The sequence below is a fragment of the Mobula hypostoma genome, chromosome 2 (genome assembly GCF_963921235.1).
Source record: "Mobula hypostoma chromosome 2, sMobHyp1.1, whole genome shotgun sequence".
In the NCBI taxonomy this organism is placed as follows: domain Eukaryota; kingdom Metazoa; phylum Chordata; class Chondrichthyes; order Myliobatiformes; family Myliobatidae; genus Mobula; species Mobula hypostoma.
Genome location: NC_086098.1, coordinates 241,040,449 through 241,184,627, shown reverse-complemented (window position 1 = coordinate 241,184,627; position 144,179 = coordinate 241,040,449). Strand labels below are relative to the sequence as shown.

At 46.7% G+C, this 144,179-nt stretch overlaps 1 protein-coding gene across 1 annotated transcript; it reads right to left on the bottom strand.

Annotated features, from left to right (window-relative positions):
• Positions 1-77,328: 77,328 nt before the first annotated feature.
• Positions 77,329-139,570, bottom strand: LOC134342998 (mucin-2-like). Its single transcript, XM_063041781.1, has 7 exons — positions 139,413-139,570; positions 112,499-114,837; positions 103,491-103,564; positions 100,911-101,047; positions 96,944-97,056; positions 92,039-92,194; positions 77,329-79,939 (listed from the first exon to the last, which is right to left on the bottom strand). The coding sequence occupies exons 1-7, from the start codon at positions 139,468-139,470 to the stop codon at positions 79,874-79,876; spliced, it is 2,943 nt and encodes a 980-aa protein (XP_062897851.1). The 5' UTR covers positions 139,471-139,570; the 3' UTR covers positions 77,329-79,873.
• Between the last annotated feature and the right edge of the window lie 4,609 nt (positions 139,571-144,179).

The window sequence follows — 144,179 nt, the reverse complement described above, 5'->3', positions numbered from 1 at the left end:
GCTTTATTCAGAACCTTTGGAATTCATTGCCACAGAAGGCCGTGGAGGCTAAGTCAATGGATCTATTTCAAGTGAAGGTTCTTGATTAGTCAGAGTGTCAAAGGTTACAGGAAGAAGGCAGGAGAATGGGGTTGAGAGGAACAATGAATCAGCCATGACAGAATGACGGGGAGACTCAATGGGCCGAGTGGCCTAATCCTGTTCCTATGTTTTATGGTCCTATAGTGCTGGGCTCCGTTAGTTGCAATCGCAAGGGCTCCAGTGGTTAACCTGGATCTTTTCATTAACTCTAAGTATTTAATCCTTAAATGATTATGGTGAGTGCCATGTTTCCTGGAGAGCTCCACATCCTGATGAGAATCCATACTGTTGGATATTTTCAGCTCCCAGAGCTGAGAACCACATCCTGGGAGAAGGAAGCTACTCTCTACTTCTAATACGTGGAGAGCATTCTGACAGGCTGCATCACTGTCTGGTACGGAGGGGCTACTGCACAGGACTGAGAGGAGCTGCAGAAGGTTGTAAATCTAAACAGCTCCATCTTGGGTACTAAAGTACCCAGTACATCTTTAGGGACCAGTGTCTTAGAAAGGCAGTGTCCATTATTAAGGACCTCCAGCACCCAAGGCATGCCCATTTCTCACTGTTACCATCAGGTAGGAGATACAGAAGCCTGAAGGCACACACTCAGCGATTCAGGAACAGCTTCTTCCCCCCTGCCATCCGATTCCTAAATGGACATTGAAGCTTTGGACACTACCTCACTTTTTTAATATATGTTATTTCTGGTTTTTTTGCACGATTTTTAATCTATTCAACATACTGTAATTGATTTAGTTACTTATTTAATATCATTATTTTATTTTGTTTTATTTTCTTCTATATTGCATATCGCATTGAACTGCTGCTGCTAAGTTAACAAATTTCATGTCACATGCCGGTGATAATAAACCTGATTCTGATTCTGATTCTAATTCTGACTTCTCTGGCTTTCAACATCAGTTCTCATCTTCACCACACCAAGAGTCCAGAGATAAGTGTGAGGATAGTAGTAGAAAATGCACCTTGTCCTGAAGACAATGTTGGGTTCCCTGTAGTTTATGCCCAGTAGTTACAGTCACTCTTGTTGTGGCCAGACTCGATCATATTAAGTCGTGGGGCAGACTTGAGGAGACTGACCGGTGGCCGATACTTGTACCTATTTTTTTTGTGTTTTTTCAAATACACAGCTGAAGTTGTTGCCTACGAACGAGAAGCAAAGAGACCTGGAGCCTAAGAGCCTCAGAGCATAAAAACATAGAAAATAGGTGCAGGAGTAGGCCATTTGGCCCTTTGACCCTGCACCGCCATTCAGTATGATCATGGCTGATCATTCAACTCAGAACCCTGTACCTGCCTTCTCTCCATACCCCCGATCCCTTTAGCCACAAGGGCCATATCTAACTCCCTCTTAAATATAGCCAATGAACTGGCCTCAACTGTTTCCTATGGCAGAGAATTCCACAGATTCACCACTCTCTGCGTGAAGAAGTCTTTCCTCATCTCGGTTCTAAAAGGCTTCCCCTTTATCCTCAAACTGTGACCCCTCGTTCTGGACTTCCCCAACATCGGGAACAATCTTCCTGCATCTAGCCTGTCCAATCCCTTTAGAATTTTATACGTTTCAATAAGATCGCCCCTCAATCTTCTAAATTCCAGCGAGTATAAGCCTAGTCGATCCAGTCTTTCAACATATGACAGTCCTACCATCCCAGGAGTCAATCTGGTGAACCTTCTTTGTACTCCCTCTATGGCAAGAATGTCTTTTCTCAGATTAGGGGACCAAAACTGCACGCAATACTCCAGGTGTGATCTCACCAAGGCCTTGTACAACTGCAGAAGTACCTCCCTGCTCCTGTACTCGAATCCTCTTGCTATAAATGCCAGCATACCATTCGCCTTTTTCACCGCCTGCTGTACCTGCATGCCCACTTTCAATGACTGGTGTACAATGACACCCAGGTCTCTTTGCACTTCCCCTTTTCCTAATCAGCCACCATTCAGATAATAATCTGTTTTCCTGTTTTTGCCACCAAAGTGGATAACCTCACGTTTATCCACATTAAATTGCATCTGCCATGAATTTGCCCACTCACCTAACCTATCCAAGTCACCCTGCATCCTCTTAGCGTCCTCCTCACAGCTAACACTGCCGCCCAGCTTCGTGTCATCCGCAAACTTGGAGATGCTGCATTTAGTCATAGTCATAGTCGTACATTATTGATCCCGGGGGAGAGTGGTTTTCGTTACAGTTGCACCATAAATAATAGATAGTAATAAAACCATAAATAGTTAAACAGTAATATGTAAATTATTTCAGGAAATAAGTCCAGGACCAGCCTATTGGCTCAGGGTGTCTGACCCTCCAAGGGAGGAGTTGTAAAGTTTGATGGCCACAGGCAGGAATGACTTCCTATGACGCTCTGTGCTGCATCTCGGTGGAATGAGTCTCTGGCTGAATGTACTCCTGTGCCCAACCAGTACATTATGTAGTGGATGGGAGACATTGTCCAAGATGGCATGCAACTTAGACAGCATCCTCTTTTCAGACACCACCGTGAGAGAATCCAGTTCCATCCCCACAACATCACTGGCCTTACGAATGAGTTTGTTGATTCTGTTGGTGTCTGCTACCCTCAGCCTGCTGCCCCAGCACACAACAGCAAACATGATCGCACTGGCCACCACAGACTCATAGAACATCCTCAGCATCGTCCGGCAGATGTTAAAGGGCCTCAGTCTCCTCAGGAAATAGAGCTCTGACCCTTCTTGTAGACAGCCTCAGTGTTCTTTGACCAGTCAATTTAATTCCTTCGTCTAAGTCATTAATATATATTGTAAACAACTGGGGTCCCAGCACCGAGCCTTGTGGTACCCCACTAGTCACCAGCAGACCCAGTAAACCAAGCGACTCAGAAAGCCAACAGGAAGAAAACAATAATTAAGGCTCCTAGAGTGATGTCAGCTTCCAGCTGACAAAACAAGGCAGCTGTTATCTGGCAACATACATCAAAGTTGCTGGTGAACGCAGCAGGCCAGGCAGCATCTGTAGGAAGAGGTGCAGTCGACGTTTCAGGCCGAGACCCTTCGTCAGGACTAACTGAAGGAAGAGTGAGTAAGGGATTTGAAAGCTGGAGGGGGAGGGGGAGATGCAAAATGATAGGAGAAGACAGGAGGGGGAGGGATGGAGCCGAGAGCTGGACAGGTGATAGGCAGAAGGGGGTACGAGAGGATCATGGGACAGGAGGTCCGGGAAGAAAGACGGGGGGGGGGTGACCCAGAGGATGGGCAAGAGGTATATTCAGAGGGACAGAGGGAGAAAAAGGAGAGTGAGAGAAAGAATGTGTGCATTAAAAAGAGTAACAGATGGGGTACGAGGGGGAGGTGGGGCCTAGCGGAAGTTAGAGAAGTCAATGTTCATGCCATCAGGTTGGAGGCTACCCATACGGAATATAAGGTGTTGTTCCTCCAACCTGAGTGTGGCTTCATCTTTACAGTAGAGGAGGCCGTGGATAGACATGTCAGAATGGGAATGGGATGTGGAATTAAAATGGGAGATCCTGCTTTCTCTGGCGGACAGAGCGTAGATGTTCAGCAAAGCGGTCTCCCAGTCTGCGTCGGGTCTCACCAATATATAAAAGGCCACATCGGGAGCACCGGACGCAGTATATCACCCCAGTCGACTCACAGGTGAAGTGATGCCTCACCTGGAAGGACTGTTTGGGGCCCTGAATGGTGGTAAGGGAGGAAGTGTAAGGGCATGTGTAGCACTTGTTCCGCTTACACGGATAAGTGCCAGCAGGGAGATCAGTGGGGAGGGATGGGGGGGACGAATGGACAAGGGAGTTGTGTAGGGAGCGATCCCTGCGGAATGCAGAGAGAGGGGGGGAGGGAAAGATATGCTTAGTGGTGGGATCCCGTTGGAGGTGGCGGAAGTTACGGAGAATAATATGTTGGACCCGGAGGCTGGTGGGGTGGTAGGTGAGGACCAGGGGAACCCTATTCCTAGTGGGGTGGTGGGAGGATGGAGTGAGAGCAGATGTACGTGAAATGGGGGAGATGCGTTTAAGAGCAGAGTTGATAGTGGAGAAAGGGAAGCCCCTTTCTTTAAAAAATGAAGACATCTCCCTCGTCCTAGAATGAAAAGCCTCATCCTGAGAGCAGATGCGGCGGAGACGGAGGAATTGCGAGAAGGGGATGGCGTTTTTGCAAGAGACAGGGTGAGAAGAGGAATAGTCCAGATAGTTGTGAGAGTCAGTAGGCTTATAGTAGACATCAGTGGATAAGCTGTCTCCAGAGACAGAGACAGAAAGATCTAGAAAGGGGAGGGAGGTGTCAGAAATGGACCAGGTAAACTTGAGGGCAGGGTGAAAGTTGGAGGCAAAGTTAATAAAGTCAACGAGTTCTGCATGCGTGCAGGAAGCAGCGCCAATGCAGTCGTCGATGTAGCGAAGGAAAAGTGGGGGACAGATACCAGAATAGGCACGGAACATAGATTGTTCCACAAACCCAACAAAAAGGCAGGCATAGCTAGGACCCATACGGGTGCCCATAGCTACACCTTTAGTTTGGAGGAAATGGGAGGAGCAAAAGGAGAAATTATTAAGAGTAAGGACTAATTCCGCTAGACGGAGCAGAGTGGTGGTAGAGGGGAACTGATTAGGTCTGGAATCCAAAAAGAAGCGTAGAGCTTTGAGACCTTCCTGATGAGGGATGGAAGTATATAGGGACTGGACATCCATGATGAAAATAAAGCAGTGGGGGCCAGGGAACTTAAAATCATCGAAAAGTTTAAGAGCGTGAGAAGTGTCACGAACATAGGTCGGAAGGGATTGAACAAGGGGTGATAAAACAGTGTCGAGGTATGCAGAAACGAGTTCGGTGGGGCAGGAGCAAGCTGAGACAATAGGTCGGCCAGGACAGGCAGGTTTGTGGATCTTGGGTAGGAGGTAGAAACGGGAAGTGCGGGGTGTGGGAACTGTTATCTGGAATGGACAACAAAGTACAAAGTAAATTTTATTATCAGAGTACATATATGTCACCAGATATAACTCTGAGATTCGTTTTCCTGCGGGCGAACTCAGACAACAAACTGTGCAAATGCAAATATAAATGAATAGCAACAAATACCAAGAGTATTAAATAACATGGTGAAGTTTCCTTAAAGTGAGGTAATTGGTTTTGGGAACATCTCAACGGATGGGGAAGAGAGTGTAGTTATTCCTTTTGTTCAAGAGCCCGATAGTTGAGGGGTAGTAACTGCTCTTGATCTTGGTGGTGCGAGTCATTAAAATTTAGAAACGTAGAAAACCTATAGCACAATACAGGCCCTTCGGCCCACATAGCTGTGCTGAACATGTACTTTAGAAATTACCTAGGGTTACTCATAGCTCTCTATTTTTTTAAGCTCCATGCACCTGTCCAGGAGCCTCTTAAAAGACCCTATTGTATCTGCCTCTACCATCGTCATGAGCAACCCATTCCACACACTCACCCCTCTCTGTGTAAAAAAACTTACCTCTGACATCTCCTCTGTACCTACTTCCAAGCACCTTAAAACTATGCCCTCTCGTGTTAGCCATTTCAGCCCTGGGAAAAAGCCTTGACTATCCACATGATCAATGCCCATCATTATCTTATACACCTCCATCAGGTCACCTCTCATCCTCCATCACTCCAAGGAGAAAAGGCCGAGTTCAGTCAACCTATTCTCATAAGGCATGCTCCCCAATCCAGGCAACATCCTTGTAAATCTCCTCTGCACCCTTTCTATGGTTTCCACATCCTTCCTGCAGTGAGGCGACCGGAACTGAGCACAGTGCTCCAAGTGGGATCTGACCAGGGTCCTATAAAGCTGTAACATTACCTCTTGGCTCTTGAACTCACTCCCACGGTTGATGAAGGCCAATACACTGTATGCTTTAACCACACAGTCAACCTGTGTAGCAGCTTTGAGCGTCCTATGGACTCAGACCACAAGATCCCTCTGATCCCTCTGATCCTCCACACTGCCAAGAGTCTTACCATTAATACTATATTCTGCCATCCTATTTGACCTACCTAAATGAACCACCTCACACTTATCTGGGTTGAACTCCATCTGCCACTTCTCAGCCCAGTTTTGCATCCTATCAATTTCCCGCTGTAACCTCTGACAGCCCTCCCCACCATCCACAACACCTCCAACCTTTGTGTCATCAGCAAATGTACTAACCCATCCCTCCACTTCCTCATCCAGGTCATTTATAAAAATCACGAAGAGAAGGGATCCCAGAACAGAACCCCGAGGCACACTGCTGGTCACTGGCCTCCATGCAGAATATGACCCGTCTACAACCACTCTTTGCCTTCTGTGGGCAAGCCGGTTCTGGATCCACAAAGCAATGTCCCCTTGATCCCATGCCTCCTTATTTTCTCAATGGGCCTGGCATGGGGTACCTTGTCAAATGCCTTGTTGAAATCCATATACACTACATCTACTGGTCTACCTTCATCAATGTGTTTAGTCACATCTTCAAAAAATTCAGTCAGGCTCATAAGGCATGACCTGCCTTTGACAAAGTCATGCTGACTATTCCTAATCATATTATACCTCTCCAAATATTCATAAATCCTGCCTCTCAGGATCTTTTCCATCAACTTACCAACCACTGAAGTAAGACTCACTGGTCTATAATTTCCTGGGCTATCTCTACTCCCTTTCTTGAATAAGGGAACAACATCTGCAACCCTCCAATCCTCCGGAACCTCTCCCGTCCCCATTGATGATGCAAAGATCATTGCCAGAGGCTCAGCAATCTCCTCCCTCGCCTCCCACAGTAGCCTGGGGTATATCTCGTCTGGTCCTGGTAACTTAACTAACTTGATGCTTTCCAAAAGCTCCAGCGCATTCTCTTTCTTAATGTCTGTATGCTCAAGCTTTTCAGTCCTGAGGCTCCTGTACCTTCCACCTGATGGCATGGCCTGGGTGATGAGGATCTCTGACGATGGATGCTGCTTTCCTGCGACAGCCTTTCATGTAGGTTTGCTCAGTGGCTGGGAGGGCTTTGCCTGTGATGTTATGGTCTGAATGATTGGACGTCTGAATGGTTTGTATGATTTTCAATTCAGAGGTATCGGTGGTCTCTTAGAGCGTGATGCTGCAGCTATAAAGCCTACAAAATTATAACCTGCAACGTAAATCAAACGTTCCCTCCATGCCAACACTTTGCAATAACCCAGTAACTACCAGCAAGAGGAAATCTGCAGATGCTGGAAATTCAAGCAACACACACAAAATGCTGGTGGAACGCAGCAGGCCAGGCAGCATCTATAGGAAGATGTTTGAGCCGAGGTTCCTGTTGAGGTTTCAGGAGGTTCCTGATGAAGGGTCTGGGCCCGAAACATCGACTGTACCTCTACCTAGAGATGCTGCCTGGCCTGCTGCGTTCACCAGCATTTTGTGTGTGTTGCTTGAACTACCAACAAGGCTACTTTACATCAACTGGTTATAACATTAATGAGTTAATAGCCGATCAAATTACCATAAAAGTTTGCTATAATATCCCTCTGTTGTCTGAATGAATGAATGCCACAGAGACTGTCTGGTCTGGAGAGGCCAATGCACAGGATTAGAAAAAGCTGCAGAAAGTTGGAAACTCAGCCAGCTCCATCATGGGCACTGGTCTGCCCAGCATTGAGGACATCTTTAAAAGGTGTTTTTTTTTAGTCTGACTCTGTGGATTTCATTGCCACAGATGTCTGTGGAGGGCAAGCTATTGGATATATTTAAAGGGAGTGCCTCAAAATGGCAACATCTATCATTAAAGAACCCCATCACCCAGGACATGCCCTCTTCTCATTGCTGCCATCAGGGAGGAGGTACAGGAGCCTGAAGACACACACTCAGTGTTTCAGGAACAGCTTCTTCCCCGCCGCCATCAGATTTCCGAAAGCTCTCTTCTTGTGCTACTCACTTACTTTATTGTAATTTAGTGTGTTGGCACTGCTGCAAAACAACAATTTTCATGACATATTCCGGTGATATTAAACCGATTCCAATTCAGATTCCATAGGATTTTGCGGGGCTGGACAAAGGTTTTCTAGGCTGTTGGAGAATACCTGAACAGTAGTTATTCCACTTTTTAGATCTGTCGTTGGAAGTGAGTCATTGAAGTAGTGAGTGAGAGGGCGGGAGCCATTTGAAACCGCAAGTCTCATTGGGAGTGAGTCATTGTTTGAAGTAGCGATTGCAAGATTGACATCTTGCAGGGCAGGAGCTATCCGAAACTGCAAGTCTCATTGGGAATGAGTTCTTTGAAGGATCATTGTTTGAGAGAGTGACATCTTGCAGGGCGGGAGTGGGACAGTGAAGAGTAGCCCGCCTTTGGCTCTGCAGGCTTGGGCAAGCTTCAGGCTGAGGTTCTAAGTTTCTAGCAAGTGTGCACTTCTGTTAGTACGTGGCCAGTGCACTGAGAATGGGGTGTTAGTGGATTTTCCTTGGAGCTTCCTTGTGTGAGACCTCCAGTCTCCCCGGTAACTACATCTGCACAAAGTGCATCAGGCTGCTGTTTGATGACCTTCAACTCATAAAGGGGAATGAAGAGGTGATAGACAGGAGCTACAGGGAGATGGTCACCCCTAAGGTGTAGGAGGCAGATCACTGGGTGTCTATCGGGAGAGGGAAAGGAGTAGGCAGCCAGCACAGAGCACCCCTGTGGCCGGTCCCCTCAATAATAAGTACACCACTCTGGATATTGTTGAGGTGGATGACCTGCCAGGCAGAAGCTGCGGCAAACAGATCTCTAACTCTGAGTCTGGCTCTGTGGCTCGGGCAGGAAGGAGGGAGAAGAGAAGTTCAGTAGTGATAAGGGATTCCATAGTTTGAGCAGCAGACAGGAGATTCTTTGGATGTGATAAAGACAGCTGGAAAGTATTTTGCCTCCCACGTGCCAGGGTCAGAGGTGTCTCGGACTGGGTCCCCAGCATTCCAAAGGGGGAGAGCGAACAGTCAGAAGTCATGGTACATATTGGTATCGATGACATGGTGAGGAAATGGGAGGAGGTGCTGGAGAGCGAATATAGGGAGTTGGGCAGAAAGCTGAAAAGCAGGATCTCCAGGGCAGTAATCTCTGAGTTGCTGCCTGTACCACACGCCATAGAACCATAGAACCATAGAAACTACAGCATAGAAACAGGCCCTTTGGCCCTTCTTGGCTGTGCCGAAACATTTTCTGCCTAGTCCCACTGACCTGCACACGGACCATATCCCTCCATACATCTCCCATCAGTGAGGGTAAGAATAGGATGACTTGGTAGATGAATGCGTGACTGAGGAACTAGTGCAGGGGGCAGGGGTTCAGATTTCTGGATCATTGGGATCTCTTCTAGGGAAGATATGACCTGTACAAAAAGGACAGGTTACACCTGAACCCGATGGGGACCAATATCCTTGAAGGCAGCTTTGCTGGAGCTGTTGGTAGAGAAATGGAAACTGGAATAATGGGGCTGAGGATGGGGCAGTTGGTATACAAGTAGATGCAGTGTGTAGTGAGACTGTGAGGAATGAGAGGTCAAAACCAGTCAGTGGGATGTTGGAGGATAACATGGGGGCAAAAAAAACGATGAATACAGGACTGAAGGTGTTAATGCGCACAGCATATGGAATAAGGTAGATGATCTTGAAGAACAGTTAGAGATTGGCAGGTATGACGTTGTGGGCATCACTGAGACGTGGCTGAAAGAAGATCATAGTTGGGAGCTTAGCATCAAGGGATAAGCCTTGTACCAAAAGGACGGGTAGGCGGGGGGGGGTGGTGGAGTGGCTCTGTTGGTAAAAAATGAAATCAAATCATTAGAAGGAGATGCATAGGATCAGAAGTTATAGAATCGTTGTGTAGAGTTGAGAAACTGGAAGGGTAAAAGGACCCTGATTAGAGTTCTATTCAGGCCTCCAAATAGCAGCCAGATTACAATGGGAGATAGAAAAGCCATATCAAAAGCACAAAGCTATATAGTCATGGGACATTTCAATATGCAAATAGTTTGGGAAAATCAGGTTGGTGGTGGATCCCAAGAGAGGGAAATTTGTAGAAGGCCTAGAAGATGTTTCTTTAGAGATGCTTGTTGTTGAGTCCACTAGGGGAAAGGCTAATCTGGATTGGGCATTACACAATGAACCAGATTTGATTAAGGAGTTTAAGATAAAGGAACCCTTAGGAAGCAGTGATCATAATATGATAGAACTCACATTGCAGTTTGAGATGTATCAATATTACAGTAGAGTAAAGGAAATTACAGAAGCATGAGAGAAGGGCTGGCCAAAGTTGATTGGAAGGGGACACTAGCAGGGACGACAGCAGAACAGCTAACACTGGAGTTTCTTGGGATAATTTGGAAGGCACGGGATAGATATGTATCAAAGATGAAGAAGTATCCTAAAGAGAGGATGAGGCACCTGTGGCTGACAAAGGGAAGTCCAGGACAGCATAAAAGCATAGGAGAGGGCATACAATATAGCAAAAATTTATGGTAAGTTAAGAGGATTGTGAAGATTTTAAAACCAACAGAAGGCAACTGAAAAAGCCATGAGGAGCGAAAAGATGATAGAGGTTTATAGGATTATGAGAGGCATAGAAAGAGTAGACAGGGAGTATCTGTTTCTCAGGGTTGAAATGTCTTAATATCAGAGGGCATGCATTGATGGTGGGGGGGGGGAGGTTCAAGGGGAATGTGAGGGGTAACTTTTTTATTCAAAGAGTGTTGGATGCCTGGACTGCATTGCCCGGTATAGTGGTAGAAGCAAATACGTTAGAGGCTTTTAAGAGATGTTTGGATAGGCACAGGGATGTGAGGAAGATGGAGGGATATAAATATTGAGTAGGTAGGAGGTATTTTGATTTGCTTTTTAGACTCATACGGCCAGATTTGGGAACAGCTTCTTTCCAACTGTGATAAGACTGCTGAACGGATCCTGACCCGGATCTGGGCCGTACCCTCCAAATATGCGGACCTGCCTCTCAGTTTTTTTGCACTACCTTACTTTCCATTTTTCTATTGTCTATTTATGATTTATAATTTAAAATTTTAATATTTACTAATTTTTACTATTTTTAATATTTAATATTTGTAATCCAGGGAGCGGGAAGCGCAGAATCAAATATCGCTGTGATGATTGTATGTTCTACAATCAATTGTTTGGCGACAATAAAGTATAAAGTATAAAGTAAGCTGGTTCTGTACTGTACTGTTCTAAATATACTCAACGTGGGGAGGGCTTTGCCTGTGATGAAATACGGAGGGAAGCTATCCAATAATATAAAAGAGGATACAAAAAGTCTTTTCAAATATATAAAGAGTAAAGGAGAGGTGAGAGTGGATATCACACCACTGGAAAATGACGCTGGAGAGGTAGTAATGGAGGACAAAGAAACAGTGGAAGAATATTTTGCGTCAGTCTTCAATGTAGAAGACACTAGAAGTACACCAGAAATTTGTGAGTGTCAGGGAGCAGAGTGAGTGTTGTGCTGTTACTATGGAGATGGTGCTTGGTATCTGAAAGGTCTGATGGTAGATAAGTCACCTGGATCAGATGGACTACACACCTGGGTTCTGAAAGAAATACCTGAAGAGACTGTGGAGGCATTGTTAATGATCTCACAAGAATGGCTAGATCCTGGAATGGTCCTGGGGACTAGAAATTTACAAATGCCAAATGTCAAATTGCAAGTTTCAAGGAAGTAGGAAGGCAGGAAGTTATAGGCCAGTTAGCCTGACTTCAGTGGTTGGGAAGATGTTGGGGTCAATTGTTAAGGATGTGGTATCAGGGTACTTGGAGGCACATGATAAAACAGGCCAAAGTCAGCATGGTTTCCTCAAGGCAAAATCTTACCCGGAAAATTTGTTGGAATTCTTTGAGGAAATAACAGGCTAGTTAGACAAAGGAGAGTCAGTGGATGTTGTGTACTTGGATTTTCAGAAGGCATTTGACAAGGTGTGGCACATGAGGATGATTAACAAGATAAGGGCCCATGATATTACAGGAAAGATACTAACTGGCTGACTGGCAGGAGGCAAAGAGTGGGAATAAAGAGGGCCTTTTCTGGTTGGCTGCTGCTGACTAATGGTGTTCCACAGGGATCAGCATTGGGACTGTTTCTTCTCACGTTATATGTGAATGATTTGGATGACGGAATTGATGGCTTTGTGGCCAAGTGTGCAGATGATACAAAGATAGGCGGAGGGCAGGTAGTGTTGAGGAAGCAGGAAGTCTGCAGAAGGACTTAGAAAGTTTGGGAGAATGGGCAAAGAAATGGCAGATGGAAGACAGTGCAGAGAAGTGTATGGTTATGTCCTTTGGTAGAAATAATAAAGACATGGACTATTTTCTAAATGGGGAGAAAATTCAAAACTCAGAGGTGTAAAGGGACTTGGGAGCCCTTGTGCAGGATTCCTCAAAGGTTAGCTTGCAGGTTGAGTCAGCGGTAAGGAAGGCAAATGTAATATTAGCATTCATTTTGAGAGGACTGGAATATAAGAGCAAGGATGTAATGCTGAGGCTTTGAAAGACCATAAGACCATAAGATATAGGAGCAGAAATAGGCCATTCGGCCCATTGATGCTGCTTCGCCATTCAACCATGGGCTGATCCAATTCTTCCAGTCATCCCCACTCCCCTGCATTCTCCCCATACCCTTTGATGCCCTGTCTAATCAAGAACCCATCTATCTCTGTCTTAAATGCACCCAATAACTTGGCCTTCACAGCCACTTGTGGAAACAAATTCCACAGATTTACCACCGTTTGACTAAAGTAATTTCTCCTCATCTCTGTTCTAAATGGACGTCCTTCAATCCTGAGGTGGTGCCCCCTTGTCCTAGACTCCCCTACCATGGAAAATAACTTTGCCATATCTAATCTGTTCAGGCCTTTTAACATTCGGAATGTTTCTATGAGATCCCCCCACATTCTCCTGAACTCCAGGGAATACAGCCCAAGAGCTGCCAGATGTTCCCCATATGGTAACCCTTTCATTCCTGGAATCATTCTCGTGAATCTTCTCTGAACCCTCTCCAATGTCAGTATATCCTTTCTAAAATAAGGAACCCAAAACTGCACACTATACTCCAAGTGTGATCTCATGAGTGCCTTATAGAGCCTCAACATCACATTCCTGCTCTTATATTCTCTACCTCTAGAAATGAATGCCAACATTGCATTCACCTTCTTCACCACCAACTCAACCTGGAGGTTAACCTTTAGGGTATCCTGCACAAGGACTCCCAAGTCCCTTTGCATCTCTGCATTTTGAATTCTCTCCTCATCTAAATAATAGTCTGTCCATTTACTTCTTCCACCAAAGTGCATGAACATACACTTTCCAACACTATTTCATTTGCCACTTCTTTGCCCATTACCCTAAACTATCTAAGTCTCTCTGCAGACTGTTTCCTCAACACTACCCATTCCCTCCACCTATCTTTGTATCATCGGCAAATTTAGCCACAAATCCATTAATCCCATTGTCCAAATCATTGACATACATCATAAAAAGCAGTGGTCCCAACACCAACCCCTGTGGAACTCCACTGGTAACCAGCAACCAGCCAGAATAGGATCCCTTTATTCCCACTCTCTGTTTTCTGCCGGCCAGCCAATGTTCCACCCATGCTAGTAACTTCCCTGTAATTCCATGGGCTCTCATCTTGCTAAACAGCCTCATGAGCAGCACCTTGTCAAAGGCCTTTTGAAAATCCAAGTACACCACATCTACTGTATCTCCTTTGTCTACCTTGCTTGTAATTTCCTCAAAGAATTGCAGTAGTTGTCAGGCAGGATTTTCCTTTCAGGAAACCATGCTGGCTTTGGCCTATCTTGTCATGTACCTCCAGGTATTCCATAATCTCATCCCTAACAATCGGTTCCAACAACTTCCCAACCACTGATGTCAGGCTAACAGGTTTATAGTTTCCTTTCTGCTGCCTCCCACCCTTATTAAATAGCGGAGTAACATTCGCAATTTTCCAGTTATCTGGTATAATGCCAGAATCTATCGATTCTTGAAAGATCATTGTTAATGCCTCCACAATCTCTCCAGCTACTTCCTTCAGAACTCAAGGGTGTAGTCCATCAGGTCCAGGAGATTTATCCACCCTCAGACCATTAAGCTTCCTGAGCACCTTCTCAGTCGTAATTTTCACTGCACATACTTAATTTCCCTGACACTCTTGAATGTCCGGTATACTGCAGATGTCTTCCATTGTGAAGACTGATGCAAAATACGCATTCAGTTCCTCTGCCATCTCTGCGTCTCTCATTGCAATAACATCAGTTTCATTTTCTATTGGTCAGACAGCACTTGGAGTATTGTGAGCAGTACTGAAGCGAATTGACCTTACTTCTTACATCCTTCATATACATGAGGAGTAAAAATCTTTATGTTACACTCCATCCAAATGTGCAATTTATAGTAACTTATAATAAATAGAACAGTCAATGTAACATAGAGTACACTCAAATCAGCCTGAGTTAATCAGTCTGATGGCCTGGTGGAAGAAGCTGTCCCAGAGCCCGTTGGTCCCGGCTTTTATGCTGTGGTACTATTTCCCGGATGGTAGCAGCTGGAACAGTTTGTGGTTGGGGTGACTCGGGTCCCCAATGATCCTGCGGGCCCTTTTTACACACCTGTCTCTGTAAATGTCCTGAATCATGGGAAGTTTGCAATTACAGATGCGCTGGGCTGCCCACACCACTGGGCCCCTTATCTAAGTAAAGATGTGCTGGTATTAGAGAGGGTCCAGAGGAGGTTCATGAGAATGATCCTGGCAATGAAAGAGTTAGTATATGAGGATATTTGATGGTTCTGGGTCTGTACTCACTGGTGTTTAGAAGAATGAGGGGGATCGCATGGAAACCTAATGACGGTTGAAAGGTCTGGATGGAGCGAACGTAGGGAAGATGTTTCCTATAGTGGGTGAGTCTAGGACCAGAGGGCACAGCCTCAAACGAGAGGGACGTCCATTAGGAACAGAGATGAGGAAGAATGTCTTCACCCTGAGGGTGGCGAGTGACTGTGGGATTCATTGCTACAGACGGCTGTGGAGGTCAAGTCATTGAGTACATTTAAAGCAGATGTTGATAAGTTAGGGTGTCAGAGGTTATGGGGAGAAGGCAGGAGAATGGGGTTGAGAGGGATAATAAATCAGTCATGATGGAATAGCGGAGCAGGCTTGATAGACCTAATAGCCTAGTTCTGTTCCATTTTATAGTTATAGTTATGCTATGCCATCGTATAACACATTTTCCAATGAACCTGGCAACCTTAAGGAAAGGGTAATCTGTACAAGTATTCCAGATGCTGATTACAGCCACGAACCTTCCCATTCTCCTGACCCCTGTTGTTGTGGATCCCAACTCTGGATTCAAACACATATCTACGCAGGACTGAAAGAAGCTGCAGAGAGTTGTAAATTTAGTCTTGAGTGCTAGCCTGCAAAGAACCAAGGAAATCTTCAAGGAGCGGTGTCTCAGAAAGGCAGTGTCCATTAGTAAGGACCTCCAGCACCCAGGGCATACCCTTTTCTCACTGTTACCATCAGGTAGGAGATACAGAAGCCTGAAGCCACACACTCAGCGATTCAGGAACAGCTTCTTCCCCTCTGCCATCCAATTCCTAAATGGACAATGAGCCCATGGACACTACCTCTCTTTTTTAATATATATTATATCTGTTTTTTGCTTGATTTTAATCTATTCAATATACGTATACTGTCATTGGTTTATTATTTATTTAATTTTTATTATTATTTTATTTTGTTTTCTTCTTCTATATTATGTATTGCATTGAACTGCTGCTGCTAAGTTAACAAATTTCACATCACGTGCCGGTGATAACAAATGTGATGATACCGTTGGGACAATGAATACCCTGGTCATATTCCATAGTCTTTCAATTTCTTCTTTTAATTTAGCATATTTCTGGTGTTTTTCAATTCTTGATTTCTATATGTTATGTGTGTTTGGAATGGCTATATCTACGCAGTAAGTTGTTTTTGCTTGTTTATCCTGTAATATTATATCCAGACAGTTACTGTGGATTGTCCTATCTGTAATAATGGCTCAGTTGTAATGTAATTTACAGGACTCTAATTTTAACACTGGATCAGGCTTGTATTTATAGTAAGATATGGTGTCTTTTATGAGTGTATTTTAAAGCAAGATTTTGGAGTATAATTCCTGTGTAAGTAATCAGATTGAGTTAAACTGCTGCAGGATATTGTAATATATTGGGATTGTTTCTGGATTCTCTTGGCATTTTCTGCATCTATCATCTTCAATTTGTTGGTCTTTTATTCTCTATTTTTGTTAATCTCTTTGTGTTAATCACCTGCTCCTGTATTGCCACAAGGGGAGAGGCTGACCACTCTGAGCCAGCATTCAACACTTCCTTGTTGACGCCTAGTCTGCTCAGCTCGTGAGAATGTCTTCCATGGTGGGTTATGCTCTTCTATTGGTTAACTTTACTTCTGTAGTGATAATTTCTTCATTTTCCTGGGTTGGGCTCTCTTCTAAATTTAATCGTATGTGTACTCCTAATCAGAATTGCATATGGTCACATGGAGTGCTGAATACATTTTTTGTAGATGAGAATATATCCTTGGAATTTTTATCTGATTGTTGTGTAAATTTTAAATGCTGGTTATTCCTCTACCTCATTCTTTCCTAGACTATGTTAATCTAAGTCTGTTTGTGTGCACATAGTGTTATCTAAAATTGGTCATTTCAATTCTCACTTCTCTTTGTACAATTTCCAGATCAGTTTCGGACCAACCTATTATGCCAAAAGAGTGGGTTAATATGGGCTTGGCAAAGTGTTATATTTGTTATAGTTTTACTGTTGAGCTATGTTTGGCAGATTTTCTTAAACCTTGAAGTTAATTCTGTCAGAAGTTTTCCCTTTATCGCACTGTGATCTGTTTCTTATTGCACCTTTCTTTATGTTAAATGTTCTGCACTTACCTAATCCAAAGTTTATATATTCAGAAAACAATTCAACTATTTGAATTAATTGCTTTAGCTTTACTGATGAAGGAGCATATAATTTCAAATTGCTCATGTATGGAAGGTGGGCCGGTGTATAATTTATTTGGTTGTTTCTGATTTGATACCGGATATTCGTCCAATTCAGTAAATCAGAGAGCGGGTTTAAAAGTAAACAAAACCATGGTGGGGTTAGAGTGTCACCCTGGAAAATGCCTCGGGTTAGTTTTGGTAATGATGACTATTCTTTTTTTGGTTGTTAATAGATAGATAATTGATAATTGTTAATTATAGTACGCCAATGCTTCATCAAATGTTGTCGGAATTTCACGAATATTAGTTGTAGTTTATATATATCATGAACTTTTATTAACCACAGAATCAAATGCATTTTGGCCATCAATATAACAACATGAAAGATTTCTGCTTTTCCTGTGGGCTTGATTTAGAGTTACAGAATCTATTATCAGTTGTTCTTCACATCCTTTCAAACCTTTACAGCATCCTTTTTGCTCTTCTGTAAGTATATTGTGGTTATCCAAGTGAGGGGTGATTTGTTGCATGAGGTTACAAGTTTATACATAGCTTGTAAACAAGTTATAGAATGATATTTTGATGGGTCATTTGTGATTTTCCCTTTAGGTAAGCGATATGTTTCACCTTCTGTCAAAAATTCGGGCATAATTTCAGTTACTTAAGAAAATTGTTGATATGTACTAATAGGTACAGATCAAGGCAAGTAATTTTTTTTAGATTAGATTATGAGAACACTCAGTCCTCTTTTATTGTCATTTAGAAATGCATACATGCATTAAGAAATGATACAATGTTTCTCTGGAGTGATATCACAGAAAACAGGACAAACCAAAGACTAACACTGACAGAACCACATAATTATAACATATAGTTACAGCAGTGCGAAGCAATACCATAATTTGATGAAGAGCGAACCATGGGCACGGTAAATAAAATCTCAAAAGTCCCCAAGTTGATCGACTCCTGAGTCCCCAATAGCAGGCGGCAAAAGGGAGAAACTCCCTGCCATAAACCTCCAGGCACCGTCAACTTGCCGATACCTTGGAAGCACCCGACCACAGTCGACACTGAGTCCGTCCGTCCGAAAACTTCGAGCCTCCGACCAGCCCCTCCGATACAGCCTCCCAAGTGCCATCCTCTGCCGAGCGCCTTCGACCTCTCCCCGGCCGCTGAAACACGCAAAGCCAAGGATTTCGGGGCCTTCTGCTCCGGAGATTCCGGTTACCACACAGTAGCAGCGGCAGCAAAGTGGGCATTCCAGAAGTTTTCCAGATGTTCCTCCGTCTCCATCAAATCAGAATTGTGCACGGTCCCCTACTTGACGGATAACAGACATCACCACCAAAGTGGCCTCGCACACTGCTGTAATTATACCAATAATTATGAATATTATTGTAATATTTTTTTCTCTTAGCTCAAGCTGGTAAAACCTGAGGTACAGGAATAGGCAAGCATGCTCATTTGTCAATTGCTAAGAACTATTCTAGTGCTGTTTAGTATTGTGGTTTTTTGAAGGTTTACGTAGATATTGCTGTGTGGCCCTCATTGTTTAATGCTATTGTGCAGTGTATTTGGGATGATACCAGTTTTGATATTACTATTGGGCCAGTGTATACCCTGTTCATGTTCCATAGTCTTTCAATTTCCTCTTTTAATTCAGGTGCTTTTCATTTACTGATTTCTGTATGTTATGTGTGTTTAGAATAGCAATGTCTATTAAATAAGTTGTTGTTCCTTCTTTATCCTGTAACATGATATCTGGATGGTTGTGTTGGATTGTCCTATCTTTAATAATGGCTCAGTCATAACCTAATTTGTAGGACTCTGGCTCTGAAACTGAATCAGGGTTGTATTTATAGTAAGGTATGGTGTCTTATAAATTTATATCTTAAAGCAATATTTTATTGAATGATGTTTGCCACTTGATAGTGCCTGGGTAAGAAATAAGGACGTCACTGCAGGAGTTCCTCAGGGAAGTGTCCGAGGACCAACATCTTCAGCTGATTCATCAATGTCCTTCCTTCCGTCACAAGGTCAGAAGTGGGGACGTTCGCAGATGACTGCACAACGTCCTCCATTCGTGACTCCTCAGATAGTGAAGCAGTTCATACCCAAGAGCAGCTGGACCTGGACAGTGTCCAGGCTCGGGCTGACCACTGACATTCCAGCCACACAAGTGCCAGGCAATGACCATCTCCAGCAAGAGAGGTTCCCACCATCGTCTTGACATTCAGTGGCATCACCATCACGGAGTCCCCTACTATCAACATCCTGGGGGTGACCATTGACAGGAAACTGAACTGGTCTAGCCATATAAACACATGGCTACCAGAGCAGGTCAAAGGCTAAGACCCTGTGGTGTGTAACTCACCTCCTGACTCCCCAAAGCCTGTCCACCATCCACAAGGCTCAGGTCAGGAGTGTAATGGAATACTCACCACTCACCTGGATGAGTGCAGCTCCATCAACACTCAGGAAGCTCGACACCATCCAGTACAAGACAGCTCACTTGACTGGTAGCCCTTCCACAAGCATCCAATCCCTCCACCATTGATGACACAACAACACACCAGAGTTCCTAAGGCAGCATCTTCCAGACCCATGACCACTACCATCTAGAAGGACGAGAACAGCAGACACCTGGGAACACCAGCACTTGGAAATCCCCCTCCAAGTCACTCACCATCCTGACTTGGAAACAGATCACCATTCCTTCCCTGTCACTGGGTCAAAATCATGGAATTCCCTCCCTAACAGCACTGTGGGTGTGCCTACACCTCAGGGACTGCAGTGGTTCAAGAAGGCAGCTCATCACCACCTTCTCAAGGGCAAATAAGGATGGGCAATAAACGCTGGCTTAGCTGGCAATGCCACATCTCGTAAATGAATAAATAAAAAAAAGAAATCAGATTGAGTTAAACTGCTGCAGGATGCTGTGATATGTTTGGATTGTTTCTGGTTTCTCTTAGCATTTCTTGCATGTATCATTTTGAATTGGTTGGTCTTTTATTCTGTATTTTTGATGATTTTTTTTGTGTTAACCACCTGCATTGCCACAAGGAACCTCTAGTTCAGGAGCCTGATGGGCGAGGGATAATATCGGTTCCTGAACCTCGTGGTGTGGATCCTGAGGCTCCTGTGGCAGCAGCGTGATGAGAGCGTGACCTGCGTGGTGGGGGTCCCTGATGATGGATGCTGCTCTCCTGTAACAACGCTTCACGTAGACGTGCTCAGTGCTGGGAAGGGCTTCTCCACCATTGAACACATCATAGAACATAGAACATAGAACATAGAATAGTACAGCACAGTACAGGCCCTTCAGCCCACAATGTTGTGCCGACCCTCAAACCCTGCCTCCCATATAACCCCCCACCTTAAATTCCTCCATATACCTGTCTAGTAGTCTCTTAAACTTCACTAGTGTATCTGCCTCCACCACTGACTCAGGCAGTGCATTCCACGCACCAACCACTCTCTGAGTAAAAAACCTTCCTCTAATATCCCCCTTGAACTTCCCACCACTTACCTTAAAGCCATGTCCTCTTGTATTGAGCAGTGGTGCCCTGAGGAAGAGGCGCTGGCTATCCACTCTATCTATTCCTCTTATTATCTTGTACACCTCTATCATGTCACCTCTCATCCTCCTTCTCTCCAAAGAGTAAAGCCCTAGCTCCCTTAATCTCTGATCATAATGCATACTTTCTAAACCAGGCAGCATCCTGGTAAATCTCCTCTGTACCCTTTCCAATGCCTCCACATCCTTCCTATAGTGAGGTGACCAGAACTGGACACAGTACTCCAAGTGTGGCCTAACCTGAGTTTTATAGAGCTGCATCATTACATCGCAACTCTTAAACTCTATCCCTCGACTTATGAAAGCTAACACCCCATAAGCTTTCTTAACTACCCTATCCACCTGTGAGGCAACTTTCAGGGATCTGTGGACATGTACCCCGAGATCCCTCTGCTCCTCCACACTACCAAGTATCCTGTCGTTTACTTTGTATTCTGCCTTGGAGTTTGTCCTTCCAATGTGCACCACCTCACACTTCTCCGGGTTGAACTCCATCTGCCACTTCTCAGCCCACTTCTGCATCCTATCAATGTCTCTCTGCAATCTTTGACAATCCTCTACACTATCCACAACACCACCAACCTTTGTGTCGTCTGCAAACTTGCCAACCCACCCTTCTACCCCAACATCCAGGTCGTTAATAAAAATCATTGCGAATCTTCTCCTGAGATTCTGATTCCTGGATTTGATCATTTCTCCATCATTTTGTCTGTTTGATTTTATCTGTATTTGAGGCTTGACGATTGTGCTAGGCTGATCAACCCTCAGAACCTCACCATGAAGCTCAAACGTTCCCTTTTCTGAAAGAGACGTTCAATCATCAACTCACCCATTGCGCAAGTTTATTCCATGAGGTTCTTACTCTGACGTTACTGAATAGTGATCAGTTTCCTAGTTCCTTAGCTGTTTCAGTGTGCATTGCAAAACAAGGATCACTCCCAGCACATGGGATGTCCTTGGAAGACTGAATGTAGAAAGATCAAGCTACCACTCCCTCTCCTTGCTGTTTGCAACACCCCAGATGCCGCAATGCCTAAGATTACCTAACTCAGCACAGTCTGGGAATGTTACCTGTTATTGTTGGGGTTTTGCTCAGTGATATTTTCCTTCATTGCACTTTGTGTAACAGCTAAAGGGTGATTTATACTTGTGCGTATGTAGCCAACGCAAGTGGGCTACGCCGTTGTGAGCATTTACACTTGTGCATTGGTGTGTCTGCGTCTCTCTGCAATTCATCGCCAAAATGCTAGTTGGCGGTGGGGTTTCTATGCCACTGTGTTGAGTTTCTTCGTGTTGAAACTCAACACGAAGAAACTCGAACTTCAAACAATGGCGACTGAAACTGAAGGAGGGTGAATTTTCTGTGCTTGTCCGGCCACTGAGAGACATGGACGAGGAAATGCATTTCAAATATTTTCAGATGTCGGCAGGTAGATTTGATGATTTGGTTCATCGTCTCCAACCATTTATTTTGCATCAGTGTATGCGCAGTATACTCAGAGACTGGCAATCACCACTCGGGTTTTAGCTTCAGGTGGAAGTCAACAGGCTGTAGCAGCTAGCTACAAACTGGCGTCAAGCACAGGGTCCTCCATAATTTCGGAGGTCTGTAAAGCTTTATGGAAAACATTGCAGCCAGAGTTCCTTCCCTGCCTTTCAGTCGCCCAACAGCAAGCTATTGCAGCGTAGGAGGAAATGCGATGCTACCAAGCGGACCAATCACAGTTGTTGCGGTCTGCATCGCCGCAACGCGTAGTTACATTTTTGGGGAGGTGCACGTCAGGCTAGGCATAGGGTACGTGGCTCGATTTGATGCACAAGTATAAATTGGCCTTAATTGGGCACTACTGTAGTTCGCGTGGAGCAATTTCAGCTCGGAGTGTCAGAGGTTAATTGGTCATTGTAAATTGTCCCACGGTTAGGTTAGGGTTAAATTGGGGTTGTCAGGGTGCTGGGGTGGCAATGTTCAAAGGGCCACGGGGGACTATTCCATGATGTATCTCTAGGTAAATTAAAAACAAAATAAAAGTTATCTGTCTGTCCACCTATGTATGACCTCTGCATCAGCAATGCACGAAAGGAATACAGGTCTGGAAAACATTACCTTAACTACATTATATTCACTTCAGTGAAAAAAAGGAATGGATAGCAACTCAGTTATTACTGGGATAATCATTCACAGCTTGGCATTTGGGAAAAAAAAAATTATATTTAGTTACACACATCAAAGTTGCTGGTGAACGCAGCAGGCCAGGCAGCATCTCTAGGAAGAGGTGCAGTTGACGTTTCAGGCCGAGACCCTTCATCAGGACTAACTGAAGGAAGAGTGAGTAAGAGATTTGAAAGTGGGAGGCGGAGGGGGAGATCCCAAATGATACGAGAAGACAGGAGGGGGAGGGATGGAGCCAAGAGCTGGACAGGTGATTGGCAAAGGGGATACGAGAGGATCATGGGACAGGAGGCCCAGGGAGAAAGACAAGGTGGGGGGGGGAACCAGAGGATGGGCAAGGGGTATAGTCAGAGGGACAAAGGGAGAAAAAGGAGCGTGAGAGAAAGAATGTGTGTATAAAAATAAATAACGGATGGGGTATGAGGGGGAGGTCGGGCATTAGCGGAAGTTAGAGAAGTCGATGTTCATGCCATCAGGTTGGAGGCTACCCAGACGGAATATAAGGTGTTGTTCCTCCAACCTGAGTGTGGCTTCATCTTTACAGTAGAGGAGGCCGTGGATAGACATGTCAGAATGGGAATGGGATGTGGAATTAAAATGTGTGGCCACTGGGAGATCCTGCTTTCTCTGGCGGACAGAGCGTAGATGTTCAGCAAAGCGGTCTCCCAGTCTGCGTCGGGTCTCGCCAATATATATAGAAGGCCACATCGGGAGCATGGGACGCAGTATATCACCCCAGTCGACTCACAGGTGAAGTGTCGCCTCACCTGGAAGGACTGTTTGGGGCCCTGAATGGTGGTAAGGGAGGAAATGTAAGGGCATGTGTAGCACTTGTTCTGCTTACAAGGATAAGTGCCAGGAGGGAGATCAGTGGGGAGGGATGGGGGGGACGAATGGACAAGGGAGTCGTGTAGGGAGCGATCCCTGCAGAAAGCAGTGGGGGGGGGGAGGGAAAGATGTGCTTAGTGGTGGGATCCTGTTGGAGGTGGTGGAAGTTACGGAGAATAATATGTTGGACCCGGAGGCTGGTGGGGTGGTAGCTGAGGACCAGGGGAACCCTATTCCTAGTGGGGTGGCGGGAGGATGGAGTGAGAGCAGGTGTACGTGAAATGGGGGAGATGCGTTTGAGAGCAGAGTTGATGGTGGAGGAAGGGAAGCCCCTTTCTTTAAAAAAGGAGGACATCTCCCTCGTCCTACACATGCCCTTACACCTCCTCCCTTACCACCATTCAGGGCCCCAAACAGTCCTTCCAGGTGAGGCGACACTTCACCTGTGAGTTGGCTGGGGTGATATACTGCGTCCGGTGCTCCCGACATGGCCTTCTATATATTGGCGAGACCCGAGGCAGACTGGGAGATCGCTTTGCTGAACACCTACGCTCTGTCCGCCAGAGAAAGCAGGATCTCCCAGTGGCCACACATTTTAATTCCACATCCCATTCCCATTCTGATATGTCTATCCACGGCCTCCTCTACTGTAAAGATGAAGCCACACTCAGGTTGGAGGAACAACACCTTATATTCCGTCTGGGTAGCCTCCAACCTGATGGCATGAACATCGACTTCTCTAACTTCCGCTAATACCCCACCTCCCCCTCGTACCCCATCCGTTATTTATTTTTATACACACATTCTTTCTCTCACTCTCCTTTTTCTCCCTCTGTCCCTCTGAATATACCCCTTGCCCATCCTCTGGGTCCCCCCCCCTTGTCTTTCTTCCCGGACCTCCTGTCCCATGATCCTCTCGTATCCCTTTTGCCAATCACCTGTCCAGTTCTTGGCTCCATCCCTCCCCCTCCTGTCTTCTCCTATCATTTTGGATCTCCCCCTCCCCCTCCAGCTTTCAAATCTCTTACTAACTCTTCCCTCAGTTAGTCCTGACAAAGGGTCTCGGCCCGAAACGTCGACTGTACCTCTTCCTAGAGATGCTGCCTGGCCTGCTGCGTTCACCAGCAACTTTGATGTGTGTTGCTTGAATCTCCAGCATCTGCAGAATTCCTCGTGTTTGCGTTAAATTTAGTTAATAAATCTTGAATAAAAAGAACTAGGTTTAGTAAATGGTGACTGTTAATCAAAAAGTAACAATCTGTAGGTGCTGGAAATCTGAAATAAAAGCAAAGTGTTGCTAGAAATACCCAGCCAACACTTGTGAAGAAGGAGACAGTTTACAGATGAAAGGTTATTAAGAAGCACAAGGCGGATCTCAATAAGCTTAGTGTGTGAGTCGAGGAATGGCGAATGGTATTCAGTCCAGGTAAGGACAAGCTGCTGTCTTTTGGGAAGTCAAAACAGGGTTAGACTTTCACAGGGAAGATTAGGGCCCAGGGGAGTGTTATAGGACAGAGGGACCATGGTAGTGTAGCAATTAGCATGACGCTATTAACGCTCGGGGCATCGGAGTTCAGAGTTCAATTCTGACATCCGCTGTAGGAAGTTTGTACGTTCTCCCTCTGAGTGAGTGGGTTTCCTCCAGCTTCATCCCACAGTCCGAAGACCTACTAGATAAGAACGTACGGCATAGGAGGTGAATTAAGCCATTTGGCTCATTGAAACCGCTCTGCCATTTGATCACGGCTGACTCATTTCCCTCTGGCCCCAATCTCCTGCCTTCTCCCTGCATCCTTTTGCATAATATCTGGTCAAACAGGTGACGCAAAATCAAGACGCAAGCTGGATTAGGGAGGAAGAGGAATGCACTTGCACAGCTGAAGATGTGCAAATACCTGAAGTTACAATGGATATGCTGAAGAGGTTATAAAAAATACCCCACGACTGGAAAAGTAACAGCAGTGATTATATTCATAATTATTGGTATAAAAATTTACTTGTCTTTATTAATACATTAATACATCAACAACTTTAAAAATCATGAAAAAGTGTCTGAATTTTTAACTTTTTAGGTATTTTCCTAAAGGGGAAATCAAAAATGACTCATCTAAATATCGTCCTATTACTTGTTTACAAACTCTATATAAACTTGTAACATCATGCATCTCGCAACTAATCACCACTCACTTGGATAACCGCAATATAATTACAGGAGAGCAGAACGGATGCCGTAAGGGTTTGAAAAGATGCAAAGAACAACTGATAATAGATTCCGTAATTCAAGCCCAGAGGAAAAGCAGAAATCTTTCATTTTGTTATATTGACTACCAAAAAGCAATTGATTCTGTCCCACACTGGCGGTTAATAGATGCTCCTAATATATATAAGCTATATGCAACACTTGTGAAACTCCTTTGTCTGATGAAACATTGACATACTATAAAGTTCAAAGTACTTCTATTATCTAAGATCATTATATATCCTTGAGGTTCATCTCCTTACAGGCAGTCACAAAGCAAAGAGAAAAGAAACAAATTGCACAAACGATGGCTTCACAACGGAGGTTTAATGAAAGACACGAGACCGGGAATCACTGCAGTCGGAGCAGCCCACTGCCTCAGTTCATCGCAAAGCCAAGTAAATGTTATGAGACCGCAGATGTGAAGCCAGGCACCACTGTAGTCAGAGCAGGCCACAGCCTCGGTTCAGCGCAGAGCCCGGTAAACATTGCGGGGCAGAGAGCAGAACCAGTTGGAACCGGCCCTCACCTCACCTCCGCCCCCGACACCCTGACCTTTTCAATCTGGCCCGGTCCTTAAATCATCCAGACATCGGGTCATTCCTTGTTCACGGACCACTCTGGGGCCTGGACCCTGTCGTCATGATTCAGCCGTACCCATCCTTTCCAGCGCGGCCTGGCTCTTAAGTTGAGCAGATATCAGAACTTTCCTCACTCTCAGGAGCGCCGCGACTCTGCTTCAACCTCTCACCTCCACCTTCGCTTGCCTCAACGTGCCTTCCTTGCGTCTCCGATTCGCCTCCGCCACCACTCGCCTCAGCTTTCCTCGAAATGCTTCCCGCCAAATCTCACCTCCACCACAGCTCAGCTCCTCGTTGATCGATCATTATCAATAAAGTGTTATTAATAAGGTATTTAGTTTGCTTTGTTTTGTTTATTGCTGCCAATACATAGTCGCTGGGCATCACCAGTGCCTTCTTAAACCGGAATCACCTTTATCTATAACAATCAAAAAGAGGCAGAATAAGCCCTTATCAAAATAAACCGAGGCATTTTCCAGCGTGACTCTCTAGCTTTAAACTCGCCCTCGAGCTTACTGAATCAGACGAAAATCAGGTATCAGATGAGAAATAGCAAAGAATTCATGGGCGATTTGAAATTATACGCTCCTGCATCAGTAAAGCTGAAGCAATTAATTCAAACAGTTGAACTATTTTCTTAAGATATCAACATAACTTTGGACTGGAAAATGCAGAACATTAAACGTAACGGTAGGTGCAATAGGGCCAATAGAATATAAAACAGACGGTACAATACAACTGATGGATGAATATGAAACATAAGGTTCTGGAATATCAACAAACAAAGATATAGTGTGATAAATGGAAAACCTTCAATAGAATTTACTTTAAAGCTTAAGAAAGTCTGTCAAACATAACTCAATAGTAATAATATAATACTTTCACTGATCCCATATTAATATATTCCTTTGGCATAATATCTTGGTCCAAAACTGATCTGGAAAATTTACAAAGAAAAATAAGAGCTGAAATGACAGATTTTAGAAAACTCTGTGTACACTCAAACACACTTAGGTTAACCCTGCCTAGGACAGGAGGAAGAAGAGGAAAAACAGGCATAAAAATTTACACAACAGTCTGATAAAACTTCTGAGGATATATCTTTATCCACGAAAACAGGATTCAGCATTCCACATGAGCATATACAATTCTGCCAGGAGTACACATGAAAAGAAAATGAAAGCACAGCCCAGAAAAATGAAGATATTATCACCACAGAAGAAAAAGTTAACCAATGGAAGAGCATGACCCTTCATGGAAGATATCCCCGTGATCGGAGCAGACTGGATGTTGACAAGGAAGTGTTGAACGCCTGGATCAGAGTTGGAGACCTCTTCCCAGAAACAGAAGGGTTCCTTGTGGCAAAAGAGGATCAGGTAGTTAACACAAAAAAAATCAACAATACATAATAAAAGACCAACAAATTCAAGATGATAAATGCAGAAAATGGCAAAAAAAAACCAGAAACAATCCATCACATTATGGGATCCTACAGGGGTTTAGCTCAATCCGATTACTTACACAGGAACTGTCAAGTGGCAAACATCATTCACAAAAACCTTGCTTTAAAATACAAACTCATAAAAGACACTATACCTTACTATAAATACAAGCCTGATCCAGGTTTAGAGTCAGAGTTCCACAAATTATATTACAACAGATCCATAATAACCATTCAGATATAATATTATAGGATAAACAAGCAAAAACAACTTACCTAATAGATATAGCCATTCCAAACACACATAACTTACTGAAATCAATAAGTGAAAAATACCAGAAATATATGGAATTAAAAGAGGAAATTGAAAGACTATGGAACATGAATGGAGTATCCATGGTCCCAATAGTAATATCTACAACTGTTATCAGCCCAAAGTCACTACACAATAGCATTAAATAGCATTTTACCAGCTTGAGCTGAGAAAAAAGAAATTAAAGTAATAATAACAATAAATAAGCAATAAATAGCGAGGAAATGAGATGAAGAGTCCTTCAAAGTGAATCCATAGGTTGTGTGAAAAGTTTAGTGATGTGTAACTCACTTTTTGCTCCAGGTTCCAGCAACTGTGTTCGCTGTGACTCTGTTTCCATGGCAGCTGCCTGACCTGCCGAGTGTTTCCAGCATTCCTTGTTTTCACTTCATAATTTCAGTATGTGCAGAATTTTGGCTTCAAAGATAAACAAGGTCTGAGATCAGATGATACCCCTTCAGCGTCATAGTGTTAGAGCTCTACAGCACAGAAACAGGCCCTAATAGACCATGCTGGACTGTTATTCTGCCTAGTCCCACCACCCAGACGGGGACCATAGCCCTCCATACCCCTCCCACCCATGTACCTATCCAAACTTCCCTTAAATGCTGCAATCATACCCGTATCCTCGACTTCCCCTGGCAGCTCGTTCCACACTCTCACCACCCTCTGAGTGAAGAAGCTCCCCCTTTTCCTTACCTACCACCCCATGAGCCTCCACATCCAACGCATCATCCTCCACGGCTTCCGTCATCTCCAAAGGGATCCTACCAACAAACATACCTTTACCTTCCCACCCCCCTGCTTTTCTCCACGACTCACTTATCGATTCATCCCTCCCAGCACTTACCCCTGCAAGCAGTCCAAGTGCCGCACCTGACCATTCACCTCCTCCCTCACCTCCATTCAGGGCCCCAAACAGTCCCTGCAGGTGAGGCAACACTTCGCTTGTGAATCTGTTGTGTCCGGTACTCCCGATGCAGCCTCCACTACAGCGATGGGACCAGTCGTAAACTGGGGAACCAGCTCGTCGAGCACCTCCGCTCCATCTGCCAAAAGCGGAATTTACTGGTGGCCAAGATTTTAATCCCCATTCCCGTTCCAACGTGTCGGTCCATGGCTTCTCGGGGTAGATGTTCCATCTGGGTAGCCTTTAAGCTGATGGAATGAATATCAATTTCTCCTCCAGCAAAAAAAAATCCCAGCCCCTGCCCTTTTCCTCTATTCTCCACTCTGGCATCTTAGCACATCTCACCTGCCTATCACCTCCTCCTTCCATGCCTCCTATGGTCCACTCTCCATATAACCATATAACAATTACAGCACAGAAACAGGCCATTTTGGCCCTTCTAGTCCGTGCTCCTCTCCTATCAGATTCCTTCCTCTCCAGCCACCAATCCCACTCACCTATCACCTTCGAGCTAAACTCCTGCACCTCAGAGCTATATGCAAATTAAATAAGTAGCGCAAAAAGAGCGGGAAAAGTAGTAAGGTAGTGTTTCTGGGTTCATTACCTGTTCAGAAATCTGATGGCTGAGAGGAAGAAGCAACTCTTATGTCTTCAGACTCCTGTAGTCCTCCCTGATGATAGCAATGAGACAAGGGCGCGTCCTGATAGTGGAGGTCATTAATAATGGACATGTTTCAGGTGATCAGGGTCCTTAATGATGGATGTCATCCAGGTGATCAGGATCCTTAATGATTAACATGTCCCATGTGATCGGGGTCCTTAATGATTAACATGTCCCAGGTGATGAGGGTCCTTACTGATGGACACATCCTGGGTGATATGGGTCCTCAATCATGGACAATTTCCAGCTGATTGGGGTCCTGAATGATGGACACGTTTGAGATGATTGGGGTCCTTATTGATGGACGTGTCCCAGGTCATCAGAGTCCTTAATGATGGATATATCCCAGGTCATCGGGTTCTTAATGATGGACATCTTCCAAGTGATGGGGGTCCTTAATGATGGATGTGTCCAGGGTGATTGGGGTCCTTCATGTTGGACATGTTGCAGGTGATGGCGGTCCTTAATGATGGACGTGTCACAGGTCATTGGATTCCATCATGATGGACATTTTTGAGGTATTCAGGGTTGTTAAAGATGGACATTACCTGGTTGATCAGAGTCCTTAATGATGGACAAGTCCCAGGTCATCAGGGTCCTTAACAATGGACATTTCCCAGGTGATCAGGGTCCTTAACGATGGAGATGTCCCGGATGATGGGGGTCCTTAATGATGGACCTGTCCCAGGTGATGGGGGTACATTTGCTCCAGGTTCCAACATTTGCATCTGTCACCTCTTTGCCTCCATCTGTGATTGATTTAGCATCTATATATTATCCATATTTCCAATAAGAATGGCAGTCTGGATCAATTAACTATTCAGCACTCATGGCACAGCGCGGAAGCTGGCCCTCAGCCCACACGGGCCAATGCCAACCATTTTGTTCAGCAGGCTCCACCACTCATCTGCCCACGTTTGCCCACAGTGCTCCAATCTTGTCTGGTCAACGTACTTACCGAGGTGGCTTTTAAACGATGCTAATGTACCCGGCACAACTACTCTTTCTGACTGGTCACTCCGTTGTGCAAAGAAGCTGTCCCTGATGTTCTTTTTAAAACCTGCGCCTCTGATTTTCAACCTGTTTTTCGCACCCCCTTCCTGGGAAATAGACCCACGTCCCTACGTCCTCCCTGTCACTGCATCACCAGCACCATTCTACCCACCAAAACGGACATATTTACAGAAAGGTGCCAGGAAAAGGCCAGCAATATCATGAAGGATCCCACCATCCCTGCTCATGGACTGCTCGTCCCACTCCCATCAGGGAGGAGGTTACGTAGCATCCAGGGCGGGACCACAAGCAATTCCTCAAGCAATAAGACTGATCAACACTCCGACCCACTGACCCACCCCAAGCACGACTCCATTATCGACTCCTGTTGGAGCCAGACACAGTATTACATGTGACAAGTAAAGAGGAAGTAAAAACCCAATGAAGGGGGTATCCAATGGAGAATATCACCAGTGCTTTGGGTGTGTTTCGCCTGTTGCTAAGTGGGCTGTGCTGGTCTAGCTTTGTGGGTCATAGTCTGCCTGGAATAATGGAGAAAGGCAACTACAGTGCCCCCCCTGCCTTCACCATCACCTCTGGCAGTTTAATCCGAATACCAAATTTCAAAGTGACTTTTATTATCAGAGTATGTGTATGTCACGTGGGCACGTGGCCAAGTGGTTAAGGCATTGGACTAGCGACCTGAAGGTCATGAGTTTGAGCCCCAGCTGAGGCAACGTGTTGTGTCCTTGAGCAAGGCACTTAACCACACATTGCTCTGTGATGACACCAGTGCCAAGCTGTATCGGTCCTAATGCCCTTCCCTTGGACAACATTGGTGTTGTGGAGAGGGGAGACTTGCAGCATGGGCAACTGCTGGTCTTCCATACAACCTTGCCCAGGCCTGCGCCCTGGAGAGTGAAGACTTTCCAGGCGCAGATCCATGGTCTCGCAAGACTAACAGATGCCTTTATTTATGTGTATGCACCTTATACAACCCTGAGATTCGCTTTCTTGTGGGCATACTCAGCAAATCTATAGAATAGTAACTATAACAGGATCAATGAAAGATCAACCAGAGTGCAGAAGACGGCACAGCAAATGCAAACATGAATAAGTAGCAATAAATATTGAGAACATGAAATAACAAGATAAAGATTCCTTAAAGTAAGATCATTAGTTGTAAGAACATTTCAATGACTGAGGCAAATGTGCCTGATAGTTGAGGGGTAATAACTGTTTCTGAACCTGGTGATGTGGGTCCTGAGGCTCCTGTACCTCCTTCCTGATGGCAGCAGTGAGAAGAGAGTTTGTCCTGGGTGGTGGGGGTCCCTGATGGTAGATGCTGCTTTCCTGCAACAGTGTTTCATGTAAATGTGCTCAGTAGTTGGGAGGGCTTTATCTGTGATGTGCTGGGTCAAATCCACTACCCTTTGTAGGATTTTTCGTTCAAAAGCTGTAATGTTGAATCAGGCAAGTGAGACAGGAAATACACTGACTATGGGTTATATCAGTCATTCATTTAGAAACAGTAAAAATTCAACCAATTCATGTTCCCCAAGTTACAGACACTACAAAGTTGAATACTCAACAGATATATGTGCATTCAACAAATATACTTAGCTAAAAGCACGCACAGAGCATACCTTCCCAAAGGCCATGTGTACCACTTGCCTTAAACAAAGGAAGAGAGAGAGAGAGAGAGAGAACCTCCCACACGTGCTCCCTATATACCCCGGACAGGACGCCAGGCAGCTCTCCAATGGGAAAAGCAGCTGCAGTTTCTAAACAAACCAATCACGACGGAAGTGACTTTTGACAATGAGAATAAGACATGCCCCTCCACAGGACAAAGGCATTGGTGTTTCCATACCAGGCCATGGTTCAGCCAGTCAATATATTCTCCACCACACATCTATGGAAGTTTGTGCCCTTTGTGTAAAATATTTCCTCCTCTGTTGTTGAAAATCTGCAATACTCACAAAATCTGGAGGAACCCAGAAAGTCATCAGCTAATGAGCGGTAGCTGTGTGGAATGAACTTCCAGCAGAAGTGGTTGAGGCAGGTTCGATGTTGTCATTTAAATTTAAATTGGACAGATACATGGACAGGAAAGGAATGGAGGGTTATGGGCTGGGTGCAGGTTGGTGGGACTAGGTGAGGGTAAGAGTTCGGCACGGACTAGAAGGGCCAAGATGGCCTGTTTCCGAACTGTAATTGTTATATGGTTATATGGTTAACAGATTTCTCAATTGCCCATAAACTCATGAAAACTACCTCACTGTTTTTGTTATCTTTTTGTTCTATATGGAGTGTGTGTGTATATATATGTATATATATGTATATACTTATTGAAATTTGTAATATAGTTTATGAATTGCACTAGAATGCTGCCACAAAACAAATTTCACACTATACAGTACTGTTAAGACTTTTGCACAGTATTGTATTAGTCAACATGGAGCAGAGAGCGAGCTTGTAAATCTGGCGGGAGCAAATGTTGCTCTGGTTCTTCCCATTCTCTCCCCTCTCTCAGTCCGCAGTACAGATCCATTTCAGAATCAGGTTAATCACCACTCACATACTGCATGAACTTTTTTTTTGTGGCAGCAGTACAGTGCAATACATAAAATTACTACTAGCATATATAGCTAGGGTGCCTCAGACTTTCACACAGTACTGTATGTCAGAGATAATAAACGTGATTCCAATTTTCAAGATTCAAGATTGTTTAATGTCATTTCCTGTACACAGGGGTTAAAGAGAACAAAATAATTGTTACTCTAGATCTGACGCAGCCCAAAAATCACAATAAGATAAAGAACACAATAATAATTAAAAACACAATAAATATAAGAACAGAAGATAGGTTATTTACATAGATCGATTCGGATTCTGATTCAGGTCAGGCAGCATCTGTGGAGGAGAATAAAAAGAGTAACACACACAAATTGCTGGAGGAACTCAGCAGGCTAGGCAGCATCTGTGGAAAAGAGTAAACAGTCGACATTTCAGACCCGACATCAGGACTGAGAGGGAAGGGGGAGATGGCCGATTTAAAAGGCGGGAGAGGGGAAAGAGGCTTGCTGGAAGGTGACAGGTGAAGCTAGGTGATTGGGAATGGTAAAGCGCAGGAAAAGAAGGAATCTGACTATAGGAGAAAAGGAAGGAGGAGGGACCCAGGAGGAAGTATTAGGCAGGTGAGAAGGGAGAAGTGACCAGAGTTGGGAATGGAGACAACAGTTCGGGCTGAGACTCTTCATCAGGACTAGAAAGGAAGGGAGCAGGAGCCAGAAGAAGAAGATGGGGAGGGGTGGAAAGAATAAAAACCAGCAGGTGACAGGTGAGACCAGGAGAGGGGGCAAGGTGTGTGGGTGACAGGTGAGACCAGGAGAGGGGGCAAGGTGTGTGCGTGAGGATTTAAACAATTGCACTATAACCAACGTGATTAACGTAAATCAGAACCTGGTTTAATATCACCAGCATGTGTTGTGAAATTCGTTGTTCTGTGGCAGCGGTACATCGCAATACATGATAACATAAACGGTAAATAGTATATATAAAAATAAATTAAATAAGTAATGCGTAAAGAGAGAAAAATATAGTGAGGTAGTGCCCATTTAGAAATCTATACAGCATCTGTGGGTGGGGGGCTTAAACAAGTTAGAAAAAGAAGGGGACAGAAGGCAGAATGGGAAGGTGGGGAAGGGAAAGGTGAGACCAGACTAGGACATTCACCTCCTATTGCTTTGCATATTAGTAGACTTACTCCTGAGTTTAAAACTGGAATGTTAGCTATTCTGCTTTGTAAATCTAAATAAAAAGGATCTTTTCTTAAGTGGAGAAAAGATAACATGGAAGACGGAATTCAACCACAGACCTCGCGCTCAGGTTCCAACACAAAGGCACCATTGAGCTGTTAAAAGCCTTACCATTTTATTTTGTTGAATCGCCTCGATCAGAACAGACATCCATTCATCACTCAGTCTATTTACAATCCCTATGCAGCAAAGGGGATATTTCGTATTGTACCTGGCAAGCCAGCAACTGAGCAGAGGGATTTCTGAGAGAGACATAGCAGTGGGACCTGATATCTATTTTCCATCCCTCATTTACAGCTCAATATATCTTGCTTCCCTAAATTATTATATACTCTCTGTTTATCAGGCACACCTGTACAGCTGCTCGTTAATTCGAATATCTAATCAACCAATCATGCAACAGCAACGCAATGCAAAAAAGCATGCAGACATGGTCACAAGGTTCAGGTGGACCAAACATCAGAATGGGGAAGAAATGTGATCTAGGTGACGTTGACCATGGAATGGTTCTTGGTGCCAGACAGGGTGGTTTGAGTATCTCAGAATCTGCTGATCTCCTGGGATTTTCACACACAACGTTCTCTAGAGTTTATTTATTTATTGAGACACAGTGTGGAGTAGGCACTTCTGACCCTTTGAGCCATGCCACCCAGCAACCCTCCGATTTTATCCTGGCCTAATCCTGGGAGGAGAGAGAGCAGCGCGCCGGTGAAAAATGATATTGCGTCCGTTAAATAGGGGCTGTGGACAATTCTGATTTGATGGAGATGGACGTGAAAGCACAGAGGAACACCTGGAAAAATTTCTGAAACGCCAATTCACTGCTGTCATTACTGCGTGATCGGGAATCTTTCGGAGGGTAGGCCTCAAAATCCCCGGCCTTGCCTGCTGTTGGCAACCGAGATGGAGGTCGAATCGTTCGGACAGAGATGGCGCTCAGTACTCGGTGTCGGAGAGCTGATCAGAGCTCGAAGTTTTCGGATGATTCAGAGTCGGACTGTGGTCGGCATGGCAGGGAGAGTTTTTCTTCCTTCTCCCGTCTGCGTGAGATGTGGGACATTTGAGAGACTTTGAACTTTTTACTGTGCTCATGGACTTCTTCATCAAGTTATGGTATTGTTGCACTGTTGTAACTACATGTTATAATTATGTGGTTTTGTTAGTTTTTTCAGTCTTGGTCTGTCCTGTGTTTTGTGATATCACACCGGAGGAAATAATGTATCATTTCTTAAAGCATGCATTACTAAATGACAATAAAAGAGGACTGCGTGTCTTCATAATCTAAATTTACAATGACCAATGAGCCTGCCGACCTTTGGACTGTGGGAGGAAACCAGAGCACCCAGAGGAAACCCACGCGGTCACGGAGAGAGCGTACAAACTCCTTACAGGCAGCGGCGGGAATTGAACCCGGGTCGCTGGTACTATAAAGCCTTGTGTTAGCCACCACGCCTCCGCGCCACCAAAAGACATCCAGTGAGCGGCAGTTCTGTGGGTGGAAACACCTTGTTATTGAGGGAGGTCGGAGGAGAATGGCCAGACTGGTTCAAGCTGACAGGAAGGTGAGAGTAACTCAGATAACCACATGTTACACCAGTGGTGTGCAGAAGAGGGTCTCTGAGTGCACAACACGTGAACCTTGGGCTACAGCAGCAGAAGACCACAACCATATGTGTACAGTATATTGCTGCAAAGTTCTTACCATTCTCCTCTTTCTTTTTATGATCATAAAATGAAGGAATCAATCTGGTAATGAGACCAGCAAGGATGTCTGTTGTATCATAGAGCACCACCACACAGAAACCGGCCCTTCGGCCTTCCTAGTCTGTGCTGAACTATTATTCTGCCTAGTCCTACTGACCTGCTCCAAGACCATAGCACTCCAACCCCTTCCCATCTATATTCCTACCCAACTTCTTTTAAATATTGCAATCAAACCCACTTGCACTGGCAGCTTGTTTCACACCCGTGCCAGTCACTGGGTGAAGAAGTTCCCCCTCAGGTTCCCCGTAGGGTTGCCAACTGTCCCGTATTAGTTGGGACATCCCGTATATTGGGCTAAATTGGTTTGTCCCATACGGGACCGCCCTTGTCCCGTATTTCCCCCGCTAAGGTAGAGTGTTCCTATGAAACCCTTCATAAGCCGAAATGGCGTAAAACGAAGAAGCAATTACCATTAATTTATATGGGAAAAATTTTTGAGCATTCCCAGACCCAAAAAATAACCTACTAAATCATACCAATAACGCATAAAACCTAAAATAACACTAACATATAGTAAAAGCAGGTATGATATGATAAATACACAGCCTATATAAAGTAGAAGTAATGTATGTACAGTGTATCAGAATCGGGAAGATTAAGCCAAAACCGATTTGTAGGGAAAAATTGGCACGTACACGCATGCGCACACAGGTGCCCGCACAAAGCTTCACGGTCATGGTAGTCTTTCATGGGGTAAACACAAGTGTCGTATTTGACTGCTACTTTTGTCCCTTATTTGGGAGTGAGAAAGTTGGCAACCCTAGTTTTCTCCTTTCACCTTTAACCTACAACCTCTAGTTTCAGTCTCACCCAACCTCAGTAGAATAAGTTTATTTGCACTTACGCTATCTATAGCCCCCATAATTTTGTATACCTCTATCAAGTCTCCCCTCAGTCTTCTACAATCTAGGGAATAAAGTCCTAACAAATTCAATCTTTCCCTGTAACTCGGGTCCTCTAGTCCTGGCAACATCCTTGTTAATTTTCTCTCACACACAAAATTCTGGAGGAATTCAACAGGTCAGGTAGCATCTATGGAGGGGAATAAAGAGTCAGTGCTTCAAAGCCTTTCCCCTTCACCAGGAGTGGAAAGGAAGGGGGAAGAAGCCAGAATGTTTTCCCATGGTCCACCTCCTTTCATATCAAACGCCTTTTCTACCTGTCACCTCCCAGCTTCTCAACATCCCCCCCACCTACCTTCCCCCTCACCCTGCTTCACCTATCACCTTCCAGATTGTACTCCTTCCCCTCCCCACCCCCTCCTTATTCTGGTTTCTTCCCCCTTCATTTCCAGTCCTGATGAGGGGTCCCGGCCGGAAATGTTTTCACTGTATTCCTCTCCATCGATGCTGCCCGACCTGTTGAGTGCCTCCAGCGTTGTGTGTGTGTAACTCCAGATTTCCAGCATCTGCAGAATCTCTTGTGCTTGTAAATTTTCTTCGTACTCTTCCAATCTTATTGATGTCTTTCCTGTGATCAGAACTGCACGCGAAACTCCAAGTTAGGCCTCGCCATCATCTTATACAGCTACAACATAAAACCCAACGTCCTGTATTCTTTCAGAATGTGTGTATTCTATATACACACATTCTTTCTCTCTCTCTCCTTTTTCTCCCTCTGTCCCTCTGACTATACCCCTTGCCCATCCTCTGGGTTTTCCCCCCCTCCCCCTTTCCCTTCTCCCTGAGCCTCCTGTCCCATGATCCTCTCGTATCCCTTTTGCCAATCACCTGTCCAGCTCTTGGCTCCATCCCTCCCCCTCCTGTCTTCTCCTATCATTTCGGATCTCCCCCTTCCCCTCCAACTTTCAAATCCCTTACTAACTCTTCCTTCAGTTAGTCCTGACGAAGGGTCTCGGCCCGAAACTTCGACTGTACCTCTTCCTAGAGATGCTGCCTGGCCTGCTGTGTTCACCAGCAATTTTTATATGTGATGTTTGAAATTCCAGCATCTGCAGATTTCCTCGTGATTACTAATTTAATTGGTTTGGGACAACACTTGGCTGAAGGTCCTGTTCCTGTGCTGTAATGTCCTCTGCTCCTCACAGTCTTATGAATCTCTATAAAGTCACTTCTTAGCCTCCAGGGTCACTCCAAGGGAAAAAAAAGACCCAGCCTATCCACTCTCTCCTCATAACTCAAACCCTCCACAGCTACAACATAAAATCCAACATCCTGTATTCAATACTTTGATTTATGAAGGCCAACGTGCCAGAAGCTCTCTTTACAATCCTATCGTCCTGCAACACCCCTTTTAAGGAATTATGGACCTGTATTCCCAGACCCCTTTGTTCCACTGCACTCCTCAGTGCCCTACCGTTGTCCACATAAGACCTGCCCCGGCTGGTCCTTCCAAAGCACAACACCTCACATTTGTCTGCACTAAATTCCGTCTGCCATTTTTCAGCTCATTTTTCCAGCTGGAACAGATCCCATGGCAAGCTCTGATAGTCTTCCTCGCTCTTCACTACACCCCAGTCGTGGTGTCATCCACAAATTTGCTTAAGTTTGAGTTTAATAAGATGAGACTGTTTCACCAGTGTACTGGAGGAGGCCAACATGAACAACATCTCCACCGTGATAAAGCAACACCTTCTCCAATGGATAGGTCATGTCATTGAATACCTAACTCACATCTCCCCAGACAGATCCTTTACTCCCAGGCGAAGGTCGGACTGTCAGCCCCTGGTGAGAAAAGGAAACACTTCAAAGATAACATCAAAATCAGCCTGGAGAAACTCAACACCACATCTACAAACTGGGAAGACATTGCACTCAATAGAGACACCTGGGGGAAATCTGTCCAAGAGGGAGCTGCAATACGAGAGAGCGACTCCACTGTGTCGCAGAGAACAAGTGGCAGCTGTGAAAGAGACTGAACAACCAAAAACCCAACCACGAACCACAACCACCACCTACCCTTGCCCACACTGCACCGGAATATGTGTATCCCCGATCGGCCTCTACAGCCATCTGAGGACCCACCAATAGACAACCCCTTAGGAGACCATCACACTCCACTCACAGTGAAAGCACCACTGCTGCTAGAGCAGTGGAGGCGAAAGGCAACATGATAGAGGTATCTAAAATTATGAGGAGCATCAATAGGGCAGAAAGCCACGGGCTGTTTCCCATGTTGGGTTGTCCAAAACTAGAGAGCTGAGTTTAATGTGGGAGAGAGAGAGAGGGTTTAAAAGAGGGCTGAGGGTACAGGTGGCCGGGTGGAGGCACGACTCTACCGAAGGAGATGTAGGGAGCTCCTTCCCTTCTCTAGTCTGCAGGTCGCCCTTGGGCAAGGTATAGCACCTGCTGGCCCCCTGATCAGGGACATGTGAAGCCATGGGAGCAGGTGGTGGATGGTCGTACGAGCAGTTGGTGCATATCACAAGTCCTGGTTATGCGACCACAGATGCCAGGCGGACAATCTCTAAAGGGTATTGATAATGGCTGGGGTCACCCGACTTGTAAAGACACTGCCCAGAAGAAGACAATGGCAAACCACTTCTGTAGAAAAATTTGCCGAGAGACCACGATCACCCCAGTCATATGACACGGCACGTAATGATGCTGATGAGGAGGAGGAGGAGGAAGGGAAAACAAAGAGTAGATGGTATATGGAAGAGTAGCTGCCGAAGGAGTTTCTGGAGTGAAAGGACTGCAGAGATATATAGAGGATAAAGAACATAATTGGCTTTATCGGGGTAAAGAAAAAGTCTTAACTTTAGACTTGTTCAGGAGTACGGTATCGAAATAGGCACTTGAAGACACCACGTCTATGCCAACCACCTACACTAATCCCAGTTGTCTGCATTAAATCCACAGCCCTGTGCTTCGTGCTCAAGTGCCTGGCAGAAGCCTCTTACTGACCCAGGTCACATCTGCAAGAGGTGCTTCGGAATGGAAGCAGGTGAGATCAAACCGGAGAAAGAGAGGAGAGACGGAGGAGGAGATAGTGGCTGAGGAAAGTGAAGGCCGCGGTCAGGTCAACAGCGGTGAAGACGGTAGGGCAGCACATTTTGAAAGGTCTCCCCGGATGTGATCATCATCTTGGCTGTTTGCCTTTGTAGTTTTACCACTGACTGATCATAATCTCAGTCCCATTTCCCTGTTCCATTGCTACAGCCAGAATCGGGTTCATTTCACCGGCATATGTTGTGAAATTTGTCGTTTTGTGGCAGCAGTACAGTGTTATGCATAATAATAAAAACTACAGATTACAATGAGGTATATATATACTGTATAAGTAATTAAATTAAGTAAGCAAGGCAAAAAGGTCGCAAAAATACTACTGAGGCAGTGTTCTTGGGTTCATTGTCGATTCCGAAATGTGATTTCAGAGAAGAAGCTGTTCCTGGACACCGAATCTCAGCTGGAGTACCTTCTCCTGCAAGCAGCTTGTCCCAGCTGATGGGAGTCCTGAATGATGAATGCCCCCTCTTTTGGGCCATCGTCCTCGATGCTGGGCAGGCTGGTGCCCCTGATGGAACTGGCTGAGTTTACAATCTCTGCAGCCTTTTTCTGATCCCGTGCAGTGGCCTCTCCGTACCAGACGGTGATGCATCAAGTTCGAATGGTACATCTGTAGGTGTGAGTGTGTTTGGTGACAAACCAATTCTCACATAGACTCTTCTCGTGCTTCCAGTTGGGGTACAGGTGTCATTTTAACCGTGGTTTTAATGACAAACTCTGTCACCTTCATCAGGGATGATGCCTGAACATATCTAGCCTGATGCTATATATACCCCCGTCATCTGTCCCCCCCGTTGGTTAATCATCATCCGATCAGATTTCCTCTGTCCCAACTTGTTTACAATCAAATCCCAGGTCTTACTTAGAGAGAGACCTTTGTCATTCTTAATATTCTTAGTCTCTATTTTTATTTCAAAGGCTTCCTTCGCCAGGTAGTCCCAAAAGCCATTGGCAGGGCACAGCGGTTTTGTGCTGTTGACGTTAATCCTATGGTCATTGCAAATGCAATGTTCTGCTACTGCCGATTTCTCCAGGTAACCCAAACTCATACCCCTCCCGTGTTCCTTGATGCGGGTTTCCACCGTGCACCCCGTCTGGTCAATATGCGCTGCTCCGCATTCACAGGCTACGGAAGACGCTTCACCTTCCTTAAGTAAGCAGGACGACCAGCCCAGGACTCACCCAACCCTCACACATATTCATAAAAAGTAAATTACACTACAGTATATTAAAAAAGTTAAATGAAATAAATAGTGCAAAATAGAAATAAAAAAGTAGTGAGGTAGTGTTCGTGGGTTCAATATCCATTCAGGAATCGGATGGCAGAGGGGAAGAAGCTGTTCCTGAATCGCTGAGTGTGTGTCTTCACACTCACTAGTTGAAATGGTTGTGATCCTTTTGGAACCCAATCGTACTGTACAAGCCCTTCGGCCCATCAATGTTTAGAGATCTCTTGCGGGATATTAGGGATAAATTTGTCCAGGTGAGGAAGGTAAAGAATGGTAGGGTGAAGGACCCATGGGTGACAAGTGAGGTGGAAAATCTAGTCAGGAGGAAGAAGGCAGCATACATGAGGTTTAGGAAGCAAGGATCAGATGGGTCTATTGAGGAATACAGGGTTGCAAGAAAGGAGCTTAAGAAGGGGCTGAGAAGAGCCAGAAGGGGCATGAGAAGGCCTTGGCGAGTAGGGTAAAGGAAAACCCCAAGGCATTCTTCAATTATGTGAAGAAAAAAAGGATGACAGGAGTGAAGGTAGGACCGATTAGAGATAAAGGTGGAAAGATGTGCCTGGAGGCTGTGGAAGTGAGCGAGGTCCCCAATGAATACTTCTCTTCGGTATTCACCAATGAGAGGGAACTTGATGATGGTGAGGACAATGTGAGTCAGGTTGATGTTCTGGAGCATGTTGATATTAAGGGAGAGGAGGTGTTGGAGTAGTTAAAATACATTAGGACAGATAAGTCCCCGGGGCCTGACGGAATATTCCCCAGGCTGCTCCACGAGGTGAGAGAAGAGATTGCTGAGCCTCTGGCTAGGATCTTTATGTCCTCGTTGTCCACGGGAATGGTACCGGAGGATTGGAGGGAGGCGAATGTTGTTCCCTTGTTCAAAAAAGGTAGTAGGGATAGTCCGGGTAATTATAGACCAGTGAGCCTTACGTCTGTGGTGGGAAAGCTGTTGGAAAAGATTCTTAGAGATAGGATCTGTAGGCATTTAGAGAATCATGGTCTGATCAGGGACAGTCAGCATGGCTTTGTGAAGGGCAGGTCCTGTCTAACAAGCCTGATAGAGTTCTTTGAGGAGGTGACAAGGCATATAGATGAGGGTAGTGCAGTGGATGTGATCTATATGGATTTTAGTAAGGCATTTGACAAGGTTCCACACGGTAGGCTTATTCAGAAAGTTAGAAGGCATGGGATCCAGGGAAGTTTGGCCAGGTGGATTCAGAATTGGCTTGCCTGCAGAAGGCAGAGGGTGGTGGTGGAGGGAGTACATTCAGATTGGAGGATTGTGACTAGTGGTGTCCCACAAGGATCTGTTCTGGGACCTCTACTTTTCGTGATTTTTATTAACGACCTGGATGTGGGGGTTGGCAAGTTTGCAGATGACACAAAGGTTGGTGGTGTTGTAGATAGTGTAGAGGATTGTTGAAGATTGCAGAGAGACATTGATAGGATGCAGAAGTGGGCTGAGAAGTGGCAGATGGAGTTCAACCCGGAGAAGTGTGAGGTGGTACACTTTGGAAGGATAAACTCCAAGGCAGAGTACAAAGTAAATGGCAGGATACTTGGTAGTGTGGAGGAGCAGAGGGATCTCGGGGTACATGTCCACAGATCCCTGAAAGTTGCCTCATGGGTGGATAGGGTAGTTAAGAAAGCTTATGGGGTGTTAGCTTTCATAAGTCGAGGGATAGAGTTTAAGAGTCGCGACGTAACGATGCAGCTCTATAAAACTCTGGTTAGGCCACACTTGGAGTACTGTGTCCAGTTCTGGTCACCTCACTATAGGAAGGATGTGGAAGCATTGGAAAGGGTACAGTGGAGATTTACCAGGGTGCTGCCTGGTTTAGAGAGTATGGATTATGATCAGAGATTAAGGGAGCTAGGGCTTTACTCTTTGGAGAGAAGGAGGATGAGAGGTGACATGACAGAGGTGTACAAGATAATAAGAGGAATAGATAGAGTGGATAGCTAGCGCCTCTTCCCCAGGACACTACTGCTCACTACAAGAGGACATGGCTTTAAGGTAAGGGGTGGGAAGTTCAAGGGGGATATTAGAGGAAGGTTTTTTACTCAGAGAGTGGTTGGTACGTGGAATGCACTGCCTGAGTCAGTGGTGGAGGCAGATACACTAGTGAAGTTTAAGAGACTACTAGACAGGTATATGGAGGAATTTAAGGTGGGGGCTTACATGGGAGGCAGGGTTTGAGGGTCGGCACAACATTGTGGGCCGAAGTGTCTGTACTGTGCTGTACTATTCTATGTTCTATCATGTTGTGCTGACCTCAGCGGCGGGCTGCTGACGCTAGTGGATATGGAAGTGCTTTGATCAGTAAAACGAGCAGCAGACATCACACTGAGACGTTCTTGGGAGAAGAAGCCCCCCTAATGCCCCCATTGTAGGCTAACACCTCCAGTATCTGTGGCGGGAGAGACACGCAGCCAGCAAACCTGACACCAGATTAGAAGTAGACTACTCCAAGCTCTTGCCATTAGAGGTTTTCAGAATAAATTCACTTCAGGTTAAATTTTAAAGTCTCCTTCAGTATAACATCAGTATGGGGTACACCTGTACGAGGGGTGATTGATAAGTTCGTGACCTAAGGTAGAAGGAGTCAATTTTAGAAAACCTAGCACATTTATTTTTCCTTAGTCCAGCGGTCGTGGAGCATACGGATCACTTCTTTGTAGAAGTCAGCATCTTGGATCTCCAGAAAGTGGTCCACAGCAGGGGTGATTTATAAGTTTGTGGCCTAAGGTAGAAGGAGATCAGTTATTAACTTCAAACTTTCTGCATTTTCACTCAAAGAGTTGAACTGCACGTGCATGTAACAAGAGCTGTATAACTCATCTCCTTCTACCTTGGGCATCTGAAACCTGGCGGAGCCCATCCCCCTCCAGGTTTTTTTTTAACCAGGTCGAGTTGTTAACTCAACACTGAACCCAGGCACGGATGAAGAGTGTGCAAGGGAGCCGGCCGGATTCGAACTCGGGACTTCTCGCCCCGAAGTCCAGCGCTGAAGCCACTTCGCCACCAGCCGGCATCATAGCCACTTCAGAACCCACAAAACCAGAATGCAAGCAAGACATCCTCAACTACTCCAGAAGAGAGGACTAAAGAGAGACGAGAGATGAATCTTTCCTGACCGATGTGAGGCAAATTAGTACCAAGAACTGTTGTCAGAATTTTAACTAATCAGCTACTCCTTCCTTAGAGAAACCAATAGCCCAGTTGTTAGGCTTTAAAACCAAAGATAGGATAACAATATTCTATCTGATAACATCATTCACTCAGTGGCCACAGGTGTGGGTACAGGAGAGGAACCCTGTGTGGCCCATCCATTTCATGGTTCGACACGTTGTGCATTCAGAGATGCTCTTCTGCACACCACTGTTGTTATTTGAGATACTGTCGCCTTCCTGGTAGCTTGAACCAGTCTGGCCATTCTCCTCTGACCTCTCTCATTAACAAGGCGTTTTTACTCACAGAACTGCCGCTCTGCGGATTATTTTTTCCGCACCGTTCTCTGTAACCTCTAGAGACTGTTGTGTGTGAAAATTCTCAGCGATCAGCAGTTTCTGAGATACTCAAACCATCCGGTCTGGCACCAACAGTCAAAGTCAAGTAGATCACATTTTTTTCCCCCGTTCTGATGCTTGGTCTGAACAACAACTGGACCTCTTGACCATGTCTGCATGCTTTTATGCATTGAGTCGCTGCCACCCGATTGGCTGATTAGATATTTGCATTAACGAGCAGGTGTACCTAATAAAGTGGCCAATGAGTGTGTGGTTATCGGATAACATCTGGGTCAGAATTTCATCTGATCATCCGTATCGAACCCAACCCAGTAGGTGTTGTGACAATGGCTACCATGTTGCAGGTCAGTAAAGGCGTATTTTCGCTTTATTACCTGCAGGGGGCGACATGCTGGTGTAGCGGTCAACACCTTTCTTTACAGCGACCACCGATCGGGGTTCAGTTCCCACCCCCCCCCCCCACCGAAACCTCACGGGTTTCCTCTGGATGCCCCATTTCCCTCCCCCGTTCCAAAGTTGGCATGGTCAGGGTAAGTGAGTTGTGGGCATGCTATGTTGGCATCGGAAGCATGGTCCAGCACAATCCTGGCTGAATTGATTTGACACAAATGACGCATTTCACTGTATGTTTCGTTGTAGAGTACTGAGTACTGTAGAGTCTTAGGCACGCATATATAGCGAGGATGCCTAACAGGACTTTGCACAGTACTGTAGTGATTTTATGTTTTGCTCTGTACTGCTGCCACAAAAATAAAGCAAATTTCATGACATATGTGACTGATGATAAACCTGATTCTGATACGGGTCTCCATTGTGGACTGAGAGTGGGAAGGGAACGCGGAGAGGGGAATCATGTCTGGGAAAAGGGGAAAGGAGAGGGGAGGGAGTTGGAAGCACCAGAGAGACATTCTATAATGACCAATAAACCAATTGTTTGGAATCAAATGACCTTGCCTGGTACCTCAGGGCTGGGTGTGTCTAGACCCCGGGGCACCCCCTGCTCCGGGCACTCCTTCCCTGCCACCTGTCCCACACCCCTTGCGCGGTGCTCCACCCTCACCATTCCCAACGTCCTCTGCTCCCGCCAGGTTTTCAGACTCGCACTCCGCTCCACATTGACAAATACGGCTAATCTTTCTTTCTTTATCCACAAGCATGTCAGGGGATGACAAATGCAAAACCCTCTTGTGCTTTGTCTGGAAGGCAGCTGCATTGCCTTTGGTGCACGGATGTGGCCAGTACAGGTGTATCCCGTAATCCGACCACTCACAAGCCGTCCTAATCTCTCTTTCATTGGGTTCCAAGATCATCTTTATCACAGTAGATAACGCCGTATTTTCTGTTTACACAGAAGAGAGAATGTCATGTAAGCTGTAAAGACGGCCGCGGAAGGGATTTATGATGAGTTTCAAGTTCCTGGGTGTCAGAGTCATAGTCATATTTTACTGATCCCGGGGAAAATTGGTTTTCATTACAGTTGCACCATAAATAATAAATAGTAATAACACCATAAATAGTTAAATAGTAATATGTAAATTATGTCAGGAAATAAGTCCAGGACCAGCCTATTGGCTCAGGGTGTCTGACCCTCCAAGGGAGGAGTTGTAAAGTTTGATGGCCACAGGCAGGAATGACTTCCTATGACGCTCTGTGCTGCATCTCGGTGGAATGAGTCTCTGGCTGAATGTACTCCTGTGCCCACCCAGTACATTACGTAGTGGATGGGAGACATTGTCCAAGATGGCATGCAACTTGGACAGCATCCTCTTTTCAGACACCACCGTCAGAGAGTCCAGTTCCATCCCCACAACATCACTGGCCTTACGAATGAGTTTGTTGATTCTGTTGGTGTCTGCTACCCTCAGCCTGCTGCCCCAGCACACAACAGCAAACATGATCGCACTGGCCACCACAGACTCGTAGAACATCCTCAGCATCGTCCGGTAGATGTTAAAGGACCTCAGTCTCCTGACCCTTCTTGTAGACAGCCTCAGTGTTCTTTGACCAGTCCAGTTTATTGTCAATTCGTATCCCCAGGTATTTGTAATCCTCCACCATGTCCACCCTGATCCCCTGGATGGAAACAGGGGTCACTGGTGCCTTAGCTCTCCTCAGGTCTACCACCAGCTCCTTAGTCTTTTTCATATTAAGCTGCAGATAATTCTGCTCACACCACGTGACAAAGTTTCCTACCGTAGCCCTGTACTCAGCCTCATATCCCTTGCTGATGCATCCAACTATGGCAGAGTCATCCGAAAACTTCTGAAGATCTATCCTGGTCCCAACATATTGATGCAGCTACAAAAGAGGCACAACAGTGGCTATGGGAGTTATGGAGAATTGGGTTGAGGCGAATTCCCTTTCCGGGTGGAGTGATCGCCACAGAACCTCTGTTTGGCTCGCCATGCAAGGGCTCACTCGCATATGGCCTCTCCTACACTACTGTGCCCATAACAACGCCTTCACGTGGTGTCCCTGTTCTTACTGAGTTTGCGATGTCATGGCATGACGGAGTGTCCAGTATAACTGGGCGGGCAGGCTGGGCTCATCGGTCTCGGTTGGTAGCCAGTCTAGGAGAAGGACAGCTCTGATTCCAAACCTGGGTAGATGGGACTCGTTAGCCTCACCAGGCAATCTGTCTAGAAGGAGGAAGACTCCGGTACTCAACCTACAGATTTGTAACTGCTGCAGCCGTCGGAGCTCGCGGTGCCATTGTGGAACGTCCCCTGGCCTAAAGAGTGGAATGGGTCCGCGCGCACCGATCTTCACTGTACACCTTCACAACGCAGGCGGGAAGGAAAGTCCTACAGCCCTGGAGACTTTGCCCCTTCTGATCTCTGCAAGCGAAGAGCCCGCCATCATTGCGCGGGCATTGCAACGTACCGCTACCGTGAAACAAGGAATTTCATGGCGCATGCCGGTGACATTCCACCCGATTCTGACTCGGAGCTGGACGGACCGTGAGATCAGTGCAGGGTCTGAGGTTCTGGGCCTTGAGGCCTGTTTTTCTCAGCTGTGCTGGAATGCCCCCCCAGCACCAAGAAATGGCTGCCAGGGTAGACGCAGAAAGTGATCCATGTTCTCTTGTGGACTGTTGGGTTGGGAGCAGGCTGGTAAAGACCCTTATCCTTTGGAAGCTTGTTGCATGGTCTACCCTCACATGTTATCGTTCAGGTCCAGCCTTTACAGTCCGGCATGTATGCAGGCATATTCTTTATATGGTATATTGAATTGGAGTGTTTTTGTTTCAGAATGAGAAACAGAACAGGTTTATTATCATGACATATGCTTTAAAATATTTTCTTGCAGCAGTACAACACAACAAACAGTTAAAAATATACAAAAAAAGGACTAAATAGTGAGCACGAAGAAATCTGCAGGTGCTGGAATTCCAAGCAACACTCACAAAAGTTGCTGGTGAACGGTCCTGACGAAGGGTCTCGGCCCGAAACATCGACTCTACCTCTTCCGAGAGGTGCTGCCTGGCCTGCTGCGTTCACCAGCAACTAAATAGTGAGGAAGTGTTCATGAGTTTGTGGGCCGTTCAGAAACCTGATGGCTGGGGTGGAGAAGTTGGTCCGAAAACATCAAATGTGCACCTTCAGGCTCCTGTACCTCCTTCCTAATGGTGGTATTGAGAAGGGGGCGTGTCCTGGGTGGCGAGGGTCCTCAATGAGGGAGGCCACCTTTTTGAGGCATCGCCTATTGAAAGTGCCCTCGACGGCGGGGAGGTTGGTGCCCGTGACGGAGGTGGCTGATTCTACGAGCAGGTGAAGGCCGAGCAGTTCACTGTGTGTGCTGTAGATTCGTTCCTCTTTCGAGCAGAGATTGTTGGAGCGAGCAATATTGGGAAGCAGGTTGGTGTGAGAATGCAACCTTGCCTGACCCTATTACGCACTGGGCAGGGTCTGTGACGGATATGTTAGCTGGCGTGATAGTTTACATATTAAACAGTAAACAGAGAACAGTAATGAATGTCAGGCAACTCTCAATGTCACACCTTTGGTACACCGAATTTCAGAGGGAGCATTCACAATCCCACGTACTCCACTGTAAGCTGCTAAACCACAATGCAATCAGAAAATACTGGAACTACTTAGCAGGGGTGGGAGCACCCGTGGAGAAAGACACTGATGGTGATTTATAGGAAGATCAATCAGAAACATTAACCGTCTTTAGCAATACACACAGAATGCTGGGGGAACTCAGCAAGTCAGGCAGCATCACTGGAAGGGAATAAACAGTCAACGTTTTGGGCTGAGACCCTTCTTCAGGACTGGAAAGGAAGGGGGAAGATTCCGGAATATGAAAGTGTGGGGGGGGGGAGGGGAAAGAAGGAGGACAAGCTGGAAGGTGATAGGTGAAACCTGGAGGGTGCAGAAGGAGGAATGAAGTAAGAAGCCGGGAGCTGATAGCTTGAAAAGGCAAAGGGCGGAGAAGAAGGAACTGGATAAGAATGTGGACCATGGGAGAAAGGGGAAGAGGAAAGGCATCAGGGAGAGGTGATAGGCAGGTGAGGTGAAGAGGTAAGAGGCCAGAGTGGCGAATAGAAGAGGGAACGGGGATGGGAGGATAAATGCCAAAAGGAGAAATTGAAACTGAGATGTCGGCAGACCTGCTAAGTATCTCTAGTTTTTTCTGGCTTTATCTCAGATTTACAGCATCTGCAGTTTTTTGCTGCTCTCTGTCATCCTGGCTGTAAATGGTGACCACGGGACAACAGAAACTCTGCTGAAGTTAAATCCAGGACGTAGGTTTCTCAGAACCCATAGAAAATGCTCCACTCGGGCAAACGCGATGACTCCAAACTGAAAAGGTACCCACTGACACACACAAAATGCTGGAGGAAATCAGCAGGCCAGGCAGCATCTATGGAAAAAGTACAGTCGATGTTTCGCGCCGAAACCCTCGGCGGGACTGAAGAAAAAAAGATGAGCAGTAGATTTAAAAGGTGAGGAGGGGAAAAGAAATGCAGGTGATAGTTGAAACTTGGAGGGGGAGGGATGAAACAACGAGCTAGGAAGTTGATTGACGAAGGAGACAGGAGGCCATAGAAGAAAGAAAAGGCTGGGGGGAGGCAATGGGCGGGCCAGGAGATGAGGTGAGAGAGGGACAAGAGGATGGGAAATGGTGAAGGAGGGTGGGGGCATTACTGGAAGTTTGAGAAGTCAACGTTCATGCCATCGGGTTGGAGGCTACCCAAATGGAATATAAAGTGTTGTTCCTCCAGCCTAAGTGTGGCCTCATCAAGACAGTGGGAGAGGCCATGGATGGGCATGTCGGAATGGGAATGGGAAGTGGAATTAAAATGGGTGGCCGCTGGGAGATCCCACTTGCTCTGGCGGACGGAGCGTAGGCGCTGGGCAAAGTGGGCAAGGTGGTCTCCCAACCTACGTTGGGCATCACTGATGTACAAGAGGCCACAACGGGAGCACCGAACGCAGTATATGACCCCAACAGACTCATGGGTGAAATGTCGCCTCACCGGGAAGGACTGTTTGAGGCCCTGAATGGTAGTGAGGGAGGAGGTGTAGGGGCAGGGGCTTGTTCCGCTTGCAAGGATAAGTGCCAGGAGGGAGATCAGTGGGGAGGGATGAATGGACAAGGGAGTCAGGTAGGGAGTGATCCCTGTGGAAAGCAGAAGAAGGGAAAGATGTGTTTGGTGCTGGGATCCAGCTGGAGGTGGCGGAAGTCTCGGAGAACTATATGCTGGATGCAAAGGCTGGTGGGGTAGTAGATGAGGACAAGAGGAATCCTATCCCTGGTCGTGTGGCGGGAGGATGGGGTAAGAGCAGACGCTCATGAAATGGAAGAGATGCGGTTGAGAGCAGCACTGGTGGTGGAGGAAGGGAAGCCCCTTTCTTTGAAAAGGAACCTATTGAACCTACTCTAGTTTTTAGCAAAGTAAAGGCAGATACTTACTATGGTATCTACAAAAAAACATGAAGCAGCATTAATTTCACCTGCTGCTATACTCCGCAGAACTGCTGCTACAACAGTATAGATGTAGGATTCCAGTTAATAGGGACGCATCAGGACCAGTATATTTTGGCCCAATTAAGAGGAGTGTCACAGAAATTGTTAAAAAAAAAGTATAAAAAAGACAAATTAAAATCTATTTAACTGAGTGACAAATTATATATTTAAATGAAAGATGGAACAAGTTAGAACACTACCAGTACTATAAAACTGTGTATTAGTTTGTAAAATTATTGACAGAGGAATTCATCTGCCGTGTAGTTGTGATTGACTGTGAATGAACAAAATCAACGCAGATGCCTCGTAGAGGTAATGGATTACCTTCATTGATCTTCTGCATCTTGGCAAGGGTCTGAAATTTTTTTCAGTCAAAATAAAGAACTGTTATTTAAAAATCACTGCTTTTTGAATCAGCCTTCGTCAACCCAGATGAATACCATAACACAAGCACAAACAACTGATGCAATTTGAAACCTCACTCTAAGCCCGGCGTAACGTCTAATGGGCACACAATTGCACACGACTGAGGCTAATTGGCAACTGTTTGGCAATGGCGTCCTGTCCCAATTAAGCAGCATAGTGTCCCAAATAAACGGAGGGAATCCTGGCTATTTCCCTGATTTGTTCTTTGAGATTTGTCTCAATTAAGGGGGCTGACCTGATTAACCGGTGGCCCAAATAACTTGATTCCACTGTAATTCCAGCTCTACATAACATTAGCGTAACACTATCACAGCACGAGCGACCCAGGTTCAATTCCCTCTGACTGTGTGGGTTTCCTCCGGGTGCTCTGGTCTCCTCCCACAGTCCAAAGGGTTAGGAGTTAATTGGTCACATGGGTGTAACTGGGTAGCGTGGATGTATTTGGACAGAGGGCCTGTTACTGTTTTGTTTCTTAAATAAATAAAGTTATTAATTAAATAAAAATCATTATGTCATTCGTCATAATCACCTGGCATTCGCCATAATTAGTGCCAATGAAGAGACAGCATTAGGAGACACTGGGACTGGTTAACGAGAACAAGCAGGAGTTCCAGTAGCCAATTGAGCACAAACGCAAGGTGTTCCTAGACTATAAACAGTACCTACGTAAGTCGAAGGAAAAATAAGCACCTGAATCCCAGTGTTCAATAAAAGAGTAGGTAGCTTTAATGGAAAGAATTTTAATTTCAAGATTCAGAATTGTTTAAAGTCATTTCCAGTACACACCTGTAAAGGAGAACAAAATAATTGTTACTCTGAATCCAAAGCAGCCCAAAAAAACACACACAAAAGATAAAGAACACGATAATAATTAAAAAAGCAATACATATAAATGTATAGTATATCTTATATGCATAGATTGATCATCAGAGTCAGAATCAGAGGTTTAGTATCACTGGCGTGAAATTTGTTACAAAATACACGTGGACTAAGATGTTAACTGTCCTGTGCTATCACCAGTGGGATCATCAGTTGATCTGCCACCTGTCTTCAGGAGTTTCGGCCCGCTTATGATCAAGACTCCCTCGAGGTGGTGGGTCAGCAGTGCTAAAGTACCAACTCCCACTGGTGAGCTTAAAAACTTGGCATCTGCTTCTATCAGCGTTGTTGGTCACTTCCATCCAACAGACAGTCTGCTCTTCAGGTGTCTATGCAACTACTGAAGGGTTTGCAAGATGTGTATACACTGTCTAACTATCTGCCCCTCTGGACATACTTGGTCCACACCCATGCTGATCCTGTCTTTGCTGCCTCAGCTACAGCCCTGCTGGTTGACTTGATCTCTCTTCTAGTGAAGCCAAGGTCACGCAGCCACTTCTGGAGAGTGAACGCAATAAACTTTATCTGTTAGTCTGTTAATCTCTTAATCTCTTAATCTGTTTATCTGTTAACTTTATGGCAGGAGTAAGTACATGATAAATATATTTTTAAAAACTGAATTACAGTAAGTATATATATATATGTGTATATTAAATAGTTAAGTTAAAATAGTAGTGCAAAAAAACAGAAATAAATTTTTTTTTAAGTAGTGAGGTAGTCTTCACGGGTTCAATGTCCATTCAGAAATCAGATGGCAGAGGGGAAGAAGCTGTTCCTGAATCACTGAGTGTGTGCCTTTAGGCTCCTGTATCTCCCTCCTGATGGTAGGAATGATAAGAAGGCATGCCCTGGGTGGCGGGGGTCCTTGATAATAGATGCCGCCTTCCTGAGGCATCGCTCCTTGAAGACATCTGGGATACGATGGAGGCTGGTACCATGATGGGGCTGACTAATTTTATAACTTTCTGCAACTTACTTTGATCCAATTGTACCCCCACCTCCCCCACAGCAGACTTTGACGCAGCCTGTCAGAACGCCCTCCACAGTACATCTGTAGAAAGACGCGCAGAAGGAAATTTCAACACATTGCTGAACCAAATGAAAAGAACAGCCAGCTATTAATAGAACTGGACCTCTGCTGGCATCAGGGCAATAAAACTGTAATTTGAATAGGAGCTATTCTCAATAATATCAGAACGGCAGCAATCACCGTTGACATCACTGTGATAGCAGCTATAGTTGCAAGTTGCGATTGTGAGGCTGAGGTAAATATAGTTGCTGCCAAAGCTCTACCATTTTAACTTCAACATTGTCAACTCCTTTGGTAAACACTGTTGCCTTGACATTAAACTTGGTGAGAACTGTGACAAACTCTGAACATGACTGTGACATGCAGATAAATAGCAAGCCCTGCTTTGAATTTTTGTCGTCATCTTGCTGATTTATGTATGCAAATAGTACCCCTGGCCTACTTCAAAGAGAAGGCAGAGTTCCTTGTACTGGTCGATATTTACCTCACTATAAACCTCCTTGTGGTTTTTTGCCACATATTGAAACTCACTATGCATGTTCAGAGTTTCATTTTGGAAACTGATGAGATATCAGGAGCACACAACAATCTGTTGGAGGAACTCGGCAGGTCGAGCAGCATCCGAGGAAGGAAGGAATTGGCCACATTGAGGTCCTCCAACAGATATTTTTAGTGTTTCCAGCTTCCTTGTGAACCCATTTACTTCCTGCCCGTTTCGCCGCTGGTGATTAGGGCAGCAATGAAGGTCCCCCACCTCTGGCAGTGTTCATCAAGTCAGCAGCTTCCTCTCGGTTTTCACTACCATGCAAGTCCCAGGTGGAGACTCAGGAATACATTGCGCCAGATGCAGAAGAAATCTTCATTGCCTTTACCAGTCAGGGTTGTTAGCCCTGAACCTGGAGGACTGGTGGACCACTCTGAGTCTAGCCTCTATCTGTTGGGCATGGGTGACCCTACCAAGAGCCAAAGCATAAAGACTTGACTCCAGCCAACGTAACTCTCCGGGTCATTGAAGCGCGCGAGCCTCCAAACCACGACAAAGTGTGTGGTCCTCTTGGAGGTTCTTTTTAAAGTCATAGGGTTTATGTGTTGCTGGAAAGGCAAGCATTTATCACTCAGGCCAGTAAAGTAGAGGCTTTTATTTATTTATGCTGAATAGGCCATTTTGGCTCTTCAAACCACACCGCCACCAATCCAAAATTTAATCCTAGCCTAGTCATGGGACACGGGACAATTTAGTCATAGTCACAGTCATAGTCATACTTTATTGATCCCGGGGGGGAATTGGTTTTCATTACAGTTGCACCATAAATAATAAATAGTAATAGAGCCATAAATAGTTAAATAGTAATATGTAAATTATTCCAGTAAATTATGAAATAAGTCCATGACCAGCCTATCGGCACAGGCTGTCTGACCCTCCAAGGGAGGAGTTGTAAAGTTTGATGGCCACAGGCAGGAATGACTTCCTATGACGCTCTGTGTTGCATCTCGGTGGAATGAGTCTCTGGCTGAATGTACTCCTGTGCCCAACCAGTACATTATGTCGTCGATGGGAGACATTGTCCAAGATGGCATGCAACTTGGACAGCATCCTCTTTTCAGCCACCACCGTCAGAGAGTCCAGTTCCATCCCCACAATATCACTGGCCTTACGAATGAGTTTGTTGATTCTGTTGGTGTCTGCTACCCTCAGCCTGCTGCCCCAGCACACAACAGCAAACATGATCGCACTGGCCAGCACAGACTTGTAGAACATCTTCAGCATCGTCCGGCAGATGTTAAAGGACCTCAGTCTCCTCAGGAAATAGAGACAGCTCTGACCCTTCTTGTAGACAGCCTCAGTGTTCTTTGACCAGTCCAGTTTATTGTCAATTCGTATCCCCAGGTATTTGTAATCCTCCACCATGTCCACACTGACCCCCTGGATGGAAACAGGGGTCACCGGTACCTTAGCTCTCCTCAGGTCTACCACCAGCTCCTTAGTCTTTTTCACATTAAGCTGCAGATAATTCTACTCACACCATGTGACAAAGTTTCCTACCGTAGCCCTGTACTCAGCCTCATCTCCCTTGCTGATGCATCCAACTATGGCAGAGGTTACAATGACCAATTAACCTACTGACCCATATGTCTTTGGGCTGTGGCAGGAAACCCATACGTTTCATGGGGAGGAACGTACAGACTCTTAACAGAGGATGACAGAATTGAACTCCAAACTCCAATGCCCCGAGCTGTAATAGTGTCACGCTGTTATTGTGGCATCCATTAGCGTATGCTTTACAGCATCGGCAACCGGGGTTTAATTCCTGCCACTGTCTATAAGGGTTAGGGTCAGTAAGTTGGTGGCAGAAGCGTGGTGACACTTGTGAGCTGACACCAGCATTCTCAGACTGTGTTGGTCGTAGACACAAACCGTGCATTTCATTACGTGCTGTGATGTTTCGATGTACGTGTGACAAATAAAGCTAATCTTTAACCTTTAATCATTCCTTTCCCTCTTGTTTAACCAGTGCAGTCCATCTCAACGTGCTGCTGGGAAGAGAGTACCAGGGTTTGCATTAAAGTGAGCGGGGGGAGTTGGAAGGCGATGTGAGGGGAAAGCTTTTTTTTATTCAAAGAGCTGTGGGTGCCTGGACCACAATTCCAGGGGCAGGGTTGGAGGCAAATATGATAGAGGCATTTAAAAAGTTCTTAGATGAGCGTGAAGAGAATGGAGAGATATGGACGCTGTGTAGGTTTTTTGGTATGTCGCCAAAGACACTCGCAAATTTCTACTGATGTACCATGGGGAGCGTTCTAACCGGCTGCAACACCGTCTGGTACGGAGAGGCCACTGCACAGGGTCAGAAAAAGCTGCAGAGATTGTAAACTCTGCCAGCTCCACTTTGGGAACCAGCCTCCCCAGCATCGAGGGCATCTTCAACAGGCAACGCCTCAAAAAGGCCACATCCATCATGGAGGGCCCCCATCACCCAGGACATGCCCTCTTCTCATTGCTACCATCAGGGAGGAGGTACAGGAGCCTGAAGACACACACTCAACACTTTAGCAACAGCTTCTTCCCCCCTTCCATCCGATTTGTGAATGAACAATGAACCCGTGTACACCTCCTCAATCTTTTTATTTTTCCCTCTCTTTTTGCACTACTTATTTTTTTATATATTTTTTTCTTTTTGTAATTTATAGCTTTTAAAATTACTATGTGTTGCCACAAAACAACAAATTTTCTGACATAGGCCAGTGATATTCAACCTGATTCTGACACTGGAAGTTGGAGTACAGTCTATACTGTATTGTGTGACAGGGAATCTCCACCCTGCAACTTGAAGCGTGTTCACTCCTCACTCGGTTGTGTGCGGGAGTCGGGAGCCGTGGTTGTGAGGAATTTAGATCCTCTCTGCTGAGTATGACTGTGCCAGGCAGTGACACACTGAACCACGAGCATTTAAATCCCAGGAGCAATAAGCTCATGTTTGATTAATTTCTTCATCACGGCCACGCCATCTGTAAACCAGTTCACCTGGTTACACTCCCATCAATACGTCGCATTATGTCAAGTCACTTCACAGGAATCTAAAAATTAAACAACTTAATGATTAACAACAATTTTTCACTGGAACTATGATGTGTCGTGACATAAACACTAAGGTAAGGTCTCATTTTAACAGATATTCTGCTCATTGCCGTTGAAAGAGATTTTCTATTCCCACTGGAGCAGAATGAGACCATTCAGCCCATCGAGTCTGCTCTGCCATCCCACCAATGCTGATTTATTTTCCCACTCTTCTGCCTTCTTCCTGTACCCTTTCATACCCTTACTAATGGGTGGTACAGTAGCGCAGTGGCTAGCAGCGTGGTTTATAGTACAGGCAACCTGGGTTCAAATCCCACTGCTGCCAGTAAAGAGTTTTCACATTCTCCCCGTGACCGCATGGGTTTCCTCCTAAAGTCCAAAGATGTACTGGTTGTTAGGTTAACTGGTCATTGTAAATTGTCTTGTGATTAGGCTAGGATTAAAATCGGGGATTGCTGGGCAGCACAGCTTGAAAGGTCGGAAGAGACTTCTCCACACTGTATCTCAACAGAAATAAAAACCTTTCAACCTCCACTTTAAATGTACTCAATGACCTGGCCTCCACAGCTGTCTTTGGCATTAAATTCCACAGATTCACCCATTCTGGTTAAAGAAATTCCTCCTCATCTCTGTTCCTGGTTGGCGGGAGGAGAAGATGGCGGCACAACGCAGCGCGCGCAGCTCTCCGGTGAAATGATATCGTATCTGTTAAATAGGGGACGTGGACAATTCTGATTTGATGGAAACAGACGTGAGAAGCACAGAGGAACATCTGGAGAAATTTCTGAAATGCCCGGTTCACTGCCGCTGCTACTGTGCGATCGAGAATCTCTGGAGGGAAGGCCCCAAAATCCTCAGCTTTGCCTGCTGCTGGCGACCGAGGCTGGGGTCGAAGCGTTCGGCAGAGATGGTGCTCAGTACTCGGTGTCGGAGGGCTGATCGGAGTCTCGAAGTTTTCGGACAACTCAGAGTCGGACTGTGGTCGGGCATGGCAGGGAGAGTTTTCTTCCTTCTCCCGTCTGCGTGAGATGTGGGACTTTCGAGAGACTTTGAACTTTTTACTGTGCCCATGGCCTGTTCTTCATCAAGTTATGGTATTGTTGCACTGTTGTAACTATATGTTATAATTATGTGGTTTTGTTAGTTTTTCAGCCTTGGTCTGTCCTGTGTTTCTGTGATATCACACCAGAGGAATATTGTATCATTTCTTAATGCATGCACTACTAAATGACAATAAAAGAGGACTGCGTGTCCTCATAATCTAATAATCTAATACTCTAAAGGGACATCCTTGCCCCCTGGTCCTATTGTCAGGCCTGCTCTCATTGACACCGCCCTGTCTCCACCCAGCTAACAGAATTCACCTACCGTTCACTCCGGCCTCACCACCTGCAGCCTATTTAACCCCACAGACCCTGTTCACTCATCGAACCAGCCGGCCTGTCAGTTGCTCCTCACTTTCAATCTCCCTGCCTGAGGTTTACCTTGCTTCCCTTTGTGTTCGGTTTCTGTTCTCTCCTTCCTCTGGCTCCTCGTGGCTTACTACTTTGCGATCTATTATTAAAGTTATCACGCACTGCTAAATCATCTCCACTGCTCCACTTTGGGGCAAAGCTCCTCTACAATTCCTAAAACCTGGACTCTCGCACTGTAGGAAACATCCTCTCCACGTGCACTCTGTGTAGGCCTTTCGATATTGGGTAGGTTATAATGAGATCCCCCATCAATATCTGCAGATAGCCAGAGTGTAAATATTGTTTGCAGCTCTGTGTGCACTGATGAAGTTCACACACAGAAAAAAGCTGAGGTACAAAGGCAGCATCTCCAAGAGGACCACAATCTTGTCATAGGGTTTGGAAGCTGGTGTGCCTCAATGACCTGGAGAGCTATGCTGGCTGGGGTCAGGGCTTTACGTTTTGGCCCTTGGTAGGGTCACCCATGGTGGACAGGTCAAAGGGTAGAGGCCGCACTAAGAGTGGTCCACCGGTTCTCCAGGTTCAGGGTTTCAGGATCGGGGCCAACAACCCTGACTGGTCAAACAAAATTGTTATGGGAACAGCAATGGGGAATCCTTCTACATCCGAGTGCGACAGTATTCCCGAGCCTCCACCCAGGGCTTACATGGCTGACTGTAGTGAAAACCGAGAGGAAGCTACTGACATGATGAAGGAAGCCCTGAACACCACCAGAGATGGAGGACCTCCATTACTGCCTGAAACGCCAGCGGTGTAACGGGCGTTAAGTAAGTACAAAGGCAGGGGTGTGATGTTAAACACGGGAATAGAAAGGATTAGAAGATAAAAACATATTTAATGAATCTTGCAGGTGATTGCAGGAATAATTTTAGAAAGGAATTGGAGTTAGGCTTCAAAAAGGGGAATCACAAGAAAAAGAGCAGAGTGTGCAACGAAGCATCAGGGCTGTTTCCAAAGGCCACCTTTGGGGCATGAAATGAAAGGGCCTGATCCTGTGACTGACTGAACTGTACCGAGTGACACCGGGGGTGGCAGATGCCAAGATGGGCAGCACCAGCCTGTTGCTGGAACTCGGCCAACCGAGCAGCGTCTGCGTCTGAAGGGATGGAATTGTTGACGATTCGTGTTGGAACCCTGCATCAGAACATTTTTCCCTGCCATGCACTTGGAGCGAAACAAAGCCCATCATCTGTGGCCGACGCTGTGTGGAAATATGAAAAGGAATGTATTGTGGACTGCCATTCATATCTCGATCTGGTTCAAATAGTTTAACAGCCAATAAACTCTTCACAAGTGAAGTTATCTCTATGGGTGAAGTTACCCATGACCTCCATCAATGAGAAAGGCAAGGATAACAAATGCACCCTGACTTGGAAATGCAATAACCATTCCTTCATTGGTAGTGCGAGTGTGACGTTCTCCTAAGGGGTTGTCTGTTGGTGGGTCCTCAGGAGGCTGTAGAGGCCGATCTGGGACCCGCATATTGTGTTGCAGTGTGGACAAGGGCAAGTGGTGGCTCTGTTTAGTCGTTGTGTCTTTAGTTTGTAAATTCCTCCACTAAGCTTGAATTAATTGTTTATTTATTGAGCTACAGCACAGAATAGGCCCTTCCAGGTCTTCGAGCCTCACTGCCCACCAATCGCCCAATCTAACCCTAGCCTAATCACGGGACAATTTACAGTGACCAATTACCCACCAACCGGCCATCTTTGGAAACCGGAGCACCCGGAAAAAACCCATTGGGTCACAGGGAGAACGTACAAACTCCTTACAGGCAGGAGTGGGAATCGAACCCGGGTCGCCCAAACCGTAAAGCCTTGGGCTAACCACTACACCACCGTGAACATAGAAGAGTACGGCTCAGGAACAGGTCATTCAGTGTATGATGCAGTGCAAAACTTAACCAGTAATTAAATCCTTTCTGAATCTGAATCAGGTTTAATATCACCAGTATATATCATAAAGTTTATTGTTTTTGAGCAGCAGTACATTTGAATATATACAAATGTAACCCTCTCACCGGGCTCGAACACAAACTTGGCCCGTTAGCCAACTCCGCTAACAGCCACATGACTCATCGGTGAGAACGCCACCTTTCACAAGCAGTACACGTCTAGCGTCAGTATGATTAGGGTTCCACCAAACAGGAAAGTTGGGATCACAACAGTCAAGAGAAAATCTATAGGTGCTGGAAATCCAAGCAACACACACAAAGTGCTGGAAGAAAGTTGGGACGTTCTGATTAAGGAACATTGATTGTACTGAATGCTGTGTAAATACGGCTCACACACAATTATTGGTCAGCAAGGAATGACAGATCGTACACCAGCATTAAATTATAAAGAGTATATTTACCAATTTTCAACTTTATTAAACAATTAATAGAAAAGAAAAGAAATAAAAGGGCCCATTATTGTTAAACCAGTCTAAATGTGCACATAAACATTGGAGCTCATTTCTGGAGTAGTCCGGTTTATCACTTTACTCATGTACCTACCCCATGGTCTGCATGAAGGCACCTACCACAGTTTGAACCTCCCTTGAAGACCATCTTAACTGAACTGGCTCTCACCAGAGTATTGGCCCTTCCTCCTTGGAGAGATTCATCTGCACAAAGCACTTCTTCCAAAGGGGGCTCACCTTCAAACAGCATCCTGCAGCACCTTACCTTGTCCCCCACCCTGCAGCTCCCACCTAAAAAAACCCAAACCAGACTACTGCCCTTCAGAAATCTGTTCCCGTCCAGCACTCCCTGATGTTCCACTAGGCAGAAAGTTACATGTAACAAGACAATCCGGATTGGCTGATACCACATTCCCAAGTTGGACAACATGGCTCCTTATGTTTAGCCGAAGCCAAAACAGTCTTACCAGCAAGACACACTGCTCTTACAGAAAACTGCTGAAATAAAACTACTTCACAGCATTGAAGTAGAAATCTTCCCCAGGGTATTATACTAATAAAAAAAGCTATAAATGATGGTAAGTATATATCTAAAATATTAAATTAAATAAGTACGCAAACAGAGTGGGGAAGAATACTGAGAAAGTGTTCATGGGTTCATCGTCCATTCAGAAATCTGATGGCAGAGGAGAGAAGCTGTTCCTGAAACACTGAGTGTGTGTCCTCAGGCTCAGGTACCTCCTCCTTGATGGTAGCAATGAGAAGAGGGCTGAATGCTCTCCAGAAATCTGAGGGAGGTAACTCACACCCCGCAGTATTACTTTCCCAGACTTACCTGTCCACCTAGGTTTTCTCTCTCTCTTCGTTCACTCTTTCTATCTCACACCGCCCCCCACTACCACCTCCGTTACCTAGATTTGTCACCCCCCGATGAAGGGTCTCGGCCTGAAATGTTGACTGTACTCTTTTCCATAGATGCTACCTGGCCTGCTGAGTTACTCCAGCGTTTTGTGTGTGTTGCATTTGTTACATTATTGGCCAGGAGGGCTATTTTATTGAAATGGAAAGATGCCTCTGCTCCCACTTTGATACAATGGTTCTCTCAGGTGGTGTTATGTCTTAGTTTGAAGAAAATCAGGTCGAACTTTTGATCCTCGATTTGATTTTGAGAAAAGGTGGGGTTCATTTGCCTGCTACTATCATCTGATTTGAGTTAATTAAGATGGTTTCCTTCTGATTTTTGTTTAAATGGATTTGAGTTGGCGGATTGATGTTTTTTTTAATGGAAGCTTGCATGGCGTATAGCTCCGGGGTCGTGCTCCCAATGGGGTTTTTTTTTTGTTTTTTTTTAGTTAGTAGGATTTTTTTTTGTTTTAGTTAGTAGGGTTTTTTTTGTTTTAGTTAGTAGGGGTTCTTTTTTTCCTTTATTTCTTTCAAAAAAATATTCTTAACACTTTATTTTTTTCTTATTATTATTGATATATTGCTTAGCTTTGTCAATCAGTTATTTGGTAATTTATTTCTTTATTGTACATATTGACATATTGACTTGATTACCTTAATGTATTTTTTGTTGATCTTTAATAATAATTAATAAAAAAGATTTTTAAAATGAAAACTTTGTGTGTGTTGCTTGGATTTCCAGCATCTGCAGATCTTCCCTTGTTTGTGATTGTCACCCTCCCCACCTGGTTCCTTCTGGCCAACACCCACACACCGATCCATCTGGATTTCCTTTGCCAAGTCTTTCCTTCCCCATCCCTGTTGGGACTGACTAAAACTGAGCCACGTGGGAGGTGTAACTTGGGGGGAAAAATAAAAGACTTTATTCACACAACAAACCTCCAGGAGAGGACAAATCGAAAAGAATCTCCCACTCCTGACATGACATTTTATAAACAAGAGAAAATTCTGCTGAAGGATCTGGGCCCGAAACGTCGACTGTACTCTTTTCCATAGATGCTGCCGGGCTGGCTGAGTTCCTCCAGCATTTCATGTGTGTGTTCCATGATATTTTATACTTCTTCAACACAAAGGTAACAATAAACGATTAACTACAGTTTCAATTGCTATGATCGCCAACTTGACTTTAGCATCTTGAACGTAGTCAGGTAAATTGACAGAATTACATATTTACAATGGCAGCAGATCCCAACTAGCAAAACCCATTTGAATATTCAATACTGATGTCTGTTCTAAGGGCCAGACACCCAAAACATACTCCTGTTGTTAGTGTCGAAAGATGGAGCCACAAATATGCAGCTGCTAATCAGAAGTTTAAGTAACAAAAGAGCTCTGTCCGGAACTGGCAGAGATAGAGTTTTACAAAGTGCAAATAGCAGGAACATTCATCGATCGTCCTCCCCCATGTAGCTTCACTGGAACAGAATCAGAATGCTCCACACCCAATCTTTGGTTGCACAAAGCCACAAAGTACCATTTATGGAAGTTGATATCTCAGGCCCCAAACAGTCCTTCCAGGCGAGGCAACACTTCACCCGTGAATCTGTTGGGGCTTGTCTACTATGTCCAGTGACCCCCGATGTGGCCTCCTCTACACTGGTGAGACCTGAGGTAAATGGGGGGAATCACGTTGTCGAGCACCTCCACTCCATCTGCTGAAACGGAATTTCCAGATGGCCAACCATTTTAATTTCTCTCCCCATTTCTGTTCCAGCAAGTTGGTCCACGGCCTCCTGTTTTGTCACGATGAGGCCACTGTTGGGTTGGAGGAGCCTCACCTCCCATTCTGTTTCGATCGGCTCCAACCTGGTGTATGATTATCAATTTCTCCTTTCCAGTAATTTTTGTCCCCTTCCTTCACTCCTTCCCTCTTCTTCGATTCCCCATTCTGGCCTCTTACTTCTTCTCCTCCCTCTGGGTGCCCTCCACCTTCCCCTTCTCCCATGGTCCACTCTCATCTCCTATCAGTTCCAGCCCTTTACCTTTTCCACCTCTCACCTCCCAGCTTCTTACTTCATCCCCCATCCTCCACCCACCTGGCTTCACCTACCACCTCCTGGCCTGTGCTCCTTCCCCTCCACCCCCGCCAAAATCTTATTCTGACATCTGTCCCCTTCCTTTCCAGTCATGGTGAAGAATCATGGCTCAAAATGTTGAAAATATCCATTTCCACAGATGTTGACTGACCTGCTGAGTTCCTCCAGCACTTTGTATGCGTTGTTCCACTTTTCACCTTCTAACCCCAGTCTCTGCCTCCCACCTTCCCTCCGACTACACGGCTCCATTTTCTGTTCCTTTTTTCTTATTGGCCTCCACCTCTTCAAACTCTCCCCTTCCACACCTGGTTTCATCTGCCCATCGTCCCTCACTTAAGGGAAGCTCCACATCACTTCTCAGCCTCCATCTCTACCTCCCCCCTCCCCACACAGCTCCATCTGCCCATCATCTCTCATCTCTCCTGATTCCACCAATCACAAGCCAACTCCTGTCTATCTTCCCCTCCATCTGCCCATCACCTCTCATCTCCCCTGATTCCACCAATCACACACCAGCTCCTATCTTTCCCTCCCCCCGCCACAGCTCCATCTGCCCATCACCTCTCATCTCCACTGATTCCACCAATCACAAGCCAGCTCCTGTCTATCTTCCCCTCCCCTCTCCCACCCACAGCTCCATCTGCCCATCACTTCTCATCTCCACTGATTCCACCAATCACAAGCCAGCTCCTGTCTATCTTCCCCTCCCCCCCCCCACACAGCTCCATCTGCCCATCATCTCTCATCTCTCCTGATTCCACCAATCACAAGCCAACTCCTGTCTATCTTCCCCTCCATCTGCCCATCACCTCTCATCTCCCCTGATTCCACCAATCACACACCAGCTCCTGTCTATCTTCCCCTCCCTTCTCCCCCCACAGCTCCATCTGCCCATCACCTCTCATCTCCCCTGATTCCACCAATCACACACCAGCTCCTATCTTTCCCTCCCCCGCCACAGCTCCATCTGCCCATCATCTCTCATCTCACCTGATTCCACCAATCACAAGCCAACTCCTGTCTATCTTCCCCTCCCCTCTCCCACCCACATCTCCATCTGCCCATCACCTCTCATCTCCACTGATTCCACCAATCACAAGCCAGCTCCTGTCTATCCTCCCTCTTCACTCTCACACCCAAGGCAAGCTCCTGAACCGAAATGTCGATCTTCCGAATCAGATTCAATGTCACTGGACATTTGTCGTGAAATTTGTTGTTTTGTGGCAGCAGTACATTGGAAGGCATAATAAGGTAAAAATAAAATAATAATACAATAATATAAAAACTATAAATTACAATAAAAATATATTTAAAAATAAACAGGTAGTGCAATAAGAAATCAAAGAAAGTAAAATGTAAATAAAAATAGTCATAGTCATACTTTATTGATCCCGGGGGAGATTGGTTTTTGTTACAGTTGCACCATAAATAATAAATAGTAATAAAACCATAAATAGTTAAATAATAATATGTAATTTATCCCAGGAAATAAGTCCAGGACCAGCCTATTGGCTCAGGGTGTCTGACCCTCCAAGGGAGGAGTTGTAAAGTTTGATGGCCACAGGCAGGAATGACTTCCTATGATGCTCTGTGCTGCATCTCGGTGGAATGAGTCTCTGGCTGAATGTACTCCTGTGCCCACCCAGTACATTATGTAGTGGATGGGAGACATTGTCCAAGATGGCATGCAACTTGGACAGCATCCTCTTTTCAGACACCACCGTGAGAGAGTCCAGTTCCATCCCCACAATATCACTGGCCTCACGAATGAGTTTGTTGATTCTGTTGGTGTCTGCTACCCTCAGCCTGCTGCCCCAGCACACAACAGCAAACATGATCGCACTGGCCACCACAGACTTGTAGAACATCCTTAGCATCGTCCGGCAGATGTTAAAGGACCTCAGTCTCCTCAGGAAATAGAGTCGGCTCTGACCCTTCTTGTAGACAGCCTCAGTGTTCTTTGACCAGTCCAGTTTATTGTCAATTCGTATCCCCAGGTATTTGTAATCCTCCACCGTGTCCACACCATGTCCGAATGAGTGAGTGTTCATGGATTCATTGTCCATTCAGAAATCTGATGGCAGAGGGGAAGAAGCTTAGCTGTCACACCAGGGCCTAGGCAGACAGATAAGTGGGTAAGTCAGGCGAGGGAAGTCAGATACTAGAGAGCACCCCTGTGGCTGTCTCCCCTTAACAATAAGTATTCCTGTTTGAGCACTGTTGGGGGGGACAGCCTGCCTGGGGGAAGCAACAGTGGCCATTCCTCTGGCACAGAGTCTGGCCCTGTGGCTCAGGAGGGTAGGGAAAGGAAGAGGATGGCAGCAGTGATAGTGGACGCAGGAAAGAAACACCGATGGTAGTTTGCCTCCCAGGTGCCAGGGTCCGGGACGTTTCTGATCGCGTCTATGATATCCTGAAGTGGGAAGGTGAACAGCCAGAGGTCGTGGTACATATTGGTACCAACGACGTAAGTAGGAAAAGGGAGGAGGTCCTGAAAACAGACTAAAGGGGGTTAGGAAAGAAGCTGAGAAGCAGGACCTCAAAGGTAGTAATCTCAGGATTACTGCCTGTGCCACGCGACAGTGAGTGTAGGAATAGAATGAGGTGGAGGATAAATGCGTGGCTGACGGATTGGAGCAGGGGACAGGGATTCAGATTTCTGGATCATTGGGACCTCTTTTGGGGCAGTTGTGACCTGTACAAACAGGATGGGTTGGACTTGAATCCCAGGGGAACCAATATCCTGGCGGGGAGGTTTGCTAAGGCTATTGGGGAGAGTTTAATCTAGAATTGCTGGGGTTGGGAATCGAACTGAAGAGACTGGGGAAGAGGTGGTTAGCTCACAAATAGAGAAAGCTTGTAGGCAGTGTGAGAGGGAGGACAGGCAGGTGATAAAGAAGGGATGCGCTCAGAATGGTGGTTGAGATGTGTCTATTTTAATGCAAGAAGCATCACGAACAAAGCGGATGAGCTTATAGCATGGATCAGTACTCGGAGCTATGATGTTGTGACTATTAAAAGTGAGAAGAGTTTAAAAGGAGACAGTTATTTTATTCAGCGGTTCGATCAGGGCACGACCGCGCAAGCGCATTGACGTCAGCTAGTGAGAACATCGAGAAGAGTTTAAAAGGAGAAAGGCCTTATAGAGTGAGCGATAGAGGAGCAGGAGACAGAGTAGGAAGGCTTTGGCTCAACGGGGCTTCAGTGATAAAGGATGGAGACAAGGGAGGTTATCTGTGTAGAATACAGACAGGAAGAATGTGTGAGGCCAGTGTTGTGTGCTCGGTTTCAGATGTGGGAAGTCCTGGAGACTCCCAGCCTCCCGGACGGGCACATCTGCCCAGGTGCGTCAAGCTGCAGCTCCTTAGGGACCATGATAGGAAACTGGAGATGCAGCTCGATGAACTTCGTCTGGTCAGGGAAAGTGAGGAGGTGATAGATAGGAGCTACAGGCAGGTAGTCACAGGTGATAGAGAAGGGACGTGCTCAGACCGATGGCTTGTGATGTGTCTATTTTAATGCAAGGAGTATATAGACCACCCAATAGTAACAGGGACATCAAGGTGCAGATAGGGAGACAGATTCTGGAAAGGTGTAATAATAACAGAGTTGTCGTGGTGGGAGATTTTAATTTCCCAAATATCGATTGGCATGTCCCTAGAGCGAGGGGTTTAGATGGGGTGGAGTTTGTTAGGTGTGTTCAGGAAGGTTTCTTGACACAATATGTAGATAAGCCTACAAGAGGAGAGGCTGTACTTGATCTGGTATTGGGAAATGAACCAGGTCGGGTATCAGATCTCTCAGTGGGAGAGCATTTTGGAGATAGTGATCACAATTCTATCTCCTTTACCATAGCATTGGAGAGGGATAGGTACAGACAAGTGAGGGAAATGTTTAATTAGAGTAAGGGGAAATATGAGGCTATCAGGCAAGAACTTGGAAGCATAAATTGGGAACAGATGTTCTCAGGGAAAGGTACGGTAGAAATGTGGCAAATGCTCAGGGGATATTTGTGTGGGGTTCTGCATTGGTACGTTCCAATGAGACATGGAAAGGATGGTAGGCTACAGGAATCGTGGTGTACAAAGGCTGTTGTAAATCTAGTAAGAAGAAAAGAAAAGCTTACGAAAAGTTCAAAAGTCTAGGTAATGATAGAGATCTAGAAGATTATAAGGCTAGCAGGAAGGAGCTTAAGAATTAAATTAGGAGAGCCAGAATTGGCCACGAGAAGGCCTTGGCGGACAAGATTAAGGAAAACCCCAAGGCATTCTACAAGTATGTGAAGAGCAAAAGGATAAGACGTGAGAGAAAAGGACCAATCAAGTGTGACAGTGGAAAAGTGTGTACGGAACCAGAGGAGGCAGTGGAGGTACTTAATGAGTACTTTGCTTTAGTATTCACTACGGAAAAGGACCTTGGCGATTGTAGGGATGACACAGCAGACTGAAATGCTTGAGCGTATAGACATTAAGAAAGAGGATGTGCTGGAGCTTTTGGAAAGCATCAAGTCGGATAAGTCACCGGAACTGCACGAGATATACCCCAGGCTACTGTGGAAGGCAAGGGAGGAGATTGCTGATCCTCTGGCAATGATCTTTGCATCATCAGTGGGGATGGGAGAGGTTCCAGAGGATTAGAGGGTTGCAGATGTTGTTCCCTTATTCAAGAAAGAGAGTAGAGATAACCCAGGGAATTATAGACCAGTGAGTCTTACTTCAGTGGTTGGTAAGCTGATGGAGAAGATCCTGAGAGGCAGGATTTATGAACTTTTGAAGAGGCATAATATGATTAGGAATAGTTAGCATGGCTTTGTCAAAGGCAGGTCATGCTTCACGAGCCTGATTGAATTTTTTTGAGGATGTGACTAAACACATTGATGAAGGTAGAGCAGTAGATGTAGTGTATATGGATTGCAGCAAGGCATTTGGTAAGGTACCCCATGCAAGGCTTATTGAGAAAATAAGGAGGCATGGGATCCAAGGGGACGTTGTTCTGTGAATTCAGAACTGGCTTGCCCACAGAAGGCAAAGAGTGGTTGTAGACGGGTTATATTCTGCTTGGAGGTTGGTCACCAGTGGTGTGACTCAGTGATCTGCTCTGGGACCCCTACTCTTCATGAATTTTTTAAATGACCTGGATGAGGAAGTGGAGGGATGGGTTAATAAATTTGCTGATGACACAAAGGTTGGGGGTGTTGTGGATAGTGTGGAGGGGTGTCAGAGGTTACAGCAGGACATTGATAGGATGCAAAACTGGGCTGAGAAGTGGCAGATGGAGTTCAACCCAGGTAAGTGTGAGACGGTTCATTTTGATAGGTCAAATATGTTGACGGAATATAGTACTAATGGTAAGACTCTTGGCAGTGTGGAGGATCAGAGGGATCTTGGGGTTTGAGTCCATAGGACACTCAAAGCTGCTGCGCTGGTTGACCCTGCGGTTAAGAAGGCATACGGTGCATTGACCTTCATCAATTGTGGGATTGAGTTCAAGAGCCGAGAGGTAATGTTATAGCTAAATAGAACCCTGGTCAGACCCCACTTGGAGTACTGTGCTCAGTTCTGGTCGTCTCACTGCAGGAAGGATGTGGAAACCATAGAAAGGGTGCAGAGGAGATTTACAAGGACGTTGCCTGGATTGGGGAGCATGCCTTATGAAAACAGGTTGAGTGAACTTGGCCTTTTCTCCTTGGAGCAACAGAGGATGAGAGGTGACCTGATAGAGGTGTAGAAGATGATGAGAGGCATTGATCGTGTGGATAGTCAGAGGCTTTTCCCAGGCCTGAAATGGCTAACACGAGAGGACACAGTTTTAAGGTGTTTGGAAGTAGGTACAGAGGGGATGTTAGGTGTAAGTTTTTTTAGGCAGAGAGTGGTGAGTGCGTGGAATGGGCTGCTGGCGACGGTGGTGGAGGTGGAAACGATAGGGTTTTTTAAGAGACTCCTGGACAGGTACATGGAGCTTAGAAAAATAGAGGGCTATGGGTAACCCTAGGTAATTTCTAAAGTAAGTACATGTTTGGCACAGCATTGTGGGCTGAAGGGCCTGTATTGTGCTGTAGGTTTTCTGTGTTTCTAAGCTGTTCCTGAACCGTTGAGTGTGTACCTCCTCCCTGATGGTTGAAATGAGAGGGGGCATGTCCTAGGCGATGGGGGTCTTTAACGATGGATGCCAGTTTGCTGAGGCATCACCAGTTCTCGATGCTGGTGAGGTCAATGCCCGTGACTGATGATAAAATATAGGAGCAGAATTGGTCCATTTGGCCCATCGAATCTGCTCCACCATTTGATTATGGCTGATTTGTTTTCCCCCTCAACCCCATTCTCCTCCCTTCTCCCCATAGCTTTTGACACCCTTACTGAGCAAATGCCTATCAACCTCCACTTTAAATATTCCCATTGATCAGTAAGAGCAATGAATTCCCACAGATTCAGCACCCTCTGGCTAAAGAAAGTTCCTCTTCATCTCTACCTAAAGGGACGTCCTTCAATTCTGAGGTTACTGAGGTTATGTATAGGGATCCTATTAATGTCAGTACTTGACTGTAGCTTAAGGGAGCAGAAGATGGCGGAGTGAGGGCAGCCCGCGCTGCCTTTCGGGTGATGAATATCGGTAATCTGTCAAGTAGGGGACCGTGCACAATTCTGATTTGATGGAGACGGACATGAGAGTATGGAGGAACATCTGGAAAACTTCTGAAATGCCCGCTTTGCTGCCGCTGCTACTGTGTGGTAACCAGAATCTCTGGAGCAGAAGGCCCCGAATCCTTGGTTTTGCGTGTTTCAGCGGCCGGGGCTAGGTCGAAGGCGCTTGGGAGGCTGTATCGGAGGCTCGAAGTTTTCGGACGGACGGACTCAGTGTCAGCTGTGGTCGGCTGCTTCCAAGGCATCGGCAAGTTGACGGTGCCTGGAGGTTTATGGCAGGGAGTTTCTCCCTTTTGCCGCCTGCTATTGGGGACTCGGGAGTTGATCGACTCGGGGATTTTTCAGACTATTTTTTTTACTGTGCCCATGGTTTGTTCTTCATCAAATTATGGTATTGCTTTGCTCTGCTGTAACTATATGTTATAATTATGTGGTTCTGTCAGTGCTAGTCTTTGGTTTGTCCTGTTTTCTGTGATGTCACTCCAGAGAAACATTGTATCATTTCTTAATGCATGTATGCATTTTGAAATGACAATAAAAGAGGACTGAGTGTTCTCATAATCTAATTTGGCACCTACTAGGCTCTGGAATGTGCTATATTACCTGCCTTACATTGTCTAAACACAAAGACATAAGAAGCAGAAGAGGAGGATTCTTGAGCCCGAGTTATCTTCCAATAAGTTTATGGTTGCCGGTCGGTGGTGTAGTGGCATCAGCACTGGACTTCAAAGCAGATGGTCCTGAGTTCAAATCCAGCCGGGCCCCAACCTGGGCAGCAGCAGAATCTGTGCAGAAGAAAGGCCTGGCGATCTACTACCATATCTTGCCACATGGACCCAATGGTCCATGAGGTCATGAAGAGTCAGACTCGAGTAAATGACTGAACAATAACGAAGTTCACAATTAAGCACTGAGTATCAAGGTGTTAGCCATTTAGGAAAAGTACTGGAAGAAAATTCCTTACTAATAGGAAAGAGAGAGAGGAGACAATCTCACTCTCCATACACAATGTTTTATACTTCGACACAAAGCACCATGGTAGGTTAGTAGTTAGTGCGAAGCTATTACAGCTTGGGGGCATCGGGGTTCAGAGGTCATTTGCGGCGTTCTCTGTAAGTTTGTACGTTCTCCCCTTGGAACGCATAAATTTCTTCCCACAGACCAAAGACGTACCGGTTAGTAGGTTATCCTGTGATTAGACTGGGGTTAAAATATGTGGGTTGCTAGGCAACATGGCTCTTAGGGCCAGAAGGACTTGTTTCTCGCTCTGCCGCTACGTAAAAATAAATAAATAAACAGGTAACAACTGTTTCAATTGCTGTGGTCACCTACTTCACCTTAATATTTGGAATATAGTCACATAAATTGACAGAATTACATAGTTACAATGGCAGCAGATCCCAACTAGCAAAACCCATTTGAATATTCAATACTGGTTCCAAAAGCCTCCAAGTACAAACACCAGACATCCAGAATATACCCCTTTTGTTACAGTGTTGAAGGATGTCTCCATGAACATACAATTAACCAGAAGTTTAAGTGACTAAACAGCTCAGTGCTGAAATGTGCTTCCAGTGACAGAGATAGACCTTCAACAAAGTGCCCACAGCAGGAAGATTCATCAATGTCGTGTTCATCATTTGCCTTCCCCTCTGTAATTTCAATGGGACAGAGTCACAATGGTTGGTTTCACAAGCCACAAAGTATCAGCTGGAAGTTAGTTTGGAAATTGGAAAAAAATCTGCAGATGCTGGAAATCTAAGGTATTGGCAGAGGAACTCAGCAGGCTAGGCAGCACACATGGAAAAGAGTAAACAGTCGATGTTTTTAGCCAGGGCTCTTCATCGAGCCTGGAAAGGAATGGGGCAGATGCCAGAATAAGAAGGTGGGGGGAGGGAAGGATTACCAGCTAGGAGGTGAGTGGGAGTGCTGGGATGAGTAAGAAGCTGGGAGGTGCCATTTTTATTTCCTGAAGACCGGAGGATAGCTAATGTTGCTCAAGAAAGACTCTAAAAATAAACTGGGTAATTATAGGCTGGTGAGTCTGATGTCAGTAGTGTGTAGTAAAGTCTTTGGATCGTATTTGGGACTGATTAAGAATAGTCAATGTGGTTTTTCTGCATGTTGAGTCATATCTAACCAATCTTTTAGTGTTTCTCAAGGAGGCTACCAGGGAAGCTGATGAAGGCAGGGCAGTGGATGTTGTCTACATGGACTTTATTAAGGCATCTGACAAGGTCCTGCATAGGAGGTTCAGTCACTTGGCATTCAGGAAGTAGTCAATTGCATTCAACGTTGGGTGAAGACAGAGAGTGATAGTGGACGGTCGCTTATCTGACTGGAGACCTGTGACTAGGGATTGGTGCTGGGTCCGTTGTTGCTTGTTGTCTATATCAATGATCTGGAAGTTAGTGTGGTTAACTGGATCAGCAAATTTGCAGTTGACACCAAACTGGGGGAGTAGTGGACGGTGAGGAAGACTATCAAAGTTTGCACCTTCCTCACCATCTTGATATCCTTCTTTAAATAAGTGCACAAATTGAACATGTTGCTGCAGCTGGGGACTGCTGACATTTAGCATAATTTCATAAAAAGATCAGCAACTGGAGGTGGAATGAGCATATGGCCCCTAAGTGTTGCTCTGGTATCTACCATGATAGCTGCTGAACCCATTACTCAAGAACACCTTCATAGCCAAATCCCTTAACCTTGTTTGTCTGTTCATATTTAATTTATTCAGTGCCTGGAGTATCCACAGCCTCCTTCAGTAAAATTTTATGAAGGTTTGTTAGGGATCATTCTGGAGTTATGACGTTATCAATAACCAGTCAGAGCAGAGCAACAAGACCTTCTGTCCATGCCGAATTGATATTCAACCTCGTCCCATCTACCTGCAGCCAGTCCACAGTGTTCCCCACCCCTCTCATCCATACACCTGTCCAAACCTCTTTTAAATGTTACAGTTAAACCAAATCTATCACTTCCACTGGCAGCTCATTCCACACTCGCACCACCCTCTGAGTGAAGAATATTTCACTTTTCACCCTTTACATGACCTCTGGTTCTAGTCTTGCCCAACCTCAGTGGAAAAAGTCTGCTCGTATTTACGTATCTAAACCCCTCATAACTTTGTATGTGTCTATCAAATCTCTCTCCAATTTCCTACAATCCATGGAATAAAGTCCTGACCTATTCAACTTTCCATAGAACTCAGGCGCTCAAGCCTCAGCAACATCCTTGTGAATTTTCTCTGCACTCTTTCAATCTTATTGACATCTTTCCTGTCGGTAGGTGACCAGAACTTCACACAATACTCCAAATTAGACCTCCCCATTGTCTTATACAACTACAAGGTAACTTCCCAACTCCTGTACTCAATGCACTGATATATGAAAGCCAATGTGCCAAAAGCTCTCTATGACCTGTGGCCCCACTTGCAAGGAATTATCGATCTGCATTCCCTGATCGTTTTGTTCTACCGCACTCCTTAGTACCCTACGACTCGCTGTGTAAGACCCACCTCGTTAGTACCCTACGACTCGCTGTGTAAGACTCACCTCGTTAGTACCCTACGACTCGCTGTGTAAGACCCACCTCGTTAGTACCCTACGACTCGCTGTGTAAGACCCACCTCGTTAGTACCCTACGACTCGCTGTGTAAGACCCACCTCGTTAGTACCCTACGACTCGCTGTGTAAGACCATCTCATTTTGTTATCCCAAAGTGCAAAACCTATAGCAGAAATAGAATAGGAGGCAGCAGTCTTTCTCTTGTAACACCCGTTCAGATTGAAGACAGCAGGCTTGACTTGTAATGGATTCATTTCAGAGAGCAACAGACAACCAAATGCTCTATTGGCTTAAAAGGGAATTAATCATAATACTGGACCATGCGGATTGGAAGATTTTGTGAGAAAATTGCCATGAGTCTGAAAAATCAATTGTAATTAGGGTGTGCAGGGTTTGTTGGAAATTGTACGTTTATGAAGCAGCAACAGACATTTGTAAAGCTGCATCAGGACATTCCAGAATGTTCCAATGCCCCACTGCTAGAGGAAGGGGAGTGCTTGGTACAACACATTAGCTGTGTAATCTAAAGTCTTGAAATTTAAAACTGTAAGATTTTTAAGGGCAGCAACAGTAGTGAAGCAGTTAGCGTGATGCTGGGACTGTCGGAGTTCCAAGTTCCATCTTGTACCATCCTGGTATGTTCCTTCCCACGTGTGCACAGGTTTCCTCCCACAGTCCACGGTCAGTAGGTTAATTGGTCACCATATATTGTCCCGTGAATAGGCCTGGGTTGTTGGGCACCATGACTCAGAGGGTCAGACAGGCCCGTTCCACTGTTCCCCCCAGTAAATAAATAAATAAAATCTGTTTCCTGCAACCTCGGGGTGACTAACTCTCTGTAGCCTATCTATCACCTCATTCTCCCGTAGGAGTTGAAGGTCATCGAGCTGCAGCTCCAGTTCCTCAGTGCTTTCTCTCAGGAGCTGTAGATTGGTGCAGACGTGTTTATCCGGGAGACTGGAGGTCCCCCAGACTTCCTGCATCCCGCACAGTACAAAAACACTTCCCTGGAGCCAATCTCACTATACTATGCTCTATCAGAAGTGGAATGAACAAATAAGAGTGGAAAGTGTAACTTACCAGCCCAAGCCTGATGAGCCAAAGCCACTCTAAATACTGGCTCGCTCAAAAGAATGCCACTCTGCTTTCACTTGTGTTATTTTTATTCGCCCTCACTAATGAACCTCTCATTGGTTGGTTGCAGCCTGTCTCTGAGAAACTGCTGCATAGCTCTGCCTTTTAAATCTTGATTGCGGACCTGATTGAAAAGGTAGCTCTATTTACACATTCTCTCGGAGTTTACTCCCGAAGCCTTCCCCATGAGTGGGGCTAGCCGCAAGGCAGCGGTGGTTTGAGGTCAGAGTTTCCCTTCTCCCAGGTGAGCTGCCAACCACAGCTGACGAGCTCCATCTGCCCAAAGTGACTGGCGCCAGTAACCCACATTTGCCCCTTCCTGTCAATGGAAGCAGTTCCTCCGGGCTCAGCAGCTAAGCCACATGCGAAGGCCAGGAGGTGGACTTGGTTGTCAGAGGCTATTTGAGACACACACCATTGGGAACACTTAATGGATAGTGGGAGCTTATCCCGCTACCGGCACGTGGCCAAGTGGTTAAGGCATTGGACTAACTACCTGAGGGTTGTGAGGTCGAGCCCCAGCCGAGGGAACATGTTGTGTCCTTGAGCAAGGCACTTAATCACACATTGCTCTGCGATGACACTCGTGCCAAGCTGTATGGGTCCCAATGCCCTTCCCTTGGACAACATTGGTGTCGTGGAGAGGGGAGACTTGCAGCTGGTCTTCCATACAACCTTGTCCAGGCCTGCCCCAACAGCTGTAACAACCTTAGGGAACTTTAAGATAACTACAGGTCGGCTGGCTGGTGGTGTACTGGCATCAGCACTGGAGGGCCCAGAGTTTGAATCCGCTGGGTTCCAACCCGGGCAGCAGCAGTATCTGTGCGGAAGACAGAACTGGCCATCTACTTCCGTATTTTTCCACGAACACCCCATGGACAACTACACCATACACATTCGTTCTCCTTGACCTACCCTGGCTTGTGCATCGACTGATTGTAGAAGAGCTAAGATGCAATTGGCCAGAGGGCCTTCTGAAGTTCTTGACATTACAAATGACAAGCCTTGGAGGAGAGACAAAAAAAAATTAACTGGAGCCTACGTGGTATTTTGAGGTAGTCTGGCTGTCAACTGATGGTATACAAGTGCAGTCTGTTGTTGTAAATACTTGCTACTAAATAACACACGGTTCACCACAATAACTGACACACCTATTAATGGATGTACAAACAAAGGGCCAGAAAAATCATAAAGGACCCCACCCACTCTGCTCATGGGGGGTTTACCCCTCTCCTGTCAGAGGATGCTACGTAGCATCCCTCGGAGGGCCATCAGACCAAAAAACAAAACTCCAGATATAGTTGCAACAGAATGAAATAATTGTCCTCCAAATGAGGTACATCACAAAAAAAGGATTAAAAATGTTAATAAAAACACAAATATTATACATAAAATAGCTTATTTACATTGATTGTATCTCCATAAAATTAACACTACACAAGGTGACCAATGGGAAATATTAAAGCAGTGGAGTAAGTGGGAGGTGGTGTTGATCAGGGCTTACTGCTTGGGGAAGGTAAATTGTACTCACATCTGGAGTATTGCACATAGGTCTGGTCGCTCCACTGTGGGGAGCATGTTGAGGCTTCAGAGAGGGTGTAGAAGAGGTTTAAGCAGGTTGCTGCCTGGTTTACAGGGCGTGGGCTGTCATGAGAGGCTGGACAAACTTGGGTTGTTTTCTCAGGAGCGGCACAGGCTGAGAGGAGATCTGACAGAGGTTTATATGATTATGAGAGGCATAGCTAGAATAGGCATCTATTTCCCAGTGTTGAAATATCAAATAACAGGACATGCATTAAAGGTGAGAGGGAGTAGGTTCGAAGAGAGATGTGAGGGGCAAGTTTTTTTTTGCCTGGAGTGCACTGCCTGGTATGGTGGTAGAGGCAAATTCATTAAAAGCTTTTAAGATTTAGACAGACATTGTGTAGGTAGGGGGGCTTACTGTTTGGGTGTTTTTGGATTTACCTTTTAGCTGGTTTGGCACAACATTGTGGGCCAAAGGATCTGTTCCTGAGCTGTTCTGTTCCACTTCACTTGGGTACATTAAACAATCTTGAACCTGAAGCAAATGAGTTTTTCCCCGTGACCATGGGACCAATTAATAATCAAAGGAAACGAAATATTTTATTTTTTTAAATTTCCTTTTCAATTACAGATTACATCAATAACACATTTCACAATATCTCCTACATTTGACAATTTTCAAAAAAAAAATCTTTTATAACACACATGGTTTAAGACCAATATTGCAATGTAAAGGATTTTGACACCCAAAAAAAAATCAATGCACTTGCTTTAAATATTTTGCTGTCCTCAAAAAGGAGTGGAGTTGAATTCAGCCTGTTTATAAATATAATTAGCAGCGAATCACGTTATTTGAGATACCAAGGACAATGCAATAAATAGGTTTCTGATTACAGCAATGGTTTCATGATTACTAATAACATGAGGAATTCAAACAGGAAAATAATAGCTTATATCCCAGCCCTGAAATCAAATAATTAATGCTACTTCCTTCTCCACAGATTCAATCTCAACATCTTGGGTTTATGCCTTACCTGCACATTCATGCACTGGTTCAGAGAAATCCATCTTGGATTGCTGTACCTGCCACTGTAGTTTTGAGTAAAATTCAACTCAAAAATTGAGTGCACACCTGAAAATGCCTAATGTGGGCATTGGAAAATCTGTGCAACTCCAATTAAAATGTGAAAAGTAATTTTTTTTTACATCACGGGAGCTTCTTGTTCCAGAATAGTTCCTTCATTGTCAGCTGCCCTAGAAAATATTCTCCATCTTAATCAGACATTGATAATCCCCAATGGAAAACAAAGCTATCCCAATGAAGAACTATAGCCTGACAGTGTTTAATCCCAGAAGAGACACTGGGCTGTGGTCACAGGGTAGTCAAAGCTTGAACTACCCCTAGACCTACACAATCCCACAATCATACTTTTAAAAAAGCATTCTAATAGAATCATAGCCTTTACATATATACAGCTGAGATGAAAATTATACAGGTACGTTTAAAAATAACAAGTAACAAAGACATGTCTCAAGCAAGTGCACAAAATTGGATATTACTAGCTATCAACCTTTGAAAAGCTCCTTCATGCAACTGGTTTTGTAGTCCATAGAAGAAACTCCAGTTGGTCCAGAGCTCAACGAATCTCGAGGCTTCAAATAAAAAGCTTTAATTGAGCAAGGTGGTTAAAATTTGGCGCCTGGCATCCCAGGGGCTCACAGGGGAGACGGGGTTAATTCACACTTCCTCCTTTTGCTCAGTTTTCTTGGCCAATTTTCCCAACCTTGGTCGAGAACAGTTACAAATAGCAAAATTGGGAGAACTTTTTCAAAATGGCTACCTTGTCTTATACTTCCATTCAATGGGAACATTCCTTTCAAATGGTTTTTAAAAAAAAAAAGGCAGGGGCAGGGATAACCAATTTTCCATTGTTTGCAAGAGTCCAAACCAACTTACTGTCAGTGGAATCCAGGGAGGCCAGGACAGAGACAGGCACATTATTCAAAAAGAAGCTGAAGGAGGTACTAGAGAAATCAAACATCGATGCAAATGTGTAATTTACACAAAGAACATTTGTTTAACTATTTACATATGTGGCTTGGCATGTTGTGGATGGAATCACTATACACAGATAAAATTAAACACAATATAACATTGCGGACTTACTTTTTGCCCTTCCCCATTTGGTTGCAAGGCTTCCGCACACAACCTCAAAGGAGAACAGGAATAATTCTCAAAGTCAAAAAAAAACACATCTGGGTGTTGGATATCTTCAAGCAGTGACTGGATGTTAACCTTACTACCGTTGCACCAACAGCTCCTTCAGAAAGCTTGAAAGGGTACAGGATAGTTGGTGGGATGATGCTGCTGCTTAGAATCCACACACCAAGTGGCCCCTTGTCGCAAAACTGACTTAAATGACAACAAAGTGACAAAAGCTACGCTGTCATATTCCCAACAGAGAAAGGTAGAGATGAGGCATCAGTCCGGGATCTGTGGCCCTCACACTCCTGCTGGAGAAACACAATCCAACAGTTATTCTGGAAGCCCTTTCTGAGACGTGTAGATAGGACTGCGCTCTGCACGAAACCCAGCAAGTCCTTAGCAATGCTCCCGAACATTCCCATACAAAACGCCTCACCCTCTTGTGGGGTATTGCAATTCATGTGGACCTGGGTGATGAAAATACATCGTTGACCACTACCATCTGGTCCATCTGACCATCTGGTCTCCTTACAGACCCTGCTCTCCCACCCCACCAACTGGTAGATGCACATGTATTTTTGGACATAGTATTGGAGCATCAGACTTTGAATATTCCTGACCCCCCTCCCCTCCCAGTGTATATCCTCTCTGATCTTACTAGCCCACCACTTGCAGTCAGCAGAGCCCAAACCTTCCCCTAAAATCGCACTTAAAAAATGTGTACTATTAAGCATCCATAATATTCATGGTCTAGGCATCTCAAACATTACAATTGGCAGTGGAGCAAATCCAACATTCTTTTGCAAAGACATTTTTGAAAGTTTTTTTTAATAGAAAGCTAATATAATGGATATAAAATTAAGCTTCATAGCTGCCCACTTCGGGAACGAGCCAGAGGCAGCTTTCTGCATCCAGTTTGCTCACAAGTTGTCAGACTCCACGGCATGGTTGGTGTACGAGTATGTTTTCTTACCATTCTTGTGCACCTAAAAGAGAACAACATGTTAGCATAGTGCACTGCAAACCGGACTTGCAATATTAACCTTTAGGTGACAGCAAAATTGGGGTGTGTGGGGTGGACAGGGAGGGGCTTGCGTCCGATCGGGGGGGGGGGGGCGGCTCATTCACCTTCGGTCGCCATCAGACACTCAGCTCTCACCAGCGACCGGAGCTCGATTCCCACCCACTGTCTGTAAGGAGTTCTCCCCGCGGGTTTCCTCCACATCCCAAAAGATGTACGGTTAGGGTTAGTGAGTTGTTGGCGTGCTACATTGGCCCCAGAAACGTGGCGACACTTGCAACGCATATTAATAGATTAATAGAAGAGTACAGTATAGGAACAGGCCATTCGGCCCACAATGTTGTGCCAAACTGGCTAAAACCAAATCAAAAACACCCCTCCCACCTACATCATGTCCATTTCCCTCTATCTACCTTGCATCCATGTGCATCTTAAAAGCCTCTAAGGTATTTACCTCTACTACCATATCGGGCAGTGCATTCCAGGCATCCACTATTCTGGGTATTAAAAAACTTGCCCCTCACATCCCCCCTTTAAACCTACCCCCTCTCACCTTCAACGTATGCCCTCTGATATGAGACATTCCTACCCTGGGGAACAAATACTCCCTGTTCACTCTATCCATGCTCTCAATCCTGTAAACCTATCAGATCTCCACTCAGCCTTTGGCACTACAAAGAAAACGACCCAAGTTTACCCAGCCTCTCGTGATAGCGCATGCCCTCTAAACCAGACAGCTTCCTGGTAAACAAACCACTTCTACACCTTCTCCAAAACCTGGACATCCTTTCAACAGAGGGGTGACCAGAACCGTACACAATACTACACTTAAAACAGTAACTAAGCTAGAAAGAATTGACGTGATTAGCAGTTTCCATGGAGAAGCACTTGAGACAATGATCCATTTGCATCACGGAGGAACAACTCTGCCACAGCATTCCTCATCAGCCATTTCAAAAGCGGGTTTTCTACATGAACAGTCATTCAGCATCTCTTGTGATCTGATCTACAGCCAATTAGTGTCACCTGTACAAAAAAAACCGTACGGGATACCAAGTGAGACAACACTTCACCTGTTGAGGTCATCTGCTGTATCCAGCGCTGGTGACACAGTCTGCTCTACAGCGGTGAGGCCCGATGTAGATTTGGGGGGTGGGGGGGAGGGGGCTTTCTCGAGGATCTCAGCTGCATCCGCAAAATTAGAATAAGCTGACTTTTTGGGCAGAGACGAAGCAACTTAGAAAACCTACAACACAATACAGGCCCTTCAGCCCACAAAGCTGTGCCAAACATGTACTTACCTTAGAAATTACCTAGGCTTACCTATAGCCCTCTATTTTTTCTGAGCTCCATATACCTGTCCAGGAGTCTCTTAAAAGACCCTATCCGCCTCCACCACCATCGCCGGCAGTTCATCCCACGCACTCACCACTCTCTGCGTAAAAACTTACCCCTGACATCTCCTCTGTACCTGCTTCCAAGCACCTTAAAACTGTGCCCTCTCGTGCTAGCCATTCCAGCCCTGGGAAAAAGCCTCTGACTATCCACCGATCAATGCCTCTCATCATCTTCTACACCTCTATCAGGTCACCTCTCATCCTCCGTCACTCCAGGGAGAAGAGGCCGAGTTCACTCAACCTATTCTCATAAGGTATGCTCCCCAATCCAGGCAACATCCTTGTAAATCTCCTCTACGCTTTCTATGGTTTCCACATCCTTCCTGACCCTTCGTCATGAAACGTCGACTGTTTATGCCCCTCCATAGAGGTTACCTGACCTGTCGAGTTCCTCCAGCTTTTTGTGTGTGTGTGTGTGTGTGTGTGTGTGTGTGTGTGTGTGTGTGTGTGTGTGTTTCCCTTTCAACTACTCTCACCACCCGTGTTATTATTTTCAGGATCTTTCTGTACATTCTTGACATCTACTTGACACGTCCAACAAGAACATGACTTCCTGAAGTGCCTGACTTCACATTTTTCTGGAGTAAATTCCATCTGCCTGTGCTGCGCCCAAATTTCCAGCTGGTGTACGTCATTAGCTGACTATGATTCCTCCAATTTTCACAGGCTTCGAAGTAAATTTAAGTATGTATACCATTTACCACCTCGAGATTCATCTTCTTGCCACAAAACAAGTCAAGTTTATTGTCATTTCGACCATAAGCCGCTGGTACAGTACACAGTAAAAATGAAACAACGTTCCTCCAGGACCCTGGTGCTACATGAAACAACACAAAACTGCACTAGACTATATGAGACAGCACAAGGCTACACTAGACTACGTAAAACAACATAAAAACTACACTAGACTACAGACCTGCACAGGACTACATAAAGTGCACAAAACAGTGCAGGGCAGTACAATAATTCGGGGGTCCCCAACCCTTTTTGCACCGCGGACCGGTTTAATATTGACAATATTCTCGCGGACCGGCCGCCGGGGCGGGGGGGATTGTTCAAGTAGGGTTGCCAACTTTCTCACTCCCAAATAAGGGACAAAGGTAGCAGTCAAAAACAGGACACTTGTGTTTACCCCGAGAAAGACTACCATGACCATGAAGCCTTGCACAGGCACCTGTGTGCACATATGCGTACGTGCCGATGTTTTTTCTACAAATCGGTTTTGGCTTAATCTTCCCGATTCTGTTAGGTGAAACCACACTGTATGTACATTATTTCTACTTTATATAGGCTGTGTATTTGTCATATCATTCCTGTTTTTACTGTGTTAGTGTTATTCTAGGTTTTATGTGTTGTTTGGTATGATTCGATAAGTTATTTCAAGTTCAGCAGTGCGTGACAGGGAACGAGGAAAGGTGCAGCTGACTCATATCGTTTCATATCGCCAAATCATATCATTTCCTCGTGGTCCAGTAGCACATGCTTTGTGGCCCGGTGGTTGGGGACCGCTGCACTAATTAATAAACAAGACAATAGGCACAGTAGAGGACAAATTACAATAATAAATTATGTAGATGTCAGTCTACCAGTGTGCCAACTGGGTTTATATTTAAATGTTAATTATAACAATGTAATCTCAATAACTTTGTATCAATACTATGTTATGTCTATCATTATGAAACTAATAAAAAGATTGAAAAAGAAAGATGTAGATGTCAGACTAGACTCTTGAGTATTGAGGAGTCTGATGGCTTGGGGGAAGAAACTGTTGCACAGTCTGGTCGTGAGAGCCCGAATGCTTCGGTGCCTTTTGCCAGATGGCAGGAGGGAGAAGAGTTTGTCTGAGGGGTGCGTGGGCTCCTTCACAATGCCGTTAGCTTTAACACAGTAGTTCATGGGAAATTCCACAAGGACCGACAATGTGCGGAAAAATAAAAGAACAAGTCGCACTTTCTGCTAAAAAGGTAAACAAGTAATACTCAGAAGGTGAACTGCAGAGTCCCGGAAAGTGAGTCCACATCGCCTTGTTCAGTGCTGAGGTGAGTGAAATTGGCCCAGGATCCCATTGGCTGCAGGCCTCAGATACAGAGCCAGTTCACCACTGAGCCATGCAAAGTCCAGGAGCCCGATGGCAAGAGAACCAAGAGTGACACCACAGAAACAGGTCCTTCAGAACACTATCATTCTGCCCAATGCCACTGGAACATAGCTCGCCATACCCCTCCCACCCATAATAAAAATCCAGCACATCATTTGTGACCCCAGCATGCAGCCTTCTGGTTTGGAGACAGACGCACTACAGTTGCTCTGCAAGTTCTGAATCAGGTTGTCTGCAGTCTTGCTAATTACACCCTCTCAATTCTCGTCCTAGTCGTTTAAATTACAAACACGATATCCGGCACCGATCTTTGCAGATTTCTCATCAGAAAAGCACCTCTCCACCATTAGCCCCCCCCCTCCAGGTTTTGGGGGGTTCAGCCTGGGGGTTAACAACCCTGACTGGCCAAACAAATCTGTTACAGAAACACAGAGTCCTTCTACATCTGAGTGTGACAGTATTCCCGTATCTCCACCCGGGATTTGCATGTCTGACAGTAGTGAAAGCAGACAGGAAGCTACTGACGTGAAAGGGGCACTGAACACCACCAAGACGAAAACTGGTTTCTGGAACGTACGGACCGCCAAGGACAAACAGATGGAAGACCTTCATTGCTGCCCCAAACATTAAAGTTGCTGGTGAACGCAGCAGGCCAGGCAGCATCTCTGGGAAGAGGTACAGTCGACGTTTCGGGCCGAGACCCTTTGTCCTGACCACCCACCCCTTCCATTCGTGGAAACAGTCAGAAAGTGAAAGGGAAAAAAAATGCTTCCAACAACTCTAAATAATTCACTATAAAAAATGTGTACGGTGATAATGGGTTTCAGGATGGAGATATTTCTCTACCAAAGGTGGTGTACAGCACTCCTTCCCTCCACTAGTCCGCAGGTCACTCTTAGGCAAGGTGTATCAGCTGCCCGGCCCCTGATCTGCGTCACAGGAAGCCATGGGGGCAGGTGGTGGATGGTCGTACGAGCAGCCGGTGCCCGTCACAAATCCTGGTTATGCGACCACTGATGCCGGGCAGACAATCTCTGAAGATTACTGATAATGGATGGCGTCACCCGTCTTGTAAAGTCATTGCCCAGAAGATGGCATTGGCAAACCACTTTTGTAGGAAAAACTTGCCAAGAACAGTCACGGGTAATAGATCATGATCGTCCAGGTCATACAACACAGCACATAATGATGATGCATAGTGATAATGCAGTTAGTGATTTAATCCCAGTCAATCAAGGACGTGCATTCCAGGCCAGTTGCTATCTGGTAAGGCGTAGCAAGAGGAGACTCAGGCACACCTGCACAAGACTGATCCCTGCTTACTGTCATCTTGCGTGAAATCTGTCAGGTTAAATCTCAAGTCCATAAGACTTGAAGATAAAGGAACAGAATTAGGCCATTTGGCCCGGGCCAGTCTCCACCATTTCATCAAGGCTGATCCATTTCCCTCTCAGCCCCAATCTCCTACCTTCACCCCATATCCCTTCATGCCCTGACCAATCAAGAATCAATCAATCTCGGGCTTATTCCACAGATTCACAACTCTCTGGTCTTAGACTCCCCCCACCACAGGAAACATCCTATCAAGGCCTTTCAACATTCAATAGGTTTCAGTGAGAGTCCCCCCTCATTTTTCTGAATCCCAGCAAGTACAGGCCCAGAGACATCAAACACTCCTCATATGTTAACCCTTTCATTCAGAGATCTTTCTTGTAAACCTCCTTTGGACCATCTCCAACGTCAGCACATCCTTTCTAAGATACGGGGCCCAAAACTGCTCACAATACTCCGAGTGAAGCCTCATCAGTGCCTTTATAAAGCCTCAACGTTACTTCCTTGCTTTTATATTCTAGTCCTCTCAAAATGAATGCTAATATTGCATTTGCCTGCCTCACCACTGACTCAACCTGCAAATTAACCCTTAGGGAACCCTGCACAAGAACTCCAAGTCCCTCTGCACCACATATTTTTGAATTTCTCTCAGGGTGACTGTTTTTCTGAAGACTACAAGCTCAGGAATAATCACTAGAGTATGATTATGAAGAAAATGGTGACACAGTAGCAGAGAACTGGGTACAATCGTGACGCCCGGTGCTGTCTGCGCACAGGGTGTATCCGCTCCTCAACTGAGTGAGTTTCCCAGGGTTGCTCCAGATTCTCCCCATATCCCAAAGACACGCTGGTTGTTACGGGCATCGCGGTAACAAAGCGGTTAGCGCAATACTACAGCTCAGGGCACTCCGTAGTTCAATACCAGCGCTATTCTAAGGAGTCTCTGTACGTCCATCCCGTGGGTTTTCCCGAAAGATGTACTGTGGAGGATAACTGCTCATTGTAAATTGTCCCATGACAAGTTGAGTTAATCAGGGTTGTGAGGTTACCGGGGTGGCATGTCTCGGAGGGCTGGAGGGGCCTACTCCATTAAGGGTTGCTAATTAATTAATTACTTTAAATTGACTGAATCAGAATGTTGTCACTTGTACTGTTAAGTGCTTTGGGTTTAGGACATACAGGTTCAATTTCAACATTTAAGAGAAATTTGGATAATTACATGGATGGGAAGGGGATGGATGGCTATGGTCTGGGTGCAGATCAATGGGACTAGGGAGATTACTCATTTGGCATGTGTTAGATGGGGGGTTGGAATTGGGAGCGAAGGGGGGAGGAAGAGGGCCTGTTTCTAGGAGAACAAGAAACAAAGAGGGAAAGCACCATTATTCATCATGTGCTTGCGGCTGAATATGGAGTTGTGAACGCATACTCAGAAAGTGACATGAGAATGAAACCTGAGAACTCAAACCTCTTCCAAATTTATCTTGGCTGCAGTCTCACTCTCTAACCTCATCAAAACTGTCGATTTCAAACCAGGCACCAATTTCCAACAGCTCCCAGAAACCTTTCCTGCTTAGCCGGTTTAACAGGACCTATCCCAACCCAGAATACTGAATACTATCCTTGTTTCCTCCTGACTATCCACAAAAGGTGCCAGCTAATCCAAACCAGCAAAAAATCTCTCGAGTGAGCCTGAATTCAAATTTATTTACCACATGTACATTGAAACAGACAGTAACACAACTAACACACATAAAACTTCTACGTGTGTTGCTTGAAACTCCAGCATCTGCAGATTTCCTCGTGTAGCACAACTAAGGTAGTGGCACGCTAACCACTCGGGGCTTTGGGGTTTGGAATTCAAACGTTCCTCCCCGCGAATATGTGGGTTTACTCCCGGCGCTCCTCAAACTAGGGGAATATGTCTGAATGAGCATCAGGTTAACACCACCAGCATAGGTAGTGAAACATTTTTGTGGCAGAACATGGCAATTAAAATAACAAAAACAATACATTTAAAAAACATGAATAAATAAAAAGTGCCAAAAAAAAAGGAAAGATATGAGGTAGTGTTCATGGCTTCACTGCTCATTCAGAAATCTGATGGTGGAGAGGAAGGAGCTGTATGTGAGTCTTCAGGCTCCTGTACCTCCTCCCTGATGGCAGCAGTGAGAAGGGGGCATGTCCCAGGTGGCGAGTGCCCATGATGGAGCTGGCAGAGTTTACAACTTTCTGCGGCTTTTTCTGATCCTGTGCAGTGGCCCTCCACGCCAGACGGGGATGCAGCCCGTTATGACTCACGATAAGGACGGACCCACTGACAGCAGTGACCCGCTGCTTTTCAACTTGTTTCAGTCCCAAGGCGCGCGCGCGTACGTGTGGTTGTGTGCGCGCGCGTGCACGTACTCTCCCGTGACCCCCTGTGCTCCAGGTTTCTCCCACGTGCAAAAGACGTGTCGGTTGGTTTGTGAGTTTGCGGCTGGCTTCCGCAAGTTGCCCCTAGCGTTCTGGCGAGGGGCCGGACCGGGTGAGAGAAAGTTGATGAGGATGCAGGGAAAGTAGTCTCCAGGGGGGAAAAAGTTAGGAGGGAATTGGACTGATCTGTAGACCAGCAGAGATCTGATGGGACAAAATTTCTTCCCCCCTACATTGTCAGAACTATGGACCCCAGATGAAGATTGGAGATCTTGTGCCTTGCTAAATTTAGAGTAACTGGCCATTCTGGTCCAATTAGCCAATTAACCTGTACGTCCTTGTAATATGGGAGGAAAACGGAGCGCCAGAGAACCGTGCAGTCACGGAGAGAACGCAGACAGCAGCACAAATTGAACCCCGGTCTCTGGCGTCAGTCTTATGCTAACTGCTTGGCTACTGTGCTAATGTACTGATCTGTACCCAAGGCTGAAAGACATCGAAGTGTCAACTGCAAGAGGGTGGCGAGCATGGAACAGGCCCTTCTAGTCCACTGAGCCACACCGCCCAACAACCCACCGATTTAACCCTAGCCTAATCACGGGATCATTTACAATGAGTAATTAACCTAATGTGCGACTTCAGAGCTGTGTGCCAGACGTGGTTATGAGCAGAACTGGGCCCCACTGGGGAGCCGTATTGGCATTACCTTGCATACCTCCGACTTCAGGCACAACACTGAGTCATGGCACCTGTAGAAATTCTCTGATGACTCAGTAATAATTGGGTGTATAAAGAGAGGATGGGAGGATGAATGAGGCCCTGGTGAAGAATTTGGTCAAATGATGCAAGCTGAGTCATCTGCAGCTCAACATCAGTAAGACAAGGGAGATGGTGATGGACTTTAGGAAGACTAAGCTGGCCCTGCTCCCGGTTACTACTGACGGTGAGGACCTACAAGTACATGGATGACAGACTTGAGTGGAGCAACAACACAGAGGCTGTGTCCCAAGAAGGACCAGAGTCGTCTCGACTTCCTGAAGAGACTGAGGATGCAGGCCTCCCCTTCACACATTCTACCAGCCTGTTGTCCCCAGCACCGTTTGCTATGTGGTGGCATACTGGGGCATTGGCATCAATACGGTTGATGCCAACAGCCTCAATAAACTGATTAGAAAGGCTGGCTCTGTTATAGGAGTCAAACTGGACACACTGGAGGCTGTGGAAGGGCAAAGGACACTACGGAAAATCCTGGAAATTCTGGACAATGTTTCTCACAATCCGTATGCCGCCTTAGCTGAACAGAGGGGCACTTTCAGTAATAAACGCTGACAACTGTGTTGCTCCAAAGAGCGCTATGTGAGGTCATTCTTACCCTCGGACACCAGGCTCTATAATGAGTCAACCCATAGCTGGGGAAGTGATAACCTCCCTCCCGTTAGACTGTTTGAGGGAATTTTTTTTTTTTTTATTCTTTCTTACTTTTCTCCTAATATTTGTATATCTGTGCAGTTGTAATGTGACTGTGACACTAATTTCCTTTGGGATCAATGAAGTATCCAACTAGCTGTGGACTGTGGGAGGAAACCTGAGAGCCCGGGGGAAACCTGTGCATGCACTCGGGAAGAACATACAGCCTCCTTACAGTGGATGAGGCAGGAAAAGGCAGAGTTTAGAGCTGTGCGCTCACTGAACGACAGGTTCGAGTGAACAGCACAGCTGACTGCTGCTCCTGTGCGTACTGAACTCAGACAGAAACCCAAATTCAACCCTCAGGCTAAGAAACCAGACCGGGGGGGGTCTCACCAACAGACAATGGAATTAGACTCCAATCTAAATCCTTCCCGGCAGGGACATCCTGCGTAACAATAAGCAAACAAAAGTGGCTCTATACGTGCCCAGAGTGAGATTGTCAACGTTTCGGGCCGAGGCCCTTCGTCAGGACGGGTCTCGGCCCGAAACGTCGACTGCACCTCTTCCTAGAGATGCTGCCTGGCCTGCTGCGTTCACCAGCAACTTTGGTGTGTGTTGCTTGAATTACCAGCATCTGCAGAATTCCTCGTGTGTGCCCAAGTGAGATTATCGAGTCTGTGACTGTAAACAGATATGGGGAATAGCACAAATAATGCAGGGAGTTAGCTCTTGGTGAGGAGTCTGCTGTATAAACAGAAGCCAGGTTGAGAAATCAAAGCAACACCTTACTTACAGGACTATACTCATTTAGAGATACAGCACAGAACAGGCTCCACCAGCCTGCCCAGCAACCCACTAATTTAACACCAGCATAATCACGGGACAATTTACAAAGACCATTTAACCTACCAACCGGTACGTCTTTGGCCTGTGGGAGGAGAACGGGCACACTCCTCCTAGACAGTGAGACTCACAACTCCGATGCCCCGAGCTCAGACAGCGTCACGCGAACTTCCATGTTACTGTAGCACCAACATGAGCAGTGACACACAAACCTTTCAAAATACATGTTAAGCTAAAGTTGTCCTCCCCCCCACCCCCCCACCCCCGGTCTCCAGAAAGGGCCGGGGGATGCTGCTGAACATGTAACAAAAGTCAACGTACCGAATTTTAAGGGGGCTGTTTATAAATTGGGGTGGGTGACTAGGAGCTAGCCGGCCTCCACCCCTACAACTGTCAGGCAAGTCATTACACCCTGTGCATTCCCCTGTACCTTTCCTATACCTCCAATATTGTCCTCTGAACAGCTTCTCCAGTCCTGAGGAGTGCGATATACTTGTACCTACAGTTCGTAATAAGACCCCGAGATATTCAGCCCATCGAGTCTGCTCTGCCATTCCATCATGGCCGATTTATTATCCCTCTCAACCCCATATTCCTGCCTTCTCCCCTTACTAATCAATTGCACTTTGAGGCTGTGCCCTCTGGCCCTAGACTTCCCCATCCTCTCCACTTCCACTATCTACTGTAGGTCTTTCAATATTCCATAGGTTTCAATGAGATCCCTCCCCCCCTTCTTCTAACCTCCAGCAAGTATAGGCACAGAGCCATCAAACCACCCCTTGTTTCCACACTCCTTCTCATGAACCTCCTCTGGATCCTCTTCAATGCCAGCTCATCTTTGGCCGCTTTAACCCAGTGCCTTATAAAGCCTCAGCATTACGTCCCTGCTTTTATATTCTCGTCCTCTTGAAATGAATGCTAACACAGCATTTGCCTTCCTCACTGCTGACCCTACCTGCGAGTTAACCAACCCCTAGGGAATCCTGCACAAGGACTCCTAAGTCCCTTGCCCCTGACAACAGACAGACAATCTCTGAAGAGTATTGATAATGGCTGGGGTTACCCATCTTGTAAAGACACTGCTCAGAAGGCAATGGCAAACTGTTTCTGTAGAAAAACTTGCCTAGAACTACCGTGGTCATGATACCATGGTTGTTCTAGGCAAGTTTTTCCTACAGAAATGATACCATGACCACCTACACCATATGACGTGGCACGTAATGATGTCATACAACTTGGCACAAGATGCTGTCATATGACTGAGATACAGAGAAAACTGTTTAAGCTTCTTCCCCTCTACCATCAATTTCTGAATGGTCCAGAAACCATTTCTTTAAAAACTTAGTTTGATAACTCATGGCAATTATATGCCTCTGTAATTCTGCTACAAAAACAATTTATTTATTTTTTTTTTAAAAAAGAGGTACACCACAGTAACAGGTCTTGCTGACCCCCATTACACCCATCTGGCCAGTTTAACCTACAAATGGAATGTGGAAGGAAACCTGCAGGAATCTCATGTGGTCATTCAATCACCTTACAGACAGCGGCGGGAATTCAGCCCTGATCGCTGGCGCAGGCCAGCGGTATGCTAACCACTACTCCACTGTGCTCTCAGAGCGAGGGAGCGTGCACCTTCTTCCCGTGACTGTGTGGGTTTCCTCCGGGTGCCCTGGTTTCCTCCCACGGCCCAAAGACCTGTGGGTTAGTAGGTTAATTGGTTGTTGTAAATTGTCCTGTGACTAGGCTTGGGTTGGGCACTTGGCCAAGTGGTTAAGGCATTCGACTAGCGATCTGAAGGTCGCGAGTTCGACCCCCAGCCAGGGCAGCGTGTTGTGTCCTTGAGCAAGGCACTTAACCACACATTGCTCTGCGACGACACTGGTGCCAAGCTGTATGGGTCCTAATGCCCTTCCCTTGGACAACATTGGTGTCGTGGAGAGGGGAGACTTGCAGCATGGGCAACTGCCGGTCTTCCATACAACTTCACCCAGGCCTGCGCCCTGGAGAGTGAAGACTTTCCAGGTGCAGATCCATGGTCTCGCAAGACTAACGGATGCTTTATTATTATTAGGCTCGGGTTAAATTGGTGGGTTGCTGGGTGACGTGGCTCGAAGGGCCTATTCTGTCTCTCCAAGTCAATTGAAAAGATGAGCTTTATTTGTTACAGTGAAATGCATCATCTGTATCACATCAAATCAGCGAGGATTATGAGGCACCCTAAACGTACGACTTTGCACTGTGGCACCAAACTGGAACATCCGCAGGAAACCCACGCAGTCAAAAGGAGAACATACAAACTTTTTACTGATAGTGGCAGGAATTGCACCGCTATCTTACAACAGCTGCTCGACACTAACCACACCACTATGTCGTCCAAGTGCTGAAGTGTAAGTCTCCAATGAGCTCCTCAGTGCAAAGAAATTCAGTTACAGCCACACTGCTTTCTCAATCTCTCTCAGTTCTTTGTTCCTTGGCCAGGAGCTTTGCACACTTCTTGCAGATTTTCATCCTTACCAAGAGTGTGATCAACTAAGCAACTGGGATCCCCTCACACAGGTGGTCTTACCTGTCCATAGATGTTCTTATCAGTAGAGGGCGCTGTGAACCGGCTGTGCGACAAGTACTGCGGGTAATCGTTTCGATCCGCCATTGGGACGTACGTCCCTCTGGAACCAAACAATTCAAAATGCCTTTGCATCCTGTGTCGACGCAAGCAGAAGATCTGAAAGAAGAACAGGTGGACGTGAGGAGTCGCCCATACCCTCACAAACAACGGAGATGCTGGAAAATCCCGAGCAAAACACACACACACACAATGCTGGAGGAACTCAGCAGGTCAAGCAGCATCTATGGGAATGAATAAACATGTCAATGTTTCAGGTAAAGCCCCTTCAGCAGGACTGGAAAGGAAGGGAGCAGAAGTCAGAATAAGAAGGTGGCGGCTGAGGGGAAGGAGTACAAGCTGGCAGGTGATAGGTAGGACGAGGAGAGGTGGAAGGTAGGTAGGTTGGGGGGGGTGTGAAGTGGGAAGCTGGGAGGTGATAGGTGGAAGAGGTACAGGGCTGGAGGAGAGATCTGATAGAAGAGTAATGAATGAATGAATGGAGGACGGGGGCACCAGAGGGAGGTGATAGGCAGGTGAGGGGACAAAAGAACAGCCAGAATGGGGGAGGGGAGGGGGAGGGGGAGATCACTGGATGTTGGAGAAAGCAATGTTCGTGCCATCAGATTGGAGGCTAACCAGACGGAATGTCGTCCCCACATAACTTAATCCCATAAAGGCCAAAAAAAAAATCCACTTATCTCCATTTTGAATGGTAATAATCAGTGTAGAGAATTTCAAAATTTCACAACCCAAGTGAAGAAATCTCTCATTTCACTCCTTGTCATACTGATCCTGGTTCTAAACTCCTTAGAGATAGAACCTGTCTTCCCCTCCAAGAGATCCTGTATTCAAATCTTGAGACAGTTCCGATCAAGGCAGAGAAACACAAGAGATTCTGGAGATGCTGAAAATCCAGAGCAACACACACAAAATGCTGAGGGAACTCAATGTCTCTAACACTCTAACTCGGCGTCTCTAACGCACACAAAACGCTGGGAGAACTCGGCAGGTGAGGCAGCATCTACGGAGGGGAATAAAGAGCCGACGTTTTGGGCCAAGACCCTTCACCAGGACAGCCTCATTGCACCAGTGCATCTCACCACTGTGCCACTCACCGAATTAAAGAGCGCGTAATTACTGGTGGTATGAGATGGTTCAGTCGTGCAGAGCCCCAGCTCGCCAACCAACTCCCTTTACACGGCTTATGCCTTGAAAAACAGCGCCACGGTAGCGTAGCGCTAGGTGCGGCGCCATTACAGCTCAGGGCGGTGTTCAATCCCTCCGTCCTCCGCGAGGCATCTGCACGTCCTCCCGTGGAACGTGAGGCCTTTCCCTGGGTTTTCCCGCAGTCCAAACAGGTATTGGATAGTTCATTGGCCGGTGTAGATTGCCCTGTGATTAGGTTCAGATTAAATCGAGGCACTGAGAGGGCCTACTCCACACTGGATTTCTAAGTAAATAGATGCTTGTGTGGGAGACTCGTGTAGCTGGTTTCCAGTTGTAAATATGGTAATTTCCCGGTTACTAGCCCATCACAGAGCTTGCAGTGGAATTACATAGAACAGAATGGCACAGTTAAGGAGCTTTGGCCCCCAATGTTGTACTGACCCTTTAACCTAGTCCAAGATCAACCTAACCTTTCCCTCCTACCCATCCCTCCACTTTCCATTATGCCACAGGCCTATCTAAACATCCCTGTCTCTACCATCACCCCAGACAAGGCATTCCATGCACCCACCACTGTGTATATAAAAAAAGAGCACCTCCAACATTACACCCCCACCCCCTCCAAAACACCCTAAGTTATGCCCTTCGTATTAGCCATTTCGATCCAGGGAAAAACTCCGGGTGCCCACTCTGTCTAAGCCTCTCATTATCTTGTACGCTCCCATCCTCATTTGCTCCAAAGAGAAAAGCCCCAGCTCGCTCAGCCTCCCCTCATTTTGGTTCTTGCTGAATTGGTTTCAACCCTCCCCACCACACCACACACCCACATTCCCCCTCACAGGGCCTCGCCAGTCACCTGCCAGTTTTCACTCCTTCCCCTCAGCCCATTTATTGCGGCTTCTTCTCCCCCACCTTTCTTCTTCAGTGCCGATGAAGGTCGTCAGCCCGACATGTTGACTGCTTATGGCTGCTGAGTTCCTCCAGCATTGTGTCTGTTGTTATGGACTTCCGCCATCTACAGAACCTCTCGTGTTCTGGAGCAATGCGGTGGGTTGAGATTGAGAAATTTCCATGTTGAGGTCAAACTCAGGTTGGAGGAGCAACACTTGTTCCTTCTGGGTAGCCTCCAACCCGACAGCACAAACTTCCAGTAATTACTCCCCCCCCTTCCTCCTCTTCTCTTTTCCCATTTTCCATTCTAAGTTCCCCCCTTACCTCTTCTCTTCACCTGCCCATCACTTCTCCTTCAGCTGGTCCCACCTGTCTTCTTGTATTCCTCCCCATCCCCCATCTTTTTATTCTGGCTTCTGGCCCCTCCCTTTCCAGTCCTGATGAAGAGTCTTGTCCCAAAACAGCAACTATTTACTCCCCTCCATAGATGCTGCCCGACCTGCTGTTCCGCCAGCATTTTGTGTGTTGTACAAATCTCCCAGCATCTGCAGAATCCCTTGTGTTTATGTTTGACATTGGGATACTGTTTAATCAAAATGCAGGATTGGAAAGGACAATTTTGCGCGATTTACGTCATCAAATGACCACAAGTTTCAGTTTCAGATTCCAGAATTTTAGAGGAGGATAAAATTACAGGATTGCTGTAACTTGGCAGAAACCTCAAACTTTTGTTACAGCTTGGAATTTATATAATAAACCGAACAAAAAGCTTGTAGAAATCTGTATAACAGGAAATGCCGGAAAGCCTTAGTAATTCAGGCAGCATTTGTGGAGGGAGAAAGCTGGCCCAGATATGACAAAGGGTCCCAGCCTCCACTGAATAAAACTGGGGAGACAGGGTTTAATGAGGTCCCCCCTCATTCTTATCAATTCCAGCGAGTACAGGTCCAGAGCCATCAATCAATCCAGATACGATAATCCTTTCATTCCCAGAATCATTTTTGTGAACATCCTCTGAATCCTCTCCAACATCACCATAACATTTCTTAGATAAGGGGCCCCAAAATTGCTCACAACACTCCAAGTGAGGACTCTCTGCTGCCTTATAAAGCCTCAGCATCACATCCTTGCTCTTATGTTCCAGTCCTCTCGAAATGAATGCCAACATTGCATTGACCTTCCTCACCACCGACTCAACCTGAAAATTAACCCTTAGGGAATCCTGCACAAGGACTTCCTAGTCCCTTTGCAGATTTTTTTCCGTTTCCTCATTTCGAAAATACTCTATGCTTTTATATCTTCTACCAAAGTGCATGACCATACACTTCCTCACTCTGTATTCCATCTGCCACTTCTTTGCCCCGTCTCCTCACCTGTCCAAGTCCTTCTGTAGCCGTCCTTGCTTCCACAACATTACCTGCCCCTCCACATATCTTCATACCGTCCCCAGACTTAGTCACAAAGCCACCAATTCTGTCCATCCAACCTACTGACATAGAATGGGAGAAGCAGCAACTCCTGTGGACCACCCACTAGTCACGGGCAGCCAACTAATACACCAGCTCCTCATACGGCCATCACCATCCACCACCTGCTCCCATGGCTTCATTAGACCCCGATCGGGGGGCGGGGGGGGTTGGCTAAGTGCTACACCTCGCCCAAGGGTGACTTGCAGACTAGCAGAGGGAAGGAGAGTCTTACACCTCCTCTGGTAGAGACATATCTCATCATCCGGGTATCCAGGTACAGATGACAATAAAAAAAACACACGAGAAGCAACGGTCCCAACACAGACCTCCTGTGGAACACCACTAGTCACCAGGAGCCAACCCAAAAAGGCTCCCTTTATTCCCACTTTACCTCCAGCCAATCAGCCACTGCTCTATCCATGCTAGTTAGTTAAAGTTAAAGTCTGTCTCCCGAGCCTTATAGGCTCATCAGGCAGGTGCTTATGCCGGTTTCCATGGCATGAAGTGACTGAGAGTACGAGAGTCCCCCCCGGATAGGACGCCAGTCTATCGCGAGGTTAACCCCCAGCATTGTGCCAGTACCCATTTTCAGCTGGGTGGACTGGAGCAGCGTGTGGTTAAGTGCCTTACTCAAGGACACAACACACTGCCTCGGCTGGGGCTCGAACCCACGACCTTCAGATCGCCAGTCCAACGCCCTAACCGCTTGGCCACGCACCACATCCATGCTAGTAGCTTTCCCGGGATACCACGGGCTCTTATCTTGTTAAGCAGCTTCACGTACAGAGCAATGTCCTCCCCGTGGAATGCGTGGGTTTCCCCCAAGTGATCTAGTTTCCTCCCACAGTCCAAAGACATTCCAGGCTTGTTAACTGGTCATTGTAAACCGTCCCGTGGTTAGGTCAGGGTTCATCGGGGTCGCGGGGCTGCTGGGGCGGCATTGATCAAGGGGTCGACTCTGTGATGTATCTCTAAATCTCAGCAAGTCAGGCAGCATCTATGGAGAGGAATAAACCGCGGCTGTTTTGGGGAGACTGCTTAAGCCCTCTCCATAGATGCTGCCTGACTTGCTGAGCTCCTCCAGCATGTTGTCCAGGAGCTTTCTGAACCGCAGAGCTTCCAGCATCTCCTGCTTTTACTTCAGGATTGATGCTTCACAAAAAAAAAATCTCCCTCTGGTCACCTTTGAATTGAACTTAGCTTCATCAAGTTGCCCTTGGAAGGATTTTAGTTCACCAGATGGTTACGCTCTGTGGCTTTGCGGTGAGGGGAGGGCCAAGCAAGGCTACAACTGGATTTAGCAAAGAGCACGGACACTTACCAAAAGACAACGACTTACCAATACGAGCAGGACAAGCAGGATGATGAAGAGGATAATGCAAACGAGGACCAGGATAGCGATACCCCATCCGGGCACCAAGGGTGACCCCTCTTCGGGGCTGATCTCCGACACTGAACAACAAAATTAGAAATATTTACTGAACACACCTTTCCTCTGGACAATACAAGCAGAACTGACACTGCAACAGGCAGCTGTTAACTCCCACATGATGGAGAAAGAGGCCATTTGGCCCATCAGGTCCATGCTCACTCAGAACAATCATCCCCCCTTGCATTCCATTGCAATCGTTTTCCAATACGTTCATTACATTACAGGGCCCAAAACTGTTTGCTCCTCTCCACAGGAGGGGGAACGTTGACTCAGACCATGAGAGGCCTGCGTCCGGCATTTTCATGCCTTACAAGGCGCAGATTGGAAGTCTGTGTGGGTCGCCACTCCTCGCACAGATACTAGAGCAATGTGTGGTTAAGTGCCTTGCTCAAGGGCACAAACACACTGCCATAGCGGAGGCTCGAACTGAGCACGAAACCCAATTTCCCTTGGGATCAATAAAGTATGACTATGAACTAGCGACCTTCAGACCACTAGGCGAACGCCTTAACCACTTGGCCACGTGCCCAACACCCTCTCCATAGATGCTGCTGAACCTGCTGAGTTCCCTCAGAATTTCACGTGCTTTGCATTAAATCACTACTGCCCTCCCCAGTACACTCAGACCCCCTTCATTAGGGGTCATTCAGCAGCCACCGAAGGGAGGAAGGTCCACAGATCCCTCAAAGTTGCCACACAGATTAATGAGGTGGTTCAAAAGGTTCATGCTGGAACTCAAGGAATGAATTCAAGAGCTGTGAGGTAATGTTAGAGCTCCGCAAAACCCCGGTTAGACCATTCGGGCACTGTGTTCAGCTCTGGTCGCCTCATTACAGGAAGCATGTGGTAGTTTCAGAGAGGGTGCACAGGAGATTTAACAGATCGCTGCCTGGACTAGAGAGCGTGGCTTCTGAGGATAGGTTGGGCGAGCTAGGGATTTTCCCTTCGGAGTGAAGGAGGATGAGAGATGACTTGATAGCGGTGCACAAGACAATAAGAGGCATAGACAGAGCGGACAGCCAGAGACATTTTTCCAGGGCAGAAATCGCTAATCTGAGGGACATAACGTTACAGTAAATTGAGGGTTGGAGGAAAGTTGGCGGGGGGGCGGGGAAAGAGGAGGATAAATGTCAGAGGTTCTTTTTATTATTAGCAGAGTGGTGGGTGCATGGAACGCTGGGGGGGCGGGGGGCGTGTGATAGAGGCCGATACTTGTACATACACCTGTTAGGGTGCATTCTCTAGTTATCTTATAAGGTAATCGTAGCCTTCAGCCAGGAGCAGATGTCACAGGGTGTTTGACCCTTAACCACGACACTCTCCCGTTGGTGGGCTGGCAGTGGTGGCCAAATCACTGCCCATCTGCTCCTGGCTTCCAGCTCCCCTCCTCTCGCCTACTCCAACTCCAACGAGAGGCTCGTTCTGCCTCTTCCCCCATCCTACGAGCTGCTTGTTTTTTGCTCCTTTCGTCCAGGCCCAGATCTGACAACAACCTCCACGCTGATTTGGCTGGGAAACCTCTGCAGCCAATCTCCACAGGGAACAACCATGCCTGCCATCCCTTGTCTTTACACTCCTACACTGGGGACATTCCAATCTCTTAGATAGGCACATGGATGATATGGAGGGCTATATGGAAGGAGAGGGTTAGATTGATCTTAGAGAAGGTTAAAAGGTCGGTACAACATTATCTGTTCGTACAATCATCCACCACCTGCTCCCGTGGTACCATGACCCTGATCGGGAGCTAAGCGGGAGCTACCCCTTGCCCGAGGGAAACCTACGGCCTAGCAGAGGGAAGAAGCGCCTTACACCTCCTTTGGTAGAGATGTATCACCACCCCGCCACCCTTTTGTACTCTTCAGGCTAGTTTATCGTCATGCAGGTCAGAGTGCAATCAAATTCCTTGCCTGCAAACACTCAGTCAATAAATACCAGAAATACAGTTTTGAGCAAAGTATAGATTTGGGAGAGAGAGTAGGGTCAGCTTAATGAAATTACAGCGTCAGCAACCCCAGCTCAATTGGCACTGCTGTCTAAGTTTACGTATTCTTCCCTGTGACTGTACGATCTCCCTCTGGGTTCCTCCCGCATCCCAAAGATGTACAGGCGACTCTGTTAATTGGCCACATGGGTGTGACTGGGGGGGGTGCAGGCTCACTGGGCCAGAGGGTCCTGTTACCATGCCAATTTCAATGGCTCCACTTAACATCAGAGAGCCTGAAATTGTTACTCTCTGCAGACATCCACAAAACAGAGGAAGAATGACAGGAAAAACGTTCGAACCCCCAAAGCCGACCTCCCCTGCACAAACTGCAGCACAGCATCAACCCTGCCCCCAACTTGTTCCAGCAGACAGCCTCAGCCCCCACTCCACCATGAATACGTAAAAACAGTATCGGGGCAGGGGGGGTGTAGAATGTGGCAGAACTGCCAGGAAGGGGATATGAAGGAGATGACTGGTTCTGATAAGTGCGGGGAAGAAGTTGTTCAAGTTGGGGCTCGAAACATTTGCCCTGAAGGGAGAAGATGGAAAAGGGGCAGGCCATGGTGGCAGGCATCGTCAGCCATACTGGAAGCATGGGCCATGTGCAGACAAGAAGGGATTAGGCTGTCAGAACATCACAGGCTGAGAGACTTGCCCCAGTGTTGTGCTGTTCTATGCCCCTAATGCTCCATGAAGCTGACTGGACGGGAGGAACCGCTGACTGCGCTGCACTGTATCATCGACCCATCTATTCCCTCCTCCACGCTCCCTCGCTCCAAAAGCACGGCGGTGTAGCGGCTGGCCTCGTGCTTTACAGCTCCAGTGACCGGGGATCAACTTCCGCCGCTGTCTGTAACCGTCTCTCCACGAACACGGCGGCGGGGGGGGGGGGGGTCCCTCCCGCATTCCAAAGGTGCACGAGTTGGGGTTAACAAGTTGCAGGCATGCTACACTGGCGTGCCGGAAGCGTAGTCACACTTTGACGCCAAGGACGCATTTACGTGTGACAAATAAAGTAGGTGCATCACGCGCAGTTCCGACCACCTTGCTACAGGAAGCTTGCAATTAGTCATAGTCATACTTTATTGATCCCGGGGGGAAATTGGTTTTCGTTACAGTTGCACCATAAATAGTTGAATAGTAATATGTAAATTATGGCAGTAAATTATGAAATTATGAAAAAAAAACAAGTGAGGACACAGCAAAGAGTCACACAGAAGTTACTGGGACCAGAGGGTTAGAGGTGCGAGGAGAGATTGAACAGGCTTGGAATATTTTCTTGGAGTGACCTTGCAGTGGGATATATTAAAAGGGGTAGCCTCTCTCCTGGGGCAGGAGTGGAAAACCAGAGCGCCTGTGGTTTAAAGCGAGGGTTGAAAGTCACTGTTGGTGCCAGAATATATAGTGACACTTGCAGGCTGCCCCACCTCGCCCTTCCATTGTGCTGGCTGTTGCCGCAGAAGACACATTTCATCGTGCGTTCAGACGCTGACAAAGATTAAACAGACTAATCTTAAAAACAAACAGGCGTCATGGTTCCACAGGAAATTAACTCAGTGCCTTATCCACTTCACAAATGAGTAAGGCGGAAGGGGGGCTGCGGGGGGGGGGGGACCACGGGACAACAGCCAGGGAAGCGGCAAACACACTATCCTGCTCGGGCAGGAAAGAACGGGAGAAATAAAAGAAGGGAGGGGTTGGGAAGGAGGACTAGCTTGAAAGTGATAGGTTAAGCCAGGTGAGGGGGCGGGGGGGGGAAGAGGGATGAAGAAAGGCTGGCAGGTAAAGAGCTGAAGAAGAGTGGACCATGGGAAAAAGAATGGGGGGGGGGCCACCAGGGCAAGGTGTTGGGCAGGTGAGGCAAGAATAGGGGGAAAAAATTATTACCTTTTATATTTTCAATACGCAAAGAGTTGATGGTGCCATCGACCAGTGCATTTTTAAAAGTGTCCTCAAGTAATGCAGCGTTTATGTTGTTGCTTTTCGTGAAGGTAGATCCTACATTGGTGATGACTGACCCTGGGCTTTAATGGAAAAGACACAATATTACTCATTAAAAAACACCAAAATCATTCTTCAGAAAGTACTAGCTCCAGCCTTGCCCAGAGGACAACCCAGGCAGAGGTACGACCTGGTCTCTTAAGAACTAGACAAGCATATCAATCACTATTTTGCCACAGATCCAAACTTAGTAACTTCACTAATAACCCATCGTATCTGACAACGACAGAAGATCTGTGCGGAGAGTTAAAAACTGGGAAAGCTGTTACACCGGGGGCAGAATCACTCTCTCGGCCATGGGGGTCCAGGTCCAGGGGTACGAGTAGTCGTCACAAACTGGGGTCTTCCTTGGTTGTAGCGGACGACCATGACATCTGCTGTGCCTCGTCGTGCCCTTCGCTCTCCGCGGAGCGTCGCTGAATCGCCTTCCTAGCCACTGGATCTCACTCGTCCAGTCTGCCGGAGTGGACTTTGCATGCTAGGGCAGGCATGTTCCTGCGTCACCAGCGCAGGGGGCTTTGCCGGCTACCCTCACACGGTCTAGCCTGCCCATCAAAAAAATGGCACGTCTGCTTTTGCGTGAAAACAGCTACTTGGAGCCGCAGGTGAGAGCGAGCGGCTCCAGAGTGGACACCGCACGTCCCTTCACCCCTCCCTGGGCACCCCATACTTGCAACACTGTCTAATGTTCAAAGTGAAGTTATTATTGAAGCACACATACGTCGTCACGCACAACCCTGAGATTCGTCTTCTTGCAGGCATACTCAGTAAATCTATAGAGTAACACCCATAACAGAATCAATGAAAGACAGCACCATCTCGGGCGTGCAAGCAGTGTGCCAAAGACTACAAACTGTGCAAATACAAAAAGAAAGAAATACTAATAAATAACATTGAGAACATGAGACGTAGAGTCCTTGGAAGCAAGTTCATTGGCTGTGGGAACATTTCAGTGATGGGGCAAGTGAAGTTTTGGTACAGTGTTGGTACAGGAACGTAACGTTAGCACAGCCCTTTACAGTGTCAGTGACAGGGGTTCAATTCCCGCCACGGTCTGCATGGAGTTTTACGTTTCTCACCGGGAACACGTGGGTTTCCTTCCACAGTCCAAAGATGTACCCGTTAGGCTTCATAACTTGGGAGGCACGCTACGTTGGCACCAGAAGCACAGCGACACTTGCAGGCTGCCCCCAGCGCAGCCTCGGACTGTGTCGGTCGTGAGCGCAAACACATTTCGCTGTACGTTTCTGTGCACGTGACAAGGCCAATCTTTTAATCTTTCAATTGTAAGGAGTGAAGTTTTGCCACAGTTGAAAACTTGGAACTCGAAAAATGATTCAAGATTCAAGTTTTATCACGTGTACATCAAAACTGTGAAAGGTGTCATTTGCGCCCAACAGACCAGAGGGTGTGCTGGGGGCAGAATCTGGTGCTGATACTGATACCTCAAGGATCCTCACCAACCAGGGCATGCCCAATTCTCGTTACCAACATGGAGAAGGTACAAGAGCCTGAAGAACCACACGTAACGTTTCATGAACATCTTTCAAACTCCTTATAGATAGCACCGGAATTGAACTCTGACCTCTAATGCCCTGAGCTGTAATAGTGTCGCGCTGACTGCTATCGTTACCGTGGTGCCCAACTACCAGACTGCTGCAGCAAAACAAAAAGAATCTCGTTAGTCTCGTGAGACCATGGATTTGCGCCTTAGAAGGTTTCCAGGGCGCAGGCCTGGGCAAGGTTGTATGGAAGACCAGCAGTTGCCCATGCTGCAAGTCTCCCCTCTCCACGCCACCGATGTTGTCCAAGGGAAGGGCATTAGGACCCATACAGCTTGGCACCGGTGTCGTCGCAGAGCAATGTGTGGTTAAGTGCCTTGCTCAAGGACACAACACGCTGCCTCAGCCGAGGCTCAAACTAGCGACCTTCGGATCACTAGACCGACGCCTTAACCACTTGGCCACGCGCCAACAAGTACAACACTACTGGAGTATTACTCGCGAGAGACCTGGGTGGTGTCGGGGAGTTCAGTATCTCACGGCCTGGGGGAAGAAGTTATTTCACACCCCAACAGTTTTTGTCCTAATGGCACAGTACCTCCTGCCTGATGGTGGTTGGGGGAGGGAGGAGAAATTGAAAGAGATTGTTGGACAGATAGGAGGGATCACTGACAACACTAGGGACCGTGTGTATGCAGCAATCCTGGCTGGGTGGAAGACTGACCCCGGCGATCCTCTCAACCAGTCCTCACAATCCTTTGTAGGAACCTGCGGTCGGACGCCTTGCAATTCCCATACCAGACGGTGATGCAGCAGGAAAGCTTTTTAACTGAAGCCCGACCTGAAGCAATTGCCTCTCACAAGTTTGAGATCATGCCGCAATCAATCACATTTGTGTGGCCCCCGTCTTTGGACAGCTTGCTGTTCATCTCAGCTGCTGAAGGTTAGAAAGGGAAGAGCTTACCAGAACTTCAAAACTTGTGAGCTCACGTACTGTTCGCGGAGTGAGCAACTGTTACATCCATACACTTCCCTCATCTGGAACAGAAAGTTTAACAGTGGGTCAATACAACAGTAAGCCATTCATTTCAACAAGTCAGAGGGACTGCATTAACACAAACCCCGAATACTTCTCAAGATTGTTTAATGCACGCAAGTGTAAAGGAGAAAAAAGTTATTACTACTCTGGGTCTGATACAACACAAATAGAAACACAAACACAAACCATTAAATATTTAGGACGAAGGTGAATATTGGTATTCACAAACACACATTAAATATAAATACACAAGATACCTTTTGTATGTAGATTGATTGTGTGTCCATAAAGTGACGCTAGGCATAAAATGACTGACAGGAAATGATAAAGTAGTGGTTGTGGGGTGGGTTAGTGGGTGGAGGTGTTGATCAGCCTTACTGCTTAGGGAAGGAAACTATTTTCTCAGTGACCTACATGCTCTCATGTGGCCATTAACTCCTGCCGGTCTCTTATACCATGGGTATTTCACAATGGGAAACTAACATAGGGCATAGGAACAGAATTGGGCCATTTGGCTCTGACTAATCAGGAATCTATCCAACCTCTGTTTTAAATACGCCCATTGACTTGGTCTCCAGTAATCTGTGGCAGTGAATTCCACAGATTCACCACCTTCTGAGTAATGAAAATTCCTTCCCTGTTCTGAAGGGATGTCCTAATCTGATGCTGTGCCCTCTGGTCCTCGACACTCCCACTAATGTAAACACCCTCAGCACGTACACACCATTCAGTAGGTTCCAATGAGACCTCACACCCCAGCCCTGCCATGGGACTTTGACCCCCCCCCCGCAGACTATGAACCCTGACCCGTACCCAGAACTACAGGCCTTGTCCCACTGTCTGGGTCTGTGAACTGTGACCTCTGTTGTGAAAGAATTCAGACCAATAAACTCTTCTCAGGCTTCCAGCCTGGCACAGGTACTCTGTGGAATGTGTGGGTTTCCTCTGGGAGCCCTGGTTTCCTCCCACAGTGCCCGCAAGAAGGTCAATTGGTCATTGTAAATTGTCCCAAGGTTAGGTTAGGGTGGTTGGGGGTTACTGGGCAGCGTGGCTCAAAGGGCCTGTTCCGGCCGTGAAGCCAAATTAATAACTAAAAGCTTCGAGAAAGATAACTGTTGCAGTAGGATTATTTTAAAAATTTTAATTCTCCTCCCCCCCCCCCCACAAAGCGTTAATGTGCACACGATGGACAGAGAGAGTATCGGCGTCTGGCTCCAGGCCTTGCACCTGTTCTGTGTTCCACACAAGTCAACACCTTTCGAACTCAGCATCTGGCGAGCTGGGTGGAAGTTCCCTTTGGCTTCTGGCTTGAAAGAGGCGGCCCCAAGATACTCAGGAAACTGACTTCAAAGTTAAAGCAAATACGTCACCAGATTTAATCCTGAGATTCATTTTCCCACGGTAAATACAGAGAAACAAGAATCGGTGAAAAACCACAAGCAAGATGGACAAATGAGCAATGTGGAGAAAAAAAGAAGCCAGCTCCAAAACAAAATAATAATAAATAAGCAAAAAAAATATTGAGAACATGAGCTGAAGAGTCGCTAAAAGTGAGTCCGTAAGTTGTGGGAACAGTTCAGCACTGGGGGGGGAGCGATGTTATCCGCACTGAACTCGGAGCCTGATGGGGTAACTTCACTCAACTTCCCAGTGCCCCCAGCTCACCACTCCAATTTGTCACTGCTTTCAGAGATCCCGCAGAAGCGGCTGTTATGGGAACACAAGAATGAAGGTGGGTTCGAGCTACTGTGTTGGCAACGGCCCAACTCGATTGTTACTGAAGGAGCCAAAAATCAGTGACTGCCAGAGCTGATCAGAAGCAAGCTGACGCATCTCGTGAAATTTGACGTTTTGTTGGAGTACACAAAAGAGCCTATTAAATTACGATGAGATACATAAAGTAAATAAATGGTGCAAAGAGAGTAAAGTAGCAAGGTAGTATTCATAACTTATTTACTGAAGTCCATGAAGCGTGGTAACTGAACATCACAACAGACCAGCCTCTTGATGTGAACCTCAACTCAATGGGAGTGGTTGTGAATTATGTACACTTCTCCCAATTACATTGCCCTGCAACGGGGCTGTTCAGAAATCCGATGGTGGAAGGGGAAGCAGCTAGGGCTCATGTACCTCCTCGCAATCAGAAGAGGGCAGGCCCTGTGTGGCGCGAGTCCTTCATGACAATGCAGCACCATTTGAAGATGTTCTCAATGGTGGGGTTTCGTGGGTGGTTGGTGCCCATGGAGCTGGCCGAGTTTACAAACCTCGAGTTTTTTTTTCCCTGATCTTGTGCACTGGAGCCTCCATAAGAGGCTGTGATGCAACCACCTTCAATGCTCTCCACAGTACATCCAGAGGTTTGCTGGAGTCTTTGTGCTGGTCTGGGGAATCCTGGGCCCAGCAAATTTGTTTCAAAACAAACTTCAACTACTGCACAGAGTCTTGTCATCTTCAGAAGTTTTCTGATGACTCTGCCATAGTTGGATGCATCAGCAGGGGAGATGAGGCTGAGTACAGGGCTACGGTAGGAAACTGTCACATGGTGTGAGCAGAATTATCTGCAGCTTAATGTGAAAAAGACTAAGGAGCTAGTGGTAGACCTGAGGAGAGCCAAGGCACCGGTGACCCCTGTTTCCATCCAGGGGATCAGTGTGGACATGGTGGAGGATTACAAATACCTGGGGATACAATTTGACAATAAACTGGACTGGTCAAAGAACACTGAGGCTGTCTACAAGAAGGGTCAGAGCCATCTCTATTTCCTGAGGAGACTGAGGTCCTTTAACATCTGCCGGACGATGCTGAGGATGTTCTACGAGTCTGTGGTGGCCAGTGCGATCATGTTTGCTGTTGTGTGCTGGGGCAGCAGGCTGAGGGTGGCAGACACCAACAGAATCAACAAACTCATTCGTAAGGCCAATGATGTTGTGGGGATGGAACTGGACTCTCTGACGGTGGTGTCTGAAAAGAGGATGCTGTCCAAGTTGCATGCCCTCTTGGACAATGTCTCCCATCCACTACATAATGTACTGGGTGGGCACAGGTATATATTCAGCCAGAGACTCATTCCACCGAGATGCAACACAGAGCGTCATAGGAAGTCATTCCTGCCTGTGGCCATCAAACTTTACAACTCCTCCCTTGGAGGGTCAGACACCCTGAGCCAATAGGCTGGTCCTGGACTTATTTCATAATTTACTGGCATAATTTACATATTACTATTTAATTATTTACGGTTTTATTTCTATTTATTTATTGTGCAACTGTAACAAAAACCAATTTCCCCCGGGATCAATAAAGTATGACTATGATTATAAAAGCACCTTGTCGAGCACCTCCACTCTGTCCGCCACAACAGACAGGATCTCCCGGTAGCCACCCACTTCAACTCTGCTTCCCACTCCCATTTGGATATGTCCATACATGGCCTCCTCTACTGCCATGATGAGGCTAAACTCAGGTTGGAGGAGCAACACCTCATATACCCTCTAGGTAGTCTCCAGCCCCTTGGTATGAACATAGAATTCTCCAACTTCCGGTAATTCCCTCCCCCTCCCTTATCTCTATTTCACTCTGCCCCCTCCCCCAGCTGCCTATCACCTCCCTCATGGCTTCGCCTCCTTCTACTACCCATTGTGTTTTCTCCTATTCCTTCTTCACCTTTCCTGCCTATCACCTCCCTGCCTCCCTTCCCTCACCCCTTTATCTTTCCCCTTACTGGTTTTTCACCTGGAACCTACCAGCCTTCTCCTTCCCACCCTCCCCCCACCTTCTTTATAGGGCCTCTGCCCCTTCCCTCTACAGTCCTGACGAAGGATTTTGGCCCGAAACATCAACTCATCATTTCCACGGATACTGCCTGACCTGCTGAGTTCCTCCAGCATGTTGTGAGTATGAATTTGTTTCATCTTTGTGAAGGAATATACCTGGACATTAGGCTTTGGAAAGCTATGCCTGTGGATATACATCAGGCATATGTGATCTAACAACTTTGAAAAAAACTTAAGACCATAATGCATAGGAGCAGAATTAGGCCATTTGGCCCATTGAGTCTGCTCCGTCATTCGATCATGGCTGATTTATTTTCCCCCCCTCAAACCCATTCTCTTGCCTTCTCCCCAGAATCATTGACACACTAGTAAACACACTCAGTGGCCAGTTTATTAAACACACCTACTCATTAATGCAAATATTTAATCAGCCAGTCATGTGGCGGAAACTCAATGCATGAAAAGCATGCAGTCATGGTCGAGAGGTTTTGGGCTGCCCTCAGTATAAAATCTCACTGATTTGAGATGCCACCATCCATTACGTTTCAATGTACATAAAATTAAAGATTTGAAAAAATTTACTTACGTCTTTGCACTGTACTGCTGCAGCTAAACAACAGGTTTCACAACAAATGGAAGCATTTCACTACCCCTCAGCTTTAATTCTCTTGCCCTATAACCCAGGCCGTTGTGACCCCTGGTTCAAGCGTCCACCATCAGTAGGAGAAACATCTTCCCACATCCAGTCACTAGCTTAATCAGAACAAGCAACACACATCAGAGTTGCTGGTGAACGCAGCAGGCCAGGCAGCATCTCTAGGAAGAGGTTCAGTCGACGTTTCAGGCTGAGACCCGTTAATCAGAACATGGTAGTTTTAACTGGGAATGCCCACACACACACCCCACTTCTTCTAAGCGTCTAGAGAATACAGACACAATGGACTCAGTCCCTCCTCAAACCTCGGCTGCATCTTTCCAGGAAAGACTTCAGCGGGCCTTTCCTGCTTTCACTCTGTGGCAAACACATCCTTATCGAACACACAAAATGCTGGGGGACTAGGTCAGGCGGGGAATAAACTGTCGATATTTCGGCCCGAGACCCTTCATCGGCACTGGAAAGGAAGGGTGCGGAAGCCAAAGTAAAGAGGGCAAAGCTGCCTGGTTTCACCCAGCACCTGTCAGCTTGTACTCCCTCCCCCACCCACTTCTGCCCCCTTCCTTTCCTTCTTGTCCCAAAATGTTGGCGGTTTATTCCCCTCCGTAGATGCTGCCTGACCTGCTGAGCACCAGTCCAGCATTTTGCACGTGCTGCTCAAAGTATCCAGCACCTGCAGAGTGTGACATGGACAGGGTGCCTGACCGCCGAGTTCCTCCAGCATTTTGCACACAGTCCAGATTCCAGCAACTGCACTCCTGCTTCTACACAGCCTTACTTAGGTAGAGATGGCAGGCTGGTACTCTGCTTGAAATGTGGCCACGCCACCTGCTTACTGAAAACATGTACGCAGGGCTCAGAGCCGGGAGCCTGGGCCCCTGACAGCCCAGAAGCAAATCAATGTTTGGCCTAGTTAAATGACAAGATACATTGAAAAGATGAAGGCGTCAAAGGACGAACCGGTGTTTAAGCTCACTACTGCAAGAGGCTTTACTCTTTTAATTAATAGACCTAACTCTGCACCCATCGACACACCCCCTCAACACTAGGGTGGCCAACTTTCTCACTCCCAAATAAGGGACAAAAGTAGCAGTCAAATTCAGGACATTTGTGTTTATCCCGAGAAAGACTACAATGACCATGAAGCCTTGCGCGGGCACCCGTGTGCGCATGTGTGTACGTGCACATGCGTGTACGTGCACATACATGTACGTGCCAATTTTTTTCTGCAAATTGGTTTTGGCTTAATCTTCCCGACTACACTGTACATACATTATTTCTACTTTATATAGGCTGTATTTATCATATCATTCCTGCTTTTACTATATGTTAGTGTTATTTTAGGTTTTATGTGTTATTTAGTATGATTTGGGAGGTTATTTTTTTGGGTCTGGGAACACTCAAAATTTTTTCTCATATAAATTAATGGTAATTGCTTCTTCACTTTACGCCATTTCGGCACAAAAGGTTTCATAGGAATGCTCTACCTTAGCGGGGGAAATACCGGACAAGGGACAAGTATGGGACAAACCAATTTAGCCCAATATACGGGTTGTCCCGGCTAACACGGGACAGTTGGCAACCCTATTCGGCACTGAACCAACCCCACACCCATCGACACTCGCCCCGGCACTGAACCGACACCGCACCTATCGGCACGAAGGCCGCGGACGCATTTTCGGGTCCTCTGCGGTTCAAGCTCTGTGTATGTGTCATCTGTTCTGTGTTCACACGTTGGATGTTTGAACGTTTTTGTCGCGTGGGCTCTTTTGCCGTGGATTCTATTGTGCTGCAGCTGCCTGCAAGGAGACGAATCTCCAGGTGGAATATGGGATGTAGGTTTTGACACGGAATTAACTTTGAATTTGGCTCCTACCCAGCTGTTATTGAATGGTCTAGTACACTTTTTTAAAAAAAAACTCTTAACCTCACAATCTTTGACGTTGGCAGCTTACGGTCTGTAACACTATTTATTGAGGTACAGTGAGGAATAGGCCCTTCGAGCCACACCACTGAGCAATCCTCTGATTTAACCCTAGCCTAATCACAGAACCATTTACTGACAGTGGAGGGAGATCCACACTGTCACGGGAAGACCACACAAGCTCCTACAGGCGGCAGCAGGAATGGAACCTGGGTTGCCTACACTGTAAACCCTTGTGTTAACCACTGCACTACCCTGCCGCCCATTCTGGGGCTCTCCCTCGCACTGCCCCAATCCACTGTGTTGAAGTGATCTGTTACAGACAACACACACTTAAGAAGTTTTTTCTCCCCTGTTGCACACGAGATTAATAAACCAACTTGGGGGAAATTCAACACATCGTTTGCACTCAACCTGATTTCACCTGAGAGTCGTTGGAAATAAATGCACAAACGTCTGCGTGGCTACCCTTCCCAATCCATCGCTCTCAAGATAACAGCCACCCTCTCTAATTTTCCCTACAAAAAGGTGACTTCACATTTACGGCTCATCTTTAACCCCTCCGCTATTGCACAGGTAAATCTGGGGAATCTCATTCAGCGATCACAGAGTGGAGTCAGCCCTTCCAGCTTTTGAGACAAGCTTTAAATTCTAAAAGATACAGGAAGAATATCCAAGACTGTACTCTGCAACTGTGCTTGTCTGGATCGAGCATGTCATCTAAAACCTTAACAGACTTCAATAGATACAGAGGAGAGTATCTTAACTGGTTGCATCAGTCTGGTATGGAATCACCGATGCCCAGAACAGACATGCTGGATACGGCCCAGCCTGTCGCGGTAAGAGCCCTCCGCACCATGAACTACATTTACACAGACAGCTGCCAACGCCCATTATCAAAGATCCTCATTGTGCTCTCCTCTCACTACTACCATCAGGCAGGAGGTACAGAAGCCTCAACAGGTTCAGGAACTGTTATTACCCTTTAACCATCAGGCTCCTGAACCAGCGTCGATAACCTCTCTTCCCCACTATCCCAAACCAATCCCATAACCTACAGACTCACTCTCAGGGACCCTTCACCACTCAAGTTCTCAGGTATTATTTTCAGGCGGTGAAAAAGACGAATAGTATGCTGGCATTTATAGCAAGGGGATTGGAGTACAGGAGCAGGGAGGTACTACTGCAGTTGTACAAGGCCTTGGTGAGACCACACCTGGAGTATTGTGTGCAGTTTTGGTCCCCTAATCCGAGGAAAGACATCCTTGCCATTGAGGGAGTACAAAGAAGGTTCACCAGATTGATTCCTGGGATGGCAGGACTTTCATATGAAGAAAGACTGGATGAACTGGGCTTGTACTCGTTGAAATTTAGAAGATTGAGGGGGGGGATCTGATTGAAACGTATAAAATCCTAAAGGGATTGGACAGGCTAGATGCAGGAAGATTGTTCCCGATGTTGAGGAAGTCCAGAACGAGGGGTCACAGTTTGAGGATAAAGGCGAAGCCTTTTAGGACCGAGATTAGGAAAAACTTCTTCACACAGAGAGTGGTGAATCTGTGGAATTCTCTGTCACAGGAAACAGTTGAGGCCAGTTCATTGGCTATATTTAAGAGGGAGTTAGATATGGCCCTTGTGGCTACGGGGGTCAGGGGGTATGGAGGGAAGGCTGGTGCAGGGTTCTGAGTTGGATGATCAGCCATGATCATACTGAATGGTGGTGCAGGCTCGAAGGGCCGAATGGCCTACTCCTGCACCTATTTTCTATGTTTCTATATTTACACGGCTCGTCTTCTCTTGCACTTTTGTCAGTCTTTGCTGATGTAGTTTTTGTTGAAAATTCTGTTGCATCTCTTTAATTTTACTGTAAATGCCGGCAAGAAAATGAATTCCAAGGTTCAAGAATCAAGCTTATATACCTCTTCCTATAGATGCTGCCTGGCCTGCTGCGATCACAATGTCCCGGAAATTGATTTTTTTGAGAGCGAGCGTGAGAGAACGTGCGAGAGAGCAAGAAAGCAAGCGCGAGTGAGAGCGAGAGAGAGAGAGCGACAGCAAGAGCAAGAGTGTTCCAAAAAAATATATATAAAACGTACGTCAGCCCAGACTACACTAAAGTGTACCCCTGCCTAATAGGGGTCAAAAATAATGACAGTGTTGCTCGCTGCACTGTTTGCAACAGTGACTTTTCTATTACCCATGGTGGGTTAAGACTGTAAAAGACATGTTGAGGTGAGTTTAACAGGTGTCATTCGTTCATTAGCATAGCTAACGTTATTTAAACTAGCTGGCTAGCTGCTAAGGAGCTACTCTATTGCAGACATCCCACCTCTCCCAGAAGTTTCTGCAGTCTCCTGCAAATTGATGGTGCTGCCTCCCTGAAATGAGTTTTTGCAGGGTGGGGTGTCTGTGGTAGTTTATGGTAATGTATGTACTATATGGTAATATATACATACTGTGATAATAAATTTACTTTGAATTTGACTAACAAGCAATGCAGATTCTCTAAAGGGGAGGGCTTGGGGGGAGCCAGGCAACATATTTGTCAATCCATGCAATTTAAGTACTGCCATTTTGGACTTACCGCTCCCACTACTCTTTCGCTCAAGATCTTGTACTCTTTGGAGCTTGGCTCATTCAGGCTCTCAGTAAATACCTCATTCAAAATTCTGAAGGAGATATCGAAGTTAGGTGCTGCCACTGCTGTAGGGAGAGGATTCTGGCTGGTCTTCAGAGAGGACGCTGTGATGGTGGTTGGAAGAGTGCTGCTGGTAGACTGAAGTGTGGACCCCTTTGTCACTGGGCTAAAGCTGGTGTTAAAGGTGGGCTGCAATGAGCTAGGATAAGTGGTGCTGTTCATCACGGGGTGCGTGACTGATTTGCTCGTCGTGGACGGGCCGGAGGTGGCTGCGTTCGAAGTGGCTGACTGAGTGGACACGTTTAAGGCAGCCATGGTGTTCGCCGTTGAGGCAGTCCCTGGGATCATTGTACCGTTCGAAACAGAGGAAGAAACGTGTGACCCTGAGGTACTGACAGACCCAGAAGTGCTGTGAGTGGACAGCGTGCTCGAGGCCCCAGATGTATTAGCTGACTGCGACGTTGTGCTAGGTCTGACCGTGGTGGTAAAGGAGGTTCCACTGGTTCCAGAGCTGGCTGGAACAGTTGCATTCACTGTCACAGACGGTGTTGTAGAGGGACTCGTTACATTCTCTGAGGTAACAGTCATGTTTTCTGCTGCAGACGGTGTTGTAGAGGGACTCGTCACATTCTCTGAGGTAACAGTCGTGTTCCCCGCTGCGGACGGTGTTGTAGAGGGACTCGTCGCATTCTCTGAGGTAACAGTCGTGTTCCCCGCTGTGGACGGTGTTGTAGAGGGACTCGTCGCATTCTCTGAGGGAACAGTGGTATTCCCCGCTGCGGACGGTGTTGTAGAGGGACTCGTCGCATTCTCTGAGGTAACAGTCGTGTTCCCCGCTGCGGACGGTGTTGTAGAAGGACTCGTCGCATTCTCTGAGGTAACAGTGGTATTCCCCGCTGTGGACGGTGTTGTAAAGGGACTCGTCGCATTCTCTGAGGTAACAGTCGTGTTCCCCGCTGTGGACGGTGTTGTAAAGGGACTCGTCGCATTCTCTGAGGGAACAGTGGTATTCCCCGCTGCGGACGGTGTTGTAGAGGGACTCGTCGCATTCTCTGAGGTAACAGTCGTGTTCCCCGCTGCGGACGGTGTTGTAGAGGGACTCGTCGCATTCTCTGAGGTAACAGTGGTATTCCCCGCTGCGGACGGTGTTGTAGAGGGACTCGTCGCATTCTCTGAGGGAACAGTGGTATTCCCCGCTGCGGACGGTGTTGTAGAGGGACTCGTCGCATTCTCTGAGGTAACAGTTGTGTTCCCCGCTGCGGACGGTGTTGTAGAGGGACTCGTCGCATTCTCTGAGGTAACAGTCATGTTTTCTGCTGCAGACGGTGTTGTAGAGGGACTCGTTACATTCTCAGAGCTGATTGTCACAGTCAGTGTTGGGGAAGGTGTTGTAAAGGAAGTCGTCACATTCTCTGAGGTAACAGTCATGTTTTCTGCTGCAGACGGTGTTGTAGAGGGACTCGTTACATTCTCTGAGGTAACAGTCGTGTTTTCTGCTGCAGACGGTGTTGTAGAGGGACTCGTTACATTCTCTGAGGTAACAGTCGTGTTCCCCGCTGCGGACGGTGTCGTAGAGGGACCCGTTACATTCTCAGAGCTAATTGTCACAGTCAGTGTTGGGGAAGGTGTTGTAAAGGGACTCGTCGCATTCTCTGAGGTAACAGTGGTATTCCCCGCTGCGGACGGTGTTGTAGAGGGACTCGTCACATTCTCTGAGAGAACAGTCGTGTTCCCCACTGTGGACGGTGTCGTAGAGGGACCCGTTACATTCTCAGAGCTGATTGTCACAGTCAGTGTTGGGGAAGGTGTTGTAGAGGGACTCGTCACATTCTCTGAGGTAACAGAGACATTCTCCGTTGTGGATGGCATTGTAGGGGAACTCATTGCATTCGCCATTGTGGACGATGTTGCAGAGAGGCTTGTTGTATTCTCTGTTGAGAATGGTGTTGTAGAGATGGTTGCATTTTCTGAGGACATTATGGCAGAGGAAGTCGATGCATTTGCTGAGGGAGCGGCTGTATTCATTGTGGGTGGTGTAGAAGACTTTGCTGAATCCTCTGAAGCAGTCGCTTTTTCTGAGGATGAAGAAGTGTTCCCCAAGGCCACTGTGGTATTCTGCGAGTGCAATGACATTACAGATGAGACAGCCTCCTTCTCTGATGGAGTACTTGCAGAGGGGGTGCTATTGATAGCTGTACTAGTAGCTATGGTGGTGGAAGGAAGTCCAGTAGTTAGGCTTGAATTCATCATTGTTGGAGTTGCACCAGAGCTGTTCATCGACAACACTGAAAAATACAGAAAACAGAAGCACTTGGATCAACACAAGTGTTAGCTGCAGGGCAAGGAATCCCTCAGGAGTAATTCTATCTTCAGCAAGGGAAGGCAGAGGAAAAGAAAAGTGCTCACACCCAGACTGATGGCCACTGTGCCAGGAGTGGGGTCAGTTTTCGGGGCTGGCTACTCCAAGAGGGTTACCTACTTACTGACAAAGCACAGAACCAGCCCTTCTGCACCAACGAGCCACACCAGCCAGTGACCCACCTCTCTAACTCTAGCCTAAACACGGGACAATTTACAGTGACCAATTAACCTACTAACAGGTAGGTCTTTGGACTGCGGGAGGAACCCACAAGCAGAACGCACAGAATTTCTTACAAAGGGCACTGGAATTGACTTCTAGTCACTAATCTCCGATCTCTCTCCGCCTCCGGGGCAGGGCATCTGAGACGTCTCTCCTTCGATGGAAGGAAATGGGCTCCAAGGCAGGAGTCTCAACTTGAAACATTGACCATTTCCCTCTACAGATGCTGCCTGACCCATGGAGTTTCTCAAGATCACTTCACACCCAAACACAGCGAAAGTCCATGCCAAATCCCTTGCAACACACAAAATGCTGGAGGAGCTCAGCAAGTCAGACAGCAACTAAGGAAATGGTTAAACAGTTGGTGTTTATGAAGTGGAGGATAAATGCGTGGCTGAGGGATTGGAGCAGGGGAGCAGGGATTCAGATTTCTGGATCATTGGGACCTCTTCTGGGGCATGTCTGACCTGTACAAAAAGGACGGGTTACATTTGAATTAGATTAGATTATGAGGACATTCAGTCCTCGTTTATTGTCATTTAGAGATGTATGCATTAAAAAAAATGATACAATGTTCCTCCGGTATGACATCCCATGTCAGGCCCCACCTCTAAAGGAGACATGGTAGATGGCCCCCGACAGACTCACAGGTGAAGTGTCACTTCACATGCAAGGACTGTTTGGGGCCTGGAATGGTGGCGAGGGGCAGCTGTGACGCTCCTCCCGCTCGCAGGGACGAGTGTCAGGACGGAGCGCAGCAGGAATGCAAAGTTCCCGGAATTACCAATGACGTGTTTACTGTACGGACAAGATGAGAAAGCATGTCACGTGTCCAAGTTTTCCAATAACCTGCAACCCTTTTCGTTAATCTGTTAAGCAAATGACCAAGACCACAACCGATGGCTTAGAACGGATTCCTGCACCCAAGGGAGAGAGCATGCAAGTCGTTTGGCACACCCATCCTTCATGAATCCCTTTTCATTCTCCCCACATCCCCCCCTCTCTCCATCAACGCCTTAGGCTCGGGCCTTCATCAGGACCGGAAAGGAAGCAGGCAGAAGCCAGAATAAGGAGGTAGGGGAGGGGAAGGAAGACAAGCTGGCAGGTGATAGGCGAAACCAAGGGAGGGGGAAGGTGGGGGTGCGGGGGAGGGGGAGGTTGATGAAGTAAGAAGCTGGGAGGTGATAGGTACAAACATAGAAAATAGGTGCAGGAGTAGGCCATTCGGCCCTTCAAGCCTGCGCCGCCATTTATTATGATCATGGCTGATCATCCAACTCAGAACCCTATACCTGCCTTCTGTCCATACCCCCTGATCCCTTTAGCCACAAGGGCCATATCTAACTCCCTCTTAAATATAGCCAATGAACTGGCCTCAACTCTTTCCTGTGGCAGAGAATTCCACAGATTCACCACTCTCTGTGTGAGGAAGTTTTTCCTCATCTCGGTCCTAAAAGGCTTCCCCTTTATCCTCAAACTGTGACCCCTCGTTCTGGACTTCCCCAACATCGGGAACAATCTTCCTGCATCTAGCCTGTCCAATACGTATTTTATACGTTTCAATAAGATCCCCCCTCAATCTTCTAAATTCCAGCAAGTATAAGCCTAGTTCATCCAGTCTTTCTTCATATGAAAGTCCTGCCATCCCAGGAATCAATCTGGTGAACCTTATTTGTACCCCCTCTATGGCAAGAATGTCTTTCTTCAGATTAGGGGACCAAAACTGCACACAATACTCCAGGTGTGGTCTCACCAAGGCCTTGTACAACTGCAGTAGTACCTCCCTGCTCCTGTACTCGAATCCTCTTGCTATGAATGCCAGCATACCATTCGCCTTTTTCACCGCCTGCTGTACCTGCATGCCCACTTTCAATGACCGGTGTACAATGACACCCAGGTCTCGTTGCACCTCCCCTTTTCCTAATTGGCCACCATTCAGATAATAATCTGTTTTCCTGTTCTTGCCAAAGTGGATAACCTCACATTTATCTACATTAAATTGCATCTGCCATGAATTTACCCACTCACCTAACCTATCCAAGTCACCCTGCATCCTTTTAGCATCCTCCTCACAGCTAACACTGCCGCCCAGCTTCGTGTCATCCGCAAACTTGGAGATGCTGCATTTAATTCCCTCGTCTAAGTCATTAATATATATTGTAAACAACTGGGGTCCCAGCACTGAGCCTTGCGGTACCCCACTAGTCACTGCCTGCCATTCTGAAAAGGTCCCGTTCATTCCCACTCTTTGCTTCCTGTCTGCCAACCAATTCTTTGAAAATTCAAATATACCACATCCACTGGTTCTCCCCTATCCACTCTACTAGGTACCTCCTCAAAAAATTCTATGAAATTCGTCAGACATGATTTTCCTCTCACAAATCCATACTGACTTTGTCCGATGATTTCACCGCTTTCCAAATGTGCTGTTATCACATCTTTGCTAACTGACTCTAGCATTTTCCCCACCACCGATGTTAGGCGAACCGGACTATAATTACCCGGTTTCTCTCTCCCTCCTTTTTTAAAAAAGCGGGGTTACATTAGCCACCCTCCAATCCTCTGGAACTAATCCAGAATCTAAAGAGTTTTGAAAAATTATCACTATTGCATTCACTATTTCTTGGGCTACTTCCTTAAGCACTCTGGGATGCAGACCATCTGGCCCTGGGGATTTATCTGTGGGGGTGGGGGTGGAGGGACGAAGTAAGAAGCTGGGAGGTGATAGGTGGGGGGGGGGAGAGGAGGGACGAAGCAAGAAGCTGGGAGGTGATTGGTGAAGAGGTACAGGGCTGAAGGAGTCTAATGGGAGAGGAGAGTGGTAATTAAATCACAAGAAAGGGAATATCTGCAGATGCTGGAAATCCGAGCAACACACGCAAATCACTGGAGGAACTCAGCAGGCCCAGTGGTACAGAAGGGTTTCAGTCATACCTCTTCTCCCCACATAGACGCTGCTTGGCCTGCTGAGTTCCTCCAGTATTTTGTGTGTGTTGCTCTCCTCAGATACTGCGTTCAGGGCAATGAGAATCAAATATATTTAAGAGAAGTTTGGTTAAGTACATGAACAGAGTCTGAAGATGCCGGACGTCTCGTTGAGCAACAGACGCAATGCCGGAGGAACTCAGCAGATCAGGCAGCATCAATGGAGAGAAATAAACAGCCAGTGTATCAGGCCAGGACCCTTCATCAGGACAGGATTGGATAACAAAATATTACAAGTTAATAAAATATAATTCAAAGTACATGCAAAGCGCACGGCGCAGGTGAACAATAAACAGCTCACTGTCCTAGTGATGAGACCTCGGTGGTGACAGCATATTCGTTACTCTCACTGCCTGACGGAAGAAGCTGTTACCCAGTCTGACAGTCCTAGTCCTGATGCTCCTCTACCTCTTTCCTGATGGTAGTGAGTCAAAGAGACTGTGGGATGGACGGTAGGGATCCTCAACAATACTTTGGGCTCCTTCTCTGCAACACTCCTGGTAGGGAGGAGAGACACCACGCTGACCCTCGATTTTCACCTTCCTCTGTAGGTTACTTGCGGGCTGCCCCCACCATAGCCTTTGACTGCGTTGGTTGTTGACAAATAATGCATTTCTCTGCATATGTTGATGTACATTGGACTAAAGCTAATCTTTATCTATCGTCACGATTTATACTGTCTACCCTGAGCATGAGGCCACCCTGAAATCATTCGGATGTCTAAACTCGCGTTTTCCCCAAACAGATCCTTTACTTCCAGGTGAAGGTCGGTCTGTGAACCCCAGGAGGGTAAAGGAAACACTTCAAAGATAACATCAAAATCAGCCTGAGGAAATTCAACATGACATCTAAAAACTGGGAGGACATTGCACTCAATAGAGAGACACACACTTGCAGCAAATCTGTTCGAGGGAGCTGCGCTACGAGAGAGCGACTGCACTGTGTCACAGAGAACAAGTGGCAGCTGTGAAAGAGACTGAACAACCAAAAACCCAACCACGAACCACAACCACCACCTACCCTTGCCCACACTGCACCGGAATATGTGTATCCCCGATCGGCCTCTACAGTCACCACCTACCCTTGCCCACACTGCACCGGAATATGTGTATCCCCGATCGGCCTCTACAGTCACCACCTACCCTTCACACACTGCAGAATATGTGGGTCCCCGATCGGCCTCTACAGTCACCACCTCCCCTTCACACACTGCAGAATATGTGGGTCCCCGATCGGCCTCTACAGCCAGCTGAGGACCCACCATTAGAACATCACACTCAACTCGAGTGATCGCATTACTACCTATAATACTCACTATTCCAAATCTGATCATTTTCCACCAAGATGGACAGATTCACAGCTTCACCTACATTATATTCCATTTGCCAGATCATTGTTCACTCATTCAAACCTTCTTTGGCTCCTTATGCTCTCGTCACAGTTTAAATTCCTACCCAATTTTGCGTCTCTGGGAAGTTAACAAGCCTTGCTTATACTGCAAAAAGGAGGAGGAAAACTCTGATCTCAAACCTCCGCAACTTTGCGGCGATACCCAGTCCTGGGAAAGGCTGTGGGAGTAAACCCTGCCGGGGGGAAAATAAACGGAGCTGGAGTCCCTAAGGCAGTCCTACGTCGAGCTCAACACTGACGGGCAACTCCTGCGATACCGCTAGTGCCAAACTGCATCAGTCTCTGTTGTTCTGTTAGGTTCATCAGATGTGTGGAGAGGGGCAGCAGCCTGCTCTCCATATTGTACTGCCCTGGTTTGAGCACTAAAGATTCAAATTGCATTTATTATCAAGGCATGCACGCAGTATACAACCCTGAGATTCATCTTCCCCACAAGCAGCCATGAAACACAAACACCATGGAACCCATTCAAAGAAAAACATCAAACTCCCAACACACACACACACAAAAATGCAAACGGCACGCAAAAGCAAAAGACACATAATAAAAAAACATCAAACCTCCCCCCCCCACCACCCAAACGCAAAAAAAAAAATGCACGACTGGCACCAAGAGCGAAAAGCAAACATAAATCAAAAACGTCCAGGCATATTCAGTTCAGGTCAGGTCTGCAGGCCGCCCAGGTTTAAAATTGCCGAAAATAACAACAAAAAAGTAATCAGAAACACATCATAACGTGAACCAGAGTCCAATCCACAAACTGTGCCAAGTAAACCTTGTCCAAGGCCCCAATTGCCGAACAGTCCTCCAAGGGCATTGAGTATGGAGGGAGTCCCCATCACACACAGACTCCTTCCTCCAAGGGCACTGAGTATGGAGGGAGTCCCCATCACACGCAGACTCCTTCCTCCAAGGGCATTGGGTATGGAGGGAGTCCCCATCACACGCAGACTCCTTCCTCCAAGGGCATTGAGTATGGAGGGAGTCCCCATCACACGCAGACTCCTTCCTCCAAGGGCATTGAGTATGGAGGGAGTCCCCATCACACACAGACTCCTTCCTCCAAGGGCATTGAGTATGGAGGGAGTCCCCATCACACACAGACTCCTTCCTCCAAGGGCATTGAGTATGGAGGGAGTCCCCATCACACGCAGACTCCTTCCTCCAAGGGCATTGAGTATGGAGGGAGTCCCCATCACACGCAGACTCCTTCCTCCAAGGGCATTGGGTATGGAGGGAGTCCCCATCACACGCAGACTCCTTCCTCCAAGGGCATTGGGTATGGAGGGAGTCCCCATCACACGCAGACTCCTTCCTCCAAGGGCATTGAGTATGGAGGGAGTCCCCATCACACGCAGACTCCTTCCTCCAAGGGCATTGAGTATGGAGGGAGTCCCCATCACACGCAGACTCCTTCCTCCAAGGGCATTGAGTATGGAGGGAGTCCCCATCACACGCAGACTCCTTCCTCCAAGGGCACTGGGTATGGAGGGAGTCCCCATCACACGCAGACTCCTTCCTCCAAGGGCATTGAGTATGGAGGGAGTCCCCATCACACGCAGACTCCTTCCTCCAAGGGCATTGAGTATGGAGAGAGTCCCCATCACACGCAGACTCCTTCCTCCAAGGGCATTGAGTATGGAGGGAGTCCCCATCACACGCAGACTCCTTCCTCCAAGGGCATTGGGTATGGAGGGAGTCCCCATCACACGCAGACTCCTTCCTCCAAGGGCATTGGGTATGGAGGGAGTCCCCATCACACGCAGACTCCTTCCTCTAAGGGCATTGAGTATGGAGGGAGTCCCCATCACATGCAGACTCCTTCCTCTAAGGGCATTGAGTATGGAGGGAGTCCCCATCACACGCAGACTCCTTCCTCCAAGGGCATTGGGTATGGAGGGAGTCCCCATCACACGCAGCCTCCTTCCTCCAACAGTGGCATGCGAGAGGCTGGTAGGCAGCGCACAACACCTGCTCTCCCTCCACACTCACCTCGATGATCTCAATCTTCCTCAGCACTTTAATTGGTTCGAAATGGAGTCAATCACGGGCTCGTGCCCCCTACAGGCTTCATGAGCTTGAAGCCCGCACCCTTTGCTTGAAGCCTCACGAAACACGCCCCCCCCTCCCCCACCTCTCGGAGACAGAGCACCAAATCACTGAAACAGCCTGAAACCATGCCTGGAAGGACTTAAAAAGTTGTAGTTCTGTGAACCATCTGGAGAAGCCACCCTTGGTGGTGTTCTTCTGACTCAACGTCAGCAAGCACTGATATCATGGACATCCAGAGTCAACACCAACCAGTCTGCATTGTCTCCTTAAGCTTCAGGCAAGCAAGGGTCAATACTGCAAACCTGAACATTTTCCACTAAAATGGACAGTTCGATCGCATTATATTCTGCTTGCCAGATCATTTCTCACTCATTTAAACCAGTCAGTTTTTTTTTGATTCCGTGTGCCCTTGTCACAGTTTAAATTCCACCCCATTTTGTCTCACTGGGTAATTAACAAACAAGTCTTTATCATCTCCTTAAATGGTAAAATGTCAATGCCCTGGAGCCGTACTTCAAGTAGCTACTTGTGCTGAAAGGGCTGAACGGTAAGTGAGGAGAACGTATTTCCCATGGGGGAGGGGGAGTCTTGGACCAGAGGGCACAGCCTCAGAATGGACAGATCTCTCTTTAGGACAGAGATGAGGAGGAATTTATTTAGCCAGAGGGTGGTTAATCTGTGGAATTCATTGTCCAAGGACTCCAATTCTTTGGGTGTATTTAAGGCAGAGATTAATAGATCTGAGACTGGGTCACACCGGTCAGTTGTGCCCCAGGACAGGAATATGTAGCAGCAGAGACAGGTTCCCAGGGAGGATACGTAGCTCGTCTGAGAGACCAATAATGTTGGCCAATTAGGAACCGTAACGTATCTGTTTTTGTTTACCACCACTGACTGGTGGGAAAATTATTATTTAACCTCCCTGTGGTCCGGCCCAGGCTGTACTTTAACCTGCAGATCCTGGTTCCCTGTGCCAGGCAGCATCAGTGGCCAACTTACATATATACTGAAGTCAGCACAAGACTGAGTAACATCAAGCAAGAGAAAGGTACGGGTTAAAATTTCCACCACTACAACAGCATAGTACAGGCCCTTCAGCCCACAATGTTGTGCCAACTTTTAAACCTACTCCAAGATCAATCTAACCCTTCCTCCTCCCATCGCCCTCCATTTTCCCTTCATCCATCTGCCTATCTAAGGGTCTCTTAAATGTCCCTAATGTACCTGTCTCTACCAATGCGTTCCACACACCCTCCCCTCTAAAAAAACAAACCTCTGACATCCCCCTTATACTTTAATTACTGAAATTATATTCCTTATATTAGCCATTTCCTGGACAAAAACTCTGGCTGTCCGCTCAATCTATGCCTATCATCTTGTACACCTCTATCAAGTCACCTCTCATCCTCCTTCACTCCAAAGAGAAAATCCCTAGCTCGCTCAACCTTTCCTGATAGGACATGCTCTCTAATGCAGGCAGCATCCTGGTAAATCTCTGCAGATTCTAAAGCTTCCACATCCTTCCTATAACGGGGCAACCAGAAATGAAAACAGGCATGGTCTGACACTACCATGAACTCAGTGGAGGGCAGTGCACGGAGGGTACCTTCTTAACACCCTTTCAACGTGCGTGGCTACTCTAGGGACCTCAAAGTGAGTGATGAACCTTCTGCTCAATGTCAGCAAGACCAAGGATCTGATTGTGGACTTTGAGAAGGGGAAGTCGAGGGAACACACTCCAGTCCCCACCGAGGGATCAGCAGTGGAAAGGGTTAGCAACTTCACATTCCTGGGCATCAACATCTCTGAAGATCTACCCTGGGTCCAACATAATGATGCAATTACAATTACAAAATCGCAGCTATATTTCATCAGAAGTATTTTGGGGAAATTTGGTATGTCACCAAAGACTTTCTCATAAATTTCTACAAATTGCCGTGGGGAGCATTCTAACTGGCACCATTGCCATCAGGTCCGGAGGCATCACTGCACAGGATCAGAAAAAGCTGGAGAAAGTTGTAAACTCAGTCCGCCCAGCATCGAGAGCATCTTCAGAAGATGCCTCAAGGACACGCCCTCTCCTCACTGCTATCATGGGGGGGCTGGGGTGGGGGCGGAGGGGGGAAAGAGAGAAAGACAGAATGTTGAAGATACGCACTCGTTTCAGGAACAGCATCTTCCCCTCCACCATTAGATTTCTGAATGGACAATGAACCCATGTACAATACCTCACTTTTTTTGCTCTTTGCACTACTTAGTTTATATTTTATACAAATCTTACTGTAATTTATCATTTATATATTGCAATGCACTGCTGCCACAAAACATTTCACTAATTATATTAAACCCAATTCTGATTCTATGGACATGGACCCAGAAAGACCTGCCTGTTCCTCCACCCCGCTAAGAATCCTTCCATTAACCTTGCATTCGGCCCAAGTTTAACCTTTCCAATCACCTCACACTTTTCCAGAGAGGAGACTGAAGGCATCCAGCAGCACATGAATTTACCCATTGTCAGGGTGAACAAAAACATAAACAAAACTGTTGAATTGTAGTGGCTGAGCATGAGAGAAACTTCATTAATGATTATCCTTAGATCAGGAAGCGGGTACAGAGCTGCGAATCACCTTTTTTGCATAATTGAGACAAGCCCAGGTGACATCATTGTGATCTGGACACTCTGGAGCACCTCTCTGACCCCACACTGCACGCATCAACTTTCCATTCCCCGGCTGAGGTTTCTTGCCCCTTCTCGCCCGCCCATCACCTCCCCCTTCCCTTTCTCCTACGGTCCACTCTCCTCCCCCATCCGATTCCTTCCTTTCCAGCCCTTTACCTTTCCCACTCACCTGACTTCACCCATCACCTTCCCCCACCCCCATCTTATTCTGGCGACCCCCCCTCCCCCCTTCCTTTCCAGTGCTGATGAAGGGTCTTGGCCCGAAACGTTAACTATTTATTAAAGTTCCATTGATGCTGCCAGACCTGCTGAGTTCCTCCGGCATTTTGTGTGTTCAGCATCTGTGGAACCTCTCGTGTCTGTAGATCAACCTCTACTCTGGCCCGTTAACCTGGGTTGTGGAGAGGTCGCTTCAGCGCGGAAGGCTGCTCGGCGGCTTTGGAGCCATTACAACTCGCTCTTCAGAGCCACGGGGAAAAGCTGGTCGCGGAATACAGTACCCTCAGCCAGCTCCCTCGAGGACACCTGCGATAGACTACGCCCCAGGAAGGACCCTCAGTACACAGGAATGCCCTCTTCTCATCAGTACCACCAGACGGGAGGCACAGGAGCCCGAGGACCCACACTCAGCTTCTGAACACTACCTCACTACGTCACTCTTTCTGAATGACTTCCTTTTCCAGATTTCTTATTGTTAGTAACTAATAGTCATTACTTACGTATTGTTGCTGCAAAACAACACATTTCCCAATACGTCAGTGATATTAAACCCAATTCTAAGGGCATTCCACTGCAACAAGACAGATCTTTGAAGATGGCACAGGGGGTATGGGGAAGGAATATCAGACCAAAGCAGTGGGTGGGTGCGTCGAACACGCCACCAGGGTGGTGGCAGAGGCGCACATTAGGGGCGGTTATAGGCACAGTTTCGATCGGCACATCAAATAGACACATGGACGACAGAGAAATGGAGGGCTTCGTGGGAGGGAAGGGTGAGATTGATCTTAGAGCAGGTTAGAGGGTTGGCACAACATCGTGGGCTGCAAGGTCCGAACTGTGCTGGAATGTTCCATGTTATAGCGCCCGCTGCCCGACAGGGGTGAGGAATTCCTGTGATTCACCTTCCAAACCAGGGGCTCCCAACCTGGGGTGCACAGACCCCTCCATTAATAACTGCTCACCCTATAACAAAATGTTGGGAGCCTCTGCTCTAAAACTGAGGCGTGTGGAAATTAATTCTTTTAAAGTCTTTTATGTTATTTTCTTTTATTCTCTCCGTGCCTGTAACTCTCCCACTTCTGGAAATACCTTCACATTTACCCCATCAAGCTCCCTTCGGTTCTTGTGCGCTCGTCACTGTCCTTCTAAACAGACCCAAACTGTCCACCCTCTCCTGGCAGGACCTCCCCCTCATCCCAGGAAGTAGCCTGGCAAACCTCTTTTGGACTACGCCCAGTGTGACTAAACCATTTATTTCAGTAGAGGAACCAAGACAGTGCACAGTGGTCAAGGTGTGGCCTCACCAACACCTTGCACAACTGTAACAAATCCCTACCTATTGGCAAACTCCAAGTCCTACGCAATAAAAAGGGCCAGTCTGCCATTTGTCTCAATTACTTGAATTATGAAACAGTACAGGCCCTTCAGCCCACGATGTTGTACCGACCTTTTAATCTACTCGCAAATCTAACCCCTCCCTCCATTTTTCCTTCATCCATGGGCCATCTGGGAGACTCTTAAGTGTCTTTAATGAACCTGCCTCTACTACCACCCCTGGCAGGAGTTCCTCACACACCCACACCACTCTAAGAAACTTACCTCTGATATCACCCCTACACTTTCCCCCAATCGCCAAAACATTATGCCCTCTCTAAACAGCCATTTCCGGTCTGGGAACGTCTCTGGTTGCCCACTCGCTCTTTGACTCTCATCTTATACAAATCTATCAAGTCACCTCTCACCCTCCTCCTCTCCAAAGAGAAAAGCCCCAGCTCAACCATCTCCCATAAGACATGTCCTCTGGTCTAAGTGACACCCCAGGGCGGAGCTTAGGAGGACAATGACGCCCTATAACGGTGACTCCTTTGCTTACATCTTCAGAAACAGCTCTATTTCTATTTTAATATCTCTACTTTCCCCTTTCAGGGTTCTTTTGAAGACCCTGACCTGGAGTTACACACTGACTCCGGTTCTTTGCGGGAATGAGACCCGCTCTCGGGGTCTCATGACCGGTTGCTACTCGACCTGCCAAGAGCGCAGCCTGGAAGACCAATGCGCCTTCAGGGTTCCGGGATTTCGTGGCTCTGGAGGCGGGGGGACTCGAGGTCGGCGCTGCCACAGAAGACTGGAGTGTCGTGGGAGACGGAAGATCGAAAGCAGTGAGCTGGCTATGTGCCCAGAGACCCGAGTTCTTTGGACACAGAGCTCGGAAGAAGCGACGCAACAGACTTTTAACACCTTAAGTCAGCAAGTTGTTTTGTTATGTCTCCCCTCTCGCTGTGAAACAGGGACACCTCTTTTTCCCTTATTAGGGAGAGAGAGAGCACCGGTGGTCTGTCGAATACTGGGTGAATGAGTAGCCTCTGGGGTACTGCAAGTCTGTGCTTACTGTTGCTTTGCTGCATGCTTGAGTGTTTGGTGGGGGGGGGACGCCGATGATTTTTTACTGATGGGGGGGGTCATTCCGGGGGGGGGGGTGCGGTTGTGGTTCTAACATTTATCATTCATTCTTCAGGGGCACTTCTCTGTGTGGATTTGTGAAGAAAAAGAATTTCAGTTTGTATATTGCACACATTTCTCTGACATTAAATGTACCTATTGAAACCTAGTAACTCTCCTCTGCACCCTCTCCAAAGCCTCCGCATCCTTCCTATAACGAGACAACCAGAAGCGAACACAATACTCCAAATGTCTGCTGACTCCTTGGTGCTTTATATATAGACATCCATTAGTCTCATGAGACCATGTATTCGCACCTTGGAAGGTTTCCAGGGCGCAGGCCTGGGTGAGGTTGTATGGAAGACCAGCAGTTGCCCATGCTGCAAGTCTCCCCTCTCCACGCCACCGATGTTGTCCAAGGGAAGGGCATTAGGACCCATACAGCTTGGCACCGGTGTCGTCGCAGAGCAATGTGTGGTTAAGTGCCTTGCTCAAGGACACAACACGTTGCCTCAGCCAAGGCTCAAACTAGCGACCTTCGAATCACTAGACGAACACCTTAACCACTTGGCCACGTGCACTAGAAAACCTAGACCCACCTCCCTCCCCACCCCAAAACGCTCATTTTCAATCTCTAGATCGTTCAGATGAATTTATTTTCCTATATTTAGAATACCCGCCACCATACCACCCCAGATAACCCACCTTTGGGTTTATCTTTACCAAAGTGCATGACCTTGCATTTGCTGACATGAACTCCATTTTTCCTCTTAAAGGGAAAACTGTCAGGTTTTGTCCCGCCCAGCGCTGCTGCAGAATTCACAACTCCCTCATCGCTACTTGCCCTTCCAGCTATCAAATTTGGAAGCCTTCCATTTCAGTCGGAATATAAACAGTAAACAATAGAGGGCCAGGAACCGATCCCTAGCGCACATCACCGGTTACATCCCTTCAGCTGAATCAGGACACTTATCCGAACTTTGTTTTTCAGGTGCACTATCTTGGATCGGTCATCTCTTTCATAACACGCCGTCCTCAGCAGAAAACTGAGCCACACTCCTCAAATTCCACCATGAGAAGCTTGTTAATTTAGTTTGCCCTGTGTCACTAAAATCTTCCAAGACAATTCAAAAGTCAGGAAGTTCTGTTGCAGCTTTATAAAACTCTAGTTAGGATGCGCCTGGAGTACTGTATACAGTCCTGGTCACCCCGTTTTGTTTTTTTTTTAAAAAGGATGTTGAAGCTTTGGAGAGGGAGCAGAAGAGATTTACCAGGATGCTGCCAGGATTAGAAGGCAGGAGAGGCTGGACAAACTTGGGCTATTTTCTCAGGAGTGCCAGAGGCTGAGGGGAGATCTGATCGAGGTTTACAAGATTATGAGAGGCAGAGATAGAGTAGGCAGGGAGTAGCTTTTTCCAAAGGTTGAAATGCCTCATACATTCAAGGTAAGAGGTAATTTCTAAGGAGATGCGAAGGGCAAGTTTTTTTTAAAAAAACTGTGGTGGGTCCCTGAGGTGATGGAGGAGGCAGAAACTTTAGTCTTTTAAGAGACATTTAGGTAGACACATGAATGTGAGGAAATGGAAGGATATGGCCATCCTGCAGGCAGAAGAGGAGATCAGTTTATTTAGCCATCTGATTTCTAATTCAGTTGGTTCAGTACTAACATTGTGGGCCGAAGGGTCTGAGCAGGAGCTGTACTATGTGCATTCTCTGCCACATCAATGGTCCAGATGAGGGTCAATGGGACCGGGCAGAACAACAGTCTGGCACAGGCTAGATGGGCCAAAGGGCCTGTTTCTGTGCTATTGTCCTCCTATTGTCTTGAGATGCTCATTTTGGAGACCTAAGTTACTCCCACCCACTCCATCTTTCCCTTACTATTCAGAACTTCACTCTAAACTTAACACCACAAGACATAGGAACAGAACAAAGCCACTTGGCTCATCAATCTACATCACTAACCACTGCCTGCATATCACATCTCCACACTGGAAGAGATTTGAGGACCAGAGGGCCTGAGTTATGGGGAGAAGTTTCGGCTAGGTCTTCATTCCTTGAAACAGAGGAGATCAAGGGGGTGACCATGGAAGTGTTTAAGATCATGAGAGATGTAGACCAGGTAGATGGTGACAGTTTTTAGCCCTGGGTAGAGGTTTAGGGTGAAAGGGGAGAATTTAAAAGGAACTGAAGGGGCAATTCTCTCCCTAAGCAGAGGGCAATGAGTATATGAACAATTTGAACATAGAATGGTACAGGCCCTTCGGCCCACAATGTTATGCCGACCCTTAAACCCTGCCTCCCATATACCCTCCCCCACCTTAAATTCTTCCATATACCTGTCTAGTAGTCTCTTAAACTTCACTGGTGTATCTGCCTCCACCACTGACTCAGGCAGTGCATTCCACACACCAACCACTCTGAGTAAAAAACCTTCCTCTAAGATCCCCCTTGAACTTCCCACCCCTTACCTCAAAGCCATGTCCTCTTGTATTGAGCAGTGGTGCCCTGGGGAAGAGGCGCTGGCTATCCACTCTATCTATTCCTCTTATTAGCTTGTACACCTCTATCATGTCTCCTCTCATCCTCCTTCTCTCCAGAGAGTAAAGTCCTAGCTCCCTTAATCTCTGATCATAATGCATACTCTCTAAACCAGGCAGCATCCTGGTAAATCTCCTCTGCATCCTTTCCAGTGCTTCCACATCCTTCCTATAGTGAGGCGACCAGAACTGGACACAGTACTCTGTGTTTGCCAGAGGAAGAGGTCGAGGCAGGTGCACTGGTATCATTTAGGAAGCACGTGGACAGGTACGTGGAGGGGTGAGAGGAATATGGACCCAATGGAGGTAACTGGGACGGCATGGACTAGTTGGGCCACGGGAACTGTATCCATGCTGTGTCACTATGACCATTAACACCCATAGTGCCATCCTGCCTCTTTCACCTGTTCTTTGGACGCATCTTCAGATATCCCACCCTGCAAAAACTCATTTCAAGGAGGTAGCACCATCAATTTGCGGGAGACTTCCGGGGGAGGTGGGATGTCCGGAATAGAGTAGCTCCTTAGCAGCGAGTTTAAATAACGTTAGCTATGCTAATGAATGAATGACACCTGTTAAACTCCCCTCAACATGTCTTTTACAGTCTTACCCCACCATGGGCAATAGAAAAGTCACTGTTGCAAACAGTGCAGCGAGCAACACTGTCAGTATTTTTGACCCCTATTAGGCAGGGGTACACTTTAGTGTAGTGTGGGGTGACGTGCGTTTTATATTTTTTTTGGAACACTCTGCCACTCTGACGTTTTTTGGAACTCTCTCACTCTTTGTAGTCGCGCTCTCTCGCTCTTGTGCTCGCTCTCTTGCGCGCGTTCTCTCACGCTCACTCTCAAAAAAATCAATTTCTGAGACATTGTATATGGTTTGCGGGCATCAGGGAGCCACTATTAATTTGCGGGAGACTCCCGGAAATTCCGGGAGAGGTGGGATGTCTGCATCTTATAACCTGGAAAGTTGAGTATTCTCCCGTCAACCTGCAAGAACAGCTTCAAAACACATCACAGCAGCACGTCACGTTCCACAAACTAAGAGGCGAAAGAGTTAGCACAACGTTATGCGGTACAGGCAGCCCAGGTTCAATTCACACCACTGCCTGTTTAACATAGACCATTGAAATCTACAGCACATTACAGGCCCTTCAGCCCACAATATTGTGCTGACCATGTAACCTACTCTAGAAACTGCTTAGAATTTCCCTACTGCATTGCCCTCTATTTTCCTAAGCTCCATGTACCCATCCAAGAGTTGCTTAAGATATCCTACTGCAGACATCCCACCTCTCCCAGAAATTCCGGGAGTCTCCCACATATCGATAGTGGCTCCCTGACACCCGGAAATTATATAATATCCCGGAAATCGTGTTTTTTTGAGAGGGGGAGGGAGAGCGAGCATCCTGATTGGTCTTTCTTTGCGCTAAGAGTGGTCCCCAACCACTGGGCTACGAGGAAACGATATGAGTCAGCTGCACCTTTCCTCATTCCCTGTCACGCACTGTTGAATTTTAACTGTGCTGCAAATGTTTGTTCATATTTTCTGTCACAGTCTGTTTAGTAACTTTTCCCTGCACTCTCCAATGCCACGCTTTCATTTCCTCCGGATCTGTTAAAATTCCCGGACACCTCCCTGCTCCCACCAAGCTTCAGGGCCCAATCTACAACCCTATTTTACACTATCGTCACCACATAGGTCCCAGCACGGTTCGGGAGAAGGCCATCCCGATAGAACAACTCCCCCACTTCCCCAGAAAGTGCCACTGGAGCTGACTGGATCCTCGAACAACAGTCACAAGGGGACCAGTCGCCTGGGTGAGCCACACCACGTCACACTCTCCACCTCTGGTGCTTCCTTTTACAAATTCCCACCAGCTTTGACCCCTTCAGTCTATTCTGTCATTTGTGAGGCCTCCATTGGTCAAGTCGACCATGGATTGTGCATCGTAGCTGCCTACGACCAGTCAATACGCAAGCCAGGGCAGTACAATATGGAGAGCAAGCTGTTTCCCCACGTAGCCATCTCAGTGGGATGGGAGGGAGGGCAAGAGGCTGGGTGTGCTGTTATTTTGGTGCTGTTGTCATGGACGCAATGTCCAGCAGGACGTGTTACTGCCGGAACATGTGGCAACACTTGTGGGCTGCCCCCAGCACGTCCTTGGGACGCGTTGGTTGCTAACGCAAATGATGAATTTCACTGTATGTTTTGACATACACGTGATAAATCTGAATCAAATGAAAATATTTAATAGTAAATGGCCTGTGTGCAGCTAATGGTCGGTTCATAGAACAGTACATGCCCTTCAGCTCACAATGTTGTACTGACCTTTTATCCAGCTCCACAATCAACCTAACCCTTCCCTCCCACAAAGCCCTCCATTTTTTCTTTCATCTACATGCCACCCACAGGCTCATTTATTATCAAAGCTTGCATTCATATGCAACTCTGAAATTTGTCTTCTCCAGATAGCCACAAAACAAAAAACATGAAGGGTGTTTGGAGGGAAACACCACACACATACACACAATGGCATCCCGATCATCAATTCCCAAAGCCCCCTTCCCCGACACAAAAATGGAACAGGAACATCAATTACCCCCCCCCAAAAGAACTCTACCCTACACAAAAAAACTAACAATACCCTCTTTTAAATGCCCCTAATGTATCTAGATTTTATCATCCACCCCCCCCAGCAGTGCATTCCACACACATACCATTCCTACCTCTGACATCCTTCTATACTTTCCAATCAACTTAAAATCAAGCCCTCTTATATTAGCTATTTCTTGTACATCTCGATCAGTTGCCTCTCATCCTCCTTTACTCCAAGGAGAAAAGTCACAGCTTGCTCACCCTTTCCTTATGAAACACACTCTCTAACCTAGCTAACGCCCTGGTAAATCTCCCCTGCATCCCCTCCAAAGCTTCCACATCCTTCCTATAATGAGGCAACCAAAACTGAACACAATACTCCGAGTATGGTCTAACCAAGGTTTTGCTGACCTGCAACTTTACCTTGCAGGATTTGATCTGAATCCCCAACTAATGAAGGCCAACACATCATACACCTTCTTGATCACCTTATCAACTGGCACAGCAACTTTGAGGAATCTATAGGCGTGGTCGAACTTTTAAAGGCATTATCTTGAAGATTGGCCTTGTGGTACGAGACATCTGGACTTGACCTCGAAGAAACTATTTTGCTATGTCACGTCCTGCAGCTCAGCAAAGTAGGGCTCTAGCTTCAGATTGGACGTGTAGGTAAAGTGTATAATGCAAAGGGTCCTCAGTCTTTGTCTTTGAATGTCTAATGTGACTTTGTAGGAAGCTGTTCTCCTAGAATCCCAATAGATTTCCACCATTCAAATTTTGTCCGAGCCCCAGAAAGCAGAGAAGTTATTTCCCGATGCTGTCTTTGTGATGTCTCATTTGTTTAAATGGTGAAAGGCTGGTCTCTGCTTTGTGGTTTTGATACCACAGTCAGATATCCTGCTGAAAAAATGAAAATAAAAGTTTCCTAGTGGGAAGTTTCAATTGTTATTAACATACCGTGATACTGTGACGCTGCCTGGATTAGAGAAAATGGAGGGGCTATGTGGAAGGGAAAGGTTTGATTGATCTTGGAGTGAGTTAAAAGGTCAGCACAACATTGAAGGGGCGAATGGTCTGCACAGTTCTGTTCTATAACCTGGTGCCGGTGCTAAAACAACTTAGTTCTGAATGTCCATAGGACAAACGAGCTGGTTGCTGACCCAAGGAATTGGTGAGTGAGGGGTGGAGACAACTGTCTAGAGAGGATTTAACACAGTGCCGACCCCTTCAACAAAGACACTGTGGAGATGAGCATACGGTGGACTGCTTCATGCTCCTTGAGGCCTTCCGTCGGTCAGGGTCGACCGTGGATGCCGCGTCCCAGCTGTCCACGTGATACGCAAGCCAGGGCAGTGTGATATGGAGAGCAACAGGCTCCCCCTCTCCAGGTGGTTGATGAACCCCCAGGAACAGCAGAGACCGATACAGTTTGGCACTAGTGGCATCACAGGAGTTGCCAGTCAGTATAGGACTGCCTTAAGGACTCCATCTCCAGATTTCCCCCCCACCCCCCAACACCTCAGGGTGGGTAGAGCTGCAAGCCGTTGAAGGTTTGAGGTCAGAGTTTTCCTTCACGAGCTGCAGAGCACAGCTGATGAGCCCCATCTGTCTGAAGCGACTAGTTTCAAGGCGCCAGTAACCTGCTTTCACCCACTTCTCCTGTCAATAGAAATGACTACACCGGGCTTAGGAGCTAAACCACACATGAAGGCTAGGAGCTGGACTTGGCTGTCAGAGGCCATTGTGACACACAACACTGGGAGCATTTATCACCACCACCCCACCCCCTTTAAGGAACCACTCTCTCATAGAAAGATTTAAAAAAGTTAAGTAGACTATTTGGCATTTCAAGAATGCTCCAATCTTTAAGATGATCAAGGCTTACATCCATTATTTGCCTGCCCTCACCTTCTTCCCACACCTTTTCATCTCAAACCATTAGAACTGTGACTCCTTCAATAACTTGGCCTCAAATGCCTTTCACGGTAGAGGAGCCCAGTTTGCCATGGAAGTATTCCCCACCCCCCCACTGCTCCCATCTCCCGTCAATCCCAAATCCTGGTGGGTGCAGGCTCCTCTCTGCATGAACATCCTCCACCTGGTCTGTTCAGACCCAGCAGGACTCTACATTTCAAGGACATTTCCTATCCTTCTACTGAATGGACGATAAAGGCTTACTTGTGCATCAAGTCGACGCCATAGGTACGGTGCAGCTGTGAACCCTATGCACTGCCTACGCGGATCCCTACGCCTTAGCCTGACGCGCACCTCTCCCAAAACGTAACTACGCGTCGTGGCGACGCAGACCGCAGCAACTGTGATTGGTCTGCTTGGTAGCATCGCATTTCCTCCTACACCGCAATAGCTTCCCATTGGGCGACTGAAGGGCAGGGAAGGAACTCTGGCTGCAATGCTTTCCATAAAGCTTTACAGACCTCCGAAATTATGGAGGACACATTTCGCTTTTACGAGAAAAGACCCTCGCTTTAAACCTGTGTACCCCGAGAAAGCCTACCATGATAATGAAGCCTTGCACAGGCAGGTGTGTGCACATGCGTGACGTGCGTGAATTGCAGAGCGACGCAGACACAGCAACGCACAGGTATAAATGCTGACAACGGCGTAGCCCACTTGCATAGGCTACGTCATAAGCTGGTATGCACAAGTACAAGTCAGCCTTGAGGCCCTTGACATCTATCTACCTTGCACCTTTTCTGCATTTTCTCTGTAACTGTAACAAATTATTCTGTGTTATTGCTTTCCCCTTGACCCTTGTACTGCCTCAATGATATTTAGAGAGAGTGTGGAACAGGTCCTACCAGCGTTCGAGCTGCAGTGCCCAGTGACCCACCTATTTAACCCTAGCCTGATCACAGGACAATTTACAATGACTGATTAACCTTTGGACTGTGGAGGAAACCTGAGCACATGGAGGAAATCTACACACACACACGGGAAGGAGTGAGGAGTTGAACTCTGACGCCCCGAGCTGTAATGGCATTGTGGTCTGTATGGATAGAAACGATTCACATTCATGTATCACGTACATTGAAACATATACCTGTCAAATCAAATCAGTGAGAATAGCGCTGGGCAGCCCGCAAGTTTCGCCATGCTCCCAATGCCAACATAGCATGCCTACAGCCCAATTACCCCGACCATATGGCTTTGGAACGTGGGAGGAAACCAAGGCACCTGGAGGAAACCCACAGGGTCCTGGGAAAAGGCCTGACCAACTACTGGAAGTTCAATTTTTGACACTCCATAGCCCACGGACGGGGAGGCCGCAGAAAACATTGACCACTTCCCATATCCACGAGTCACCGCTCAAAGGGAGACATTCATCAGCACCTTCAATGCACAGTGCAGTTGATCAAAAACTGAGCACGACCAACATTGATCCAAACCCATGTGTACAGTCTTGTCTGAAACTGTCCACCATTTATATTGGCTTATAATTGGACTGACAGTGAAAAACTTTGCTTGCCTGCCACCCAGACAGATTATTCCATCACCAAGTACATCAAGATAATAAAAAAACAAACAGAATTTAGAATATAGAATGTATTACAAGGATCACAGCTCAAACACCGGTAGGACCTGTTCCACTCTCTCTAAATATCATTCAGGCAGTACAAGGGTCAAGGGAAAAGCAGTAACACAGAATAATTTGTTACGGTTACGGAGAAAATGCAGAAAAGGTGCAAGGTAGATAGATGTCAAGAGCTTTATTGTCCATTCAGTAGAAGGATATATTCTATATCACATACATAAGGAAAAAGGATGTGATTCAGGCTCAGGCTTTGAGAGTGTGCAGTGGGGCTTTTAAAACATCACCATTATCAGTCCTACAGGTAGAAATGGGAGTAATGCCTTTGGAACGAAGGAGGATGCAATTGATGGCAAACTACTGGGCCAATTTTCACGGCACGTGGCCAAGTGGTGAAGGCATTTGACTAGCAATCTGAAGGTCATGAGTTCGAGCCCCAGCCGAGGCAGCGTGTTGTGTCCTTGAGCATGGCATTTAAACACACAGTGCTCTATGACGACACCGGTGCCAAGCTGTATCGGCCCTTGCCCTTCCCTTGGACAACATCGGTGGCGTGGAGAGGGGAGACTTGCAGCATGGGCAACTGCCAGTCTTCAATACAACCTTGCCCAGGCCTGCACCCTGGAGAGTGAAGACTTTCCAGACGCAGATCCATGGTCTCGCAAGACTAACGGATGCCTTAATTTGCAGGGGCACAATGATTGTCACCCTGCAAAAGGAGTGTTGCAGGAGTGCTGGGAAAATGGGAGGTTTCAGAGGGATAACTTTAGTCGGGTAGGGAATGATATTGCTAAAGAATGTGGAGTGTTTGATCTCAGGATAAGTCCTTCAGTAGTTTATCCAGTTGTAGCTCCATGGAAGCTTGTATGGCCTGACATAGACTGGCATTTGTTAGAGGTAAAAGGGAAAGGAAAATATGAAATTGATTTGGTAAGTGCATTTAACTGTCATGTGATGGAAAAGTATAGTGATTATACTCAAGATTTATATAGATGGTGCTCAGGAAGCTGAAACAGGAGTGACAGGGTTTGCGGTGTCTATACCGCAAAAGAAATTGGAATCAGCAGAACATCCAATAAGTTAGGGGTGTTTACAGTGGAGATGCTGGCAGTGTTGGTTGCGTTGTGATGGGTGGAGAAAGCTAGCTTGAGAGCCTGGAGGTACATGCTGGATTTTCTGCCTCATGAGGGGTGGGGGGAGAGAGAATGACTGAGATGGCCCGGGGGGGGCGGTCCTTGATTGTGCTGGCTGCTTTCCTGAGGGCAGCGGGAAGTGTGGACAGAGTCAGTGGAGGGCAAGGCTGGTCTGTGTGATGGACTGAGCTGTGTCCATAGCTCTCTGCAGTTTTGCTCCCCCAGAGATCCAAAGACACACTACAACAAAAATTGAAAAAGGTAAACAGAACTCGGATCCACGGCACCCACTATACTGCCTAAAATCGAGGAAAGGCTTTGCTACAGTGGAGGAATTACCGCACGGGACATCTCTTCCCCCCCCCCCCACCCCCAAACGTACAGGATTGACCTCTGGCAACAAACAGAAGCCAGAACCCCACCAAACAACACAGTGCAAGACCCCACAGAAATGTTGCCAGACGGGGCACTGCTTGATAGACGGAAGTGGGGCACTCTCAACAGAGTGAGAGCGGGAGTTTGTAGGACGGGAGACAACATGGTGGTGAGGTTTAAAGACCAGCGAATCCTGTGAGTGTGGCGAAAGGGTGCAGAACATTGAACACCTTCTGTGCAACTGCCCACTCTCACCTGATTTAGCCAACACTGACCTGCTCAACATCAACAAACAACAGTAGAGTGGCTGGCTGTCTGGTGTGACAAGCGATGGTGATGATCTGCAGTTTCTTGCAGATGTGCCATGATACACTGGACAGAATGCTTTCTGTGGCATATCTACAGAAGTTGGCGAGGGTCACTGGAGACATGAGTCTCATCTTTCGCCTCCACAGATGCTGCTTGGCCCAGGCAGTTCCGCCAGTAATAATCCCTTGCTTTATGCCCCCGGTCCCCAGTAATAATCCCTTGCTTTATGCCTCCGGTTAGTTACAACACACAGCTCACACCCGCCAGCACACCTCAGGAAGGATAGAAACCAGGGATAGACCCACACCCGGCGGAGGAGGAGGATTGGACATGGTCGATCAAATGGTAACTCCACCAGGAACAGTCCCAAGCCCGGCTGAGAAAGGTGGTGGGGGGGGGGGTGTTGGACGTGGGGCTAGCAACCCCATCCCATTAAAAAACTCAAGAGTGACAGAAACAGCACAAGAAGCTGCAAAAACCTCACCCCTGGGAGAGGTATCTTCACCCAGAAGTTGTGGTAAAAGCGGCTAGTCCGCCGGCACAAGGCCGGTCAACCCAAGCCGAAGAACAGCCGGCAAGGCAACGTAGAGGCTGGCACCGAGAAGGGCTATACCGGGCGGTCTAGTGAGCTGCTGTCGGAGCCTAAGCCCCAGCAGGGCTTTATAAAAAAAAGATGGCAACTAACCTATGCGGTCTCTCGAGGCCTTAATGCACACAGCTGGACAACCAAGCACCCTAACAGGAGGAAACGTTCGAGGGTGTGTCCAAACCCTTGCCGAAATATCACAACTCACTCCTGATCCGTCAAGAACTTCTCCCAGCCCTGGGAGTGGGAGGAGGGCGATACTCCCCGGGTCATCACCTCCCGCCCCTTCTACACTGGCCTCAGGACCGGAGTGGAATCACGACCCGACCTCCCCCCACCCTCACCAGAGTGGAATCACCACCCGACCTCCCACCCCCACCCCAAATTCCCGAGACAGAAGGCGATAGAAATAGCGCAGTCGGACACGCGCGGAAAGGATAACGAAATTCTGCAAAACTTTTTTTTAAAAAGTCATGGTGTTCAACTTAAAGCGTCGAGGGCGAGACATCTCAGTAACTGGGATCCCAACACATGCATCGTTCACGGCTCTCTCTCCCTTCCTTCGCCCCGTATTTGTCGTCGAATTGCTCTAACTCCACCCTAACGTGAAAAAGCTTTTCACGGTTTCGCCTTTGACAACACTGGGCCGTTCTTCAAGCAGGGCGCCCTTCCTCCAGGACCATTCCTCCTTCTCCCCTCTTCCCGCCTCTGGGATTTTTCCTCCCCTCCCCCCTCTCTTCCCATCCCCCTTCTGGGAACTTTTCCCTCACTATCTCTCTCTCTCCTCTCACCCTACTGGAACTTGTTCCTCTCTGCTAGTTCTCCTTTGGGAATTTTCTCCCTCCCTTCTCATCACCGTTCTGGGATTCCACCCCTCCAACCCCTGCCTTTGCATCTCCTCGACCCCCACCCCCACCCATCCCCGCGTTTTATTCACTCCCTTCTGGGACCTTTCCTCCCCTCTCCCATCTGGAACCTTTACCCCTCCCCCTCCTATCCGTCTCTGGGACTTTTCCCTCCCCCCCCCGCTCACCCACTTCTGGGACTTTTCTCTCCCCCGCTCACCCCCTCCAGAACCTTCCCACCCCTCCCCAATCCCCCTCCGGAACCTCCCCCCCCTCCCCAATCCCCCTCCTATCCTTCTCTTCCACACCCCTCTCTGGAACTTTTCCCTCCTCCGCTCACCCACTTCTGGAACCTTCCCCCCGCCAATCCCCCTCCTACCCTTCTCTTCCACACCCCTCTCTGGGACTTTTACCACCACCTCTCCTCTTTCCCCTTGCCTTCCCCCGCTAGGATCTTCCCACCTCCCCCTCCACCTCGGGTCCGGCACTCGCCCCCTCCCATATCTCGGGAACACATTCCCAGCGCTCGAGTTATGATCCACGACCACTCACCTGCCCCAAAGCAGTTGCCCAACACCAAGAGGGTAAAGACGTGGCGGGCCAGATCCATCGCGAGAGTCGGTTCCAATTCGGTTCAAGAGACCAGTTCTCTCTCGCTGCCCAGCACCTGACCACACTGCCGCAACTAAACCAGATACCGAGGACCAAGACTGACAGAACTCCGCCCGCACCTGGATCAGACCCGCCCGAACTGCGCAAACCCCGCCCACACCTGGTTCAAACAGCGCACACAAGTGGATCAAACCAGCGTGCACCTGCTCAAACCCCACCCACACCCGTCTCAAACACCCCTCGCACCCCACAGCTGTCTCAAATATCCCCTCCCCCACACCCTGTTCAAAACCCCACCCACACCCGTCTCAAACACCCCTCGCACCCCACAGCTGTCTCAAATATCCCCTCCCCCACACCCTGTTCAAAACCCCACCCACACCCGTCTCAAACACCCCTCGCACCCCACAGCTGTCTCAAATATCCCCTCCCCCACACCCTGTTCAAAACCCCACCCACACCCGTCTCAAACACCCCTCCCACCCCACAGCTGTCTCAAATATCCCCTCCCCCACACCCTGTTCAAAACCCCACCCACACTGCTCTCAAACACCCCTCCCCCACACCCTGTTCAAAACCCCACCCACACCTGTCTCAAATATCCCCTCCCCCCACACCTGTCTCAAACACCCCTTCCCCCACACCTGTCTCAAATATCCCCTCCTCACACTTGTCTCAAACAGCCCCTCCCACCCCACACCTGTCTCAAACCTCACCCCACACCTGTCTCAAATACCCCCTCCCCCACGTCTCAAACAGCCCCTCCCACCCCACACCTGTCTCAAACCCCACCCCACACATGTCTCAAATACCCCCTCCCCCACACCTGTCTCAAACACCCCTCCCCCACACCTGTCTCAAATACCCCTCCCCACCCACACTTATCTCAAACAACCCCTCCCCCAGATCCTGTTCAAAACCCTGACCATACCCAGCTGAAATCCCCACCCCACCATCAGATCCCACCCATACCACTCTCAGACCTCACCTATACATTCTTCAACCCCCCCCTCACCCACTTTCCCTCAAGCATTACCCTCAGCTCCCTCACAAACTCTGCCCACTCCAGACTCCATCCCACCCACACCTACCTCCGACCTCACTACTGCCCTGCGAGAGGACACGATTCACCCAGTCTCCCAGCACACCTGGAAAATCAGGTGAAGACATTGCTGATGTCTCCAGGGCCTCCACATGCCAATTGTAGATAAGCCCAAGTCTCTGAAAGGCACAGGGCAACACCAAAGTCCTTGTTATTTATTGTTTATATATTTATTAATTAGAGTAATTTTACATTGTACTGCTGCTGCAAAACAAATTTCAAAGTTCCAAGCAAATTTATGATCAAAGTACATATACGTCACCACATACAACCCTGAGATTCATTTTGTGCAGACATTTACTCAATAAATCCATAGAATAATAACCATCACAGATCCTTTTTCTTTCTTAATCTTTTTATTAGTTTCATAAAAATAAACATAACATGGTAATGGTACAAAGTTATTGGGACTACATTGTTATAATTAGCATAAGTGATTATAAAGCCAGTTAACACCTAAATGATAAAACTCCCAATCATATAGGATACAAATGAACAATATAAAACAAAGAAAAATATCTAAAAAAATCATGAAAAAGGAAAAAAAATATAACCCCCCCCCAAAAAAAACTAATCTAAACAGAATTAATCAACTAAACTAAAAAAAAGACATGGGCTGTTTTGTAACATCGTTTAAAAAAAAGAGAAATGAGAAAACCTTAGGGTTAAGGACTCCGTTCCTCTCAACCAATATTACAGAGAAATAAAATAAGTTTGGAAAAGGTCAAATTACATCATATGAAAATGTTGAATAAATGGCCTCCAATTCTTTTCGAATTTAATAGAAGGATCATAAACAACACTTCTAATTTTTTCCAAATTTAAACACAGCATAGTTTGAGAAACCCAATGAAATGTGGTAGGAGGGTTAATCTCTTTCCAATTCAGCAAAATGGATCTTCTAGCCATTAAAGTAAGAAATGCAATCATCCGACGAGCTGAAGAGGTTAAATGATTTGATTCTATCATTGGTAACCCAAAAATAGCAGTAATTGGGTGAGGTTGTAAGTCTATATTCAAAACTGTTGAAATAATATCAAAAATATCTTTCCAATACTCTTTCAACAAAGGACATGACCAAAACAACCATCACAGATCCATTAAAGACCAACCAGAACAAACTGTGCAAATACAAAAAAATAAATAATAATAATGAATAAATAAACAATAAATATTGAGAACATGAGGTGAAGAGTCCTTGAAAGAGAGTCCATCGGTTGTGGGAACAGTTCGGTGATGGGGCAAGTGAAGTTGAGGGAAGTTATTTCCTTTGGTTCAAGATGCTGATGGTTGAGGAGTAGTAGCTATTCCTGAACCTGGTGGTGTGAGTCCTGAGGCTCCTGTACCTTCTTCCTGATGGCAGCAGCGAGAAGAGAGCACGGCCTGGGTGGTGGGGATCCCTGATGATAGATGCAGCTTTCCGCTGACAGTGCCCCATGTAGATGTGCCCAGTGGTGGGGAGAGTTTTACCCCTGAAGGACTGAGTAATATCCATTACTTTTTGTAGGATTTTCCATTCAAGGGCATTGGTGTTTCCATACCGGGCTGTGATGCAGCCAGTCAATATACTCTCCACCACACATCTATAATTTCACATCATATAAACCAGTGATAATAATAACTCTGATTCTGACTGAATTTCAGTTGCTGCCTCGATGGGACTTGAACACACTTCTCTGGATCAACCATTGAGGAGTTGGGATCCCAGATCAGTAGTTCAGCTACTTCATTCGCATGGTCCAGTAGTCCAGGTGCAGAAACCCGGGCAATTGCCCTCTCCTACCCCTGTGTCTTGGCGTAGACCGTAGACACGGGAGCTTTATGGCTGGTAAGTTAAGAACACTGAAAAACTCATAAACCTGACGCAACACAAATTCATGAAACGATCAGTGTTATTTTGATAGTGTAGCAGTTTGTTCAAATACTTTACAGTGTCGGCCAGTCAGGGTTCAACCCGCCACTGTCTGTAAGGACATTTTCCCTGTGTCCACATTCCAAAGACATATGGGTTGGGGTTAATTAGTTGTGGACATTCACACTTACTGGCTGCCCCCAGCACCTCTTACTTATTTATTTATTGGAGTCCGGCCTTGCTAGCCTCACTGTCCAACAAACACCCGATTTAATCCTAGCCTAATCACAGGACAACTTACAATGACCAATTAACTCACTGACTGATACGACTTTGGACTGTGGGAGGAAACCAGGGCACCCGGAGGAAACCCACACAACCACGGGGAGAACATACAAGCTCCTTACAGGCAGTGGTGGGAATTGAACCCGGGTCACCTGTATTGTGAAGCGTTGTGCTACCGTGTGGCCCCAACATCCTTGGACTGTGTTGGTCATGCATGCTTAGAGGCATGTTTCCACTGTATGTTTCGATGTGCGCGTGACAAATAAATCTTTAATCTTTAAAACCTCAGGTACCTTTTTTATTGAGTGTAGAACAGTACACCACAAGAAAAGGCCCTTCAGCCCACAGTGTTGTTCTGAGCCAATTATACCAGTAATTAAACACCAGTCTAAGTTCGGAGACAACTGCTACCCTTTAGCCATTCGGTTCTTCAACCAGCTGGCACAACCCTAATCACTAGTTTAGCAACACTATCCCAGTTTGATCACTTTGTACTAAAGTGTTCTTTTTTCTTCTAGTTATGTTCTTTCTTGCAAATGTTGTGTATAATTTATGTTTAATTTATATTTTCCTTGTGTATATTACTCGTGCGTTACTCTGAGCCTGTGATGCAGCTGCGAGCAAGTTTCTCACTGCACCTGCACGCATTTGACGATAAACCCCACTTTGAATTATCCCCTCTGCCTCCGTAATTTCGGTCTCCCTCCATTGTCAGGGGACGGGACACCGTAGTGTAAACACGGTAACGGTGCCAGTGACCCGGGGTCTTCTCCTCTGGTGTGTGTAAGGAGTTTGTGCATTTTCAACATGATGCATGGGTTTCCCCCAGGTGATCCTGTCTCCACCCAGATTGCAAAGATATACAGGTCAGGGTCTGAGAGTTGTGGGAGACTATGTTGGCACTTGAGGGCTGCCCCCAGCACATCTCTATACTGTGATGGCTGTTGATGCAAAACGACACAGTTCACTGTTTCGATGTAGAAGTGACAAAATAAAGCCAATCTTTATAAAGATTTGCTTATTCATGTGCCTCAGATCTTCTTAAATGCCTCTCTCACCCTTGCCTCCACTGCCATCCCTGCCAGTCACCCAGCACTCTGCGTGGTCAAATACTCTGACAGTCGACCCCCTATCTGTCTTTCATCATCTAATAAATTTCAGTCATGTCTCCTCTCCATCTCCAAAGCTCCAGGGAATGCAACCTAGTCCAAACTCTCATTATACTTGATGCCTTCTAATCCAGGCAGCATCCTGGTAACCCTCTCCTACACCCTCAACATCCTTCCTATAATGTGGCAAATAGAACTGTACACAATACTCCACGTGTGACCTAACAAAAGCTTTATAAAGCTGCAACATAACTTCCCGACCCTTGATCTCAACCCCTCCACTAATAACGGCAAGCATGCCATATACCATCCAATCAACCTGTGCAGCCACCTACAGAAAGCCGTGGACTTGGGCAAGT

Bases quoted from the DNA above. Each gene is read 5' to 3' on its own strand.
- LOC134342998 (XM_063041781.1), bottom strand. From the start codon at position 139,470: ATGGATCTGGCCCGCCACGTCTTTACCCTCTTGGTGTTGGGCAACTGC. The intron at 103,565-112,498 runs GTAAGTCCAAAA...TTTCTGTTCCAG, and splicing joins GCGAAAGAGTAGTGGGAGCG to ATGAGGGAAGTGTATGGATG. The intron at 79,940-92,038 runs GTAAGACCACCT...GTTCTCTTTTAG, and splicing joins ATAAGAACATCTATGGACAG to GTGCACAAGAATGGTAAGAA.